General features: G+C 40.5%; 4 protein-coding genes across 5 annotated transcripts; 3 read left to right on the top strand and 1 right to left on the bottom strand.

Moving 5' to 3' along the window:
* The first annotated feature begins 11,166 nt into the window (after positions 1-11,166).
* On the top strand, positions 11,167-14,628 carry june (JunE proto-oncogene, AP-1 transcription factor subunit). The gene is made up of 2 exons (XM_036530156.1): positions 11,167-11,842; positions 12,452-14,628. Exon 2 carries the CDS (start codon positions 12,566-12,568, stop codon positions 13,610-13,612), a length of 1,047 nt encoding a protein of 348 aa, XP_036386049.1. The 5' UTR covers positions 11,167-11,842; positions 12,452-12,565; the 3' UTR covers positions 13,613-14,628.
* Positions 14,629-50,163: 35,535 nt separating this feature from the next.
* On the top strand, positions 50,164-54,444 carry thap1 (THAP domain containing, apoptosis associated protein 1). The gene is made up of 3 exons (XM_036529541.1): positions 50,164-50,325; positions 51,296-51,491; positions 52,083-54,444. The coding sequence occupies exons 1-3, from the start codon at positions 50,255-50,257 to the stop codon at positions 52,536-52,538; spliced, it is 723 nt and encodes a 240-aa protein (XP_036385434.1). The 5' UTR covers positions 50,164-50,254; the 3' UTR covers positions 52,539-54,444.
* A 4,206-nt stretch (positions 54,445-58,650) lies between these two features.
* Positions 58,651-107,943, top strand: LOC118778337 (MOB kinase activator 3B). 2 transcript variants are annotated; one of them, XM_036529837.1, is made up of 4 exons: positions 58,651-58,731; positions 76,190-76,796; positions 100,327-100,529; positions 106,437-107,943. In XM_036529837.1, exons 2-4 carry the CDS (start codon positions 76,379-76,381, stop codon positions 106,464-106,466), a joined length of 651 nt encoding a protein of 216 aa, XP_036385730.1. In that variant the 5' UTR covers positions 58,651-58,731; positions 76,190-76,378; the 3' UTR covers positions 106,467-107,943. The 2 variants fall into 2 exon arrangements, with proteins under 2 accessions (XP_036385730.1, XP_036385731.1); XM_036529838.1 differs by having other exon boundaries at positions 76,187-76,796.
* Positions 107,944-113,049: 5,106 nt separating this feature from the next.
* tek (TEK tyrosine kinase, endothelial) lies at positions 113,050-139,953 on the bottom strand. The gene is made up of 23 exons (XM_036529669.1): positions 139,692-139,953; positions 128,783-129,082; positions 127,959-128,069; positions 126,698-126,850; positions 124,517-124,648; positions 124,031-124,168; positions 123,670-123,795; positions 122,767-122,912; positions 122,430-122,574; positions 122,107-122,265; positions 121,417-121,551; positions 120,404-120,691; positions 119,150-119,458; positions 118,661-118,821; positions 118,068-118,278; positions 117,265-117,375; positions 116,398-116,588; positions 115,741-115,854; positions 115,525-115,595; positions 115,337-115,377; positions 115,111-115,207; positions 114,437-114,536; positions 113,050-113,591 (listed from the first exon to the last, which is right to left on the bottom strand). Exons 1-23 carry the CDS (start codon positions 139,738-139,740, stop codon positions 113,517-113,519), a joined length of 3,363 nt encoding a protein of 1,120 aa, XP_036385562.1. The 5' UTR covers positions 139,741-139,953; the 3' UTR covers positions 113,050-113,516.
* Positions 139,954-144,179: the final 4,226 nt, after the last annotated feature.

The raw sequence follows: 144,179 nt of genomic DNA, 5'->3' as shown, positions 1-144,179 counted from the left end.
ATCTCTGTCTGATTTAGATAGCTGATAGTACTTTACATGTCACAACAAGTCTCAAAATGAAAAAAATGCCCCTTTTCTAGAAACCATTGCATGGTTGACTGCTTTGAGCTGAGCTGATGTGAAGATAAGACAAACTCACTGATGATTATCACCGGTGGTATCCCTCTGCAACACTACCTCCCCACCTTAGTCTGGCTGTTCAGAATGTGCCTACAGTTAAGTGTGACATTATTGGATAAACCAATTATTTTAAAACTATACAGGAAACCCTCATTATTTGTGGTCCTGCATATTTGTACCTAGTAGCATTCCCTGTTCCTGGCTTGACTCTTTTTCCAGGTAGCAGAGTGCAGCAACAATACCTACACTCTTACATTGATTTTATATATCAAATGTTTATTGCATGTAAGTGGACACAGTGGTAGCCCAGATGTTCCAGACTCCCAAACTATGAAACTGAAAAGCCTGAAGGACAACAGCATTTTTAAGGGATTTTTAATACAGAAGCAGTATGTGTGGGGTTTGTGTTTGGATGCCAGAGTGTATGCTAAAATAAAAACTTAGCTGCTTTGTTGCTATTGTTTGTAGAGTATTTAAAGTTGCTTGCTTTTCTCACCTAAATATGTTTCTTGTCCGTTTTCTTTTGCAGATTTTGCTCATTGGCTCTCTTTAGCATTTTCAGACTGAACTCTAGCACAGTAGTTACACTACACTCAGGCTTTCTGGATTTCCTCAGGTTTTCTGGATTTCATATTTAAATTTTAATATAATGTAATATGCTGAAATATTATGCTGTACATATTTCTATACACACAGTCAGATGAAAACTAAATTACAGGTGAAATCTGAAAGGATTATTCTATTTCTCCTCAATGGCCCTTTGCTTCACCTTCTTCAGAATGGCAGCACCATCTAGCCATCCCCATGGCAGGTCCCTCGCAGTCTGCAATGTACCCTCTCCATAATCTACTTCCTCTTTCACCTGACAATGACGATGCCCATGCCTACCACTTTGTTTTCTCTGTGGGAATCCTTTGCCATCTCCTCTCACCAACCTGCCCGCGTGCTGCTCTCACTGATGCCCTTCCTGTTGCCTTGCAGCTAGACAGCATGTTAAACACAGGAATCCTACGTCACCAGCTATTACACATATATGCATTCTTATGGGAACCAGTGTCCTACACCACTGATTCTCAGTTCTGCTCCTGGGGGCCCACTGCTCCGCACGTTTTCCATCTTTCCCTGCTCTACCTACCTGACTGAACTCATCAGTGGCACTTTTGATTAGCTGAGCACACCTGATTTAATTAAGAGCATGTTAATCACACTAATCAGGTGTGTTTGGAGCAAGGATAGGTAGAAGATATGCAGGACAGTGGGCTTCCAGGAGCAGGATTGAGAAACACTGTCCTACACTACTCGCAAATTGCCTTGGTTATCAGTTATCCCATTAACATTCTCCTGCTTAAGCGTAATAGTGCATAACTGTATGTAAGTGATTTTGTATTTCCACTTTGTTTCTTGTATTTATATTTTTTGGTGGGGGGATTTTAATTATGCAATTATGTCTTTAATATGAACAGGTTTATTGATTCATACCAGTAATAATCATTGTTATATAATCATATTTATCAATGCCACCATACATAACAACAAACAGTAATGTGTGGAATTCATACTAAGTGTAAGAGTAGAACTAATAAAGAAAACAGAGAAAATAGGATTAATTAAAACTGCAAAACTGGGGTACTGTGATGGGAGCCTTGAAGATTATATACATTTTAAAAATTATCATTCCAGAGTTCAGCACAGCAATGCAGTTATAGATGTTACATTTAAACATTTAATCTTGCATGTGTTTGTATGAAAAAGTGCTTTTGGGGACTTGGTCAACCACATTTCTCATGTCCACTTCGTCTTCTGAAAAGTCACACGGCAGTCGTTCTGACTTCTCCAATTCAGAAGCAAACCGCATTTTGCTTCATGCTGCACAAAGGTGAAAATGCTGGATGATGTTGTTATTGTAAGTCCTGTTGTTAATAGTCTAAACATGCATTACTTTATACTACTTGATAAGATAACTTATAAACAACAAATTTATGAGGAAAAAAAACTATTTTTTGTATGCAGTCTGCCAAATTATTTCCCCTAAGCAACTTAAAGGGTTTTGGTTCTATTCATACATGGCCTGTCCCTGGGGATTACTGCTGAGATGCAAGAGCAGCAAGGACCATACACACACACATATACATATACATATGACAGGATGAATTTAGTGAACATTTTAGGGTCACCACACAAGGAAAAAAGACTGAAATACATACTGGCTCATGCTAGAACATCAAAATGCTAAAATATCCATTGTTTCATAAATTTAACCATAAATTCAAAAAACTTAAAAAATCTTTTTAAAAACTTCTGCAACAGGACAGAACCGTCACAGTAACTTCAGATTCAACCCAGAATGACTGGCATATGTATTGGTTCAAGTATGGGCAATGTACTAGACTTGTGTTAGTTGCATTTGCTCCATGTTTCATAGCAAAATGTGAATGACAATACGCAATGACATTTCCCAAAACATAATACATGCAATTGCACAAGTGAGGCATCCTTTTTTTGCTGAACTGCAAACTAATATGTTTCAGTTATCTGTTTCTATGCTTTAAGACAAACCACAGAAAATCTAGCATGTCAATGGTCAAGCTCAGACATAATGGTTTATGCAGGGTAGCAGGTTTAAGACATCATCTTTCTTCTTTTTTCAACCATTTAAGCCTTGCTGCAGCCCTAACAAGCATGTTGAGGTGAACACTACTCTATTTATTTTTAATACATTGCATGATTAAGAGGAAAGGTATGTAAGCACTTCTAGGCTGAGGAGAAATGGGGCATCAAGACACCAATTGGTATATTTCCCTCAATATAAGCAGCTACTTGCCTTTCTATCTTCAAGAAAAAAGGAACCATCACACAAGGAGTTAACAGAGACACAAGGAAATGACAGAAATTATTTTTCAACTTTCAAGCAGTAGAAGGGAAATGAACTCATATCTCCCTTTGAAATGCTAACTCTGTGCTCATTGTGCTTTACGTTTTATCATAAAGTGTGTGTTATCAAACCGCCACCCCACCCTGATACAGTAAAGCTGAATTTTCTGCTAACCTAATTTTGCTATATCCCAACATAACTCACATTCTTTATCAACCACAAACTGAATGAAAAAGATTTTCTCAGAGACACATTTTTCATTTTGCATTACTTGCACCATTGATGGTTTTGGTTATCATAATCCATACTGAATGGGTGCAGTGAATAATATTACCATTAATCAGTTGGAATTGATTTTTTTGCTCTTTTTTATCATAATTACATCTCATTTTATTGTCACGTGCATTTCATTTATTTACAATCCAATGCATATCTACATCAACATTCTGCATCGTGGAAGTTTGATAGAAGCTTCTGAAACCACAGAATGATATCTAAAGGCTTCCTATTTTCTTCGGTTGTAGGAGGAAGTAGCATGTATTATCAAGCCCCTCTAGTGAGCTCACTAAAAAATGCAAACAAATGGTAACTGACCTCCACAAACTGTGAGAGAAATTAATAAAGAATTAATAAATTTAAGGCTTGTCGAATAGTGGCTTAGTTTGGGAGACAACCATGAATGCAAAAACAACAGTTTGAGATCTCCAAAACTCCAATTGGCCTGTTTAGGATCCAAAATATTAGGAAGTACCATTCAAAGTTTGCATGAATGTGGCTTTCATGACCTGGTTGCAAAGAAGAAGCCTCTTCCAAAGGCACTCCACAAAACTAGGTACAGTATATTGAACTGGGCAATCTACATCTGAATGACAATTGGAAGTGTATCTTACTGTCAGATGAAACAAAAATCAAGCATTTTGGACCTTCACTGTCTTTTTTGTGTAAATAAAAAATGAAACGGATGCTGAGTAATAATCCATGGTGAATGTCAAATATGTTGGGGGGTCTATTATGTTTTGAGGTTAGTTTTGTCTCTTGTTAAGATAGAGGGAGTCATGAACTCTGACAAATACCAGGACACTTTGGCTCCCAGTGTGAGCCTTAGTTTAATGGGAACCAACTGCCCAGTCACCGCGCTCATTTTGACATTAGTTGGGTGCCATATCCCATCTTAGGCAACAGACCAGTCCACATAAGGCAGATAAATGAAGCTGTGTGCATTAGTGTCATACAGTCTGCATTATTAAGACTGCAGGGCACATACAAACTGTAGCCGATGTCCAGGTGGACAGCGCAGGCTGTGGTGCTGTCCAGCTCTGGCATATGGCAGCAGTTTCACCTCCCTCATCATCCACACCAAAGGCCTTTTCTGTCCACAGTGGAGACTGGTTTGGCAGAGAACCACTGTCTTTGATGATGGCCTCTATTTCTTAAACCAAGTAGAGTGCCAAGCTCAGCTATTAGTCTCACCACAATAGTCTCACCTGGTGATGAGGAGGAGGATGCAGGCCCTGCAGAAAAGACTCCATAGCTAGGCTCTCCACTGCTGAAAGAGGGAGATTCACATAGGCCCTGAGTGTGAGGAACCAACCAATCTCAGCAGCAAATGCACACTTCTCAGCCCATTGTTGGATGTGCAGCCATTTGCTGAGCACCAGGGGTGGTTTAGCCATCCCAAAGCATTGGAGGAAGGCCAGTACCAGGTTATTGAAGTCCAGAGGCTGCCTAGGTCCTAAATATAAAATACACTGCAGTTCTGGTCCTTACAACAAGTTGGCTAACTGGACAGGTTTTCTATTGTAGTCACATCCCAACACTCATATTGTATATCTCCCAGGGCCTTCTGCCATTAAACTGAGTAATTTCCATCCTTTTCACCATCTCTGTTGCTCCACAGCCTGTTTTCCCCTCCGTTGTACTATTCCTGGCAGCACTGATGTTTAGTGAGATGAGTTCCATTGATGTCGCATTCATCATTAACTCACCAATGTTGTTACAGGCTCCTAACAGTGATTCTGGGAGTAGGTGCATCTTGGCAGCACTGATGTTCTCCACCTTCTTTATAGCCCAGAAGGGATGTCACTGCTGGTCTGAACCTTCACAGGCCCCTACTTACTCCACGTCAAACTGAGCTGTACCCATTAGATCTGCTCAGGTATGCTTCCAGGCTGGCTGGCTCACTGCTCCTGATGTCCTCCCATCCTGTAGCCTCCTGCTGCAGGCAGGTCTTTGCCTTTGTGGGGGGTACTCTGATGCTTCACATATAGATCTGTGAATCCATTTTACTCTCATCCCACTCTTCACACCAATGTGATGTCGAGCCCAGTCACAAGGCAGAGTGGTGGAATGCTGCTCTTTATTGTGTACAAGGCTCAAACTGCCGAGCCAGCATCAATGCAGTAACAACCGGCATGAGTCTGTGAGTAACAACGGCTCACAGACTCATGCTCAGCTCAACAAACACAAAACAGTGGGCTGTCTCGCCTAAACTTGTTCATGTACCGATGTAAATTTGTGATAACGTCAGAGATACACATCTGAGAACAGGAAAGTTAGGGAAGTTCTGCCCAAGAGCCTTGGTAATTCCCAGGTGGGAGGAATGTTCTGTTTGAGATATCATTTCCTTCCAAAAATGGATTAACGTGGCAAGTTCTTTGCACAAAAGCTAGGCTCATAGGAAAAGCGTTTGATGGTGGATGTCTATGTTTGTGAAGGCTTCCATTGCATGAAAAGTCAATTCAGAGCATTGCACAGACACTGAAGGTGAATTTTTATTATTTTTGAAATGACAACTGATAAGTTATTTGAAATCTTTATATGACAGAAAATTAGAGTATGTAATTTATTTATTTACATAAAATAATAAAATGTACCTATTATTTACATAAAATTTTAAACAAAATTATGTAAAGTGAAAATAAGTTTTAATGCAGTTTGTGTGCAACTTTGACAGGAAATAAGCTTGACTTTCAAGAAACTGGTGTGAGGGTAAACTAGATCCATTAAAATTGAACTAGAAGAAAACAATACGTAATGCACACAGTAGATTTATGTTGATAATGTTGTTTAACATTTTCCTGAGACTACAGCCCTTAAAATAATCATAACTTTATTATTTAGCCCACTAATACATATTCCTTGGTCTTACAGTGCCAGCCAATGGCTCATTCCCACAGCTTGCAGTCAGAGGACTGGCGATGGCTGAGCACACTGGCCAGCTACGCCAGCTCCTCTGTACTCCTACTTTCAATGGCCAAAGAGAGTCAGACAAAGGGGGGGCTTTGAGATTGTTCTGTATTTCCACCATATACTCTTAAAAAATGACTCCATCTTTAAGTCTGAGCTTCAGAAGAGATTGCAGATGTCAAGAAACGTATAAGACAGATACCCTTCCTTGTGATGTTGTGCTGCAAGCTAACATTCGCTAGAAACCACCCAGTGGTGGAATAAACTTTCCACGGGGGTCAGGACCACAGAATCACTGGCCAACTTCCAATGCAGACTGAAGACCAACCTCTTCAGACTGCACCTCTGTTCCACCTACTTCTATTACTTGCTGTTTATTTTGCATGTAGTATTGCAGCGCATTGGATTCTGTGATCTAGTGACTGTGTGATGTATGAGAGTGTGTGTACTTGGCTTTCCTTAATTTCTCTGCTGTCTTGTCAGGTTAGTTAACTGGTAGGGCTTGAATTGTGCTATGTTCACACTCACTGGTCTGGGAGTGTGTTAGCCTGGTCTGACACTGCTACTCATTTAACTTGAATGGATACACTTCTGTTCTCTTGTGCTGGAAGTCGCTCTGCTGGAAGAGCATCTGCTAAATGAATGTAATGTAATGTAACATAATTAAACGCAGTGATGAATCTATGCTATGCTTTCAAACGTATACTTCAAAATTATTTCAACTAAACAGTAAAATTAATTCATTCGGATTGACAAACTGAAACACCACCTACAAGGAGCATGTTTGGCATAGGCTCTACCCTCAGGATAGCTCCTGCAAAGCATCAAGAATTGATGGAGAGTACTGCATGTTTGTTGTTTGGCAGCAGTAGTGTGGGGTGATACAATCATCCCAACAGTTGTAATGACTTCATTTACCTTTGATGAATCTTTTCCAGCATGTAAGCCAAACAGTTAATTTTCAGCCTGTTCCACTGAAGTAGGGAAATACTGGGGGAGTCTTGATTGACCTTGAAGAGAAACTTTATAACCATTCAAAATTCAGCCCAATTCTTCACAGGGGCTGAATAATAACCTGGAGCGTCTCACCTTCAGATCATCTAACTAATGCAGACTGAAAAGCAAAACAGGAGTCCTGAATGCCCCCTCGGTGGCTGGTAATCCAGGGTATTTGTGCTGTTGCTTCTGGCATTGGCACAGTCCTGAACCCTATAATAGGCCTTTCCTGCTGCAGAAAAAAATAGCCTTGCACTGACAGATCCTAAAGGGCAGAGGGGCTGGGATCAATGTACTCCACATTCAGGCATGATTCACCAAGCCTCATCTCACATAAATGTAACCTATTAAACACAAGGCCACATAAGGGGAAATTCAGCTCCAAAAATGAAAGCTCATCTAATGATAGCCAGTGGCTTTTTACTGATAGCTGTCTTATTCGTCCAGCTTTACAGATAAATTATGATGTGTTTGTGTAATACTTTTTAACGGCAGTGTTCAGTTATAAACTTTCATTAGGGTTCCATTGAGGCTCAATTATTTTTATTCCACAACAGTAAATGACTAATTTCTCTCATATTTTCTACATTTCCTGATGACTTTCAACTATGGCACCATTGAGTTTTTCAAGGTCTTGTTTTTGTTAGCAGAAAGAGTAAAAAAAGAATCAACCTTCAACTGAATTCAGTTCAGAGTTTACAATTTAAGCTGAACTTACATCCACCAAACATGCATAGCCATTGGCAATAACCTTGACCAGCCAGATGAACTCACAGAGCGTAGCATGAGTTCCCATATATGTCTATACAAATTATCAAGGTAGAACCATTTCCCACATGGTCTGTAAGAGAATCCAGCGCTGGCAAAACACCATTTTTACAGCAATGAATAGCTTAGTCAGTTTTGCAATGTTGATAAAGTTACCAAAACTGAACACTGAAGCAGGGTTGATAGATTACGAAGTTTAGGCCTGTTTAGGCCTGATTTTTTTAAATGCTTTTTTTCCCTTTAAAAAAACACTGTTTTTAGAATTACCAACTGGATGTATCTGGTCATGACAACTATTGCATTCATATATGAGTGCTGCCCTGTGGTGAATGCAATCGTCTAATGTCCTTAGACTCTCATCCCACCCCATGCCTACACTACAAATTGACCAATGCACTACAATGAGCTAAACACCTATTGGACGGGCATAGCTTCACTGACATCATATGAGCAACTCCACAGGCACCTAACCAGTCACAGGGTGCCTGAGAGCTGTGGGCTTCCGGCCATTGTCAGCTGAAGGCACGGCTGGGAGCAAAACTGCTCTGTAGAGCTTAGCTTGCATTCAAGGTGAGTGCATTAACTACTTACTGCTTAACCATTTAAACACTGACCCCAAACCCCTTTCTGAGTGCAATAATCATTCATCACAGACTGCACTTCACAGGAGTCAAATTTATTAAAAAAAAAATGCAAAGTGCATGATTCACAAAAACTTGTGTCTTCTGTGACTTTGTATTTATGTGCTGTAATCAATGCATAACCTGTCTTAGGGGCATTAGTGAATCAAAGGAAATCTCTGTTTATATCAAATTACTTGTTGGCATGGTGAATGCTAATCGAAAATTGCTCACATCCAGAAATGTCATAGCTCTAATCTGTAGTGACAGCAAAGCTAAATTGCTTCTGGACACATCACAGATCAAATCCCCAAGGACCTTGCTTCTTAATTATGCAAGTAATTCATTAATTGTATCATGAAACATATTTATTTAGATCTAAATATTCCTTTAGGGACCATCATCCCGGGATACAGGAGTTAGTACCATGAGGCAGCGGCTGTCAGGGTCATTTGAGGAGGCCATCCTGTCATTTTGTATGGGTTGTTGTACATACATTGTCAATTTCCCCACATGTGTTGCATGGTTTTGAGCATTGCTATTCTCATTATTTCACATAGCTGACTCTCCTCCACACCAGAATGTGCATTGTAAGCACAAATCCCAAACCCCAAACCATTTTGTGATTCAGTAGTTCTCTCCTGGCTTTATATTCCCATGTAATATACAGGTTTTACTACAATCAGGGTGGCTTCCATCTTACTGGTGTGATGGCCCTTAAAAATTTTGGCAGCAGATTCTCTCACTCTCAGTCTCTATGATTGCAGCCAATGTTCATTATTATCTCCTTATCTTCATTTCACTGTACTGTAATTGCTGTGCATTTACTCCTGCTGTCATGTCAAATAAGTACAAACACAGCTAGCCCTTCAATCAATGTACTGTACAGTACAGTACACTGCAGTCTGCTTAGAAGAATTACTGATATAAGAATCAACTGCATACAGTTATCAAAAACACTGGGCCAGAATAGCTCCCAACTGGCAAGTACGACACATTATACCTACTAGAAGGACTGTACCATTCCAACACAATTCCAACACATATGCTGATCCGAAGCATAATGGATCGGATTAGATGCACTGTTAAGTTATGAGATAATAGTATGGGATGTGACAGGGCCTGCCCCAGTGGCATCTCACAGTGGATTCCCATGGATATACTCTGTTTTCTTCATATGACAAGGCTGAAAGATAAGTCCTCACAGACATACCCAATAAATACTCTGCTCAGTTAACAAGCAAATGAGCAGCCAGCTAAGAGGGGGAAGCCAAAATTACTAATTATCAGTTAAAGTGACAAAAATTCTAATAAATTTCTAATGATCACTAAACTAACCAAGACAAAAAAAACAATAAATAATGATGTGAGCACCATGCAATACTATGTGAATCCTTACAGTGCTAAGCAACACACTGTGAAAACACAACACAGTCTAACACAATAACAGCAAGTTATAAAAGTGGTACTTAGCTTAGCCTTGTAGAGATGGCAGAAAGTGGATAGTGTAAAGTTCACACTATCCAAACTACACACACCCAGAACTAATTGTCTTTTTTCGCAATTTTTATACAGACAGCTAGGCACAAAAAATTCACAGATTGTGAAGTGGAGAAGTATTTCTTATGCATAACATTGGATTAACTGACATTATATTTAAAGAGCAGTTTCATTCTGAAAGGTGCTTCTTTTACACTGGTTTCTTCAGAGCATTTTGTTTTTCATTTATGGACTGCATTACTGACTTCATGCTGCCAATATTCAGCTGTTCAAATGTTAAAATATTTGAGTTTGAGTTTTTTTTTATTATTATTGTTGTCAGTTAACCATTTCTTTGTAAATGTTGATGAATGTTTTGGATGATTGTCATGCTTGAACACAGCATCCGTAAAAAAAACTCCTGAACATTAGAGACCCCCACCATATTTTACAGTGGGCAGGTTTTCTCAACATGTTTCTCAACACCCATGATCAAAATATGATCAGAATTATACTTAATTTTAGGCTACTTTATTGCCCTTGCTGTTGTACTGCGAGGATGGTGAGTGTATTTTTAGTGCGTTGTAATTAAATTGGAAATCACTGCTGTGTCATCTTAAATTGCTTAAAATATTGCCTACAGATATGTTGGTGTAGACCTGTGACATTTCCAGTTAAAAATATGACTGAAAATTCTGTTGTTGACTGGTGATATTTATGCTGAGTCTAGTTTGACTGACACTACCTACCAAATATGCTTAACACCAGGTCTGAAAGCAAAAACAATTTTTATTCAGGTTTTAGTTTCACTTATTGATACATTTACATCAATTGCTGTTTACTTTTTAATTGTGGGTATTATATTGGAAGCCATGCTTGAACTGAATACCATAGTAACGATACTTTAACTGGATTTACACGTGTATGCCACTTCGTCTCAGGAATTTGCCATGTGTCACACATTCGTCTACGCAGTGCATGTGTACAGCTGCCGCGCCTTTGATACCTGTCATGTGAGTTACCGCATTTTGCTTTCGCTTTTGCGATTCTGCGTTACTTTAGCCACGTGACCGGGAGAGAGCGACCCCCAGCATCGCGCGGAGGCACTACACGTCCACAAAAAGTTTCGCTGTGAATGACAGTCTTGTACTGTAAATACACAATTTACAATAACAGATGTCATCAGTCGACGGCATGCAAATCAACGACCGATAAGAGGGAACCTTTGAGCGGAGCGGGGGAGGCGTCAGTAAATTGTGACATCGGCGATGGGTAGTTTCAGGAACTAGAGAAAAAGGGCGTGTGTTATTAGTAATCAGACACGCAAAAAAGTCCCACAGTCGAACTGACAGCGAGGGCGCACGAAGGAGCGGACAGGAGAATACACACTTCAGCGCGACTTCTGTCACCAATATTAGCCTACGTAGCTAATTATTTTGGTCTTTTTTTAAAAAAGGAAATCAAACATCGAGAAAGAACTGGATTGTTTAAACGCCACATTGTTTTCAGCCGCAGCACTTGTGTCGGTGGTACGGATATCACATTCCTTTTAAAAGAGGACAGTGGACGCGCAGCCGGCTCTCGAGCTTTGCGTGGGTAAAATGTCTACGGTGGATTGTATTTTATCTCGCATTTTAGCTGTCTGAATAATCAAAGCCACGGAGGACCGTTGAGTCACTGGATCTTCTACGGGAAGGTTATTTCTCAAGTGCAAGAGATATAAACTGCGCTTTACGTTGTGTATTGCTCGGGATTTCCAACAGCCTCTTGGTCATAAACATACGCCGGCTCATCTTTCGCTGTAAGTACATGTACATGTAAGTCAAGTAAAATGTAAAATTATACGTTAATAATGCTGTTAGCAAAAATAATATCGACGAATATTTGTTGGAACTTATCACTGAAAAACCGATGTTACAGACATCCTTCTTCCTTTAGGTTGACGAAATAGGCTGTATATAAATTATAACGAGGGAAACCAGTGATTTATTTGCATTTGTTTGACAAATTAACATTTATGATTGCATGGCATTTAGATAATAAAGATACGGACTAATTACCAGCGATATACATCATGAGAATATTCAGTATTCCGGAGTATTCAATATTCCGTGTATATACGTAGCTGTGTATGCAAGTATGTCAAGTGGACAATTGTAAACAATTGCTATCTCAGCGTGTGACGAAAATCAGAAAGGGGTGTATGTGCTTGAGTTTTTGTGCGTCTGTAGTCGAAGGTCTCCAGGAGTCATTTGGAAGCTTGTTGCTCAGAATGTAAGTGATAATGAACTCGGACCGGCTGTGTGCCTGCTGCCTCGGGACGCTAAGTGCATCTGCTTTTTTCATTTAATGTCACTCCTGTCAATGCAACCGCAGTATTTTTAAATGTCATATTTTATTGTCTTAACAGGTGTAAAATTTGAGACACACGGGAGCTATGCTCCAGCAGATAATGCCTTTGTGGAAAATCGCATGCACCTGATCCAAGTTAATCAGATTATGAAGATACTACATCACTGTGTCAATGACGGGTAAGATGGAGACCCCTTTTTATCACGATGACACGCCGAGCCTTCCCAATTTTGGACAACTTCCAGATTATGAAAGGTACCATAACCACAAGATGATGAGTAAGAAAAACATGGCAGGCCATAATTTCCCTGGCACTATGGGAGGCAACTCGGCTCTAAAGCTCCTGCAAGAGCATTCTGGAACTAACGGCAACATCAACCCTAATAACCTGGCTATCAACAGTAACACAAACAGCTCTTTAATGCCCTCGCCGGATATGAACCTCCTCAAGCTGGCTTCTCCTGACTTGGAGCACCTCATCATTCAGTCCAACCAGGGGCTGGTGACGACCAGCCCAGCGCCAAGCTCCACGGGCAACCCCTTCATGTACAGAAACCAGGCAACTAATGAACAGGAGGGCTTTGCGGACGGCTTTGTCAAGGCCCTGGCCGACCTCCACAAACAGAACCAGCTTATTGGGGCGCCAATTTCCCCATCCTCCTCCATTCAGGGTCCTTACCAGAGGAACATCATGCCCAGTGCAGAAATGCCCATTTACACTAATCTCAGCAGCTACAATCCCAACCAGATCTCAGTGTCCGCCTCCTACCCGGGTGGCCAGCTGCCGTACGCGGCCACTGGCCACGCCTCAGGTCACAGCGGACAGGGGCAAGGGCCCCACCCCCACGGCCGGGGACTGGACGCGCCCCAGACGGTGCCCGAGGTGCCCCACCCACCGGGTGACCCCACCAGCTCCCCTCCCTCCCTCTCCCCCATCGACCTAGAGACCCAGGAGCGCATCAAAGCGGAGAGGAAGAAGCTCCGGAACCGCATTGCCGCCTCAAAGTGCCGCAAGAGGAAGCTGGAGAGGATCTCGCGCCTGGAGGAGAAGGTGAAGGTGCTGAAGACCCAGAACTCTGACCTGGCCTCCACCGCCAGCATTCTGCGAGAGCAGGTGGCGCAGCTCAAACAGAAAGTCATGAATCATGTCACCAACGGATGCCAGATAGCGGTGAGCTCAGCCACGCTGGCGAAAAGTGGGGAGAGCACCAGCTGCTGAACTTCAATGAAGAGGGTTTTTTTGCCATCACTGTTTGAGTCAGTCCTGTAGAGAAATTATTAGAAAATTAATAATAATTATGGCAGCTGAAGTATGGAAGATGAGAGGTGGGGAGAGACCCGTCTTTCCCGACTTTGACGCCTCAGACTTTTCTGAAGCGAGCTACAGTTGTACATTGGATATAAGACATTTGAGGTTTTTGTTAGTTTTTGAATTGCTCCTTAGTGCTCTCTGAATGGACAGCTGTACCATGCAGATTGTTGCGTTGATTTGTCCACAGGCTACCCGTGGAAAAAAAGGAAACCATATGTCACAGCTTAAAGAGTATGACCTTTAAAGAGTATGGCGCTTTTAGGATCATGTCAAAGTAAGGAGACGATGAACAGAGGGAAAAGGGGGAGTTCTACTGCATAGCAGCGCAGTGGAATTAATCAGAAGAAAAAAATATTGGGGTTTGACTGGGGAAAAAAGGGAGTCCCAGCATGCTGGCTATTGAAATCAGAAGAAAGTGGAGTTTCCACAGTTAAAGTTCATCTGAGACTTCATGGAGGCAAAATCAGACAAAAGGTGACTTTGCTTCCAAATTGTGATGTATTTAGAAAAACTACACCTTAGGTTAAAGGAAAGTGAGAGAGAGGGTGAAATGAAGAGGTTTTACAGGAATCATAGTCATATATTATTAACTGCAAACTTTGCATTTCGAAGAAACAAACTGACATTACATTAGGATGAGCTATATGATGTGAATTTGATTTTTAGAACAGTTCTTCACGAAAAGTGAAATTTGTCATAGGCAGACCTAATGTGGCACATAAGTGCCATGTGTGTATACCTTGTATTTACAGTCGTCTTGAGTGAAATATATTTCAAAGTCACAAATATTATTTAGTCAAAGTGTCCCCATATTACTGAAGTTGATACCCTTGGCTGTGTTGTGATGTAAGTACAAGTGTAGATTTGCTTGTCTGAGTCACACCTTGTCTTTACAGTATCATGGAGTATTGTTTGTTTTTTGCTTCTTATTGTTAGATGTATAAAAAATGAGTACAAACTGAGAAATTCTTTGAAATACTCAATTTTATTTGTGTACTATATGACTATGTTTATTTTTTCTTTAACAACATGGATAAGTGTAATCAGATCCAGCAAACAGCTATGTGGTGTACAATATTGAAATATTAAGTGGTTTATCGTACTACTTTAGGTTTTTGTATGTAGTTATTGAGCCTGAGCAGATTTGACAGAATCTTCTGCATTCCCAGACAAAGATCGTTTGCACTGTATTTTCCAGTATATGTAGGAGATGCATTTTAACAAACCGCTAATACTACATTCTGTGTCTTCACATCATGTAAAGTATTAACGATTTGTTAAGCTCTATCAAAACTGTCAGGCTGTCATTTTGAATGGCACCAGCTTTATTTAACACGCTGTGTTCAATTTGCACACTGTCTGGGTATGTAAACAATGAATAAGGCTTCATTTAAGTGTGGTTGTGAATAACCAGGGGACAAAGCTAGACTGAAGTAATGTGATAAGGGCTTTTTGATCTATAGTATTTTGTTTGTGTTGTTCTGGTTAAGATTTTTTTTGAACAATCTATTTATGCAGAATCCTCTTTAATATTTATGTTGTATGTGTAAAAAGTATAGTAACTGAATCACAAATGTCTTGCTGACATTTTATATTGGGAAATATATTGCACATAAATCAAAACATTAAAGTATGTCTCATATTTATCTTTTGTCTCAACATTGACTATGTACACAATAATAGTACAGGAAACTACAGTATCTTCAGACAGGTAACTTGTGTACCAAATATTTGGGATTCCTATGAATAAAACTGAAGATTGTCAGGATAGTGCTGTATTCAAATAAAATGAGTCCTGCCTCAATCCACATCCATTGTCAAACAAATATGGCAATGTCCTAATATGATAAAGAATTCACAAATGTTGCATTGCAGTTTGAAACACTGAAAGCATGTATTGTGTGAGGGATCTACGCATAGGTCCATACAGCCTTGTTTTCAGAAATGTTTAAGATCTGTATGTGCATTGAATTCTGTTTTTCAGTACATTGAATCCTTGTTTAATGTCTGTCCTATTTTACACCTATAGATATAGATAATACTATTTATAGATATCTATATTTATATATTCATATAAATCTTTGCAGACATAACAGGGATATTTTGAACTGGGGTTAAGTCTGTCAAAACACATCTGAGCGTTGCTTAGAAGATATTTATTTTTTGAAACTTGAATAAGGCTTTTGATGATGACAATTATATTTTTGTACAAAAAAGTGTTTTAAAATTAAAAGTTAACAACTCATTTAAGAAATGGGTGTGAGCTGAGGTACAACCTTTGGTATTCATATACCAACTTCAGAATTTATGAATTATTTATTGAGTTTGGATTAAAAGGGAAGTTTACTGTAAAAATATTTCTGGGAGAATTTCACTTCTCTTTCTCCTTTGACACTTTCAGTAGTTCCTGGGCTGAATATCTGACATGGTTTTTCAGGCAAAATACATCTGTTTTTGCATAATAATATCAAGGATAGTATGATACATATCATAGTATCTACTTGCTACTATTTGGGGGCCAATACAGAAGGTTTTAACGGTTAACTTAAGAGCAACTAAATATTGGTACAAGTGTCAAAACAAATATCTCTACTGTGTGTAGTGTTTTGTGTCAGTATCAGTACAAGATTGTTTTCTTGTGGGTGGTTTAGAATTCACCTTCTCTATCAGTGATATAACAAAAACAAATGATGTAAGTTATATGATGCAAGTGACAAATTGTTTTACAGGACCATAAAGGTGTGACTTAAGACAGTCAGCTAAGGGAATCCTGAATTCCGGAAGTGAAAAAAGTAGTTGTTTGCTTTTAAAAGACTTAAAGAATGTTTCTTAGACTGCAGTCAGATCAAAATCAAAGCCAGCTGAGGACATTCTTGCAGAGCACTGCAGTTTTTCTTTTCAGATTTGCTGGAATTCAGAGCAGTAAAATGACAAGAAATTCCTTTCCCCCTTTGCCAGTGCATTCATTTTGGAAATGCCTGTGCAAATTAGTTTGTTTACACACTGTATTAAGCTTTTGAACCATTAAATGGGATTGCAGAAAAAAAATGTATTTAGAGGATGAACAGCTTCTTATTTAGAGAACTCGTTCAGTTTTCAAGCCAAAGATGTTCCAGAGATTGAACAGATTCAGTCTGACCGCAATTCACTTGGTCCCGAATTTTGAGTGAATTTACAGAAATCCTGTTTTCTGACTCTTTTGTTTCTTACACAGTATTTGTGGTTATTCGGTGACTGCCAAACTCACGTTGCCTAAGAAACAAAAAGGAAAAGACATCATGGTTAAGTTTAATTGAAGTTTCATGTACATTTTTTGAACATGGCACAGTGGTGGGACTGTTTTACATCAGAATGTGGCTTTGATATGATCTACATATTTTTTTGTGAAATTGTAAAGGGTGCAAATAAATATCTAGTTTTTCTCAAATAAAATGAAACAATTTTGAAGATACATTTTGTATGAGGGATATAGAATGAAGTTACGCATTTGACACCAATGGTTGAAATTTTAAGGGAAAAAGAAGAGTAACGTCCTGCTGAATATCACTATCACATTATTTTAACCCATGCTCAGTTATTGTTAGTTGCTAGAGAGGACTGTTGTCTGAATGCTACCAGTACAGTGATAGACATAAATCTATGACTATGGGCGACTTGCCTTGCTTTGTTCAATTTTCTTTTTAAATTACAGATTGTTTTGTTCTTAACAACATGCCGTCTTGTAAATTGTTAATTGTTTGCTCGAATTTTCAAAATGAACAATAAAATGAATACGTTTACAAAATCAATTTTTGCTTGTGTCGTCAACCATTTTGCAACCACAGCCACAAATTACCAGATCTAAAATAGGTCCCAAAAGCCTATCACTGCATACAATAAAACATAAATCACCAGAATTAATACTGTTACCAATGGTTTATAAATTTACAGGCTTGGAGGGAAGATGATTTTCTCTGTATTTTGCCTACTCCTAAAATATTTGTTAGGTAGATTTGAAGATTCTGAGAAAAATCTGAATTATTTATGACAGAAAAACTTGAACATCCTCTAAGATTTAAAATACAGAACAATCACAGTTCACTTCAATACAAAAGGTGTAACCTACGGGACACCTGGTCATCTTTTTGGCAAGGCCTTGAATTCTACCTCGGAGGTGCTTTATCACACTATCCGGCCAGCGATTGCAAAGTATGAACAGACCTGGTGAATAAAAAACTTCACAGAGCTGAAAAAGGTTTTACTTCCTCTCCTCCCTGTAGTCCTTGTTCATTTGGTTTCATAGCACTCTTTGCCATCACAGCACAGGTATTCTGTTTAACTGCTCTTGAAAGGCCTATGACCAATGCATCAAACAGTCCCTGCTCCTCCAAAGCAAAGTATTCTCTGTCCCTTGTACTTGTAATATCAATGTTTGCTGTTGAAGTAAGCTAGTTCAATAATAACAATATTATACTGTACACAAGGCATGTCTTCAGTTACACCTTTTACACAAGCATTTCCTTAAAAATGGTATCAAACAGGAAACATCCATCTGTTGAATCTGTTGTCCTTGTGTGTCAAAATGTACCAAAGTGGAAAAATGTTTTACGTTTACAGTTGTGTTAATTCACCCCTTTTAGCTTCAATTCTAGCTAGGTATATTATTGAGAATAACTCTATAGGGCACCATATTAAAGGACTTACATTAGTATATTAAACTGTGAGGAGAGCTTATTTGAACACAATTCACCATCAACCAGAATCAAAATGTTTCACAGTCCTGACATTGACATGTTAATATTTATATAGAAATGTCCATACCATGCATGAGGAGTAAATGGCAGCTTTGCCTCATGCAGTGTGAATGGTACCACACAGGAAGTTTGCCAGAATTTTGGTAGTGTCAGTGTCTAGTGTGAAAGGTGACCAGAGGGTCAAAGCTGTATTTGTGTGCTGGAATTTTTGATGGCCTTTTTACATGAATGGGGTTAATACTGTATTGTGATTTTACGAATCTGTCCTAACTCTTTCTGTGTTGTTGCCTGCTGGCACACGCTGATGCATGTGGACAGACAGAAGCAGACTTGTGTAAGCAAATATACAAAGTCCACTGTTAACTGTGGTGAAACAGTTTTGTGAGACAGCACCGTCGTCTCACATAACACTCCAAGCACGTCTCATGAACATCCCAGTCACTCCTACGCTGATTCTGATAAGGTAAGATGAATGCAGCACGAGGTTTAAGGGAGAGGAGCAACATCTGAAACAGCTGCCACGAGCCTTTTCAGGGAAACAGACAATTTACAGTTATTTTGCTGCAAAACCCACATGATGTCCCACCAGAGAAGAAAAAAGTAGGCTGCGGTTCTCTGGGACCCACACAGGGATGTGAAACTTCCTTAAGGCCAGCTTGCGGTCTCCAGTGACTACGGATTGCAAAAGGCAGCCACCAGATGTGGAACCGGCTCCTGAAGTGTGAATTTTCCAGTAACAAGACATTAGGCGTTCACTCCACACTTATTTAATCTTTAATATTTTGTGGCTTGTGATCTGGGGGGTGTTGACTCACTCCTTCCAGCCCAGTAATTGACTGGCTTAAAACCAAAATAAAAGTCACCAGAGAGAAGCAATAAGACCTGAGTGTAATCAACAATGGCTTTACAGAGGTTTACACACATTGGATGTAACATCATTCAAATGGAAGCAGCAAGTCCTTTGACCATTTGAGTATATTATATAGCCACTTAGACATCCACAATAGCAACACCCAATCCTGCTTGCCAGCCATCTCATAGTATATAGGAACTTTGAACTTAATTGAGGATAACTTACATTTTATACATTATCTATTTATACAACTGGATATTTACTGAAGTAATTATTCAGGTTAATGCTGAAAGGTACAACAGTAGAGCCACACTGTGGTTTCAGATCTGCAGCCTTCTTAATTGGAGATCAGTTCCCATATTCGCTACCCATTTTGCTGCGCTGCTCTCTGCAGCCAAAATCACCCGGAAAAGCAGACTCTGCTCCACTTGGCGTGTTACCCTACCACGTGCCTCTACTCATTGTAGTCGAGGTGGCTGACCTTGGAACAGGAGCCTAGCCCCAGGGCACTAATCAAGCCATGAGCAAAATGAATGCAACATGGCAACTGGCACAAGACACAATATTGTAGATATGTGCAGTTACACACCAGCTTCATAATATTTAATATGGTCCCATCTCAAAGACTGTAGAGTTTTCCACAGGCAAATTTTTGCAGGTCAGAGTCACAATACCCAAGCAGTCATATCAATCCACACTGTTAACCCAGCTCAGGGGTCCATGCAGAGCAGTCAGATCAAAATGTTCATTTTGTGATTTCACAATAAAATATTGTGAAAGTCTTCACAGGCACTCAAGTCACAACAAAGGGTTTTGGTTAAGGGCAGGCCATCCATCGCTCAACACAATTACCACATGAAAGGTAAGGTGAAACTTTAAAGTTTCAAAGTTTTAAAGTTTTAAGGTGAAAGTTAAACTTTCAGGTTCTTACACCTCACATCCCAATGCATTTTTGGAATCTGCTATAATGAGAATCAAAATACACAGAGACGCATTTGTGTACTAAATACGACACGTGTTTAAATTAAAAACATCACCATAAAAATATAGTATATTGAGTATAGTATATTCATATATTGTATGAAATGAATTTTTGTGAACAATATGACTTTGCTTTGTGTTGTGCTATTACAATTAGAGTACAGTACATCAACATTCTAAGGAGAGAGATTATCCAATACAAACATATTTGTTTTTTTTAATCTGTATACACACATACACATATATATATATGGAAGTTCAGCCTTGATTTCAGTCCAAAACCAGCCAATGCCACCCACAGACAACCCTCAAGACTTTCCTGTAAAGAAGGCTAAGGCTTTCAGTAAAGCACATGGAATGGATGTGGGTAATTCTGAAAGTGAAAGTCAGACAATGCAGCCAATCCCAGCAGGGGAATCAGAGGGAATTCCACTGTGTCACGCTGGAAACCTGAAATGAGTCTGCCCCTCAAACATTCATGAATTACAAGGAAATCACTTTGAGCAGGAATTTATTTCAGGAAGTGCACGTAGATGGCAAGGTGAAAAGTAACCTTGCTGAAAGTACTATTTGGGGGCCAACAGTAACCAAAGTTAAAACCAAAAGGACATTTTCAGCGCATGACACACTGTTTGTCTAGCATCCAGACTGCCTCACATTTTGACCGCATTATATAATAACAGAACAGAATTTTTTATATTTTATAAATGACAAAATGGTTTAGAAATTCAGAAATTAGAAACTCAGAAACTGAACATAAATTATCAACAAAAAATTCTGTGTTTGATGTGCTGAAAAATGAAGAACAGAAGAATGGTTTAAAAAGGAAGTAGACAGAAAAAGAAGAACGATAACCGATGCTTTGCTTCATTTTAGCATATTAATTGACTGCATATGTGTTAAATCCATACTGCGGTGTTCTCCTCTGGCCCTTCATTTCATTCTGAATCTGACCTTTGTTCCAGGTACTGACAGGAAAGCCGGATCTCACTGAGTGAACCCAGACGCAGATGCTTTCCACAATACATCAATTGCTTCTCTTAAAGAGATTTTCCACATAATATTCCCCAACAGTTTGTCCCCTTTTTTGCTCTATTTTGTCAGCTTGTGGTGAAGCTAAACTTTCATTCAGGAATGACTAATTCCCTACTTCCGCCTACCTCTGCAGCCCACACAGGAGCGGAAAGGATTACGGGTCAGCAAGTGTTGTCCAATCTCACTAGATTCTGCTGTCAACTGATTTCGGAAGAAGCTGCTGATCGCCAAATGCTGGAAAAGGTGGAAAGACATGGAGGAGATGTCCTGTTTGAACTCGAACACTTCCGAGTACCTCAGTATCACTGAGGGACAGAGGAAAAAATAGAGGAATAAAACTGTACAATTCAACTGTTTCAAGAGGATCTCTCAAGCTCTACTTCTGCTTCCTTTGTCCTCAGACCTGGTTCATGTTGTAACACGTATTCTTTACAAGACAGACTCAGCGGCTTTACATTATTTATTTGCACTGTTTTGCAAATAAATAATGTACACAGGCTCTGAGGTGCGTTGCCAGGGGAGCATCTGAGATTTGAACAAATCATCCTTTGAGCGAGTACTGCGTTCTCACCACGATGCTGTCTTGTCTTCAGTGGAGTAAGGGGGCAGACAGCAAGTGCGGGCCTGTGAGGCCTCAGTATTTAAGTACAGATAGATTGTTATAAGCGCAGTTAGGGCTGTCATAATGTAAAGTAAAGTAAATACATATTTTCAGGCTGAACAACAGGGAAAGTTATTGATTTACAAATGATCTGTATGGGCAACCAAATATTTGGGTTTTATTTTCTCTGGAGATTTTGCATTTATTCAAGGTCTTTTCCCCCTTCCTTGGCAAGTTCCCCAACCCCCTTTCTCCTTCCCCCCCCACACCCCCTAAAAGTGATATGAGTAATATTTTTACAGTATGTTCAACATACAACCTGTCCTGCACCAAATAACTCACATCAGGAGTCGTTAACGCATGTAAACACTAGAACACCTACACTGCTGCTGAAGAGACACCATTCATGAGTAGCGCAGCAGCACTGAGTGACATCTTGTGGTCTGGTTTTGTCTCAGAGTGAAAGTCCTTGGTATTTCTCTGAAATCTTACAAACCAAGAATCCTCTGAATGATACATTCAGTAGGAATCTTGAGCAAGAGAAGCAAAACGAGAAAAGAAATCAATAAACTTGTTTGCCCAGGGAGGGTTTGGGTGTGTTTTGTTGCAACACCCAGTTAATGATTGGGAGAGTGGGGGCAGGGCACTCACACTGTGAAACTCATATGCAGGCATATTTCACGGCTCCAAACGTTCCAAAGCTAGGGACTCATGTAACTTAAAGTTTTCAGATAGGAAAGCAGAAGTCACACTTAAAAATTTACACAGTTTACACAGAGAATGGATGGAAGCCTGTGGCTGAAGTTCACCCTACTTGCTGTTGTGCACACAGCTTATGTAAATGCCATTGTTGTTCATTCACCTATTATAGTATATCTCAGCTGTATTTGAGGCCAGCTAAATACCACTGTAAGTTTACTCTAGGTCCAGATCAGTGAAGAGGAAGTAAGCTACGTAAAAATGTCATGACCAGAAATTGACATTGAAAGTGTGTACTCCAATCTGTGTAGCATGGTTATATTATTTGACAGTTCATGCTAGAAGGTTTGGCTTAGAAGGTTGCATGCTAACTAAGTGGAACAGTGCTCCGTTGGAGATGATGAAAGTCTTCTGCCATCTGAAAACTTATTAGTTATTAAAACCTGTTGTAAATAAACTTATTATATATTACTTATTGTTACCTCTTTTGGACCACCTATGGATTGTCTAAAAAAAAAAACCTTGATGGAGATCTTTGGTAAATTACTTTTTGGGGTTGCTATGAATTTCATTTTTTGAAACACGGAATGGAAAATATGTACAGTTTATAATTCTTTTATATATATGTTATTCAAAATGCTATACATACATGCATAAATAGTATAAACAGTTTATAGCACATGCAATGTATGTAATACATTGTGGAGTGTTGTAGTTTGTAAAAAAAAATCATATTTGTCAGCCTTGAGTAAATGTAAAAATAGCCTCAGTTAAAATCTCACTATCAGTATATTTTTATTAAATTACATAATTTAACAACTGCATAACATTTGGATGTGTTCTCCAAGCATTTGGTAATACAATACAGAAAACATATGTACATTTTCACTTGCTTCATAAACTTGACAGAGCTTATATGGACCACAGTCATAAACAACAGCTGTGTGAATGAACTATTACTGCTATTAATTGACTTGTAAAGGCAGTGATCACCAATGTCATAATGACTTGATAAGTTTTCCTTTCTATACACCAACAGTATTGTTTTATTCTTGCAGTGGTGACCTTGAATATTCTGGTTTAAAATTCCTTTATGCTGTCCGCTCCTACCAGAACAAGTTAAAATGATCAGCACACGTGATCATATCTTCTAATCAGAATTACAATAAAATGCTTGGTGAGCTGCCAAGTTTAAACCGTTTCTTAAAGGGTGGATGTATGTTGGTGATGTGTTTTTGGGTGTAAACTTTAATTGCTGTTGGTTTCCCACTAAAAGTGGCACAATTTCTTCAGCAATTCTGTGGAAATCATTCATGGCCACTTCTTTGAACTGAGCTTTTCACACAACAAGTTCAAGTACAGAGGCTTTTCCTGTAAAACACAGGGAAACGAAATGGTCATCACGAAAGTGAAAGTCACAAGCTCAAACTCCCTGGCCAGAGGGGGAAATTTCACAACAACCTGAGTGAAAACCATTTTCACCTCTGTCCTACTTCCTAAGTGCCACTTCACTACTTTACTGTACCGTACACCCTTTTACAGTTGTGTGGAAACAGAAAGGCCGTTCCAGAAAGGCTGGCTTGCTTTCCAGCTTGCCTTCAGACTGCAACTCAGGTTTCCTTGGTTCGGAATCTATTTCTTAAATAAGCATTACAGTAAGACATAGCATGTCATGACTGACTAAATTAGAGTCTTTCATGATTGATAAATTGTTACATTGATTCATTCACTGCGGTGGCAGGCAGTTTTTTGTGTTTATTTTTCCCAAGGAACAGGGACCATTCAGCCAATTCAGTGATTCAGCGCATTCAGCTAAGTAACTCAACAGTCTGAAAAACAGCTTGTGTGAGTTTGTGTGTGTGTGTGTGTGTGTGTGTGTGTGTGTGTGAGAGAGAGAGAGAGAGAGAGAGAGAGAGAGAGAGAGACAGAGAGAGAGAGAGTGAGTATGAGTGTTTTACCCTCTCTAAAGCAAATCATAAATCTTAGTCATCTAAGAGAAGTATAAGAGGTTTGTTTTAGCTAGCTACCTACCTAGCTTTCCAGCCAATGCCAATCTTAATAGCAGATAAGATCAGACATAGTGTAGTGCTGTTTGAACTACTACTTTTTTTCTCAGCTTCAGTGAAGATATCATTAGTACTGTTTCTGTGCCGTTTTATTATTATTTCCAGTCGGATAGTTAGGGTAGCTAAACAAGTTGTTTAATCATTCTTTCTCTATTCTATTTCTGGCTTTTCCATGCCACTCAGGTTTTAACTGTATAAGATTCAGTATGTCCTTATGGGGCAGTGTACTAAATAGTTCCTGGGAAAGTTATCAGCATAGTTTTAGAGTTGAAAATGTGGTGTGTATTGCAAAATGACTGCTGGCTCACTGTAATTTGGAAACGTTAGAGTTACAGGAATTGGTAAGCACACCTTGTAGGGAGATTGTGTACCTTACAGAGAAAGGGAAGGGAGAGTCTTCAGAGCAGCTGAGATGAGAGTTGGGGGACAGTAGGCCAGTATCATTGGAAATGGTATGCAAACTGCAAGTGTGTGGGGATCTGGATCTGGGCAGAGACGCTGAGAGCAGGAGATCTAATGCACATTGGGGCTCCCCAGAGGGCACATCCCCTAAGAAAAGGAAATTAGTGGTGGTGGGAGCTCAATCATTAGAGGTGCACGTAGCATACTGTGCACACATGAAGGAGTTCCGACTGGTGCATTGCCTGCATGGTGCAGGTTGAAGGCCTACCAGAGTGCGTGGACCAAGCTCCTGATCAGAGCAAGGCTCGGTCCAGTGGTCATGGTTCACATTGTAACTAAAGACCTGTATAAGGGTAAACTTGAGGTTCTGGAGGACAAATGTGTTGATCTAGCAACAAAGATCAAGAGCAGAACCTCTTAGCTTAACCATAGCTAATTTCTCTGGAATTCGGTTTTTACCACATGCTAGCTCAGAGAAGCAAGATTTTATATGTAGATCTATGGCATGACTACAAAAGAGGAAAGAGGGGATTTGGGGAACAGGGAGGTTAATTTAATATGTATCTTATGTAAATCTTTGCAGTCCTTCATAAAGGACAGGTTAGGTTACTGGAAAAAAAAGTTGCACAAAGGATAGTCAACGTCGTTTTTCCCAAGGAGATTATTCTTTACAATTCTCTGGGACCTCTTTTAAGACTAGTAAATGTGACCTACTAAATAACTACTAAATGTGTTGACTTAGGTTGGGCTTATTATAATATGCATGGACTTTCAGAAAGTTTGATATAATCTTATGAGTAACTCATTATCAAGATAAAGTTAGTGGGAATTAAACTGGTTTCAACACAGGATACAAAGATTAATGATTAGAGGGGTTTTGTCTGAGCAAGGAGTTTATGGAAGCTGTATCCTGTAGGGATCAGTATTTGGATCTTTGCTGTTCCGTATTTACAAAAATGGCTATGATATGGACATCAGAAGCAAAAGAGTTAAATTTGCTGGCGAAACTATGCAACAAGTGGTGATGATGCCACCAAAAAGGCAAATAGCATGCAAGGATGGCAAAAAGTATCGAAAACAAATCAAAGGAGGCTATATTAATATTACACAATGCATTTGTCAGACCGCATTTTGAGAGCTGTGTCCAGTTCTGGGAGCCAAACTGTAAGAAGCATATAGAAGTGCATATGGAAGAGACAAATACAATCAACTACAGAAATTATTTTAAGACTAGCTCTGTCAGTAGAACAAGAGGACATAGGTGGAAATCAGCTGTAAACTACTGTGAGTTATAAAAACATGGAACAGCTTGCTGGGATCCGTAGCGGAAGCAGGAAACAGTTCTCCAGCCATTTTCAATAAGTTTAGTGACCGTCTTTGTGTAGACCACTGAATTTGAAATTCTAAGAGAGAATGTTAATCATTAGACCACTTAACTAAAAGGGGTAAAAAGCTGTAAATGCAATGTTTATGCCATAATGTCATTTAAACCCTAACCCTAACCCTAATCCTATCATGCACAGATAGCAAAAGGGAATTACATAAGCCATTATTACAAAATAGGAGTATGATCGTTGTTTATTATAGGTTTCCCAATATCCTGTTAAATTAATGAAAAGCTGGCAAATATTGGTCTGCAAAGGGTCACAGTTTTATCTGAAAAATCCAAGTGCTAACTGATTACATTCAGCTAAAAACATATGTTGATGTTTAAGTCGATGTTGATGTTTAAGTTTTTGGCAGAATGTAATTGTTAATAATATAAACATATAAATATATGTAATTGTTATAATATAAACCATTACAAGCATAGTTATTCAATAAGGACATAGTTTGCTGTACTAAGCCGTTAACTGATCAAACAAAATAACAGTGTGATGATGGTGTTTTGGACTAGTTGCAAAGCGGAAAAAGATTCTTAGAAGAGCATCTTCAATTGCTTACAACATATGCATCACAAATCATATGTTTCCTTGAGAGACTACTGAGTTCTTTTTTTTTCAATCTTTATCAGTTTGGTCATCTTTGTTTTTGCTACTGTAACTTAGCCTTAATGACGAGACCCAGTGAAACACCTCTGTTGACACAAGTTGCACTCTTCAACTGCTCATTTACCGAATACCCATTCTGCAATGACTCACCCACCCACACCTTTCTGTCAAGGGCCCCACAACCAGCGGAGCAGGTGCTCTAAGACTGACTCGAATTCATACTCACAAAGCAACACCAAGAGAAGGGGACTCGCAGACTGCTGGACTGTAGGCAGACGCTTGAATACCAAAAACAGACAAGTACCACGTAGGCCCAGAATTGAATCACAGTGTGTAGCTTCGAGTAACAGATTTGGGACATCCACCTAAGCAACCTCATGTTGCATTTGGATGTGTAATAACTATGTTTATTTTGATTTTGAGGAATAAAGATATATATTCCCAACCATCCAATGCTGAAGTGTCAAACATAACTTAATGCAAGTAAAATTTCTACAACTTGTATGTTTCCTTTTCTTCATTATAAAAAATAAAAACTGATCCATTGTGCATGAAGCCCTTGTACTAGTATGATTGATTAGAGTTGCAATGTGTGATTGTGCCAGCATTAACTTCAATAACTTCTTTCCATTCCTTTTCAAACCTATATTCACCCCTTCTCCCAGAGTCCCTTCACATTCAGCCTGTAGTCTGTAGTGAGTGAAAGCAACCCATCAGGCACTTAAACATCACACTTCAGCTAGTCTGACAACAAACCAATGATCCCATGACATGGCCAAAACCCTGCATCACAACTGTAAAAAGATATTCAAATTCAACAGTGGGATTAAGTCATATTATATGAAAGATTAAATAAGAACTCTGTCACTGCAAACATTTCAAGCCAATATACAACTGTCATTTAAAGATGTGACGTGATTCTAATCAGACCATATGATTATTGTCAGATCTGTTATATTCAACAACAAGATAAAAAATAACTGTAGGTACATAATTATTTAAAGTGCATCAGCATAGAGAAGATATTTACTGCAATGAAATATTAAAAACTTTTTCTTGTCGTGTTCTAACAACAGTTTATTTTTAGTAATTATGTAGCCTACATCTCTGAAGACGCTAATGATACCAGAGAGTGTGCTACAACATGCAACATAGCAACTCAAAAGAAGTCTTTTTTAAAAAAAAATCACCCTTCACTTCCTAGGAAATCAAGTACTGCTTATCACTAATCTTTTTTTGCAATTTCTGATATCAGTGGTTCCTTTTTTTAGCTTGCTGAGGCTTTCTTTCCCTGTAACTGTTTGTTTTTCTTTCTCTTTTTTTGGTCATTGCAGTTTAAAGCTTATGAATGGCTGAGAGATTTCTCCAAACAGACGTTTTCCTCAGTATTTCACCAACTTTTCCGCCCCTGGAGCCAAAATAATTGTGATACTGCAAGACAGATGAACCAGAAAAGTCCCAGTTCATATAAACCATTTGGGTTGGAGCCATGAAAAGTAATGGTCTGATGTGATGTGTAGATAAGATGAAGTCTGTCTAAAAAGGACTACACTGAGTTTATTTACTTTGGCTAAGGTGGCACTTATTTAATGTATCAAATTGTTTACAACACTTACCATTGCCTGGGTAATTAGGGATTTATTAAACCAATAAGCTGATGCTTTTCTAAACCATATTAACAGCAACAAGATGTGCATATTTATATAGCTATGACTGATTAAGCAGTAAGATCTGAGGTGGAATATTTTCCTTCTACATTTTGATGACACTATAGCTTTGTTTCGGGTGTACCTTTAGGTAGTGTTTTTCATGCATATGTTGTTTCATTGTTTGAAGTATAAAGAGCTCAGCAAGTCAACTGCACTCAACCACGCAATCATTTCTCTAGAAACCCAGTGCTGCTTTGTTTTGAAATGTCTGAACAATCCTTTTGGGATGCTACGATAACATGTGATTTTGAAGTGGAGTGCTCTCCTGAGTGCTCGTTTCTGGTCCTTGACCTTTCTGCCGTAACTTAAATTTAAGAAATATGGTCTTAATAATCACAAGGCTTTGAAACAATGATCACATTTCATTGCTTTTTTATTTACATTCCTAATTGGTGGTAAAGTGCCATCAGATATTCTCTAATGTGATCATCCACACTCCTCTTATTTTCATTCTGGCTTGACTTCATTAATATCCCTTGTATCCCCTTTTAGGTAAGTAACTGTGTAAAGTTCCAAGAGTTCTTTAAAGGGAAGGGGGTGGCAGAGGGGACAGCATTGCTGAATACAAGCAATGAAAGAACATAACAGTATATGTCTCAGTCTCAGACTCCTTTGGTTACACCCACCTCCACAAACACGCCCCTACCACACATACACCCTCAACCCCACCCCCATCCCCACCACTACTCCACTGTCCAGGTTGCTGCTTTCAAACTCAACAACATGTCGCTGTCTTTCTGGGTAGGTTTAGGGGCTTTAAAAACATCAGCCAGGCAAATGACAGTCTACAGTGAGCAACAATGTAAAAACACACATTATACACATAGCAGGTAACTGACAAAAGCAAAGATCTTGGCACATGCTTTATTGTTGTTAACTTCTGACTAATTACCAGCCATGGAATGCCATGTTTCTTTTCTCAGACCACCTGACACTATTTCACAACATTCAACTCCACCAAGTCATGAATAAAAGGCCAATTGCATGCCTGCATAGTGCACAGCACATTGAATTTAGTCATTCAGCGTATCCTATCTTAACATTGCTCCCATTGTTTTGATTTTATTTCGTGATAATGAGCTTTCCCTACTTTCGACCTCAAGACTTTTCCTTTTGAAAGTACAAACAGGTATTGACATAATCCCTTTGTGCACTTTATGGACTTAAACTGTCAATCTGTAAATTAGTCATTAGAGACAGCTGGATGAATAAATAGCATAAATAGTTCTGAGGGCAGAAGCACTCAAAGCTTTTCATAGCACAGTGGTGTCATAGGTGACTAAATAAGCATGTTATGTATGGTGAAATCACTCCCCGGAGTGAGTGGTAATGGTTTAGCAGTCTCTTGTGCCAGCGACCTACTGTTGGTTTGCATTCCAAGAGGGCTGGATCATACCAAACTGGATGCACTGGTGACCCGACCCGGATCACTGGAGGTCTATGTCTATCAGATGCCAGTGTTATTGCAGGTGTTCAGGAGAAAGTGCACCGGGACCCTTTGGTGGAAAAAGGTGACTGCGGTCAACTGTGATGTCAGCTCCTTGTTTAAAGGCTAATAATTTCTCCTGCCAATGCATGTCTTGAGACCGTGGCTGTCTTGTATAGATTAGTGAGCCACTCTCATTGAAACAGCATGTTTTAACATGGACACTAGACCATATGGCAATGCAGCTTTGTGTGCAGTCAAGTTGCTGCTAAAGCTGTTGTGCTTTCAAAGAGTTACTATAATTTTCCTGAGTCACAAAATCTAGAAGTATCAATAAGTGGATAAGAGCTGTTACTGAAATATAACTTTGAATGAGTGCAAACAAGTAGTTTATATATAACAAGTGGTATATATAGTATATATAACTAAATCGAAAATTCCATTGCAAATACTCACAGATACTCGTACACAAAAGGCTTTAACACACGTACTGGCTCGCCCATTCTAATAAACCCAGGCAACTAACATCACATACATTTGATCTGTTTTCTATTTATAAAGCTAGACTTATTGAAGCCATTCAGCTTAAGTGCCTTGCTCGGTATTGCTCTGAATTCCCCCGACGCAGAGACAGTAATGCTGCTTATACAGCTGCTTAGACTGACCCTGAAAATTAAACCCCTCTCATTTCCCATCAAACAATGCTTTGACATAAGAGATATTATTTTACAGTAAACCGGAGAAATGTGTTCAGTTGGATGTCCAAAATGTTTTTTTTTGTTACAGTGAATTAAAGAGGGAGTGGAGAATATTTTTTCTTGGGAAAAATTAAAGTTCATGGAATGGAGGTTTTAAAACCATAATGATCTTTTACATCTGTTGATCCATCCTGTGCAAGTCAGCAGTCTCCAGCAGGTAAACCTTGTGAAGCTGACTGACTGATGCAACTGCCCACAATTTACTACATTCTTAACAATACACATAATTTTAGATGATCCACTTTTTAAAGTGAATTTACAGGGAGCAACACTTATGTCAAATCATGATTGACATCCTTCTTTTCACCTGTTTTTTACAGAGAATTCCTCATTGACAGCATCAATCTCAGATTTTGATTTTTTGTGGGTTTTTTTTTTTTTTGGTGATTTTAAATTCCAGTCTGTTATTGTCTTTTGCATGTGGTTTAATGGCAAAAATATGACATTGACAATATGACATCTTCAATATGCGGCGCACCAGGTGGATATTGTTCCACTGGCTCATTTAAAGAAATGCTTTTTGATGTTGTTTCTGTATGTCTAATTTCCTCTTCCCTTTCCAATAACTGTGTACTTTTTTGTTTGTTCTTTGATTTGCATTGATTAACCCATAATTGTTACAATTCTGCAATTTATACAATTTTTAATTGTGTAATTATTCATTTGCCTGTAGTAATTGGTCCAAAATGGCGGATCATGATTGAAATCAGGATGAAAACCCCACAAGTCATGTGACAGAGAAGAACTCCAGGCCCTAGTCATAACAATGTGCTGTGTTCTCTTTCCCCCCCCCCCCCCCCCAAAAAAATGCTCATTTTATATCTGGCTCAAAACAAAAAACTCAAGCACAGAGGGTCTGCTTCTACCATGTTAGCTGCAGTTAAATGTCTCTCCCTGGCTACATAATTCAGGCAAAGATGTTTATTAGCTAGCTAACCAGCAACTGAAATGTTTTTCTTTAAAGTCAACATTATTTAGATTGCCCAAATTGCATTAATTTAATCATCTTTATGTAAAAAACATAAATACTATATCTATGTTAAAAGAGTTAAATGTCAAATAGTAAATGTAGTCAGTAAATTGTTTTTCTTTTTCATTACACTTTCCCTGTCAAAATGTCATTAGAAAACAATAGGCACAGATAATATTACAACCCACTTTCACTGTCAAACAAGGCATCTACATCATGAAAATTAGGTCAGATGGATGTGTCAGGCAACAGACTAAGTAGCTATAATCCAGATTAATCTGATCAACCCAAGGCAACATCATACACACTGTTGAAAGAGGCTGCAAGATAAACCTTGGTCATCGACAGTGTCTTGTAGCTCTTTAATGGCTCCTTTGTTAAATTTAAATGAACCTGCAATGAACTGAACACTGCACTGCATTCAAATGACATTCTGGAGCAACTGTGAAAAACATGGTACTTTTGTGGCTGTAATATCAAAAACAGTCTCTTTCCCACTTTCTTTCAGTAAATCAGAGTTACATACAGTACATCATATATTCATATTATGTCCTCCTTGTGAAGCCTATACCCTTCCTTATATATTACCATATGTATCATGTAATGTTATACATTGACGCATGATTTATTGTCTTCTTTGCAGTCACTATTCAGCTTGCTCAGTACTATTTTCTGCCTCATCAAGTTGTAAATTTTTGTGTTCATAGGTTATATTATGCATATTTATATGGAGCAGAACATTAAAGATTGTGTACATTCAGTCCATCTTGGAATATTACAAATGTAAGCCCAGAATCAATCTGCCTGCAGTGTGTTTTTCCAAAACAATTCTTCAAAAATCAGACACCAGAAAATTCTTATGCTGTTTGTACATATCAGTGGAGGTTATTTTGTAGACTCAAAGGCATACTTTGCCTCCTTGTAATGTAAATACAAAATGTAAATCACAACAAACGTCAAATATTGTTTCTTGTTCTTCTCCATATAAATTACTTACGCCCTGGACAGTCACTGATTTGAGCCTATAACCTTTTCATTAATTAAAAGGTTAATTAAATGTCACAGTTTCCATACAGCCTGCATACTTTCTCGGAGCCTCATCAAGTTTGACTTCCCCTTTGCCCCGATTCTTAGTTGTTAAAAGGGTTTGACATAAATCCATACTTTCCTGGGATCTTTTGAAAGCATTGCCAAGTCCCTGTAAAAGACACCCTGCCATTTTATGAATTCAAGCTTTGTAGGAAAACAGAACTGTGTTGAGGTAACCTCTTTCTCTATATGAAGTTTACAAAAATATACTTCATTCAAATAAATTAGTAAAGGTAATTTTACCTTTATCCTCAACCATTTTTATTTGACCTTAAGAAAGGCTTTGGTTATTTAAGTTGTTCTTTGCTTAGTAACTGTTACATACATGTCATACTATCAGATACCAAACACTCAGATGAATAGACAGACAGATAGATAGATAGATAGATAGACAAACAGATAGATAGATAGATAGATAGATAGATAGATCAAAAAGTGTTCCAGCATTAGGGAAGAACTCAGAACTTTCAGGTTTTATGCAAACTAACTGACTGTGACTTTCAGCACACAGGATCACACAGGAAGGAACAATTTCTGAGCTGATTTAGATCAGATGGTCTAGAATCTAACTAAGCAGGAAATAATGACAGCATTACTAAAAAGTTAGTTTGTGGTCTATTTATGGCAATATGAACTTGTACATTGGCTCACACTTCATGATAGGAAGATTTTACTTATGTTACCAATGATTTATTAATAGAATATGGTCATTACTGTTTTTCCTCATTACAGTAGCAGACCAATTGTTCTTAGTTATAATATGGTGACACATTTATATATACAGGTTCTACTTCCAAACTTGTTTTTCACATGTTTTAGATGAGGTGGCACCAAAAATAAACGATTCAGAAACTGGCCAGTGATTCTGAAACAGAAAGCTGATTAATATTTTTCCACACACAAAGGGGAAATTATTCTTTCAGTAGAAATTAATAAAGGCAATCATTTAAGGCCCAAAGGGAAAAAAACAGATTCGTAATGAGGCTGCAGCTGATTTACCATACTTCTCATATGAGCTGACCAAAACAAAAGCCCCATAATTACTAGTTGCAAAATACAATTTTTATAGTGTTTTCATAATGTACTTGTTTCCATGGTGAGCACAAACAGAACAATCACATCAGTATTTTAGTGGAGTGGTTACTTTGGCTTTGAACTTGAAACTCCAAAGCGGCCCAGGTCATGAGCCATTGGCTTTTTTAATAGAACGTGTTACGGTGCCAAGCTATTTACTACAAACTGACAAAGCCATCACCCCGGACAAGCCACTTCTCTGGGCTGGCTGCTGTTGTTGCAACATGTCCCCTAAACTCAGCACATCCATTGTGACATCATTGACAGATTATTTGGCAGGCGGGTGGCTTGGTCCTCTGATGCCTCTGTTATGTGTAATGGAATAAGTCGCCCTTGTGTTGGCCGCAGTGGGCGAAAAACACATCTGAAAGCTGTTATCAGCTGCGATGACATCAGCTCCTCTGGCTGGAGGATCCTCTGAGCTCATTCCCTCAGCCCGGTCGGTGAGTGAATGAACGAGTGCAGCTCCAGGGCTGCACGTGCGCACTGCGTGGTACAAGGCTGTTGACGGGTAAGGGAAAGAGGGGCCATCTGGAAGCTTGGGAGAATCCGCCAGTGCCAAACCTCAGCTTTGCCTCTCGAACTGAAAGGTCCCTTTGTTTACAAGTCGTCGCCCATTGGGTGTTTCCCTGTCTGTGGAAATGAGTGCTTTTATTTCATTGCTAGAAACGATGGGCTTGAGGTCAGTGTAGCATTAAAAGTGTACAACATGATATCCAGAAAATGCTCAACAAGAATACAATGCATTCCAGATATTGAATATTTTCTATTACAGTTTTCAGCATGATACTGGTATTTGTAAATGATTACTGTAGTTATATAGATATTGTGTATCCTGGTACATTCATAAGGAATCTTTTGAACAGGTTTAATTTATAGATTAACCTAGGTAGATTTAACCATCATTCCTCAATCACTCTAATCACTCTATTAAAATCACTCTCCTCTGTCTAAATTAATTATTACACTTTAAACAAATAATCTTATGTTCTTTTCTTTAATGGTTCTCTTCAATGAAACTCGATGCTTGTCATTACATGCCTACAAGCCTTAACTAGAACATACATGTGCCAACCTCAGTTAAAGTATGTCTTGAGGTTGAAGTATTTCTTGCTTTGTAGAAGAGCCTTGAAAACATGCCCTTGAAATAACAATCAAGCCCGAACGAACATTCAGCAGAGTGTTCACATTCAGCCTTACCTTGAATAACCTGGTTTTTTAAACAACAGCTAAAATGGCTTACAGTGAAAAAAAATCACTACAATCACCTTAGGTAGTCCCCTCTAAAAATGCTATATTGTACATGTCTGCTTTGTAAAGTACTGATTTCTTGCAAGGTAATGATGAGGATAATGATAATGGTGATTATTAGTATTCCTCTTCATTTTATTACTCTAATGTTTTTGATAATATCCACTAAACCCAATTTCACTATGCTGCCATTCAGCAATGGACCTTACCTGACCTCAGCAATCTCCAAATGAGCTGCAGCATATTGACAGAAGAAATGACACTGCTTCATACAAGGGCTACTGAATGAAACAGTCAGAGCAGGGTGGAGAAAAGGCTTCCTAAAGCACAGAATAGGGTGCAAAACGCTATTCTCTCTCATTTTAAGTGGGGCTGCCCAGAAGCTGTGGGGGTGTTGTAGCGAATCAAATTTAAGGGATTTTTTAAAAACACTCACCAGCCCAAATGTGTGCAGCAAATTAGCCTGAAGCAACGCTACACTAACAAGCATGAAGAAGCAAGAAATGCTCATAACTGGCTTTTCAGTGTGGCCAAATTCATGACATTGAAATGTGTTTTATCACAGGTATTTCAACACAATCCTCCCAGGAAGACCTTGGAAGTGATGCTGAGTGGAAAAGCCAGTGTGAACTTTGCCCTGCCCTGTCTACATCCCAGATTTGGGGGATATATTCATGTAGCATTGCTCTCTGCATTTTTGGATATGTTTTACTTTTGTGTTTCTCACCATTATTAATTTCTTCAGTGTCATCAGGCCTTCCTTTATAAGTACAGGTTACTAACGCATGTAAACACTACCAGTCATAAAAGTGACCACAGATTGTTTCCAATAGGTCCGCTAAAGCCTAGCACAAATGTTTTGACTCTTGATATTGCAAGCAAGTATAATGTGAGTCACCCTCACACACTAAACAAGTGTGCTATAACTAAATCAGTTGGGGCTTTACAATATTTTCCAAGCCATGGTGCCACCCACTGGTCACAAAGCACTTCAAATTACTCCAGACCACACAGTTATCAACTGCGTCTATCATGTAGCTATGCTATTGTATTTATTTCTATTTATTTTGTTCTCCTTGTTTGTTGTTGGTGGTGTCTGTGGATTGAATAAATACATCCAATTGCTAATAGCAAGTTAGAGTATCTGTTTGGTTGCTTGAGAGAACACATGAATCCTCAGCGACCTGCCCACTGGTGGCTCATATAGTTTGAAGTATAGTAGACTAGAATAGATACAGAACCGAGGCAGGTATCAAAGCAATGTGCTGGAAAGCCTTTTCAGTGTACAGGTCAAGAGCTGAAGTGTTTGAGTGAATTTTCTGTCTTTGATTTCAAATAGAATACATTTATGAAGTTTTGTGGTCTCATTCTTTAAAACCTCCCTTCTAACCCTGTTTGTCCAATAGAGGGCCTGGAGTTGGTAATTTGAATGCCAGAATAAAAGTAACTCTCTCAATAAGGAGAACCATCACAATTTTAGACCCAATAATCTAATTTTTTTTGAGAATTTCATTTGAGGAGTACAGCTCCATGCTACTTGTAAGCCATAGAGAAATTACATTATATGCTGTCAAATTAAATACTGAAATTATGGGGTGTAGAGGCTTAAAATAGCCTGTCTGTTGATTTGAATTCCTTGGGCCCTTACTAGAACCAAAGAAAGTCAAAATTATAGTTTTGAAATAATTGATTTTAACTGTAAATGTCAGAAACAAAGATGCCAGACTTGGTTAAAATTAATTTAGTTTTATCTATGCAACCTTTGAACATTTTTGCACAAAAAAGTTTGGGGGACATTCTGACATGGTTGCTGTCAAAACTTCTTCTCCTTAAATCATTTCCCATGGAGTGAGTCTAGAGTAAAGATGTTTCATTTTTTAGAATCAAGTTTCTTTTCCCCTTTTCTTTCTTTATTTTTTACATGGAAAAACATTGTAAAGCTAAATGCAGAATATAAAGTGTTGCTGTATATTCGAAGTATCAAATAAACTGAAGTATTGGTCTTTGTATTGTCATGAGTAAAATTTCAGTATTAACTTCAAGTACAATAATGAATAAAAGGTTAAAGACAATATAAAAAATATAGCTGACTATAGATGACTCCTTTGCAAGTCCTTTAATGTATCCTTCATTCACACTGCATTGAGCCTAAGATCTTCATCACAGATTATGAGCGTGATTGGTACAATATAATATTTGAATGAATGTCTGTTATACCCACACATGAATAGCCTACATGTTAATTCACTTTGTCATTTTTTTATTTTCAAAAAACGTCCAACTGCCTTCCACCTTGTGCTTTGCGTGTACATTCCCACATAGAAAACTGTTTTTAGAAAACTGAAAAATTTTTTCAGATTCCTGCCCAAACTACAGATGTCAGATACAGACATCTGTTCACTGTGTTTGTGTTAAGACATGCAGGATCTGTTTGGGTGCTAACCTAAATTATTGTGTCTGAAGTCATTTTGCAATTTTTCAGACTTTAGATGCGAGTACTCTGTATCGCATCAACAGCCATGTCTGTAATGTGTAGCTATTGTTCCCTAACAGCCACCTGCTCAGAGGGTTGTCCATCTGAAGGGCTGTTGAGAAATCAGAGTTGGACAGAATGAAGTAGTCGTGGGTAGACCCTCAATAATTACATACATGTGTAACTGACCATGCACTTTGTGTCAGACAACACCTGAACATAGACAGAATGGAAAGCTCATATAAATAGCATTTTTAAGAGTGCACATGAATGCAGTCAGTTACACCCAGGACACTAGGGAATCTGTGCTTGTCCAGAATCTCCTGCTTAGCTTCAGGCCTCATAAGGTTTAGGTTCAAATAGGATGTTGGACATTTTCTGGAATATGATGGCCAGGTAATCACAATGTAGGTTAACACACTGAAGGTTAGATCCATGCAGTCTTGCATCCTCTTACAGGCATTGTTTTCTGTAACTATAAATACAAAAATAATTTAAGCAATTAATGTCAACAATGAATATTAAATGTGACCATTTTCTAAATGTCCAAATGAGTGCAAACTTTCTGTGTAGAATTTGCCTGTATTTAAATTAAACAGACACTCATAGCTAATTGAGCAACGCTAATTCACAATAAATGGAATCCACGGATTCAAAATGGCCTGCTTCTATCGCAAGTAAAAATCATTTTGGGACAGAGTCTGTTTTAAACATAAAATGGACCCCAATTTGTGCAGCATTCACCAATACAGCAATTCAGCAAAACTGCATGTGACCACTCTGTGTAGTGATTCACAGAATGAATCATGTCTAGATCCCTACAGTTAAACATCTTAAAAGATATTTTGTGTTCCACCAGTCAAGTCTATATTTACAATCAGCATGGGATTGCCTTAGATGAGAGAAGAATTGCAATTTAGCAAAAGGGAGTCTGAAAAGGTCTGACCATCCTTCTAATCATTTGTGTATTCCATTTTAATCATTCTTTTTAAATGTTCTCTGGCTTTGTATGAAATATTGAGAATATTTACATTTAGAAGGGAAAATACTTGCAATGTAACCACTACACTAAAAGGCTAAAACAAAGACCAAAATGCCTAAATAAAGCCTCACCTTGGTGTGCTGGTAAAGATAGGATGTTACATTTTAACCAATGGCTGACTGATATTTCTACCCTTGTAGTGACCAGTTGTAATCATCATAAAAAATATTCTTAGGATACATATTACCCAGAAAGCCATTTCTTAAGGGTTTCTCTATCTTCTTCTCTGCCCAATCTCCCTTCCCATAGAACAAAACTAACTGTCTAGTAATTTGCAGCCTCTAAAAAGCTGACTTCACTCCTTTCATATGAGAGATTGAGAGTGTACACCTTTCAATTTGCCAGTGTGGTACCATTCACACTGTATCATGCAAGGCTGCCTCTTGCAATACTTTCTCTCAGTTGGTGCCCATATCTGCAAGTGGATAATAAAGGCTTACTTTGAAAAAAAATAGTACATTTTGACCTTCATTTTTCCATCACAGCTCTATGTAAATTCCTATGAAAATATCTGAGGGTTAATTGTCTTTAAAGAGTCTTACAGCACTCTTCTGAGCCAGTTTTGAATGATATGGCTCATCACCAAGTTAGCACAAACTAAAAAAAAAGAAGTCCACTTTGGAACATTGTTATGACCCAAACAAGATGAAATACATGAGCCAAAAGAAATATTGATATTGAAATGCAGATATTAATTTAAGAATGGTTAAGGAGGAGCAGAATAATTGGTTAAATTAAGCTATAGTCAGATACAGCTTCATAAAGCATTTTAATGGCATCCATGCTGAGGTTGTTACAGTTGTTTTTGAGGATAAGGATCACTAGCAACGAAAGAGAGAATGAAGACATATTTGTGCTCTGAGAAAGATGTTTGTCATTTGATTCGGTTTACACATAAGTGCCCCCCAATACAAACATCGCCTTTTCCCCACCTCTATTCACACTGGCCAGCTGCAGGGTTGGCGGTGTCAACAAATCACCTCCAACGTAGTATGAAGAGTGGCTCCAAAAAGCTGGCTTCAAACAGAAGCGGGGAGCACACTCTCTCATCTCTCACACACACAGAAATAATGCACTCCTGGCCGCTGAGTGCAGAAGACTGCAATGAGGATTACAGTTGAACGTAATCCATTGAATGTGGTGGAGATAATGCCTTTTTCACAGCAAATTACACTTCCCAATTCATAAATGTACAAATAAGACAATAATAGGTTGTTTATAATCTTCATCATCTTTCAGACATGAGAGCACTGAAAGGTAAAAATGTGGTTAGGACATCTGTTTAGTGTTTGAAAAATTATTCTGTATGCCTAAAATTAAAGGAGTCTCTTTTGAAAACTGTTGTAATCTTCAGTGACGCTTCAGAGACATTGTTTTGAGCTGTTGAATGAAGTTGTTTTAAAGCATAGTTCTTCTCTGGCTCTCTTCCCTCATCCCTCTTTTTTCTGTTACTTACTTAAACTGCACAGATTTTGAGAATGATCCCCTCCTCACAACTGGATCGCAGTGGATTTTAATTCACAACTGGATCGCAGTGGATTTTAATTCATTTGAAAGGAAAGAGAACCTGCAATATTCATATTGATCAACAGCAGTTGCTCAAAACAGGAAAAACCAGAAAAGCATGCGCTCTTTACACAACTGCAATTGAGCAACATACTGTACCTCAAAGCCATCCGCATAGTCAAGCTTCACACCCAGAATATATGTTTATGAGACTGTTCCGTCACACGCCATCACCGGTAGGACCAGGTTCCACCGAAACACCCTTTCCAGAGCATCTCTCTAGCCACAGGCCATTCAAATGACTGTGGTTAACCAAATGCTTCTCACAAAGCAGCTCTCACACCCTTGGGTGTATTCAAAGCATAACACCCATATTTGCTCAAAGCACAGTAGAGTGGCAATCAAGCTGTCTTTTCCATTCTGAAATTCTGTCAAATTTCATTAGGGTTTGATGAAAAAGTCAGAAAGCCGGTAGCTAATTTCTTTGTTTGTAGCCTAATATTAATGCATTTATCAGAACAGATGAGTTAACTTTATGTTATCATGCAGACAGAGGAAGAACACATCAGTTGATTAGCTACCTAGCTATGTAGTTCATTTAGTATCTGCCTCCCATCTCTCTATAACATTTAGTTCTCCAACTTTTCATTTTTAGATTGAAGTATATTTATCTAAACACTGATAGTGTGATGTTATCATTTTAATGTTCCCCCAATGGAAACACTTGTGAAAAAAACACTGACTCTGTAAAAAAATCACTATTACCAACATTCTGCAACAGTTCCTTCTCATTACTCCCAGTCAGCCTCAGCTCCATCAAAAATAAATCCCCACATTGCTAGAGGAAGAAAATGAATGTTAAAAAGTGTTGACTATATCACATAGAGTGAAGCCAATCAGATTTTGATTTAAAATATTTTCAAAAGAACACAAATTCTGTGTGAAAGTAAAACCAAAATTCAAAATTATATTTCAAATGCTGATCCTTACTTAGCATTGGTAAATCACTTACCTTCAGCCCTCAACAGTAAGTGATTTACCCACAGAAAATCATTTACCCTCACTCAATTACCATCTCATGCACAGTTAAGTACCATGTAATGAAATAAGTGTCTAGTTTATCTGATTTTCTAAAACCATCAGTCTTTTCCCAAACCACAAATGCATTGTATGTCTCTAAAATTGAAAGCTCATGTCTATACATTGCTTCTCTTCCTTTTTGAGAAGTGTGTGGGCTGGACCTCAGTGATTTGTACTTCTTATATGTGAGACTTCTTGTTTCCATGACAATATCCCATGACATTGGGTGTAGAATACTTTTCAGTCATTGATCTCATAACTTCATAAACTGAAGAGCCCTCTGTGCAGAGGCAGGTTCTGATTTTTTTAACAGCAGTCAGACTTTTTCATCTCATTTTTGCTCTCACTTCTAATAAGAGACAGAATTTTGACTGTACAGCATGTGGTGATACACCAACACAAATAGTTATCAAAGGCTGCACACCATTTGGTTGACAGTAATGAATGTCATCTGAAGGAGTTATCTCTGGTAATTCCTAATGTAGGTGGGTATTACTGTAATTATATGTCAATAAAGACATGCAAATTAACGGGTGGAATACAAACGCTTAAGGCATTTAACCTTTTATTTACCCTTAAGATTTTTATATTCACTTTTTTGAAGATATGTTGATTTGTAGTTCTGCACAAACTTTTTAATTCAATTAATTTCTTGTGTACTGAAAGCCTAAGATCATTTAGGTGATATTTCTGATCAAGGGAAAAACTCACACCCAGCTTTTTCTTGAGTGACATAACTGTGGTTTAACTGCTGACATTTGTAAATGAACTGACCTTTTCAGTTCTTCTGTGTTCTGGCCATGTTAACATGTAAAGTGTATCTGATTAAGGCAATAATGGTGTCTACAATTTGTATCTATTTGCATGTTGAAAAAAAACGTTTGAAAAAGTCATAAGCATTAACCAGAAATCTGGCGGTCACAAAGCTCTCTGACTTTTACATTACCCAGTGTTTGTCTCTCTTCTCTTCAGGCTGATGTTCTGTGTGACAGCTTTGCAGAAAGTTAGCTTGTCACCCGTGCAATCAACCAAGAAATCTGCCAAGAAACACCTACACTAGTAGAGAGGACTACGCGTATCAAGCACTGTCGGATAAATTGACCATAATTTTGCTGCAAAGTACAACTGGGGTGAAAAATTCAGTAAACAAAAACTTTCAGCTGAACAGAATCCAAACTGAAATAATACTGACACAGATCACAATCTTTAAGGTATTTCATTTACTTTAAAACAAATTCATTTGTTTCATAGTGTAACTTCGTCAGGCTGTGCTTTTTTTATGTTGGGCTACCCCCTAGTGGACATTTAGATTAATACAGAATAAGTCACCGCAAATGCTGAATGTTTTCAGAGGAAGCCATAGGGAAATACCAAACCATAACATTCACACTTAATGGCCCACCCCCGCATACCCACTGCAGTTGTCTTCAGCTGTTTTGTATATGCAGAAAACTAATTTGATGTAATCATTTCATTCACATACCTAATAAAGCATTTCTTCTATCTAGCATGGTACATTATTAAAGATTTGCTATAATAGTAAATGTTTATCCTGAATATATCTCTAACAACTTTAAGGAATACTTCATAAAAAATGTATCTTGAAGCAAAGAAAATCAATTCCAGTAGAAGTTACAGGAGTTACAAGCATAAGGATCTTGTAAACAAGATACTCAGTAAAATAACACAAGCAAGTGTAGAGCTTTATCTAATTAAATTGCCTCTGTGGTTTCTTTTTTAGAGAGAAAGGCAAAATCCCCCCAATCAAATACACCATCTAGATGGAGAAGGTTGAAAAATGCTTATGGGTGCTAACAGTATCTTTCAGGGTTTTCTCTGTACTAGTGACAGAAACTTCAACTTGGTGGTTTCAGTGCTTGTTACACAAAAGAAAAAGGTCATTTTTTTCACCCACATCAATTATGTTCATATACATACATGTATACATGTTTTTATTTTGAGAACACACCATAAATCACTGGTAATCCCTCTGTGTGGCAGTGCCAGTCCAGGTTGCTTAATTGGTTGACATTTGAGCAATCAACCTCGTTATATAGCCTACTCTACACTACATAAATGATAATCATGACAAGCATGATTAGACCATGTATGAAAATTATCATGCTAATGTTGTCATCTTTAATCATGTAATAACATAATCATTTAAGATGTTTTTATCATGCAATAGCAGCATAATACTTTATTAGGGTCATCACAGGTATGCCATCCTCTAGGTCAGTGTTTCTCAGTCCTACTCCTGACGGCCCCCTGTCCTGCATATCTTCTGTCTATCCTTGCTCTACCTACCTGACTGAACCCATCAGTGGCACTTTTGATTAGCTGAGCACACCTGATTTAATCAAGCAGCAAGGATAGATAGAAGATACGCAGGACAGTGGGCCGCCAGGAGAGATTTGAGAAACGCTGCTCTAGGTTACAGGTTGCACCTGAATTAGGCTAGTTTTGTGGTTTCAGATAATCATGACGACCCTGAGGTCTGACCTATTACAAAGTTCTGTTCCATCCTACCACTTTTAAACAAACAGAACTGGATACAATCTCATACAGCCACATAATAATTGTCCAGATATGGACCATTTTCACTTTTGGCTTTCCTTAATTTTCCTGCCTCATCACGTTAGCATAAATGACCCTGTACCCCAATTTACACTCATCAGCATTGGTTTCTCCTCATATTCAATAGATACACTAGATACATCTGTGCACTGCAGCCAATTAGAGGTCACTTTCTGCTCTTGGCAGAAAATAGCTGACCACCATCTTGTTCATGTATTAAAGCTAGCTGACTGGCTGGGACGTTCCTGACCAAAATATTAATAATGCTAATAATATAGCAATGTAACCTCAACAGACTACAAAAAATGTTGTAAAAATACATTCCCTACCATTTCCAAATCAACAATATCACCTTGTATGACGACTTAAAACAGGTAGCAAGGTTGAAATGCGGGTCTTAATATTCTCTTCAAGATGTGTTATTCCTGGCCATCTTTATTTCTAAGAATAAAGATTCACAGAAAGCTAATTAGGTGTATAGTTACAAGCCAGCCTCCTCATGAGCCACCTAGGTCTCTAAATTCTCTAAGACTCTGAGATCTGTAGCCAACTCATTGGCTAGAAAAAAAAATCTTGCTACCTTGCTTGCTGTATCCCAAGATAATGTCATTTCCTGTTTAGTAGCTAGTATGAGTAACTTTTTTGCCTGGTCCAAATGACGAAAGCATCATCTGGACCAGGTGCTGAGCCTATGATTTGCCCCATGTCAGCACAATATGACTGATGGGTCCAGGGCATCCACGTTCTTTGGACTAAACTGCAAAATATTACTAAAGCTGGTTAGTCAAAGTTAGAGTATTAAGTTTTTTGCAGTTGACAAGAGACCCATATACCTATAATGGATAGTCTTTCTGTCTTGACAGTCATGCTGCATTCTTTTCCCATGAGTTGTGATGGAGTCTAGGTCACAGCATACTGCATACAAAAATTGCATCAAAACTCATAGTAAAACGGCCCTGATTTTAAGGTAACCCTTTTCAATCAAGAGAATTTTGCTGTTTATCAAACTGCATGCTTTTTACCAAACCAAGAAAGTGAGAAATTTTTATGCACTTACACAGGACACAGAGCCACTCCAGTACAATACTTTTCTTGCTACTCTATACTTTACAAGTCACAGTACAATATGGGAAAGTTAACATGCTAGGAGAATTTCCAAAAGAGGAGTATTGTTTTCAATATGACAATAACTTACAGTCAGCAATATTGGCCTCATTATCAATTGTAACACTAAAGTTAACGTGACCCTGTTCTCAATTAACGTTACCCAATGTTTCCTCTGTTATTTTACTTTGACCCAGCAGTTTTTCATTTCAGTATGTGAAGGCAGTATGCTTTCTCCAATTTACGTGATTAGACTGTACAAGAATCAACTTGCACTGGCACTACTTGCTTTTTTGCATTTTGTATGTAATTACTGTGTGAATATTTGACCATAAATCAGCTGAGATTTCCTACCTTGCAAATCTTTTGATGGCATGTTTTCATCAATGTCCCACCTCAGAAACCAACCCACACTCTTCTGGACATAGTTCCGCTAAATTCTAGCACAACACCCATGGGTCTAGACATTCAGGAAAGCAGCAACTCACTGTTCAATATGCAGAATATAAGGAGGGAAATTGAACAAATGTTTACTTACCTTTCAGTAAACCAAGCTGATCTTATCAGGAACATCTTGCATGTACTACAATTTTGCATGTTGCATATGTACTCTTCAAGAGTAATCTACATATCAAACATACACAAAGGAAATCAGTGTTACTGAATCTGATTATTAAAGTGTTCATTTTTCTGAGTCCAACAGTAAAATATTTAATTTGGTTAAAAAATACCTATCTTTGGGTCCACAATTTTAGCTGAGACACATTTACAGCAACAAAGGTATTGGCATATCTGTCTCATACATCACTCTTGTGCAACATATTTCCTGTTTATAGCCCATTTTGAAGTTCCTGTTTACACCACACCATAGTAGATCATCTGAAGTGGAGGTGAGATCCCCTTCACAGCATATAAACATGTTTAATTAATTTTAGCATTACTTTTTGTGTAACATGGCTCACAATAAATATTTGATTTTCAGCATTCCAAGGGGTAGTGCCTTTATCTGGTTCTAAAAGTTTACAGCATTTTTAAGGTTTTGATATCAGCTAGTCCCTTGTTTATCTGATTAAACTTGACATCATCATACCCTTATTGTCACCTCATCCACCCATGCTCATGTCTTGAAATGGGAATAAACATTTCTGGATAATCATTGTTCTCAGACTTATCAGATCTTGTTCTCAGACTTATCTCAGATTTATTAGTGCAGCAGCAAAAATTGGACAGCAAAAATGATAAATAACAGCCCATAATATATCAAGGCCCGTTTGTTTCCAAATTTTGGGGCTCAGAAGAGACTTTTACAACACAGAACCAATCCACTTAATCAAAACAGTTAATGCAAAAAAAAGAAAGTATTTGGCTTTTTATTATGCTGCTTTCTACCAGCTACACATGTGCTACAGTACATCATTGCCTCCCACACTTGCTTCCTGAAGAGAAGGGTCTTTGTTGTCAGTTTCCTGAGAGCATGGTGAATTTGACTTAGTCCCCCTCCAGTAGATCAAGAGTGTCACCAGCAGTTACACTATCCTGTTGTTTCATCCTTAAGCCATGTATGTGTCCTGCACTACTACTGTTGTTTGTTGCATCACTGCTGTTGTTTGGCATTTGTTGTTGTTACTTTGTCATTGCATGAAAGCACTATAAGAGACACTGAAACTGTCAAATACCTTATATGTGTAGAAGCATCTACCATGACTGGTAGATCTTCCCAGATCTACTGGAAAGGCTCCACCTCTGCACCCACCCCCCTCACTACAGGAGTCCCACAGGGTTCAGTACTGGGACCCCTACTCTTCTCAATTTATATAAACTCTCTTGGCTCAGTTATCAAATCGCATGGTTTCTCCTATCACTGCTATGCTGACGACATCCAACTCTTTTTCTCTTTCCCTCCCTCTACCCCCCAGGTCAACGAAAGAATCTCTGCATGCCTGGCTGACATCTCCAAATGGATGACATCCCACCACCTGAAGCTGAACCTCAGTAAAACGGACCTCCTCTTCATCCCAGCCGGCCCTTCCCCCCTGCATGACCTTTCCATCACCTTCGATGGCACCACAATACCATCCTCTCGGACAGCAAAGAGCTTGGGCATCACCCTCGACAGTAACCTGGACTTCAAGGAGTACATTGCTCGCACGTCACGGACCTGCCGATTCCTCCTCCACAACATCAGGAGGATTCGCCCGTTCCTAACCACATACGCGACGCAGCTCCTTATCCAGGCCACAGTTCTCCCTCGACTGGACTACTGCAACGCTCTCCTTGCAGGCCTCCCAGCATGCACCACCCACCCTCTCCAGCTCATCCAGAATGCAGCTGCCCGACTGATCTTCAACCTCCCCAAATTCTCCCATGTTACTCCCCTGCTGAAATCCCTCCACTGGCTTCCTGTTGCTGCCAGGATCAGATTCAAGACCCTGACCCTCGCCTTCTCTGCAGTCAACAGGACAGCCCCTGCCTACCTCCAAGAACTCATCCAGCCCTACACACCAGCCCGACCCCTACGCTCAGCAGCAACTGGACGCCTTGCTCCCTGCATGGTCAAGGCAGGAGGTGCTCGTTCTGCCAGACATCGGCGTTTCGCCTACATCGCTCCCCAGTGGTGGAACGAACTCCCGGTCTCGCTACGGACAGCTCCTTCACCCCAGTCCTTCAGACGGGGCCTGAAGACGCACCTCTTCAGACTCTACCTGGACTGACCCAGCACACAATTGCTGCCCCCCCCCCCCCCGCCCATCAGTGCTGTAAATTGCTGTGCTTTTTCAAAAATTGCTGTGCTTTTTAAATTGTGCTTTTAAATTTTGTCTCTTGTTGCCGCCTTAACCCTGACGCTCATTGTGCCGTTTTGAAGTTGTTGAAGTTTGCCGTTCGAAAGTATATCGTACTAGTTGCCCTTTAGGCTGTAATTGTAAAAATCTGATAGTACTGCGTCCTCAAACAGACCTTGCTCTCAGCTGAGAACTGTCTCATTGTGGAACTGTACACATCCTGTCCCCGTACTGTCGCTGTACCTACTGTATGCACTTTTGTAAGTCGCTTTGGATAAAAGCGTCTGCTAAATAAATAAATGTAAATGTAAATGTAAGCATGCTTGGCCAAAGAAGTCTGATTCTGATTCTGATTCTGATCCTACCAAAGCTCATGGGAAACAGCATCTGATTGCAGGAAAATGGGTGTAACTATGGATGTAACTACACAGGATTAGGGGAAAAAAACATTAGAACATTGTTGAGGCCAACACAGAGTCCCTACCTCAGCCCTACAGAACATCTGTAGGAGCACAGAGCACAGAATAAGAGGAACACAGAATAAGAGCAAGGCCAAGGAGGCCCTCTTTGGTAGTGGAGCTTACTAATGCTTTGGAGGAAGAGTGGAGCACAATACCAACAGCTTTTTACCAGACATTAGTAGACAGACTTCCACAATGCATTGAAGCAGTCATTAAGGCCAAATTTGGGGCAACACACTATTATTTGATTTAAATAAATGCATGCTCCCATGACTTTTGGTAGGACAATGTAATTTGTTCCTTCTCCTCTTTCTACTGCCTTGGCCACAGGGTCAACTTCCTTAAGCTGCCTTCTCGAGCACCTTGGACTCTGTTTGTCTTGGTCATTTTGAACATGACTTATATGTGCAGATCAGTATTCAAATAATTTCGTATTAAAGACATGAAAACTTAAACCAGCGTTTCCCGAACCTCTCCTGGAGGACCCCTTGTCCTGCATGTTTTAGATCCCTCCCTGCTCCAACACAGCTGATTTAAATGATTAGTTTGTTATTAAGCAGCATCAGGAGTTCATAACGAATTGATAATTTGAATCAGCTGTGTTAGAGCAGGGAGAGATCTAAAACATGCAAGACAAGGGGTCCTCCAGGAGAGGTTTGGGAAACGCTGACTTAAAAAATTAATGTGCCATTGATCCATTATATGCTATCAGAAGAGAAGGTAAAAGATGGGTCCCAGCTGGCTCACTTAATAAAGGAATTTGATTTGAGCGCAGCCATAAACCAAGTCAAAACAGGCCATGCTATTTGCCAAACAACCAAGATCCTAACAGCAGAAAAATTTGGCTTCATTCTGCAGGTGTGGGTAGGTTGGCTCATTTCTATATTAGCATAGCTAATGAATTGTCAGCTTCTAGTTTGTTAGCTACTGTAAGTTGCTATTAGTTAGTGTACTTCCATTTGTTAGTAACTATCTTTTATCCAAATTTATTTTAAAGGTTTCCACTTATGTTTTTTCCAGTCATGAATATTGTTTATCAACTTTTTCAAGCTGAATATTTCTTTGTTTTGTATTTTAATTTCTTTTCTTTTAATATGCAGTTCTTGGTGTGATGAAGGTCACCCTACATAAACGCCTGAAAAATGACAATAAAAATCATTACCGTCAAAATTATCATGACTACTGGTGTACAGTCAAATTCATTGGCTGAAAATGGTGTTACAGGTGAATCTATAGTATGACATTCAGAAGTTGCATTTGTATAGCATTTTAAGTAATAATGATTCCTTAGTAGCTCTGCTAATCGGTAGTTTCTTGAGTTAGCTTTGTCCTGTGTACGTGTGACCATTCCCTCTATTTCAGTGTTGATCTGGGTGGGAACTTCTGTCTTTTTGGGTGCTCACTACTGCCCTCTTTTCCAAATGAAAAGAGACAGATCCTTACTGTATAGGGGGGATCCCCCAAGTCATGATACTGTATTTTCATAGATGTTTAACGAATTTTAACAATGGCAAAGTGTCTCCAAATAACCCCTGGTGATAAGAAGGAGACATAATGGAGCATCTCTATGAGATGTCAGTGATCCAAGATCTGGTTAGGTGGTAAACAGTACTGTAACCGTTTCTTCTGCGCAACATTCATTCTGATTTTCTATGACGACGTTATTCATGTGTTCTGTACAATGCACGTCACGAGAACAGAGATTGACCGACATCGTCGACAAATCATAATCGCGACAGAGGGTCATGTGGGAAAACGCGAAGCCGTTTCGGCCATTTTGGAAGCTGGTGAGGGATTTCTGCTTCTGAAAGGGCAAAATATAACGCTACCGAGAGGTACATTAGAGTATTATTCTCGCGTTCGGCAGTGACACGCTGTGATCGCAGCAATGGTCCAGTCCTGCTCTGCATACGGATGCAAAAACAGATATCATAAAGACAAAAACATTTCTTTTCACAAGTAAGTTTAACTCAATCCGATAACCAGAGATCACAAGTGGATTACTGGGTACTTCCTCGCAGCTGGCTAGCTAGCTAGCTAACTGACACGGCTAAGCAGTTTCTATCTGGACAACTGAAACGCTTCCGCGCGTGTAGGACAGACTGTACCTTAGTTAATTCCCTAAATAAAACGAACGATCGTGGTTATCTGTCTAGCTATTCGACACTGCAAGACTTCTGCAAGTGTCTCGCCTCGTCTTATCAGCCTAGGATTGTAATGTTAGCTAACAGGATAGCTAGCTTGCTAAAAATTTGTTGGAATTGATGACATTCCACATGTTTGCTCTCGTAGCTAGCTGCTGCAGCTGTTTTGTCGAGTTGTGGAAGTAGCTGGTGATGGCGAGCCAGTCAGCCAGCTACATAATCATATCCCCCTTTGCTGAGCGTTTAAGACGCCTGCTGTGGAAATATGAGCAGGCGTGCTGGTTTTGCCTAATTATCAGTTTTTAACAGCGTCTAGCTACTGTTTGTCAGACAGGTTTAACTTTTGTAAGTAGTAACTGGGCTTAAGTGCTGGCTTCTCTGAAATGACAGTTATGTGTCAGTTGTTCAACATGTTGGTTATTTTTGGATGCTAGCCACTTCAGGTGTTTTAAAGGGGATCTGGTCACCCCTTTTTCGGCAACCTTATCTGCAAAGCCTTATCTAGACTTAGATGGATGGTTGAATGTCATCTAAGGTTCACCTGGAGGTGCTTGCGCGAATCCAGTTGCGAGTTATGCATGGAGTAGGGCATTCTAGTGCATGGTTGTATTATTCTCATTGAATTGGCTACAACATGCCATGAACCAGAGATCCGACATATTTTTTCCACACAGCATGCATGAGCATATATTTAAATGTTAAAATGCCATCGTTACATTGTTATGTATATTTTAACCATAATTAAGCAGAAAGAACTTTGTAATATTTGGTTTCTGATCCATCAGATTCCCACTCGCGCGTCCAGATGTGTGTGGAAAATGGGTTGCAGCGATGAGGCGGAACAACTTCAAACCAACAAAGTACAGCAATATCTGCTCTCAGCATTTCACAAAAGACTGCTTCAAACGAGAGTGCAACAACCGAGTACTGAAGGAAAATGCAGTACCTTCACTCTTCTGTTTCAACAGATTACATAAAAAGGTAAAAGATGTCATATACATTGATGTAATGTATACAATGTGCAAGATGGTCCTTCATTGCAATTTGAGTCAGGTGTTTTATTTGTTGAGGGTTTATGCACTTCAAATGAATGAACTAGTGAACTAGTTAGAAATATTACAAATCCTTGATGAAATATCCCTGAATGTAAGTTTGGATGTGCCATTTTCAAAATAGATTAGTTCTAGCAGGGTGCTCTAATACATTTGTTAAAGGTACTTCACATGCATTGCAAGTTTGAAATCTGTCGTAGATCCAGCGTACAGTGTGTTTCAACTCATAATTCTCAACGTTTTTATAATGAATTCCAAAAACCCAGTAGAGACAATCACTACCTCTTATTTAACAGAGATGCCTATTAAGACTACATCAAGATGTATAGATCAGAGTTGTCATATTTATTGATCATTCAGCAATATTACATTCTTAATGACACAAACATGTACAAATAAAACTCCAAATCACAGAACACTGAATAACATTGTATTTTACCTCTCAGTTCCATCTTTGCAGTTTGTTTAACTATGGCAAAGCGTGAAAAGATGACTGACATGCTGCAGTGTCGTTCCACAGGAGGAGTCCTCGGAGGACGCGGATGTGGACTTCTCGCTGGCGCTCCCCCTCCCCGACTCCGAGCAGACGCAGGCGCAGGCGCAGGCGCAGGCGCTGCAGCTGCCTAAGCCAGAGCTGTCGCATTCCCAGCCGCAGCCAGCCACCGTAGCGGCGGCGAGCTCCGACCTCCCGCCCAGCGCATCCATCTCCTGCGACCACAACTACACGGTGGAAGACACGGTGCAGCAGCGGAAGCGCGTGGAGCAGCTGGAGGAGCAGGTGGAGAAGCTGCGCAAGAAGCTGAAGACGGTGCAGCAGAAGTGCCGGCGCCAGGAGCGGCAGCTGGAGAAGCTGAGGGCCATGGGGGAGCTCCACAAGGCCGGCAAGGACCCCGCCTCCCCGGGGGAGAGCTACGTCATCCTGCCCAAAGAGCTCTACGATGTCCTCAAAGGGATCGATTCCATCGGCGGCTTGTGACAGACCTGCCGCAGCGTGGCAGGACTGTGGTTCTCAGTTAGTTTCGTTTGCTCAGATTCATCGTGGCTTTGCGTTTCCCTCCTGGGGTTCTCTAAAAGTCTGTTTTAAGTGTCTGTCCTTCCAAAGTCCCCTGCTTTAAGTTGTTAATCATGTATCAGACACTTGAGTCAGTTTTCCTTTTGTACTGATGTGAATGGGATATTTTAGTTTTGTCTCACACTTCCATGTCAGATTGTGTCGCAATGGGGGCAGGAATCCTTTGGAGATAATTGAGGCTTCGTAGAGGAAATTGTGGTAAAGATCTGTCTATTTTTTTGGCAGCAAAGGAACTACTTTCACCCAATAATGTGAATTGCAGTGAGTACAGTACAGATATTTCAAGTGCTGTATGTTAGCATATTTACAGTATTCAGGTATTCTGCAAAGATAAATTATACCTGTGTCTCTTCACAGTCCTGCAAGGCTGTACTTGAGAGTTTTACCAATTTTAATAGAAACTACAAATGGACGTATCCCGTGGTAATTTTAGCAGAGTGAATTTATAGTTTGATACAGCATTAACCATGCTAAATGACCACATATAAGGATTATTTATGTGTGTATTGATTAGCGATAAGAAACGTATCAACTTGTAGACCGTTGATGGCATTTCCCTGTAAGGCCAGAGTGGAACTGTAGTGATGAGTGCAGATGATATTTTTGTGATTACACTTCGGCGTTATCAGTCTGCAAAGCACATGTTGGAATCCTGTAACACAGACACTTCTTCAGGTGAGGTCAGTGCCTCCTAGCTTCTGAATAGGAGTAAAAGGTAACTTGTCATTCACACTATACTAGTTTTTCTGAGGTCCCTGATTTTTCCAGCACCTTGGTAAGTCGCTGTCGCTGACTTTGAGCAGAATCTTGTCGGAAAAGTGCTGAGTTACTTCAGCTTAGTGTTAGATCCATCAGAGCACTGTGAACCTCGCTTGCATTATTTAATCTCGAAACTGAATCCAGTTGGATGTCTTGCATCCCAATGGCAGGCTAGCACTTTAGTACTTGAGTGTAGTCGCTTTGCTAGCTTAACGGGAGGAAAGAAAGCTGTAAAAGAAGCGCACGCAGCACAGCAGGGTACCGCTCAGAAAGTCTCATAAGGGGTATCAGCAGTGTAGCATGAAGGTATGAAGTTAGCTGTGGAATCACAGTTGTGACACCATTGAAATTTGAAAGCAATTTAATACTAAGTGTTAGGGATTGAAAACACAAAGTACATTCCTGGGATGTTATGATGAAAGCAGTTTGTTGATACCCCTGTCCCTTCCTTAAGGAGCACCCATTTAGATACAGTGTGAACCTCAGACAACTAGCTCATTTTGAATGACTCTTAATGGTCAGATCATATTAGAACATTGAGCTGTTATTGGAAGTTACTGATTTATACAGATATTTGGCATTATATTGTTTTTGTTTACCATCAGGTCCAGATCAGATATGTCTTTAAGCTGGTGGCTCGCACTCATTTGAAGAACGCCGAAAACACAGAATAATATAAACTGAAATATTGGATATGGATTATAAGTATTAGGAATAATTAAAACTGACAAATACAGTTGACATTATGGAGGGCTGTCCAGAATATGGGATTCAGGAGCCTTGCAATTTCAGGTGGTTGAGCTGCACTTGAATTTTCCTGACCTCCTCTTTCAGTTCTGCAGGACATTAAGTTTGTACTTGTTAGTGACTGTTGCTCCCTTCAAAGTCAGACCTGTCAACGATCACCATGGTTGAACACCCCACTAACATACATGGGCACCAGCTAATGATTTTGTTTAGCTGGATAGTTGGACTCCTGAGGTATCAAAGAGGAACCAGTGATGTAGTTATTTTATATCAGAGTCTTTTCCTAATATTTACACATAAATAATTTGGAATTGTTTAATCTGCTTCAGTTCTGAGCAACACTAAAGCTTGGACAAAGGAGATTTAAGATGGACCTTGTCTTTGTATATTTGTTTGAAATATATATATGAAAAATGCTGAAGGGCTGTTGAACTATGATATCAATGTAATTTGTAGTATAAGGCATTGGCCATTTCTATGGTTCTAGATGGAAAATAACTCTAAAATGTGCTTTTGTATGCTTTATTTTTCAGTTTTCTGAGCCAGTCAAGCAAAGCCATATTAACAAAGGGATAAGTGTTGGACCTCAAGCCAGAAGTAGTTATTGCATAAATATATAGTTGCCTTAAGCCCTCAAGGTGCAATGAGTGAAGTGAATTGACTGTTTTTATATTGTACTGTTTGCCACACATATCCCCTAATTATAGATGAATGTGATTTCAAGTATTGCAATGTAATGCAAGTCATGATGTTTCTGTGATTGTCATTAATTTACTCATTTGCTTAGCAATGGCCTTTACCCGGGGCCACTTACCCATCACCCTCTATCTCCATACCCCACCCCACTTCCCTACTTCATGGATGGTGATCTATACCACCCCAGGTTACCAACAACCCTCTGGTCAAATATCCAGTCAATTAACCACTACTCTGTACTGCTGCCCTGCTCCCAAGCTCTTCGCACAACACTCATTAAATGGATGTTATCAGAAGCTGTGCTAACAGTATTTGAATGATGTCTAATTAGTGCTCAGATTCAATCACAGGTTTCTGGCCTGTAGTTGTGGACTTTGAATATTTCTCTGGGCTACTCTTGAATTATGAATGATAATCAGAAAAACAAGTAAAGCATTTAAACAAAAGATATCTTGGCATTGTTTACATAGGTTGAGTTGTTCAGTATAAATGCATTAAATTGTTCATCTGAAATTTGGTGCAGATGAACAACACTGAAAAGAAGACAAAATGAAATATTTTGCTGGATCTACCAAAATTGTTAAAATCTGCAAGGTTGGATCCATTTTCCAGGTGTGTCTTGTTACTGCCTGGGGTTCTTTTTAAGGAACTTCTTGACCTCTTCCTGACAGATGTTAAAATCATTTCTAGCTCCAATCAGAAATGCATTAAGTGGTGAATGAAAGGTGAACTACTGATTATTTTTTCAGAGAACAGCCATAGGTACCCTGTAAGGGGTGTTTATTATCCAAACAGCACTTTAATACAAAAAAGTCAAATTGATAGCTTTCATTTTATGGTCATTACTGGTTTAATATGATTGTAATTCTATAGCACATGCATTCCCATGTGGGTATTTTGTAGTTAAATTTAACTGCACAGAGGAACTGTTAAAAATACTCCTATTGCTGTATAAAAAGTATGAGTGGTGTGGGTGTTATGCTTACAATAAAGAAATGTTCATGGAAATAGCATACAGTTATTGATTAATGTCCCTAATGATTAATGTACAAGCGGTGTTGTGTTTATGATTGCTTGTTGTCCTGTTCATCACATACATACGTCTGAGAAAGGCAGAAATGCCAGGAAATTTAGTCATTGTAATTAGACCATAACTCAAAAAGGTCATCCTATCACCTGTAAGCAATATTCTCTGGCTGGGCAACTATGATATCTTATTCCAAACTGAAACAAGATGATTTAATAAGGGTCTACATGAACTATACCTACATAGACCATCCATAAAACATTCATAAGCACTACATAACCATGACACACCAGCTATACAAAGCAGCATTAATGCTTAATATATTTGACCTAGCACTTCAAATATATGCACTAAACAAACACATTAATGAATGCACCATAAAGCGTTCAATGCAGTTTGATAATACATCCATTTGCATTATGTCGTTTTTCTGGGTGTGTCTGACAACAGAGGACTGCTGTCAGCAGTCTCTTAAAACTGATGTTTAAGAGTAATTAAGTATGCATAAGAATCCACACTTAAAGTGATGACAGTTTCAGTTTCTGAGCCTTTAAAACACCCAAAGCCCCGTGTAACTGCTATGTGTATAGGCACATTTAATGAGCTGCAGAGTGCTTGCGTTTAAAGATGAACAAGTTTACCAATCTGTGTTAGGTTAGCTTGAGTTTTTGAGAGAGTGATAAAAGTAGAATTTTCAGAGTTTAACTAGTCTGAAGTAGCTTGCCAGTTCAAATAATAATACGAGTATTTATTATTATTATAGTGGTAAGGAGCAGGGCTTCTAATGAAGAGGTTGCTGGTTTGACTCCCTGCTCGGACACTGCTACTGTACCCTTGGGCAAGGTACCTAGCCCAGAAATGCCTCAATAAATACCCAGCTGTATAAATGGATAGCAAATACAGTTGTAACCAGTGTAAGTCACTCTGGATAAGAGTGTCTGCTAAATGACAATAATGTAATGTAATCTGGATACCTTGTGAATGTTATATAAAAGATACCTGATCGTCCATTTGAGAAGCAAGAAATCAGATGGAAAGTGTAATGCTAAGGCACTGTTTGCCATTAAACAGCCTTGGGTCTATAAACCCTGAAACAAAGGTATTCTACACAAGTTTGGACACTACCTAATACAGACTAAACAAAATTGTTCCAAACCAAATCAATCAATCAATTTTTATTTTCTAAATATTTTGTGTAATTTCCTAGTGCAAAATGCAAAAATGAGCCTGTGAAATGCTATCAAAAATAACTGAATAGGTACTACAATAATGTAATAAAATTGGCCAAGTAATGATAAACACAAGAGGAAGAAAAAGACAACAAGCATAAGAGGCAGTATTTGGATAACTGCTATGATTCATCAACAACTGTGGTATAGGAGAAATGGTTATGTTCACATTCTTGTGTGGGTTTTGTGGTACTTCAAACACAGGATATAGAAACATGGCTTACATACTGTATGTAGTGGTGTTGCTGTTGGTCTTTATTGTATGTGATGCTCTTATAGAGGCTGTAATATTACAGTAAGCATAAAATAATGTACAAGCAAACATAAATATGTCTGTTCTGGAGGGCATTTTTCTCAACTGTGGTATAGTACTTAAATAGAAAAGATAGTTTGACAATTTCATGTGAGAGTATTCAAATACTGAGTGAAGAGAATGGGCACTTGTTAAGGCATTGCTACAATATAATTGCAAGATTGTACTGTATATTGTGATCTAAGTGAAGACTTTAAAAGGTGGTGATGTTAAGCTACAACTTACAAGCACACATAGGCATGTCATGTCTGGAGTGTTCTTTCCATTTATAGTGATGATGTTTTGTACCCTAACCACCTATGGCATTTGAAACCCGGATATGACACCAAAAATGTCATAGGGTCGCAATTTTTTCTGTGGTTGTGGATTACATGAAAATTCTGTTTGTTTAAACGTGGTTAGATGGTACAGAAGTAAATGTTTGTAATGAGTCTGACTTCTGGGTCATCATGGTTATTTCCACAGTGAACCCCAAAAGAGCCCAACTCTCGGTATACATAGCCTAAGGGGTTAATCGGTTTACCTTTAACTGGACACACAGCATACTAGTCATCCCAGTAAAGATCCAAACTATTCTGTTCCATGCAAACCTGACACAACAGCGCTACACCGAAATTTTGCATATTATTAACAGTCATGGTGAAGTATCTGTACAGCTGTTTAGCAGAATTTGTAACGATTTTAGGATTTTCTTTTCCCCCGAGTGAGCTCAGACAAATTTAAAACGCACAGAAACTTAGCATCATCTTCTCCTTGTAATGTGAATTTAACAGCATGAAACCACAAGGTGGCATCGTGATATTAGTGTTCGTAGCTCGAGAATGTATTTTCTCTTCTTTTCGGTTTCACAGACTAATTCAGTGTGGCCACATAGACAAGTTTAGTGAGGTACATGTATGTTTTCAAAATGCTTCATGTATTTTTAGATAAATAGGGTTTGGCAGTTTGAGCTACAGTATTTCAGTACTATTACTATTACTAACAAAAACGCTAACAATTAATAATGACGTTAAACTCTGAAATGAGAACCATTGGTAGTTGTTTTGCGAAGCCCTATCATATATGGCATTGTATAATTATAAATTAAATAATTAAATATAAAATGCATGTTGATAAATTTAAGATTACGGTAACATTAACTTCTTTCTGAATGTGTCCCTAGTTTTACCATTGGGTTACGTCAGGGTCTCTGAGCGTCTCTATTGGGTGATGAAATCTGAGTTGTACTTTTCCGTGTCAGTTGAAGTGGATCGTGGAGCGGGACTGGCAACTCAGGAGGAGAAATTTACACCAAGCGGGGAAACTGCAGGATATACATTTTATCTGGTGAGTTGTCTTGGAGGATTTAAAACTACAATGCAATCTGTGATTTTAGTGTTGTCTGATTATCTTTAATTGAATGTTGAAAAGTACGTAACATGCGGTTACCCGTTTCATGCAAGCTCTGGTGTTACGACGTGCACAGCTACACTGAAAGATGCGGGTGGTAGTGAATAGCTAGACAAGCACAATAGGGCTGACTTTGATTTGACCGAAATCTATCAGTTTGTGTAGAAATAAGGTGTCGTTGGAAAAGATGCTAAATTTGTTCACGGATTACTTTTTGTGTTTCATTTTCGTAATGGAGATAAACTGGTCCATTCCCGTGATGTTTTAAATTGCAAATTGGTCAATATTATTTCGCTGCCTGAGAAAAAGAAAAAAAAAGTGCAGCTGTAATGACCTGCAAATTTCTGGTATTTTAAAAAGGTTAATCCGTAACAGCAGCCAGACGAAATGGAAGTTTAGACCGTGTAGCCCACTGTTAGTAGTTATAAGATACAGATATTCTTTAGCATTTGCGACAACATATTTAATGACTCACTGCAAAGAATCATGTTATGCAACGTGTGGTTTCTTCTTAGCTGATTTACGTGTATGTAGAAGTAACCAACGTACCTAACTACTGGCATGGACAGCTCTTTCCTTTAGCCAGTGTGTTCGGTGGTTAACCAACATAGTTGTCTGGTACAAAGTAGGACTTAGTGCGGTCTAACATAGAGAGAAACCTGAGCAGTGTGGTTGAAACAGGTTGTTTTCTCAATCAGCTGAACATTTATCGGGGGCTGTTGTACTTGATAATTACATCATGCCAACTAAATGCGCTAAAATGCGCTAAACTTTAAAATGTCCCGAAGAAAGTAGGCCGACTACCCTGCATCTAAAGCATATCTTGATTAAGACGAGTTACACCCGGCGAGTCTAGGGCTGTCGAGAAACACGGTCACGTCAGATCCCGTAAAGTCAAAATTGACGGGTCTAGATGAGACTCCCTTGTATTCATTGTCTCATCTATTCAGTCATGTAACGATAATGACTTAAAACTGGAAACAGAACATTCCATACTTAGATTTGGCGATATGAAGGTTACAAGTCACATCCGATGGTGGCTGTGACGGGTTATTTGTCATGTTTTGACTAAAGCTTAGCTGTCTACAATTAGGTGTGTGTGCTCATTAATAACTGATCAGATCAAGTGTGGTTATACATAGTGAACTCACAGCCTCACCTCGCCTGGAGGCAAACCCTGTACTGTACTGTACTATTTTGTTTTGCGAATTAAAATTTTGGTCCATTGTAGCTAGTGTTTACTGCCAGTTAAATGTCCACAGGTGTTCTGATTATTAATCATCCTTGCTGGCTCTGTAGTGTAAGTAGTTTGTCATTGGTTAAAGATTGATTGTTTTGTTGATCTCAGTGCTGAGGATTCACATTTACTATTAATCCAGATGACCAATGGGACCTTTTCCATAAATTCCTAATGTCCTCAGTGCATGCTCATCCTTGACTTTTTATTTGTGTTTTAAAAGCATCTGCTGTATGAGAAGCCAGTTTGTTATCACCCCGTGGTTGAATAACTTTATTTCATCACAGGCATAGTTTCTCAGATGTGCCACATTCACTTGTCTTATGCCAAAGAGACCTGGAGCTCTCGGTAGGGCTGTAGCTTGGCTCATGCCTCCCTCTGCATCCCAGCATCTGTGGACTCTTTCGTGCTTCCCTCTGCTCACTGCCACTCTTAATTAAATCTGAAAGCGTCACTACACAATTGCCTTGCTGTAACCACGGATGATTACTAAAGCATTGCATTGCGGCTATTATTTGTTTGTATACAAGGTCTTACCATTTTGCCTTACTTGTCATCTCCACAGTTATGCATTAACTATGTACAGTGGGTTTGTGAATTTGTGTCTTGTGAAAATGCAGCACAGAATGAATTTTTCAGCATGGTCAGATGAAATATATTTGAATAACATGTGCAGTCACACAGAGCATGCATGTGATGCTCATTTATTTTCAGGTCTGTGTTTATTTTGCTGTAGATAAATTATGCTAGATGTTGGGAAATCCTGAAAAGTGGTTGATTTGACAGTTTCTGTAAATGTGCATTTTGGCTGTAATGTGTACATTTCCTCCAAATACAGAGCACCACCAGGAGCAATGGGCAGCAAATCTCTGTTGCCTAGAAGCATAGATCCTATTGTAGAACTTCATCTTCCCCATATTTGAGTTAGTTAAAGGTTTTGGAAGCACAGTACTGAAATGTGTGGTTAAAAAAAATAAAGACAAAATAGGCATAAAACAACTTGTAGGTGTGCTTGCTGTTATATATAAACATATCTGTGTCTTACAATTATCTATGAACAATGACAACACAAGGGACAAGATTTACTGGGTGGTCGGAAGTAAAAGAAAAAAAAATCAGAGACATGGCTCACTTTTCAGTTGCTTATACTGGTGACATCAGCATAACTCATGGTGATTTGTGGTTCTCTTCTAAGTTTATACTTTAGAGGGTGTTCCCTTGCATTGCATCAGTATGTTCCACTAAGAATAACTGACCAGCAGTTTGGGCCTTGTATACAATAGGCTAATACAGCAGCAAACTGCTCATTGTTCTTCTAAATTTGTGTCCCTGGTTAGGTAATGTTTTTTTGTAACCAAACCTGACGGGAGTAAGGCTTCCATTTCTTCTGTTTTCTAACACAAAAAAGACAAATTTATAGTGTTTCAAACTATACTTTTGAATTAAAATCATGTGTATTCAGGTTTGCCATGGCAGTTTCTACTGTTCCATACTGTGTTCTGCCTCTGGGTCGTACAGCTTGTCTGACCCCATTGTCACTTGTTTCCACAGTAAGGCAGTCCATAGGAGCCCTCATGCAAAGACATGTTAGCCATGTCAGTTGTGTGTTATCATGTGAATAGCCAACAGAATAGCTAGTTAATACAGCATGTCTGCGAAGTTGTTGGCTACTAAGTTTATCACTCTTCGAGTAAAAGACCCTCAGAGAATACAGGGAGAATACAGGAATACTGGGTAATGGGGTTATCGCCATGGAAATGAGAACTAACTAATGAGGTAGTAAGGCTAACGCTATGACGCTGCTTGTCACAACACATTCCTGATGGCCTGTATAACCGGACTACATGTCATACTTCCCTTTCAACTGTAGTGCCCTGGGGTACACATCAGTGTTCCCATATTTTTTCCTCTCTGTTATTCATTTCCTACTCACTCAAAAGAACACTGCCCCTTGGATTAGTTAATGGGTCACTGATTAGCATTAATGAATATATGTCTAAATATAGGCCTGTGACAAAAACAGAAAATGACTGCATGGGGTATTCCCTTGATGGCATGTTAAGGTTCAAATATATCAGTGCATATACAGATATCTTAGATAAATGTTTTGATGTGCAGAGTGTTATGTAAAGTATAGGTGCTGTATTCTCTTCAGTGCATCTGAATTATCAGTGATACTTTCTGGCTGGCATGCAAGTTATGGAGGGGATAGATCGTGGCAGATCTAATGCTGGGCAAAAACACGTCAAAGAATCCTCCATTCATACCCTGCTGTATGTTTCCTGGAAAGCACCTGATATGCATGGGCAAGATTCTCAGAGCATCCCATTAAACACATTGAAAGTCTACAAAGGAGGTGCTGTCAGACCATAGGCTTCCCATGCTTAACGCTCCCCAGCCTTGTGCATAGGAGAGAAGAGGCTGCTCAAACGTAATTGCAGTGGCTGCTGGAAAACTCCAATGCAGTCCAGTTCTGTGCTTGGCACTCTAAACAGCAACAAAACTCTGTGCTGTCTGTATACACAGAAGCAATTTGTCCAACTCCTTGACCAGACTAAAGCCCCTTTCAGACATGCACTGAAAGCTGGAACTTATCTAGCCATTACCCGGAGGAGCTGTATGTGAGAACGCAAATGTCCGAATCAGTTGGACTGGAAGTGAGATGGACTTCACTCTGCCAGCTCCCTAGTACAAAGTCCGTCTAATGTCGGATTGAGTCCATGTGTGAATAGAGCAGATCATGTTCCGGAGAATCCACAGCGAGTGAGTGGGCGTATTGATGACGTTTCTATCTTTCAATCATGCGACTGGCGCGAAACTGGAAGAATACAAACATCTTCTTCGTACTCTTTTCTGTGTGTTTGTATATTGCTTTCCACTCTTTCGTTGACATTGCGGATATGTCCAAATGCGTGCTATTTTGAGTCCAATGATTGCTAAAGAGATGGCTATAGCTATACTGCCAAAACTTGTCTGATGATTAATAATGTTGGTTAATAGTTTATTATCTGGTTAGTAGCTAGCTAAGCTGTAGATAAGTAATAGTGATAGGTATATTGAGATACGTGAACTGGTGACCTAACATTACATAGTGGACAAAAACTTACCTTCCTGTTATAATAAATAATATAATTAATAATAAATTATGTGTACCGGTAGTACCATTTGGATGGCTATGTGTGATTTTTTTTTTTATAGGCTACCCAAAAGTACAATAGCTATGTTCGCCTTCTCCTCCTCCATGCCACATTATGTGCCCGTACCACTGAAAGGTAAGACATTGAAAAGAAAAGACCTGAAAACACAAATACTTTTCGTGAACTTGTCAATACTTTTCACTCGTGAGAAGGCAAGTGGCGTCTAACTGGAAAATACCACAAGGACGAAATCTGGACTTTTCTAAACTCGCAATGATTTCACGCAACAATGTAACATACTACAAATGTAATCATTAGTGGTCGCATACTGGGTACTACACTGAAACATAGCATGCCATATACAGTATACACTTGTGTAGTACGCAGTACACAGTATGCAGTAGGCGGTTTTGAATACAGCCACTGCGATTTCTGCAGCATACTTTTTGCATCATGTCCTGCCTCCTGCATGCTGTACCCAGGTGCCACCCCTCACCTTAACCTAACGGAGTACTTCCAGTAGGTGAGAAGCCGGCTGACATGGACGTGCTCCTGTTGTGTGCTACATGTGTGAAAGGGCAACTTCGGACAATGTGCGGACCTGACTCTCAGGACGTTGTCCGAAGTTCATATGTGAAAATGGCTTAAAAGATATCAGCTATCATTTTTAGCCAGAGCACACAGGTTATTTTTGCTCAGAGTATTTAAGACAAAATCAATGAATTGATATTAAATGTTGTTTGTTTATGTTAGTTGACATTTTGTATGAATTTGACCATTTGTATAGCTTTTTTGTTTTTTTTCTTTTGTTTTATATCCCTCATTTTACTCAGTAAAAATGATGATGATACCAATAGCTGTTATACAATGATGTTTTCTTTGTAGGGGAACTATAGGTATCCTAGCATGTGCAGGATGGTGTTGTCCAACAGCACAGGCTAATGTAGGGCATGGATATAGGCTTAAAATGTGGAATACCAGGGTGCAGAGCATGTGAACTTGCACAGGTATTGCATGACTGCTGTATGTTGGTCTGTTAAGTGGGTTAAGTCCATCTTAGCACAGAAGCTTATTACATGGGCTGCATTGTGAAATATGTGTAACATTGAGTTATCCTACGTTTTTTGAAAACCATGGCACAGTTATTATAGGGTGTGTCTATTTGATAATGGTTTAGGTGACATTTGATTGACAATACAGTTAGTACTATCAATATCATTCCATGGGTTTCTCTGCATCATGAAAAGAACCTGTTTTGATTAGAATCCCTTTGCATTTTGCAGGAAATTGTGACAATTGGGATTTTAGTTTGTTGAGTGCTTTCAGCCTATAAGAATTACATCTGTTCAGGACAATTTGACTCTTATAAGCAGTTGATTCTTAAAAGCAGAATTCAAAGTAAAATTAAATTAAAATTATAAAAAAAATCTAATTCCATAAATTCAGAACATTTTCATATATTTCTTTTTCAAGCTAAAATCCAGAGAATGGTGACCATCAACAATGATTGCATTTTAGAAAGTTAAGGTGTCACTGATTCACTCTAAAACAGTAATCAGTCAATCATATGAATCACACTGATGGGCTGTGCTTGTGCTTCACCAGTGAGGGCATGTTTCTTTTAAGACAGCTTTATTTAAGCATGACCTTGGAGCTAGCAATTTAACAGGCGTGCCTGCACCGGCTGTGACTAAACTTAGTCTGCAAGTTAACCTCTTATCCTGTGAAGAGGAGGAAACTGTGACACTGTGAATTCCAAACTGTGAAACATCTGTGCAACTTATTTTTGTTAGTACCATGTTTTAATTAGAACATTGTAACTCAAACAAGACAGTTAAAATGACTGAAACTTAAAATGTACACACAGAAAGCTGTTCATATTTGAGGGATACCAGGATTTTACAACCTCACTTCGTAACCTGCCCAACCTCAGGGGATATGACCCAAACCTAAAAACAGTACTGAAAACATCATTCATTTCCTCACAGTTCCCTCTTTCTAAATCTAGGATTGAAAAGAATCACAACAGACAGGAAACACCCAACTCTTGCCCTTTTGACACTAGCAGGGATGTCTTACAGTGACCTTTCTGAACAATCAATTCTTTCTAGTGACCCTGGGTTAGTGACTGAGTTGAATACTTAAAAGCACCAATGCCTAAATTGGTACTTCTGTTTTTTGTTACTACTCTGTCCAAAATGATTCTCTGTCATAATTACCCATTAGTTACTGATTTCAAAACTGATGGTGAAATTAATATCAGGTACTGTATCCCCAGCAACCCACTGACAGCTTGGATATTGTGTAAAACACGAAGGTGCTTGTACTGAGTACGTTGAGGCTTGGATCGTAGAATGCTCACTCTAAATCCTGTTCCTTCTGATTATACATGTACATGCACTATAGACATATAGTCCTATCTGATGACTTGTTTGTTTCTTCATAATTTTTAATGTTTGACAGGAAGTCCCATATCCAATGTGGTTGGTTTGTAAATAAATTTGTCATCTTTCCACCTGGTTAATGAATCAGTTTCTCAAGGGGGAGGAGGAGCGAAATGTCTAGGGACTCAGTGAAAAGGAATTTGTGGTTTCCTGCACTGTTTGTAAACCAAGGACACAGATCACTGAGTTAAATATTGACCAGATCAATCATTGACTCTGTACCAAAAGCAACACCTGTTACGTTAATTTCCGGGCTGTTCGCTTGCCTTTTCACAGCCACACAAATTACCTTGTACTTTCTTTTTCTTTAGTTTTATATCAGTTAATATTAGGAGACAAAACAGTCCTGATAGCACCACTCAGGGAAAGAAATTGGGAAATGCTGAGTCATGAAAGGGAGAATTCAGGCCGTGGGACTTTGTTTTCAGCTTTCAGTAACAAACTTTAGTAAGGGGCTGTTCATTATTTATTGGGGGAAATGGTGGCTCAAAATGGAGGAAGGCCCTGCAGTTTTTGTTAAGTCCTAGGAAGGATTGTATTTTTAATTTTGTCATAGTAGAGGGTCTTGTGTTTTTTGCCTGCCTTTATATTTCCCAAATATATCCACATGTGTATTAGGGATGTAAACAATCTGTTGAATAATCAAATAATAATAAATGTCAGTCACAAGCACAAATAGCACTTTTTCCCCCAAACTGTTCAAAATACAAGAGGACCCTTAAATGTTACTTGGATTATGTTGAATGATATTATGTGTGGATTTTTTTTCCCATTCCAAAGTGTTCAGTGGAAGTTATGGCTAGCTTGCGCAGGAGCACTATGTGGAACATTTTACATGCAACTGCATGCGATTACCAAAAATGGAGTGTTTGTCCAGCATCCAAACCACATTTGTGTATAAGTAGTGTACAGTTACATACTGTTGGGAGCTAGCAAACTTGACAGCTAGAAAAGCTAGAAAAAAAGCTAATGTTACTGTTAGTTAAGCATTATAAAGCTTAGCTAACATGGCAAAATACGTATGTATTTATTTATTTTATTTTTTTGACACAATACTTCACCTCTATCTTTCACCTTACAAAAGCCACACCTCTGCCATTATCAGATGGCACAGTACCTAGCTGTGAGTCTAAGTTGTCCATAAACCTAGTATAGGACCGGATTTCCTTACCACAGTTCTAACCTTAACCATCATAAGCTAAACAGCAAAACGGGACTAGTGCTCAACTATAGTCTGTGGATAACTGTCATGGAACTTTTGGGATCCAAATGGTGCCCGTTAGAGTTAGCCAAACTCTGTGTAGCTCTGGCATCTTCCGTTTGGAATTCATCACTACTTGCCTAGGCATATGTTGTTACATTGAAATTTGCTGCCAGTAATTATTGCCAAAACCCCATTGAGCAGTACTGTGTATTTTTGGAAGGGGGTTGTAATCATTGAGTATTTGTGGTCAAGTGGGGGGTTATGCAGTTTTTGTCTGACACAGGGAGGGTCTTGAGGGAGAGTCGTGAATTTTGTTTCAAACTAGGTCAGTGTTGAGCCACGCCCCTCCCCCAGATAAATAACATGGTGTACCTATGTATTAGGCTTATTTTTTAATCTTGCACAACATTGGGAGCACATCATATTAACAATAATATTTTGTAGAATCTAACCAATGCAGTATGTACTTAAATGTGTTACTTCCGGACGTAGTGAAGGCAACGCTTCCCGCACGCAACACGTGTATCTCATGTCTCATGGAAATAAAGCGATTTCGCTGCTAGGCGGTGTTTGCACAACGTCCCAATCACATAATGTCCTACTTCACAGAACGTATCGTGGACGTTAAGCGACACATCGCTGTATTATTTGTTAATAAAAAAAAAAACATTTTCTAAAAGCTTTGGTGTGTTTATACATGTTTGTTATCCTGAGGGATTTGGTTGAACGAGGTCCTATCTATGAACTTTTTGTGACATAACAGCTTGTGACAATTTTTCTTATCATGGATAAATTACAGACCTACATAAATTCTCATAATAATAGGCTCCGGAAGAGAGACAACGCCTGACAAAGCGCTGTGAAACAGAAGCGCAGAAACGCTCTTAGCTCCAACAAATTTAAGATTTGAGAGTTATATTTATAAGATTTAGGCCTATATTTATTTATAATTTCTTTGTTGTCATTTCTCAGTAGACTCGCATAACGAAATTTGTTCTCGCATTTAACCCATCCTATCCTATTTAAAAATGGTCTCACGCCCCACTGGAAGCAGAGAGAAGCTGGCATCGCTGCAGCTAGCATCCTCCCAAGGTGAAAAACTTAGCTAGGGGTCGGTCGAAACCATTACACCCTTTTCGAGTCCCAAAGTAGGAACTAGGCGATCGCCGGCTACTTTCCCATCGCCGTCTCTGCTGACGGAGCAGCGAAATTTAAAAATAGTCTCACGCTCCTCCGGAAGGAAAGAGGAGCATGGCATCGCTGAAGCTATCATGCTTCCAAGGTGACAAACTTGGCTAGGGTCGGTTGAAACAATTACACCCTCCGTTCGAGTCCCAAAGCATGAGCTCGGCGATCGCCGGCTACTTTCCCATCACCGTGACGTTCACTGCTGTGAGTGAGAGGGATGTCAGGTGCTCAAGCTGAGATGGTATATATTTACACATTTTAACAGTGCAATTAAAAAGTATAAATATAGTACAAGAATGTGCTGACAAAATGTATTTTGCAGTTTACCTTTATTGATAGCCTACATTTAGCAAAAAAAAAAAAAACGAATATCCAAGTCGCAAAATTGAAAACCAAATACCTACCCAACGAACAAATATTCGACTAGTCGAATATTTAGGTCCAGTCCTAAACTGAACTAAACACTTTAAGTTAGAAGTATCTTTGTTTTCAGATATAAGACTTGTTTATCAGATTGATGTCAAATCATGCTCCAAGTTGCAGACTTGCTCATACAACTTCATATTTCCATTAAAGCAACAACACAAAAGTCAATCCACCAGAATGGATTATGGCTTATGCGCTCCAATTTGCTCTGTGACAATGATTGTTCACTTCACATTCAGCCTAGTGCCCATTACACACATCATCATTTTAGTCCCCTGATTCATCTCTTTCAGTTTCCCTTACAAGTTTGCCATATGTTTTCCATGATGAATCTTTGAGATTCTGTTTTTATGCTGAAATCTTACTTCAGTTTAAAACCTTACTGTGGTGTGTCATGTCCTATGAGTCGATAATTCCCCAATTTATAGACTTGTGTGGTCTGTCAGATTCTACAGTAACCTTCCTGTAAAATGTGTCATGTTCATTTAGTCAGTCAGATTCTACAGTAATCTTACTGTAATATGTGTCATGTTCATTTAGAGTACAATTATTTACTGTTTTCAAGAATCATAACACGTAAGCTTAAGAGATGATATATGTAGCAAAGCAGGTTTAACGCATTAAACTCTGAAGCCTTTCATAACCAAATCCTGCCACCAGCCACTGAGGCCAGCTGTTGGCCTGATAAAGACGTAGCGTAATATGCTGCAGCTAGGCCCCAATGTGGCCTGTTTCACAGAGAGTCCGTGGGTCCACTGTTCAGAGAGAGTAAATCATCATTTCAGCCATTTCCAGGCCAGACCTTCAACATGGCATCAGGAAGGTTTGAGGCCCAGGTCATGCTATACCTCTGTACTGAGGTAAAACCTCTGTTGTTACTGTACAAACCATCTAGAGCCTTTGTTCTCATATTCAACACCTTGAGAGAGAGACAGAACATTTTTGATTGTGAGCCTAGAGACAAGTTCTCCTACTAGATTGGGTAGTTAGCTAAAACGGTGTGGCTTTAAGATGGTGTGTTAAGTTGTGTTGATGGTGTGTTAACACTGGGAACTGTAACAGTAATTTTGACGTTTGTGTCTTTAAAACAAATACTTTTTTCACATTTAGAATATGAAGCTGAGGTCTGCCTTTGCTGGGTCTGATTTGTATTTTGGATTCAGACTTGGACTTTACTCAGGTTATGCCAGTTACACCAAATGATATAACATTAATGTTAATGTTGCTGTCATTTAGCAGATGCTCTTATCTAGACTACCACGAGTTACAATTTTGTTCATTTATATGCGTTCTGTATGGTTTCCAGCCAGCAGAGTGGTATAGCATTTGTACCAGGATGGGTTTTTTATTATTTTGACCTCTGCAGCAGCAAAACATAATGAGAATATAATAAATGAAAAGAAGAACAATGGTTGCACATGTGTGTAACATTAAGCACAAAATTGAGTATCAGATAGTCTTGCTAGCTAACTAAAAACAGAGGATGGTTTTGTCACCAAAGTAACTCACAGATGCCTCTGTGTGGGACACTACAGTGGTCTCTTCTGAAACCAGCTAAAGTGAACATGTTGTTTCTTTCTAGGAACATCAAGTAGCCCAAGCAAAGCAACCTTAGTTGTTTTTTCCTTTCTGTCTTGTATTTTTCTGGCTGCAAGTTTATCTGCCTGTTCAGTTAATTTTATCATTATGTTTATTAGCTGTAGCAATTAGCCAAGCACAGCTTAATGTGCTTCTGTTAAGGCAATATTCAGAAATGTTCAAAACATTATTTTTAATTATTGCCCCACTCCAAAACATTATTGCTCCACTCAGTTCCACTTTACTCCTTGGAAATATCAGTTAGTTCATTTTACACCATTTGAAAAGCCTTGTAGAATGCATTTTATAACCATCTAAATGATGCCATGGTTGTATGGTGTACATGAAGTCTGAAACTTGATAATGGATGTTATAACCATATTATTCATGAAATGACATATACAGTATGAAAGTGGAATTATTGATACATTGTTGTATGAAACTTCACACCCATATTATTAAAATATCATAAATGTACTACTTCCACTTTAGATTTTAATAGGTTTAAGAAAGGTACGTCTTTTCATAATGTAAGACTTGTGCCTGATGTTGTAGGTGAAAGGTGTGTTGGGCTGAAAGCCAGCAGTAGTGTGTTTCAGAGCACATTCCTTAGTAGGATGTCATTGCACTTTGTCACAGCTTTGGCCCTGTGTGTCTCCTGAGACTGGTGTTACAGAGCTGTGGACAAATGCGTTTTCTCAACCCCTCAGGCTGTGTTTCTGGAATTTTTATTACCTTTCCTTAAAGCCGTAAAAATCCCAGCAATTGGTGGCCCAGTTCAGACTCTTTGTGAAAGACAAAGGGGGAGAGGTTAGATCTACCTACAATCAAGCAGCACAGCCCTAAAATGCCAGGCATGGATACATTCAGTTTGATCTTTATCTGTTGCATATTGTAACACGTAACACATACAGCACTGCATACTCTAACAAAAAGTGCAGTGTGATAAGGTTTACACCGTCTGGTGTTTTAGCGCAACAAATAACCTTAGTGTGGCACTTTGTCAGGACTGTTGAAGTGAGGGTCTTAAAGAGTACCCCAGCAGTGGTCATGCTGATCAGGATTTTACACTGATTAATTGTTAACCTTCACCAGAAACAGGAGAGCACTCAAATAGTTTACATTCCTAAATTCCCCTGTGTTCGCAGTACACTCAGAAAGCCTGAAAATCAAGTCCTACCAAAGTCTGAGATAGAATTCTTCACCCCCTGCTCCGGCCTGACTCCTTTTTTCCCTGCACCAGAAAATCAAAGCTTTCACCTAACTTTTTTTTTGCCAAAGAGCTTGATCTGCAAGGCTTGATGAACTGTAATGCTCTGTGCAATGAAAGGACTTGTGTTAACCAAATCAAAATTCTGCATCCCATAGTGAATAACACAAGCCAGTCTAAGTACTAGCCACAGCTTTCCATTGGGCTGAATGCAGAAATGCAAATCCTTATTGGTATTATTTCAATAATTAGCTTCCCAGGCACTACAAGACTCATCAGTGTGTTGTTTGCCCATGCAGATGTCTTCATGCTTTAGAAACTGAGTGAAAAACTGGAGAAGAGAATGAAAATGAAAGTGGGATAAAGATAATGACATTCCACTCTGTGGACTACAGCTGCATATCTACTTGGTCCTGTCCAGAATGTATCAGTTGGTATCAAAGTACCAAGAATATTGTGAGTCTCCAAGGAGTTTCTAGAATTTATACAGGTGGGCAATTATCAGTGGAAGGCTTTTTAAAGGATGAGACCAAGTTTTGTTTTTCTAGTTTTATAAGGCATTGGATATTGCTATTTGAAGCAGCCTTGTCTTGTATTTATTGGAAAGTCACAAATGCGACTTGCCACCTATTGTGAGTGTGGAACACTGTGTTCCAGCCCAGAATGCATGTTGTACAGAATTAGTGTGCAAGTACACCTCTCCCATAGAGAACTAGCAATTAAATGCCACAGATTCGCTCAAGTTTCTCATTATGCCTTGTGTCCACATTCGCATACAAACGGACCACACAAATGCAACCACACAAACAGTCATTTGATAACTGTTGATTTATATGAGAAGCGTTTACGGAACTTCAGTCATCCACACAGCTGATTCAGTGAAACTGCTGAGAGAAAAATAGATATCTGTATCAATATGTATCAGCATTGCACTTTTGCAGCAAAGACACTGTGTATGTGTTTGATGAATCGTGTTTGCATGAAAAATTGTTTGTAAAATTAGAGGTAGTGAGTGGCAAGCAAATAACAAATGAAGACATTACATTTCACATGATCTTTTTAATGCTGTGGCCATATGCAGTTTAGAAAGAAAAGGTATATAACTCTACAAAATTATTCTGTACGCTATGAAAGAAGCCTGAGCTGAAATGCGAGCTCTTCCTCCTGAAAGAATGCCTGCATTAGTTCTTTGAGCAGTGTGATCTTATGTGGTGGTAAACTGCCCTGTCCACCTTTGGTTTCATTACGTCTCAAGCATAAACGCCAAGATGTCTGTGATCAGATAACATTCATGGAAATGAGTCTAACTCCTGCCTCTGTCCTCTGAATGAGAGTCGGAATGAGGAAAGTACTCAGATTTTTTACTTGATGACTGAAGGAAAATTGGTTGTAAAAACTAGGACGTCATTCAGGTTATTGTAAGTTGCATGCTATGAAGTACATGTTGTAAGTCAGGATAGTTGCTTAGTATACGTGTGAGAAATGCACACACAAGATATGTATCTTAAGAGCTTTGATCATTTGGCCTGAGCAGAAGTGAACAAACAGCTTTGTAATGGCACAGGCATATCATGAATTTAGGTATCAGCTGCCCAACCAGCCAAACAGACATTAACAAAAGAGTAACATTTGTTCCTTTAATTCAGAGTGACAGACTTTCTTTTAGCCTCTTTTTGGTCATCTTAAAATGACAATTAAATATGATTTGTTTATTCTGAGTTCTCCTAGGTGTTTATTCTACATGCAAGATTATTACAATTTGATTTGTCATAAATGACAAAAAAGGCAAACTACAAGAGACCATTCAAGAAATACCCCCAAGTGTTGTTTTAATAAACAAGAAATTTGAACTGGTTTGCTCATTCTCAAAAGTAAGTGCAGCATTGGTCTATTTTCTTTTGGAACTTCAGCCCACCCCCAGTGGAATGGACCCAACTGTGTCTGACAGTCATGGACTCCCTAAACACAAGCTAGTGTTCAGCCTGCTCTTGCTCTTGTCTGCTTGTCAGCATTCTAGTTATGGGTTCGTGAACTGTGTAGTGAGTCAGGCTTGGACAACATGATTTATCAAATTAAAAACAGTATTTCTTGCATGTTTTACATGGTTACATGTCTTCTGTTGTATCTTTTGAAATTAATGAATTTAACTGGCGCAAGAAATAAGCCTCTCAGTAGAAAAGCTCTAGTAAAGTAATGATACAAAGTCTGTGTAATGATAACGAAGTAGCTACATTGATGGATATTGTAATTGTAGTAGAATACATCAAGCTAGCTAGGTAAGTACAGTACCTACATTGAACACCTATGTAGTTAATTTGTTAGCTAGGTAGCTAGCTAGCTCACCGTAGTCAATATATACATGCTACATAATGTAGAATGAGTTTTTCTGACAGACTTAAAAATAAACTGTTATTCAAGGGCAGTGTTCATTGATAAGGACATGACCTGCAGCATCTATTAAAGGGCGTGGTTTTTCAAGTCATACAGTTTAAGATGACTTTAATCAGGTGGGATGGGTTGGGGTCAAATTGCAATATGCAAGTTGCCTCACGTGAGTTTCACTGATCCACTGAAATGGTACCCAGGCTGCTGTGCTTGGAACTTTTAGCATTTTATGATACTTTATGAAACATGGTAAAGAATACTACTGTGGAAGAATAGAGAGAACCACTGTGAGGTACACTGTTGTACACAGAATCACTATTACTACCATTTATGCAGGAGATGGCTACTGTTTGTATTTCACATTTTCAAACAGTCTTTTCTCACTGTCTGATTAAAACAAAGCCAAGAGGAGAAAATGTAAATCTCTGTCTCCTCAGTTGTAAAAATGTCACCATTACAAGGAGACTTGGAGTTATTGTCAGTTTAGTGCCTTCCTGTCATTTGTCTTCTGCTCAAACACCACTCCAATGAACACACTCTGAGCAAATATCACCCTGGGATCTCTGAAGAGATGCACTTGAACTACAAGTGTGTTCCAAACTTAGACACAGAGGATTTGCTGATGAGTTCATGTGAACACAGAATGGAACAAAGCTATTCAAAGGAAACTAGAGGTACCTCACCAGCAAGAATTTGGATCAGGTTTGGTGACATTTCTTGAGAAATTACCCTCAGGGAGTAGTCTGCCATCCAGTTCAGATATCAGATGAAAACATGGGTACTTTCCTGTTGCCCATGGTGAAAGCAGTCAGACTGAAGTGACAAGGATCTGGATAGGGATTTCGCACTACACAAGAATATGTAAATGATGGAAGTGGCCCCACTCTAGAAACACAGGCTTACTGTCCTGTATTTAACGGGATTTCTCAAAAGCTTTTCGCTCTCGGCCACTCTCCTTTGCTGCTCTCTCTTTACTGTGGCTAGCCTTTTTTGAATATTGGAAGGTAGCCATAAAATGCCCAGTGGCTATAGCGTGATTGTCCTCAAAAACGATGCTTTAGAAAAATCTGCTCTTTAGGGAGGTAGGAGCTGTGCTAATGAGTTTGTGTGCGCATGGAAATCCACTAAAATCCAGCTCGACAAAGCAAACACATCTTGTGAGTGGAAAATTTCCCACAAACTCTCCTGCATTCAGAACTGTGCCAAAACTTGTTTTATTTTCTGAACCCTCAGCAATTTTGCTCTTCATCCAAGAGTAGCAGCCAGATTTTGCTGCTGCAGTCCGTGTCTCCAACTAAGTTGATTAGCTTGCTTATCACTACGTGGAAAAGGTGATTACTTTTTTACGTGGCAATTAAAGGTACTTCAAACATAGCCCATACTGTACAGTGTATTGGATATTTCATCCCTATCAAATAACTTATTCATTCTGCCTGGATTGCTTTTAAGCCACAGATGTCTGCTTAGAGATCTCTACATACTGAGTCCTTGTACTCCATAGGTAAGTATTCAGAGAGATATGAAGCTAATGAAACATAAAACCCTTTAAATGACAGCTGAAAGGTAATTACCTGATTCACCAGTAAAACATCAGCTCCTGTTGTTTTGTGTAGCAATGACCCGAATGCTCAAAACGCCAATTAATCTACCCAAATGAGCATTTTCTGCTTGTGAAATGTTCCTGAAACATACCTTAATACAAGATTATTTATTTAAAATGTGTAATGTAAAGAGGAGTAAGGGTTTCAAAATTACTGATGGATTACTGTTGTTTTTTTTTTGTTGTTGTGCTCATGAAATTTCATAATATAGCACATATGGAAAAAATGAACAGTTCTGAGCTCACTATCTACTCTGGGTCTTGAAAACTAAGTAGATTCAGATTCAGTACAGAATAGTTTTTACTTGAAAGTGGTTGGATACAATTGGACATTTGTAATAGATACCCCATTTCTTATCTCTGTTCTTTAACAACCTTCAAACTGTAGACAACACTTAGAATGTTGAATTTTACCCGTCCACTGACAAAGCAGTAATTCACGAGCAGAAACGGGCTGCCCTGCCTCTGATTCACACAGCTTCTCTCTGCACTGACATCATCACACAGCCATCCATTGTGCTGAGGTAGTGCAAGTGGCAACAAGATCTACACACAGATATCAATCAGCGGAAAGCCCACAGTCGCGCATGCTGCAGCTCAGTGGCATGTTTGTAATCGGCAACAGAGGCAACTGAAGACTTGACTGCTTTTCACACTGTATAAAGCAAGGCGACAATAGGAAAATTGAAGTTAAACGCCTTTACGGTACTTGAAATTATTCTTTCATATATCGATGTGGATGTTCTTTGTTAAACCAGTTAAAAGAAAGTTGTCTCATAGCTTGCCTGCCTGAACATGACTTACAGATCCAGTCAGGCATTTGTTTCAGTTTCCAAGGGGGATACCCATGTTACTTGTTTATGCCAGTCATCAACTTGCAGATTCAGTTCAAAATCCCTGTGCTTTGGAAGATTAGGGATGAAATCGGTTTGATTCATGCAAGGGCCTGCGTTTTTTAGTAATTTCTTGCCTTGTTGCCTCAGCAGGAAAGGATGTCTGGATGACGCTCTCTCAACTCTGAAGAGACCGTGACCCTTAGCCCAGCCGTTGCCGAAGGAGCCACTATTGGTGCCACCGTGTCTTCGACAGGGGTGCCTCTCAGGCCACCAGAAAAGCCCCGGCTGTTCCCCCGTCCTCCCTCCCCCCTGATCCCCCTGTCCCCGATTCCCAGCAACATGTCCATCGCCCTGAAGCAGGTGTTCAACAAGGACAAGACGTTCCGGCCCAAGCGCAAGTTCGAGCCAGGGACGCAACGCTTCGAGCTTCACAAGAAGGCACAGGCCTCGCTCAACTCGGGCGTGGACCTGCGGGCGGCCGTGCAACTGCCCCACGGTGAGGACCTCAACGACTGGGTGGCCGTGCACGTGGTGGACTTCTTCAACCGCATCAACCTCATCTACGGGACGGTCTGCGAGTTCTGCACCGAGAAGAGCTGCCCGGTCATGTCGGGTGGCCCACGCTACGAGTACCGCTGGCAGGACGACAACAAGTACAAGAAGCCCACCGCCCTGCCTGCACCCCAGTACATGAACCTGCTGATGGACTGGATCGAGGTCCAGATCAACAACGAGGACATTTTCCCCACCAGCATCGGTGAGTGTAAGGACAAGAGAAGAACAAGGATGGCATTAAGAACTTGTTCTCTCTACTATAACACGCTAATCAAAGATCTGGATAGCGTGGTTGTTCTCTTAACTTACTTCAGTTTAATTCTTGCAGCAGAAAAATAAACAGATAGCCAAAGGCCCTTGACTAGACCAGGGTCCTGACCTTTGAGGTACCAAATTTTGCTCAGCTCATTAGACCTTTTCTACTGACAGAGGCTTATTTCTAACACCACTTAAAGTGTTCTGGGCTGGGTTGCATAGGGTGTCATTCCTACACAGTTCGTGCTAGCTATGTAGCTGACAATCCAGCCATCCGGTGACAGTAAATAAAGTTGGCTAACATGGTAGCCAATGTGCTAATTAGCCAGCTGGATGGATACTACATGTATTACCCCAGAATGCAGAATACTGCTATGGATGGTGTGATCGTTGGATCCTGTTGGACAAAACTCAAACATTTTGGCCACATAAGGTTGCAGCATGTAGGTACTACTGCCAACTGTTAGCTGTGCTTACTTTGTCGTTGGTGTAACTTTTTAGTAGTTCTGACAGATATGGTAATTATCTTGCATGATGCAACTCATTTGAAATCGTGAATTCATAAATATGCAGTAAGTAGGCTAAGGATCAGCTCAGGCATAGCTGGTGTAACTGGCCCCTGGAATGTAGTCTCCTGGCCTTTTGCACGGGGGTCCTTGTGCAAATATAATCTCGCCCCTTTGACACCCAGCATTCCCCAGCATAGTTTTTAAAGCCCACAGAGAGGGCACTTTGAAAAAGACAGCTGTCATCATGGTGTTAAAGAATGCTTTATAACCTGACATGAAAAAGGCAGGTGCAGGCAGAGCAATTAATAATCTGGAATGGGGGGACATTACCACCTCAAGCAATGCAGACTAGAGTCCCATCTCTGCTGATCTCTGACCCGGCTTTAGCTTCTCAGGAGGTGTGTTGCGGTCTCAGGTAGCCATTACACCTGGACGCAGAGGGGGGCCGGTGGGGAGGGGGGTTGTATATGCAGAAGAGGGGCTCAGGAGCCCTCAATTTGCACTTAATGGGCCGTTATAGAACCTCATGGACAAATGTGGCCGAGGTCAGGGTAGTTTGTAATAAATCCTTTCTGTTAAGTAGACGCTATTGCCCTCTGCAGAGCAACAGATCACACATTCCAGTCCGCATGCCCATTCCCAGGGCCTGCATGAGATCCTGCGCTCGATGTCTAGGCCTCGCTCTGTATCTGCTCTTGTGTGCATTGTTTACATTCAAAGGTTCCCGCTCCAGGGAACCTTTGAATGTAAACATCTAATCCAAAGAAAAGTGAATTGGCTGCCTCTCAGGAGTATAAAATGCTGGCCCAGATAAAGAGAGAGAGAAAACCAAAACTGTAATAAAAAAAAGGTCTGTGCCTGGGGCCTACCCCTCTCCCAGCCCTCTTTGAGTAAACGTGTGGTCTAGGACTGGTCGCGGCTGCCTCCAGCGGGTATCACTGGCAGGTAACACTATCACCTCCAGCCCTGAATTATTCAATGATATCTGATCCCCCCGGGGCCCTGCCAGCTCCCACCACCATGCTGAGGTGAAACGGTATCCAGCCGGCCTTTGTTGCCTTCAGCCTGTAACAACACCTGAGTCACTGTCTACCCACAGCGAGTTCTTTTCCCTCCCTTTTTTTTCCTTTGTAGGTTCCTCAGTGCTCTTAGCTACTCATAAATTATTCATCAGCGAGCGTGCACAGCCCTCAGAACTAAGGTTTTATTTGTTTATAGCATCCTATGTTTTATTTAAAGTGAAGGAAGGGAAAAAAGTGGGATGCTCTATGTAACTCTTTTAGCGAGTGTGTGAACATAATGAAAACAGAGCTTAGGTGGAAAAACAAATTCACCACGCATGAATGTAGGGGACCGTTGATGTCATTAATTTGGAGGGGTGAGAACATGTGATAAGAAATTTGAAGCTGTTTGTGTTTATTTTGTGATGCCGGGTCCAAATCTCCAGGCGCTAGAGCGAGGAACACGGCAGGAAGCCCGGGCATTAAAGCCCCTTAGCAGAGTCAGCAGAAAGGGATTAACGGGGACCAGGAATGTTCCGGAATGCCCACTCCCTTTACGTGTCCTGCACTGGGACTCTATGCAGAGAACACAGGTTTGTTTTTGTGCGCGCTCAGAGCGGAATGAGCTGACAGCATTATATACCTGTCCCTGTGGGCTTTCTTGGAGCATAGAACATCATTGCCAGCTTGAGGTTAGACATGGTTCATGGCACTGTACTTGCAGAACCTGAATGTTTTGGTTGGTAAAAAAGTGTCCTCTGTGATGTAGTGTTCCCTGAAACTGAAAGTACATTATTCTAAATAGGCAAGGCTATCTAGACTTATCACATAATGTACAATGTGTTTGCTTAGGACTTTTACAGTATTCAGTGTGACTTTGAATGTAGGTGTCCAGCTTGCCAGTAGGCCTATATTTTGTTTTTCTTTGCTTCCGTTTATTTAAAAAGTTATTTCTGACAAACATCACGTGCAAAGTTGTTTCAGTGAAGACTACTGCTTAAAGCAGGACTTCCAATAGCATGTGACATTACCCAGGTGGCTCAAATGGCAAGGTGTTCGCTTTGAGCTCAGGCCTAGCCCGACAGCTTGACTAAGAACCTGACCGTGTTGTTTGCCGACAGTGCCTGGCATCCCATCAGATACATTCTGCCAGAGATAGGGGTGGGTAGAGCAGCCAGGGCCTCCTCGTCTCACTGTTCTCAGGCACCTTGCTGTTCATCAGGTGCCTGTGAATTACTGTGATGACGTAAGTGGGGTGGTGGCCGCTCCACTGTAGTGCACTGTGTGAGTTCTACTGTGAAAGACGGCCATTAGCCACGTGTCACTGTGCCAAAGGATTGCATTTTGATGCCTAACGTGATAAAAAGAAGAAAAAACATGTTAACATGTGGCTAATTAGAAAATATGTACAGTTTTTTTTAGAGTAGTGAATCAGTTTTCTGCTTTTGCCCTCCTAAAGGTATGTTTTAACTGAATGCAACGCGAAATTTACGAGCAACGCGAATGCATGAAAAGTCAATGGCAGAAGGTGAAGGGGCAGAGTTAGTCACGGCGAAACTGTGAGAGATGCGAAATGAGCCATCGCTTGAGTTAAAAAATGTTCAACTGGAGCGAAAATTTCACCTGGAGAAAGCCAATCGCCTTCACCTTAGAAGCCATACCCCCTTTCCAGAAATCTCTTCAGTCATTTGCTAGCAGGGTTGGTGTAATCAAAAATGCTTGCCGTGACGTAGCGCAAAATTCGCTTGTTCATTTTTCAGGCAAGCGATCAAACTCGCGTGAGGAAAGCGAAGTGAAATTTCACTGTGTTTGGTTAAAACGAGGCATAATAGTTTGATATTGTTAGGTATGTGAGAGTTTGTTGAGCTTCTTCTATAAAGTGGAACATCTGTTCCTTGGTAACTGACTCTTTACAGCACGCTGCCAGAGTCTTACAGGGCTGCAAGTTGTGAGTGAAAATGAGAAGATGCCGGAAGAACTACCCACCGACCTTTTAGCTGTCCAAAGCCATTTTCGCATATGAACTCTGGACAATGTCCGGAGAATCAGGTCTGGACATTGTCCCGAGTTGCCCTTTCACAGATGTAGCACACAGTAGGAGATTGTCCGTGTCAGGCGCTTTCTCACCTACTGGAAATACTCCGTTTGGTTTAGGTGAGGGGTGGCGCCTGGGTACAGCATGCAGGAGGCAGGACATGATGCAAAAAGTACACTGCAGAAATCACAGTGGCTGTATTCGAAACTGCCTACTGCATACTGTGTACTGTGTACTACACAAGTATATGCTGTATACTGCATGCTATTTTTCAGTGTTGTACCCAGTATGCGACCATTAATCATTACATTTGTTGTATGTTACATTGTTGCGTGAAATCATTGCAAGTTTAGAATAGTCCAGATTTCCTCGTGGTATTTTCCAGTTAGACTCCACTTGAATTCTCACGAGTGAAAAGTATTGACGAGTTCACGAAAAGTATTTGCGAGTTGAAGTATTTTCAGGTTTTTTCTTTTCAATGTCTTACCTTTCGGTGGTACGGGCACATAATGTGGCACGGAGGAGGAGAAGGCGAACATAGCTATTGTACTTTTGGGTAGCCTATAAAAAAATATCACACATAGCCATCCAAATGGTGCTACCGGTACACATAATTTATTATTAATTATACATTTATCATAACAGGAAGGTAAGTTTTTGTCCACTATGTAATGTTAGGTCACCAGTTCACCTATCTCACTATACCTATCACTATTACTTAGCTACAGCTTAGCTAGCTACTCACCAGATTATAAACTATTAACCAACATTATTAATCATCATAAGAGACAAGTTTTGGCAGTATAGCTATAGCTAACTATCTCTTTAATGATCATTGGACTGAAAATAGCATGTATTTGAACGCATCCGCAGTGTCAACTAAAGAGTGGAAAACAATATACAGGCACACAGAAAAGAGTACGAAGCAGATGTTTGTATTCTTCCAGTTTCGCGCCAGTCACATGATAGAAAGATAGAAACGTCATCAACAGGCCCACTCGCTCGCCGTGCATTCTCCGGAACATGACTTGCTCTATTCACACATGGACTCAATCTGACATTAGACGGACTTTGTACTAGGGAGCTGGCAGAGTGAAGTCCATCTCATTTCCAGTCCAACTGATTCAGACATTTGCGTTCTCACATACAGCTCCTCCGCGTAATGTCTAGATAAGTTCTGTCTTTCAGTGCATGTCTGAAAGGGACTCAATAATACACAACAAGCTGTCTGAGAGAAATCAAAAAAGTTTGATTGTTTTTATAAAGTCCACTTACATTTGATGGTCCTTTATCGTCTTCAGTGCATCTTTACAGAAGTTTTGCTTGTACTGTAAAGATTGTATTGAATTAAATTAACTGAAGGTAATATGAAGGTAATGAAAACTGAGAACCTTATCTTTGTATCCTGTTTCTAAACAGACACGTTACAAGGTAGAAAAGGTATGTTAGGAGAGTGACAACACAGGTTAGGGACACCAAACAAGCAGATATGGTAATGTATGGAGATAATCATCAGGTAATGTATGGAGATAAGCAGCAAAGCTTAAAATTTATGGCACATGAATACCTCAAGATATTGTAATGCAATTTTTTATAATGCTTTTTTTATAATAGCATTTTATAATGCTATTTTTTTATAATGCTTTTTTTGCCATGCTGGGAAAAGTGTACAGGCCTCTGTTGTACTCTGAAGTGTCATCACTTTCCTTCAGGATTTCTTTCGTCCCTTAAGGCTGATCATCCAGAAATTAATGTGATGTAATAAAATGCCTGAAGTAATATTATTGAGAGCTATGATATTAGTGAGGGCTTGAGATGGGAAATATTGACTCCCGTAAAAGGTCACTCACACTACATTAATTTTAAGAGCAATACAAAGGCTCGACCTCATTACTCTCTTTGAAACATCAAAGCAGTTGCGAAAATTGAAATACATTGAAAACCTTTTGTTGGACGCATAAGCACATACAAAGCAGATGGCCCTAATAATGCTGATCAGCAAACACTTGGCACAGTATGTGCAAGCAGATTTGGCCCAGTGTTTATTTTTTTTGGGAAACAACGCTAAATCTTTTTAAGGTCTGTCATGCTATACCAAAAACAGTGCACCACACTGTGCTGTAGTGGTAAGGAGGAGGGCTCAGAACCCCAGTGGTTGCTGGGTCATTTCCCCACTAGGGCACTGCTGTGGTGCCCTTGGGCACTTAACCTAGAATTGCAAATATCCAGCCGTATAAATGTATGTCATGTAAGAAACTGCAAGAATTATAATGTATGTGTGTTGCTCTAGATAAGAGCATCTGCTAAGTAACTAAATGTACATATCCATAAGGCACAGCAGTGCAGCACAGAAAGGTTTATTTCAATACACTTCAGAGTGTGGTGTGGAGAGGAATTCATGACCTTTCAGCGAGAGGATGTCCCCAAAGATGAGGTCTACACCTGTTTGGGTTGAGATGATGCCAGTATCACCAGGCCTGAAGGCCTCTTTTTACTTAAAACGTAGCACTGAGGAGGCCCTTTCTGGAGCCACAGTCCTGATAGCTAGAAAGCCTGAGGCCAGAAAGAAGATTGACTTGATTTTCTTCAGATGTACACGTTGTTGTCGCTCTCTCTCGAAAACAATGGGGTCCAGCCTTTCGAGGATCCTGAGATTACAGAGGGCAGTCCCGTGTGAAGAGCGGATTACCGGGCCCTGAAACAGACCGCGGCACATGCACAGAGCCTAGCCCAAGCGCCCTCATCCCCCATGTCCCGTGAGTGAGCCTCTTAACAAGCCGTGAGGGGGGAAAGGGGGCGGGGGCTGCTTATGTAACGTCCCATCCAGTCAACAACAAGCAGAAACAGCATAGTAACAGCTAAGTGTCGGGAGATCGGAAAGACACAATTCATACGTCCCCCTGGTTAAGGTTTGGCAGGGTTTGTCAATAAACAATTCAGTATCTACTGACCAGGCTGTTTGAGAATGGACAGAGGCTGGATGTGTCTGTGTTTGTTTTCAGCAGTGAAGATTTTCTGAGGGCTTACCGAAACACACACGTGCGTTCACAGTGCGATCCCTTAATCATTGCCCTCTGTACACACCGAAGGATCCGTCTCGCGTCTTAACTGCGGCTGAGTCTTTCTCAGCTCCCGGTAAAGCCAGGTGAACCCCGTCACCTCGCAGAAGCGACACTAAGGGAAGTTTATCCTAGAACGCTCTTTGAGACACGTTAGCCTTCCCAACCCTGTTTATAACGTAATTACTGGCTAGTAGTGCCCCTTGTGAATGAAGCTTTAACTATCCAATTCTCTTCCTTTCCAGACCAAAGTTGTCAGAATTACAAGTAGAAAGCATAAACAAATATACCTTTGCCCTCAGTGGGAGGGTATGTAAATAAATTATGAGTAATGCTCAATATATCAGTTTTCTAAGAGCGGTAGTTCCATCCAAAACAATACACAGACGCCAACAACAGTCCATTACTCTTTGTAATATCAGATATGCTAAAGAAGATATTTCACACTGAAATTTGATGGGTTGAATATTTGCACTTGAATCTTTCAATGTCTGATTTATTCCAAATATGTATCCCTATTTTGACAGAGGTTCCTATGAACATTTTTTTGAAGTGATAATTTTTTAAGTGCCCCTCAGGGCAAAGCCACGTAGTTCAGGTTTTGCAGGTAATTTAGTTACAGATGGTGGTATCAACATAAAGTTGTTTTCCTGCAGGTGCTGCAAACTTTCACTGACATTACTGACTTCTTGCATGTGGTGCACACAGAGAACAGTACAGTAGCCATCCAGACTTTAGCTGTTAATTGCAGCTTAGTGATTTATATGAATTATTAATAGCCTGTAACATGCAGAATTAGAGTTTGAAATTTAAATATGCCTTTAAAATGAATGAGCATTTCTAATTTTGTCCCTTAGAGCAGTTACTTCCTTGCAGAATATATGTGGCCTACTCAGCAGATTCCATGAATAATTCCCATGCCCCACAGATGAAGTCAGTCAAACAGGTATTGTGTTTCAGATTGTCTTACTGTCTACCTTCTGTTATGTAAGTGACAAACGGTCTCTGCCTTTGCCAGTTAGTGCAAAACATTTTGATGCCATTTTACATAAATTCTGTCTCCACAGTTGCCTCAAACCCCTCTGTTTTTACAAGCTCTCAGAGAGCTTCTTAACATTTAAGTGGAATTAACTGGATATTTAAGCAATCTTTTCAAAATTTCACAGTCTTCAATCCTACCTCTATATTTGATGAAATAGTTTTTGACTGGCAGTAAACTGTTTCAGCTGATTTTGGATGGGATAAAATGATAGTTTTTGTTTGAAGTAGGCAGAAAGCTCATGTTAATCCTTGGAAATGCCTCAGAGAAGCGGCAGATTGTAGTTCATGCCACAGGAAGGGCTATCTGTTGCAGCTTTGTCAGTTTTGGATGCCCCATTGAGGAGGAACTTCCTGTTGCCAGACTGTGCCTTCCTGCTTCATAACAACTGGAAGACCCTCTGACCTCTCTTGACCTCTGTTACTCCCTGGGGTTTATTTTGTAGTGTCACATGAGTTTTCAAAAAAGGAAGTGTCTCACCTGCTGATGTTTTGATTTTTGAAATTATTTTTAACTGTTGCTTGTTTGATGAAGATGACGATGAGATATTAGCGTCAGTTGTTTCATTACTTATAGAAATAGCTTGTCTGACTTTGTTCTTTTGTGTAATTACATTAACTTACATTACATTATTGTCATTTTGCAGATGCTCCTATCCTGAACAACCTACATATGTCAGTTTTTACATTATCCATTTATATAGCTGGATAAATACTGAGACAATTATGGGTTAAGTACCTTTCCCAAGGGTACAGCAGCAGTTTCCCAGAGAGGAATCGAACCGGCAACCTTTTGGTTACAAGCACTGCACCTTACCACTATGCTACGCTGCGAGTGAAATATGACCTTCTGACTCAACACGTCATTAACATCACATGGAGAGGAACATACATTAAAAATTGTATTTAAAACTACTGTGTTGAATATTATAGTTTTGTTCGGTAATGCAGGCAACAGTAAAAGGATAATGATGGTAAAAAGTTAAAAAAGTATACTGTAAAACAGCGAGACACCAATAAACAGCGAGGCATTTATTTGCTTTAATTACTTTAATCGGTATTTATTGGAGACTCGGCGATAATAAGAGACCTGCGTTTATTTCACCTAAAGTCCTCAGGTTTCTGCAAGTTATTGGTAGCTGAACTGACCAGGAAAATTCACCAAGGTTTTTTCCCCAAGTAGCCTACTTAACAAACATTATACAGCGCTCTTTGGTAGCAACTCAAAAAGGAATCACTAAAGTTAAACATTGTCATTGCAGCCTATGATGGGAGAGCACAGTCTGTAAGAATAGCAGTATCACTGTGAATTTAGGCTATGATCCAAAAGACAGCTTGTTCTGTTTGTTTATGTTTAATCTAATTCATGAAGAGATGAACACACATAAGGCAAACTGAATTCCCTAAAACAACCTAATTTAGCCTAATGTAAAAAATGTAAACTAATGTGCTGCTCATTAAGAAATAGGCCTAAAGCATCCTCAACAAAAGACATAGGAAACACACTGGCTAAAATTATGCTTGCAAAACGATTTAATTTACAAAAACCAAATTCCATTTAACATTTCAGCTGTCAATGCTATGCAGTAATGTTAAAATTAGCCTATTTTATTTTCTGCTGTGATGAAACTTCAATAGACAGAACAGGCTACAGTAAAGCATCTTCAACATATTTAAACAGTGGACAGTGAATAGACTAAACATGTTTTTTTTTTTTTTAACCCATGTGTGTTCCTTTTCATAGCCTGGAGAAACAATAGGGCTACCTTTTCAAAACCAGTGTTATTTCGTTATTCGTTATTTCGCCACAAAAAAAGCATTTTAACCCACTGCTCTTTCGTTTCATAGTCACGAAAAATAAATTTAATTTTCCCCGGCGTTCATTTGAGGCAGGCATTTATTTCACTGAAAGGGTCACGCATACCGGCGATTATAAGAGGCCTGCATTTATTGGAGACTCAGCTATTATTGGAAGTCTTACGGCCTGTATTACGTACCATATATGTTGTTTCATAGAAATCCGAACAAAGCATTTTCCTAATACCTACCATGCTCAGTCATGTAACATATGTTTAAAACACGTGGGCACATGGAGACAGACTCTTATGTTTCAGGTCAGTTCTATACTGCCTTCCACAAAACCAGACTGCCATGAGATCACGTGAGGCTGAAATGTTGTTTACTGTACATTTCATTAAAAAGCAGCTCTTTCTGTTCATAGCAATTGTTGCTTTTTTTGTTTTTCATGCTTTCTGTAGGATTCCTTGAGTTTTTAAACTTGAATCTTCATGGTTGTGACAGTAGTAGTCAATTATAGTCGGTTTTGGCTATATAAAGGCAAAGTACTCAGCTCCGATCTAATGTTAGTCTGTATGTTTTTCCCCTTCAGAGCCGTGTTCTTCCGTAATTACACCAAGAGTGAAGATAATCAATCTAGTTTGTCAGGAACTCTGTGTCTTCTTGAAGAGAAACGGGAGGAATTTAATGAGAGGACACAGTGAACTGTATTGTCCACATGACTAAGCATGTATGTTATTCTCATTTTTAGGTCTCCTCTGTCTCCTGCTGTTTTGTTGTATTTGAGAATGCATTTTGTTTGTTATACACAGAAGATATACTAAGTTTTTTTTTGTCTTCCTGATTCCCTCCAGGACTAATGAGAAGGGAAATTCAGAGGTGAAACACGCTTCTTCATTGGGCAGCGAGAAGGGCCACTGACAGTCAGCTTGGGCTCCAGAGCAGAGTATCTGATCAGGCCCCCTACATGGCTTTGTAGTCAATAGTGTCTTCCACACCACTGTCCCCATGCAACTATTTCCATTCTATGAGTGGCTCTGCTCGGTGTGTTGTCTTGGCAGCATGCCAGGGTAGGAATCTGTCAGTTCTAGGGATTTAACGATACCAAAAACTCACTGTACGATAATACCACGATAAAAAGTCCACAATACGATTTATCACAATATTTAAAAACGAAGAAAAATGATGACTTGAAGAAATGTCCTTTATTAAATAATAAATCAACATTTTTTATTTGTATAAAATTAGTTTTTCCTTTTAACTTAAAGTGCTTCTGCTTTCCTTCTTTAACAAAATAAAATAAAAGTAGCCAGCCATGACCTAAGCATGTGCAAAAAATTGACATGAATTGTCTTTGGCAATGAATGATTGAACTATGTATGTACGATTGCGAAACAAAAACAATACAATTTTTGACAAGGAGAGATAGTAGAACGCAGCTATACTACCGAAATAACCATGTAATATCCTGGTAGATTTTGTCACAGTCCCACGACGGCATCGAGACATATTTTTATCGCGATATTGTGAAATTAGATATATCATTACATCCCTAGTTAGTACCCTCACAGATTACCCCAAGGACCTACCCAGAATAGTGTGCACTATGTAGTTCTGGTATAGAGGCACAATGAGACAGTTGCAGTTTTCATGAATGAATTGTTGAATGAAAAATTTTAGGATTCTAAAGATGGCAGACAATTGTACTGAGAGTGAACCTGACACACATTGTGAGAGGGCTGCTGTGCTTTTTTCAGTGACCCTACTGCATTGATCTGGCAAGTGTTGATGACCCTAACACTGTGTCACCGTGTCTGTTTATGTAGCAGACAAGAAAGAGAGGAGAATACAAGGGACTGGTAGGTTTCAGAGGAGGTTGGGGATCAGTTGTGGAATAAAATGCTGAATGGGTCACCCGAGGCTGCAGTGTAGCTAGCTACAGTAGCTGTGTAGGCCAGACAGGTGTTTCGCTCCTTCAGTTACTGGTTAGCATGGGCAGTACTAGGACCTTAGATAAATTAGACTCTAATGTACGCTCTTGCTTATCCAAATGATGGATGGCTTTTATTTTTCCAACCAAGCTTCTGAAAAGATGGACATTTGCCAGTAAACAGAATCTCTATAGCAAGGTATTGTTCAGGTCTTTCATTAAAAACACTTCCTGTAAACACTATATTAGGGAAACACATATTGTATATTTAATTAAATTCAGTCCAATTCAATTTTATTTGTATAGCGCTTTTTACAGTTGTCACAAGGCCTGAGACCCCCTGAGAGCAAGCCTAAGGTAACAGTGGCAAGGAAAAACTCCCTAATTTACAGGAAGAAACCTTGAGCAGAACCCGGCTCAGAGGGGGAGCCCATCTGCTTCTGGCCGGCACTGGGCAGATAGAATTACATAGAATACTTGAAATTGTACAATGTACTTTAAGACATTTGAGTTTTGATAGACAGCAGTAAATAACAGTAATTATAAAATGTATCCTAGAGAATGTCCGGTTCTTGGCACGCAGTTGGCTTGATAGGCAGGGCAGCGAAGTAGCAGGACTGGAGATCGGGGTGTGATGCTTGGACTACAGCTCCAGGCAGGAGCCCGAAGCAGGGACAGGAAACAAATAGAGAACAATGATTAGTGGATGGTAAGAATGGCATGAATGTACAGCAGAGAGCCAGGAGAGGAGGGACAGGGAAAAAAGGTGCCAGTGGGCAACAAGGAAAAAAACCCTGGCAGACTAACATTATGGCAGCATAACTAGGGGACAGGAGGCAAGGAACTGGCATAGTCATGAGGGCGGCCCTAAGGCAGTCAACACCAGTTCACAGCACAGAGTCCATGCCATGACAGCAATGACCACTTAGTCCACCAGAGACTCTATGATCCACACCAGCACCAGGCTATGTCCCTCAGCTAAAGGATTTACTGTATAGATATGCTTTTAGCCTCGACGTAAAGGTGGAGAGAGAGTCTGTTCCCCGAACCATGGTAGGTAAGCTGTTCCACAGGAGAGGGGCTCGATAGGAAAAGGCTCTACCGCCTATAGTAGTTTTGCCCACTCTTGGGATGATGAGAAGCCCAGCATTTTGGGAATGAAGGGCTCTTTGTGGAAGGTATGGATGAAGAAGGTCCTTAAGATAGGGAGGGGCAAGCCCATTTAAAGCCTTAAATGTGAGTAAGAGTATTTTAAAATCAATCCAGTATTTAATGGGTAACCAATGGAGAGAAGCTAGAATTGGGGTAATGTGCTCAAAACGTTTAGTTCTAGTTAAGATTCGAGCAGCTGCATTTTGTACCAGCTGAAGGGGTTTTAGTGAGACATTTTCACATCCTGACAAGAGGGCATTACAGTAGTCTGATCTGGATGTTACAAAGGCATGGATTAATTTTTCAGCATCATTAATTGATACAATTTTCCTGATTTTAGCTATATTTCTCAAATGGAAGAAGGCTGTCCTAGAGGTGTTAGTTATGTGAGTTTCAAAAGAGAGCTCAGGATCAATAACGACACCAAGGTCTTTGATAGCTGCGCTCGAGGAGAGGGAGACACCATCAAGGTCCAGTGTAAAGTGAGTGAATTTGCTCCTGATTGAATTTTGGCCAATGACCAATATTTTGGTTTTGTCTGAGTTAAGGATGAGAAAATTTTGCGCCATCCATTAATTTACATCTGTTAGGCAGGCCTACATGTTTGAGATATTCAGAGGGACATCAGGTTTGAGTGATGTGCATAACTGAGTGTCATCCGCATAACAGTGGAAGCTACTATCATATTTACAGATGATATCGCCGAGAAGGAATATGTATAACGAGAAGAGCAGAGGCCCAAGCACAGATTCTTGTGGTATACTATATCTTACTCTGGAACAGGCAGAAGATTCATTGTTAATGGAGACAAACTGATATTGTTCTGATAGATATGACCTAAACCATGATAGAGCCTGTCTACTTATGCCAACCAGGTTTTCGAGGCGGTCGAGGAGGTTACGATGATCGATGGTATCAAAGGCAGCACTCAGATCAATTAGCACAAGAAGAGAGATACAGCCATTGTCGCAAGAGTGTAGAAGATCATTGAGCACTTTCAGGAGAGTGGTTTCAGGAGAGTTGCTTTGAAACTGCTTTTTCCAGGATTTTTGAGAGGAATGGAAGATTCGAGATGGGCCTATAGTTTGACAGGTCATTGGGATCTAGACTGGGCTTCTTCCGAATAGGCTTGATAACTGCTACTTTGAAAGACTGAGGTACGTGTCCAGATGTAAGGGAGGCATTGATAATTGCAGGTAGTAGCTGTTTTAGGAAGCTGGTTGGTATGGGGTCTAGTTGGCTGGTACAGTTATTAGATGAATTGATAAAAGAAAGAAAGTTGCTAAGTTCAATGGGTGTAAAAGAGTCAAAGCATGAGGCAGGCCTAATAGACGCACATATGTTGTCTGGGACGGGACTGGCCAGACAGGAGGCAGAAGTCGATGGAAATTTTTGTATCTTGTCTCTTATCGTTATGATTTTACTATCGAAGAAGTTCATGAAGTCATTGCTACTATGAATAGCTGGCACTTTTGGGTTAACTGATGCAGGACTTTTAGTTAATCTGGTGATAGTGCTAAACAGATACCTAGGATTGTCCTTATTTTTCTCAATAAGGGTAGAGAAATATTTGGATCTGGCAGCTATGAGGGCATGCTTATAGGTTAGTAGACCTTCCATGCCAGGAAAAAAACTTGTAATTTGGTGGAGCGCCATTTTCTTTCGAGTTTACGCGTGGCTTTTTTGAGAGTACGCGTATGGTCATTGTACCAAGGTGCTAGCTTTTTGTCTCCTTCCTTTTGAGAGGAGCAACAGCGTCGAGAGTTTTACACAAAGTAGAGTCAATACTGTCTGCAAGTAGATTTATTTCAGTTAAGATAGGGTTTGAACATAGACTAGAGGAGATTTCATTGTACAGGTTGTATGATCTAGGGAGCTCATCGATAAAGGCATTAGCTGTAAAAGAAGAAAACATGCGCCTAGAAGAAGATTTGGGCTCCGAGTATGTGAAGCACATTAGCAGTAAATTGAAAGAGATGAGATAGTGGTCTGACAACACGGGATTGTGTGGCATAATTTCTACCTGGTTAATATCAGCTCCATATGTGAGGACCAGATCTAGAGTATGGTTACAGTAATGTGTGGGTTTATCCACAGCTTGATAGAGTCCAATAGGTTCAATGATAGACAAAAATGCTGTTCTGAACGGGTCATGTTCATTATCCATATGCACATTAAAGTCGCCTACTATCACAGCCTTTTCTGTATTGACAACCAGGTCAGATAAAAAGTTGGCAAATTCCGATAAGAAGACACTATAAGGGCTGGGTGGCCTGTAGACTATTACAAGGGTAAATAGCTGGAATGCAGTCTTGTCAGGATGTGCAAAGCTAAGTACTAACAGTTCAAACGAATGAAAGTTATAGCCAGGTTTAGTGGCACGGAGTTTGGAGCTGTGTACAGCAGCAACACCGCCACCTCTGCCAGTAGGTCGAGGGGCCTGGTGATTACTGTATTTGGGAGGAGTTGATTCATTAAGAGCGATAAAGTTATCAGGTTTAAGCCATGTTTCGGTCAGGCATAACATATCAAATTGGTGATCAGTAATCAATTCGTTTATTAACATAGCTTTAGGTTGTAATGATCTAATATTTATTAACCCAATCTTAAGGACCGTTTGTCTACAAGTACTACTTTCAGGTTTGTCAAGTTTAATTTTTATCAAATTATCAGCACAAATGCGCTTACTGGATGTTTTTAAGAAGTTTGGGACCGCGAATCGAGGAGCAGACACTGTCTCTATGGGATTGAGTTTGAGTGGTGGTTCAAGGGAAAATGCAGACATCTGTGTAGGACAGAAAGTCTGCTGCCTGGCCTTGGCCCTGATCAGTCAAGGTTTAGAGGAGTTCAGACTATGATCCAGGTTTCTAGAGAAGATTGTTGCACCCTCCCTCGAGGGGTGGATGCCATCTCGTTTTAAAAGACCAGGCCTCCCCCAAAACTTGTGCCAATTACCTATAAAACCCACGTTGTTAGAGGGGCACCACTCAGACAACCAACGATTAAGTGACGTTAATCTGCTATAGATTTCGTCACCGCGCCGCATGGGGATGGGGCCAGAGAAAATATATCATTTTGACTATTAAATATAGTTACATGTTGAATGTAAATATTTGATGCATGAGCAACACTAGTGTATATCATATTGAACATTCAATGTACAGCTGCTGGTTGAGCTAAAATAAATGAAGGTTTGCAATGGTCAGCTCAGGACACGCTTGACAAAGACACACGTGTCACCGCTCACTAACGCCCCATGTGTGCGTGAAGCCAAAACCTTATTGGCCGCCTGCCATGATGTCACGTGATGTCAACGGAAAAGAGAAAGAGCACATGTTTCTGAGAAGCCGGGCAGTGGGGGGGAGGGGTGTGTAACTGAAGCGGTGGTTCCAGTTACATTCGCTCAGAGTGTGTTTTGGGTGCTTGTTGAGAGCAACCACAAAGATGCAGTCATAGCTTTCAGAACACACATATTACTAGAATTGTACCTTCACTTTCCCTGGGATGCCTCCCTACTCTGGCCTCTTACTGACCCCCCAGCCCCAGCCCCAGGTCAGGGTACCTCCCCTGTGCCCCCTTCCTGTCTTCTCTGTCCTGGCAGTCTCTGTAATCTCTTGATAATGAATACCTTGAAGGACTCTTGTCCTATTATCCGCTGCTTGAGATACTCATTACCATCTCTTCCAATTACCTCACAGGGCTCAGCTGGACCAAGCCTGTTCTGTTCAGAGTGCACACAGTGGCCCTCAGAATGACTTAAGTGCAATCACAAAGAGGAAAACAATAACAGAATTTATTCTCTGGGTAATTGTTTAGATTATGCCTTTTAGTCTGGCGGTGTAATTTGTCCTTTTATTGGTTTAAGTGCACTTCTTTTACTTTAGTTGAAAAGGCTGACAAAAGAAAATATGTCAAAGGGAAAAATGTGATTTTCATTTTAATGACACATCCTAATTCTGAATGCTGTTCTAACTCAAGTCCTTCTGCACCAGGTGGTGCTTGAGGTGATGTCAAGGGCACACCGCTGCTCATGTGTCTGCCAGCCCTCAGTTTAAGTGCTCTAAGCAGTTCCTCCCCATGGGTAGCCGGGATGTCGGCTGCTTTCCCTTTGTCTTGGGGGTTTATTTTAAGAATGTTCCGGAGAGAACGGAGGGTGGCATTCTGCAGATGTGACTTAGGTGCTCGCAGCATTTCACATTATTTCGGGAGGAGGCTACCTCAGCCTGTTGTTGTTGTGGGTTGCTGGGTTTGAAGGTGATGTTAGGCCAGATACTCATTTCACTCCTTGGTGCAATCACACGTTGCTTTCCTTCCTTCTGAACCATACGGGTGGAGACCGAAGATGCTCCCGCATAATTAGATTTTTGCCGTTCGGCTCACTTCCAAGGCCTGCAATACCCATCACAGCATGGAGAGAGCTAGGTTTGCTTTGCCGATTCCAGCACTGATCCCCCTCACATAGTTACCATCTGTTGACATATTGTTGCCAAGGTAAGTCATTTTTTTCCTATTTCCTCCAGTGGTTGGCTATTCGTAGCAAAATTTAAGATCAATTGTGACATTCCATTGCATAACCATATCCCCTCTACGTTGAAGTCAAATGGATCAAGCTGTGTTAATTAGATGCAGATTATTTTTATTTTTTTTTTTGGTCTTTCTATACCAATAGCAATGTCCAATCCATGCTCCATCCTCTGCTGTATATTTTTCATTATCAAATCCACAGCTCAGATGAAAAGAAATGGTGAGAGGATACATAGTTGACTTTACGCCCACTTGTTATGGTTTACCAGGTACTGACGTACTGTTCAGAACCTGCAACAGTGTCAAGCTGTGATGACAGCAAGTGATGACTGTCTGGAAGGGCTTTGATATGTGTCTTCCTGAGGGAAGTCATTGTTGCCATTCTTTTGGAAGTCCACAAGCACCATGTGGTGAAAATTGTCCCACGTGTGGCTCTGTTCCAAGATTGGCCAATGCCCAGACTGTGGCCTGTGCTGGATTTTTCCGGAAACCTCCATGTTGCCTGCATTACCTAAACTGCAGCTGTAATTCTGCTCAGTATTATATAATAGAAGCTGTTCCTGGTTACAGCCAGCGTTGGGATCCCTCTCCAGAGGCTGTGGTCGAAGTTCTATCTTTGGGATCCTGACACATTCGCTCGCTGCTTACCCTGCAGATGTTTATTTTCTTCTTCTGAGCGGTCTGACGCAGTCTCTGTAGGGTTTTTTGTTTGACCTGGCGCAGTGTCCGTGCTTTGGGTGATATCTGGGTGATTTTGTGGATGTGTTTGTGTGTGTGTTCACTGTGTGTGGTTACGGACAGCAGCGCTTGAATCGGGGCCAGTAGCGTCTTAACTCCCACGGCCTGGAGCAGTATGTCACTGCTCATTAGATGATGGCATTTATTGCCTCATGTCTGTCATGTAAACGGGACACGTTTCAAATGTTTGAATGTCCTTGCAGAGGGGCCATTGTAATAGCTTAGTTTTTCAAGACCGTATAAAATGGTCTGGTCCCACTCAGCAAGTCCTTTCATAGAAGGATCGCAGCTGAAACACAACAGTGCACTCAATGAAGTTCCAATGGTCACACAGTACCGACTGTATAAAAACAGTTGAGCTAAGGCCTGTTACTGAATGCTGAATGCAGTAAGAATATGCTGTGTGTCATCACTGCAATCTGACTATGGGAGGGGCTGTTTTGTCCACCCCAGTTTCCTGTGTCTGAAAATGTACCTCTTCAAATTTGTAACTTTATGCAGTCAACACATTAGATCTCTAGAAGTGGCAATAACCAATTGGCAAGGCAAGTTTTCTGCATTAAAAGGTGTCTATAGAGCTGACTAGTTGCTAGTAAAGCATTAATCAGTGCTAAATTAAATGACCATAAAGTTGTCAAGATGGCTAGTTATCTAAGTAGCTGTCCAGCATGCTAAGGTCACAAGTATCTAGCAAGCAAGCCAAGTAGACAGCGTTTTTTCCAGGAGGTCCACTGTTCTTTTCACACCATCTGATTGATCCAGAGGTGGAGTGGAGAGCAGAGAGACATCCGATCTTGCAGAGAGCACAGCTCTGGAGCCGCGCTAAGCGCTGCATGGTGTTACAGTTCCCCAAACAGAGCGTGCGCAAGTGTGCAGTCTCGCGCAGCAAACGACGAAAACATCTGGGGCGTGGATCACGAGAGCCAGAGGAGCCTGCGACGGGGGTGGGAGGGGGTGCGGGGCGGGGGACCACAGCTGGAGGGCCGAGCCGTTTGATTCGCCCGGCCCTTTGATCCCGTCTTCCCCCCTTGTTTCCTGGTAGGAAGAAAGTTCCAGGCACAGCCTCCTGCAATAAACTCCCCTCCCTCCCCCACCCTCCCATCTGCGTTCCTGCCCCCCCCCCCCGCCACACGGATTTAAAGGCGGGGGGGGGGCACGTGGAGTCAGGCGTGAGGCGGGCTGGGATAAACAATCGGCAAGCCGTGTCCTGAAATAGTTGTAGTGGCGGCGGGGGGGAGTAGGAGTCTGTTGTGGCGTTCAGCATTACAGACCATGTTAAATAAATGGAGACCACAGCACAGCAGTCTCAGTGAACATGGCCTGCTTTTTTTTGTTTTGTTTTTTTTTTTGGGTTTTGCTTTCTATGAAAACAGCACACATGAATCCCATTCTTCATACCATACATTTATGTAGAGGTCCACGCCCTCCATCAGATAGAGTTGCAGTAATATTCCTAGCTTTTCTTCCCAGTGGGAAATACCAGCAGAAGTTTGTATGGAAATCTGAATGTTGGTTATTATTATGATCATAAATTATTTGCTTTGCGGATGTCTGTGTCACATCTGTGTACTACAGGGCTGCGCTGAGGAGTAAGTGTTTTTACGGCGGTAGTTTAGTGAGTAGAGCGGACTCTTTAGTGAAATAGAAAGTTAATTGATTCGAATTTGAAGGTTCATTTACCTTTGCTTCCTCTGCTAACCCATGCAGTAAAACGTAACACAGGTCCAGGTCCTTTCATCTTGAGCACAAAACGTTTTACTGCCCTGAAAAGTGAAGAGTGAGAGAACTATTATTCACTCAACTTTCCATTAGTGCAGGGCTATTTTGAGTGTAAGTGGTTCCGCTGGTAAGTGTCCAGAAGGATAACATACTCTTAGAGGAACACCATTGTGAAGCACCTGGTGAGAAAAACAATCACACATGGTACCTTCCGAACGTTTCGCCTTAGTTCTGTTGAAGTAAGAATTGTGCTTCCTCTTATGTCATTCCAAATACAAATGCATTCTGATGTACATGCCTGCATTCAATTTGACAATCCATGCAGCTGGTGTAATTTCTGGATGAATTCAGACAAGCTATTTTGCATAGGGTCGCAGTAACATTTTGTGGGTTTTAAACTACATTTGCTAGATTTGGTCCCACAATTCTTTTCTCTGGTTAATCAGTTTAGCCAGCAGAATACCTTGTCTTTCTGCACCCGATGTAGAATTGAATGTTTCAGAATGAAACTATCATTATTCGGTGCCTTTATGTGGATTCAATGAAGCATAAATGCAGTTTGGTAGTAGAAACACTGAGGATCATTTTTGTCTTTTTCGCCAAACTCAAACAGGTACCTCCCTTAAAAGAACAGGCATCATGTTGACGTGCCTGTTTGGAATGAATCACGGCCTGGCTTTTGAAGAGAGCCTAACCAAAGGGTTAAAGGCTGACACCCCTGAATCAGTGCCTAGCTAACTACAGGCTCCTGTAAATATCAGTTTAGTGTACCTACCCTCCCATTAGATGTCAAAACAGTGCAGCTGTGCATGGGAAGATGACCTTGGCACGAGAGCTTCATCAACAAATATTTGTTCTGTCTGTACCTTTTCATCCAGAGTCTTGTTTTCCTCTTGTTAGGTTTCTCCAGCATGTTGTTATAAATGACACATTCACTCTGAATTTGTTATGGAGCACATATAGCAATCTAATGTCTGGTAGATATTTCATGGCTCTCCTGTGTTTGTGATATCGTACTACACACCCTGTTTATTGTTTGTCTGGTGAACCTTTGCAGGTTTTAAGCCATTCATATACCAGCTGAATTGTGCTTTTGGAGATATTTCAAATGCTGACTCAAGTTTTATATCCAGAATGTTATTGCAGCAATTCCTCCAAGGGATGTTACTTGCATCTCAGTTGTCATGTGTTGAATGAGCATTTTAACCTTCACTGTGGCAAACAGTGTATTGGTTGTCCAGTCAGTATTGTTAAAGCAAAACTGAACAGAACTGGTGCCTGCCCTCCCCGCAGTCTGTATTTTAGTGTGAATGAAGGGAGTGATTCATGGATTTGGCCATCCCGAAATCCCGAAATCCACTACAATCATGCTGTGTTTTTTCCGAATTATCTTTGCAGCTTCAGGGAGTGATTGTGAGTTTTGTTGACTCACAGTCAGAATCCTGGCGATCAGAGACACGTGTTAGGGCACTCTGAAATGGCGTGGCGTGGTGTTTGATACACACAGCTACTGTTTGTCCAGCTCAGTTTCAAATCGCATGATTTCATAACAGCTTGATAATTAATGAGGAGACTGAACTTTTTCAGCTTCTGCGTACTTGCTGTGCATTTATGCCCCCCTCAGTAATGGCTACGCTGTGCGAAAGATCTACAGCTCACAGAGATTCATTGCAAAACAGCCATACTGAGGGACTTATTACAAACCTGACATTTTAAGGATTGCAAGTTGCATGCCGTGCAGAAGGTTATGCAATAGCGGGGATTAGGGAGGTGTCAGCGGCCATTTCCTTTGTATTGGCTAAGTGGGCCTGGCAGAGGGGGGAGCAGCACCTCAGGGGGTACGGGAACTGGTCTTGGGGTGACTGTCAGACTACAGTCAGCAGCCCACTGCTGCCCCCTGGCTGTCCACAGTATTACTGAAGAAAGGTCAGCTAAGAGAGGTGCATTACAGGCTTCCCAAGGCATGGAAGACCAGAGAAGGAATGGCACACATTTACCAAACATTTAAACTACAGTGGTGCATTTGTTTGGAAGTTTTTTTTTTTTCTAAAATAACTCAATACGTCTGTGTTGTCAGGAGGAGAACATAAGCACCCCTCTGAAAGTGGGATCTGAATTGCCAAGCAAAAAATAACAAATCAAGTCAAATTTATGTAGTTTTATTTAAACAATGCCACCCTATGTTACCAAAGAGAAGACACACCTGCAGGTTATTAAGACATGTTGTCAACATAGACTGCTTCAGTTTGTAAATTGATAGGCATATTGTATATTGGATATTTCGGTATATGTGATTGTTTCATGGAGATATGTTTTGTGGTCCTCTTATATGAAATATATTTGTATGCATGGCACTTGATACTTCTATTGCAAAATAAATAGTGGAAGCACACCAGTAACGCAGTGAAAAAAAAACTGTTCAAAAGAAAACTGAAATGCAGTCACAGTAACACTCCTTGTTTGCTGCTATGTACAGTATTGCTGTAAGAGCACAAAGGGCACTTCACATAGCAGCACAGTTTATAGTAAGCTTTTGTTGTGAAACAATGGCCTTTAATTCAACACCATCCCACTCATACCACATGCGCACAGAACACAAATGCACACATACAGTCAGCTGCACACACACACACAGTTATGTTTTATCCAGTATATGATCTATGGCTTCCTTTTGCCATTGAGACCTGTTCACAGAGCAACTTGCAATACCATAGATACACAGGCTTTATTCCTAGGAGTCTGAGGACAGATGTCGGTGTGGAAAGGATTAAGCTTCCGAAGTTTAAGCTTCCAAAAGCATCAGTATCAGCGTCCTGCTATGCGGCGCCAAACCTCTAGGAATGGTTTTGTGGTCCTATTAAGTTATATCCTGAGACATTACCTAAAAGTCCCTGAATAGCTTCCAAACAACTGACCATACAGTAGCTCCTCTTACAGTCTAAATAAGCAAAGGTGAGAGCTGAAACAGTAGTTTTATGGCCTGTTTTTTAAATGGCTGTAATGGGAAAAACATTTCCTTTTCTGTGGGACAGCCGTGAGGCTAGCTATGCCAGGACCATCCTGTTTTTGTCGGAAAAGGTGCAGAGAGGGCTTCAGGAGCTGTAACGGAAAGCATGCATATGCTGGCGTTTAGTGCATCTGATGGGTGAACTATAAGGTGCCACCATTTGTAATGCATCATTCATCGGTAAGAACACATGGTCCCGGTCAGACGAGTTGGAAGACCGGATATGGACCAAAATTATTCACAGGCATTTAAAGCAACATTCTTTCATCACAGTCCCTCGGATGACGTGTGCTTCACTTTGGGGACTGTTTCACCCATTTTCATCACCGCTTGAAATCGGCTTACAGGACTTTCACGCTACTGATATAACACATAGAAAAATGTTTAGGGAATAGGTAAATAGTGTCGTTTTTCATGTATGTGTTTTTATTTAAACCAGCATGCAGATGCCACAGCCACTGTACCTTTCTGCCTGTCTCTCTCAACACGTTGCTTAAAAGCCCATTTGTCATTTGAAATATGTAAGAATGCTTTTGTCTGTGGGAAGTGTTATGGGAGTGTCCAGTTTATACTCGTTTAAACCACAGCACTGCCTACAGGCTAAAGGGGTCTCATATGTTTAGTCATCCGTTGTTTCTGTTAATGTAATAGAACATTTCCAGAGAATTCAAACAGGCCCTCAGGGTGCCCTGACCTCTCCCCTTGTCTTCTCCTTAATCAGGGGGAGGGAATCTGGAGTTTCTAATCTGGACAACATTGACCCAAGCCTATCTGGGATTAAGTTATTATCCAGATCAACACTCAAGCAATCTGAGAAAGGGGAGACCAGATAAGATAAAAGAGATGAAGAATGAGATGAGATGGGCTCTGGTGATCACATTTGCTCTCTCTCTTTCTCTTTCTCTTTCTCTCTCTCTCTCTCTCTCTCTCTCTCCCTCTCTCTCTCTCTCTCTCTCTCTCTACCCCAGGGATCCCTTTCCCCAAGAACTTCATCCAGATCTGCAAGAAGATCCTGTGCCGCCTCTTCCGGGTCTTTGTGCATGTCTACATCCACCACTTCGACCGCATCATCCTCATGGGGGCCGAGGCGCACGTCAACACCTGCTACAAGCACTTTTACTACTTCGGCACCGAGCTCAACCTCATAGACCGCAAGGAGCTGGAGCCGCTGGTGAGTGCGAGGGCCAGCGTGTGACCGTAAACCAGAATTACATTATTTATCTGTTTATGAAGCCTCCTATCTTCAGTTCTGACACAGTGACTGTTTCTACGGCTGTGTTATGTGCTGCAGTAATTTCAGCTAAGCTCCATTAAAAAGGGGTGACGCAATAGTGTCCCACAGGACCACTCCATACTGCTGAAAGAATACACGTAAGTCTGAACACAGCGGCAGTGTGTGTTATCTTGTAGGTCACTTTCACAAGTCTCTACCCTGTGTGTTTTTGTCTTTACGGTGTAATGCACTCACACTGGGAAAAAAGGAAAAAGATACTGTGTTCTTAGCAAGCTCACCAGAGTCAAGGCATGCAGACATTGCATCGCCTGTATGTGTGACGCCCACTCGGTTTGAGAAGAATTGTCATTACGATTCCCTACAAAGTGTCCTGCTCACATAAAGAACAGGGCGAAAAGTCCCTCCATCATGACGAGAGGGTCAGACCAAGGTGTTACCAGGCTGTGAGAGGGAGAAAAGTTTAGCCAAAAATAGGATTAACAGATCAGGGACTATGTTCTCTCCTTTTTTGGTGGGACACATATGCCCTGCAGCTTAACTCAGATCTGCCATCCACAGGCAGCTGTCGTGACTTGATGGAACTCCGTTTCTGAAATCCAGGTGTGAACAGTGGGCACAGACTGCAGCACAATGCTGTGTCAGATGGAATGGATTCTTGAGTTCACTCTCTTGGGCTTACCTGATCAGCTGGACACTAGTGAACATGGGCTCCACTTGTGGTCATTCAAAAATCTGACTTCCCTCAGATTTCAGTTTTCCCAATGTTTAGTATAATTTACATTACATTGCATTATTGTCATTTAGCAGACACTCTTATTCAGAGAGACGTGCATAGGTTACAGCTCTATCTGTGAAGGAGAGCCTTCATCTTTCCCCCAAAACTGTTTAATTGTTTAAGTAACGTTAAATGTCTAAGGATTTTGTCTTAACAGTTAACAAGCCTCACCTGCTGAATCAGGCTTGTTAGTTAACAAGCCTCACCTGCTGAATCAGGCCTGTTGGTTAACAAGCCTCACCTGCTGAATCAGGCTTGTTAAATACAAGTGTGAGCCTGCAATGCTTGGAGAGTGAGTTTGACTGTGTGCTCCGGCTGGTTCTTTCATTTGGTGTTTTTTTTTTTTTTTTTTTTTTGTGTAAATAAATTTTTGGTTTTAGAATGTATTACAATATTACTGAGGCAATTGTAGATTAAGTACCTTGCTCAAGAGTAAAACAGCAGTGACTCAGGGAGGAACTGAACCAGCAACCTTTCATTTACAAGCCCTGCTCCTTTCCACTACACCGCACTTCTGCCTACACTTCCACGACTACTTATGCCTCTCATTGCAGTGTTATTCTTACATATTGTGAAAAGCTGAGTAGGCATTACAGTCATTATCGTGTGTGATTAAACATCAAAAAGGAGTTCAGAATTAGACTGTCGTTAGTGACGACATAAAGAACCACAGCTGCCTCCGTCCCCCGTCCCGCAGCCAACACGCAGATCCCCCAGACCGGAGACACAAATGAGCACTGTAAACAGAAAAGCGGCAGACAATCAACAGTGACTAACGCAGGCCCGGGGAAACAATCGCCGCTTTCTCCGCATTATCATAAGAAATTCCCATGATCGGGCTCGGAAAATGCCAACACCCACGCGAGTGGGAGCGGACCAAGAAAAGCAGCCCACTGTGAAATTGTGGACGCATAACTGGCTGCGTCAATGGATCAGCAACACTAAATCTTGCATGCGGAGAACCTTAAGCAGCACCAGGAATAGCGCTGGAGTCAGTTAATATCGCAGGCCTGTGTGAGGCTTTGTGCATGAGCTGCCCCTGTACTATTGACAGCATGCACGACTCAGGCCAAGTGTGTGAAATGTGAAGTGTAGTGATAAGTGAATAGACTTTATTTCTTCATAACTAGGCAGCAGTAGTTTGTAAGTCATTCATGACAGGGTTAAAATGTTCATCGTAATGAAAGCCAAAATGTAAATATGGTAGGGAAAAGCTCCATTTTGTGTTTTGTTTTTTTTACTATTATCACTAAGACCATATACCAGCTGACCCTGATAAATGTCCGCTGATTGAACCTGGTTTTATTAACTACACTGTCTGCGTTTAGCCCACGCTCATTTTCTACATACCTTGTCCAGAGCTGGTTCAAATATCCATGTGATTATATAATACATCATATCTGTTATTCTTTTGAATTCTCATAAAAACACCAATTCAGAAGTGTACATCCTGAGAACGAGACTGATTCCCAGATGCTTCTGTTGAACGGCTGTTTTGCAGCAATGATTTCCGTAAAGCAACAGAATTGTGATTATGATGTTTGAAAATGCATGCTCAGTGTCCCAGCTGATGAGTGGCCATGAGATAGAAGCATAACCCTAATCCAATAAGAGAAGAGAAGAGATGCCTCAGACGGGAGCATATGGCGAGTCTCAATGCTCAGTGGTACTGCAAGTCAGGTGATACTGTATGCAGTGGTCTGGTTGTAACCATGTAGATGTTAGGAGAATATGCTGGCATCTCTTCTCTTTGTTCTGTTTCAGCTCTGTTGTAGAGGTTTATTTCCCTGTTTACTTTTGAAAATGGTCCGAATGTGTGGTGAGAGAGCAGATGATATCCCACAATGCAGCCACAGTGATCATATTACTATGGGAGAAGAGAAGAATTGTTAGTCATGAGCCAACAGAGGACAGTGGAAATGACTCAAGCATCCATACTAATTATAGCTCTTGCTAATTGATTCAGTTCAGCATAGTCAGAAATATTAGATGCGGGTGGTTCTCATGAGGATATGCATGTCAGCAGCATACGCAGATCAGAGATGACTATCAGCACTAAATTTAACAAACAAGCAAGCAAAAAAACAATTTCCAGCTTGACCAAGCCGTTACGCTTCAGGGAGGACCTTCTCCTGTGGTCCTTTTCGGAGAGGTAAATTATTTTCCTTGTGGAAAAGTTTTAAGTTTGGCTATATCTTGGACATAAAGGAATACTCAGAAATTCATAAAAAGCAATAATGCAGAAATACTTTTTCCTCCTGCTGCTTCGCTTCTGTGTGTGTGCTTTGAAATGGAAATATGAGGAGGTTTTGCCTGAGGGTCAATTCCTACCATTTCTAATAAGACCGATAAGATTTTTTTTGGTTTGTTGTTATGTATATGATGAAATGAATTTACACTTTAAGGGGGCAGAGCTAGGGATCTGAAATCGTTATCATGAACATGAGGTTTCAAACCCAACTAGGATTCTGTCCCCTTTATTAGTGAATTACTTTAAAAGCAGCTGTTCTGCCAAAATTTGCCCAAAAATCCAAAAAGTAATGTAAAATAATAGGATTTCATAAGCTGATGAGTGGTAAAGTACAGTACCTCAGACTAACAGGATTTTTGCGGATGAGCCAAGGATGCTGGGAAGGGGCTGAGCGTGACCGCTCTCGCTCTGGAGCTGCAGCAGCTCTCGCCCCTCCCATCTGTCCACAGCATCCAGATGGGGGGGGGGGGCCAGGGATTTAGTCAGTCTGACCGCGGTCAACAATGCATAGCAGCGACAGACGGCCACCTCACGCTGGCACAGATGGCTTTGGCCGTCTCCGGCTCCTCTGAGCAGTTTGGCCGGGCGGCGTTTCATTGTTCAAAAAAAAAAAAGATCCAGCTCACTGTTGTTTGTTGGGCCCAGCTGCCCAACAAACAACTTTTGATGACAGAACCCATTTTGGTTCTGGTGCTTCTCTGTGAGGTAACTGGCTTCCTCACAGTCGCCAAGGAAAGAAGTACAGGCACGAATCATGGCTGACCCAAGAGCAGCGGTGCATCTCACCGATGTGCAGCTCACAGCACGCCCTCGATGTGCAAACATCTGCTCCCTTGTAAAGTGCATCTCCTCAAGGAATCCCAGGTCACATTGCTGTGTACTACATTCAGCACACAGCTGCTTTTGTCAGGAGGGGCATGCAGCATTTGAGCTTTACTTTTGGAAACAGAAAAATAGACTTTTTTAGGAATGAGAAGCTGGGAATTGTAGGAGAGGCACAGCACCTGTATTCCCTTAAAATGTCACTTAAACATCATATTTTTTTGTTATATTCTTACATGATGCATAATGTAGAGCGTGACTCAAACAGATATCTCAACACTCAAAAGTGTCATGAAGAAAAGATATATGGTGATGTTTTAGATCTGAAGATAGCACAGAATACCAGGGATAGCCAGAACAAAGTAAGCGATGAATACTAACCAAAAGATTGACATCTGTAAAAGAGCTGGGTGACTAAAGCACACACACACACGAGTAAAGACACAGACGTTTTTATTGGAAGAGCGAGTCTGCTCACTAACCACATCTCACCTGTGGTGGAAATTGTTCACAGATTTTAGCAGAATGCAGAGCTGTGGTGTTTTTTTTTAATGTTTGTTTCATGTAGTGCTGGTCTTTGCTGTAAGTCAGTGCACGATTACGGAAGTGTCAGATCTGGAGAAGAGAGCAGAGGAGGGAGACGTGCACAGAATGGCTTACAGAGCACACGTGACACTGACAAGCGCTCTGCTCACCTGCTGCCACTTAAGGCAGGATCAGGAGGCCTGAGACAAGTCAGCAGGTCCAATAGCAAGCAGCACAGAGGCCTGCAATACTGGGAGTGCAGCCATGCCGATATGAGCAGACTGTTGTGCTGCCCTAAATGTCTACAAGGCCTTCGAACACTCCAGGCACAAGGCATGCTTCCTCAGTAGACAAACAAGTTCTGCTCAAGATTGTCTCCTATATGGACTGATTGCGTTTGGTTGGGTAACAATACATTTAGTCATTCACCATCACCCAGTAAAACTTAATCAGTCCATCCAGATATGCAGTATAAAACCTTGAGAAAATGTAATTTTTAAATGAGGAGACATTTTTTACTGAAGATATGAGACATGAGAGGGCAGCTGTAGTCTTGTTGTGAGATTGAAGTCACCTTCTTCTAGTCAGGCAGTAACTGTAAAAAGAGGAGACTTCTACTGTTGGGGACAGACCTTGTGAGGGACATATCTTTTTGGTAAATACCCTAAATTCAGTCTTGGTGAGCAAAAATCTGCTCTCACTCTCAAATGCTTTGTCGTAAATGTACATGCAGCTCTGTCAGATCACATCTTTCAGCTTGCACCTTACATACAAACCTTGAAATGACATCTGCACAAACCCACTTTTTTCTCACACTGCGTTCATCTCCGCAATCTTCGGATGACCCAGATGCAAGGGGCGCATGGCGTGCACTGCGCCCCCATTACTGTCGCATCTGCTGCATCTGAACGCCCCCCAGAGGGTCCCGGGACAGCTGTGAACCTGCGATTGCGCAAGCCCCCGGAACGGAATGGGCATGTGAACACTTACCCGGCCCGCCGAATCGCGTGAAAGCGTGAGATAAGGCAGGGAGAAGCACACAGATGTAGCAGGAGATCCGCATTGCTCTGTCGCGCAGGGCTTTGCCCGCTGCCCTGCTGTTTTCCATCTCCCAACAAATGAGTTTGAGTGTGGAGCATTGTGATAGACGAGGGGCCCCACTGTAAGCATCTACTGACCCCCTTAATTAGGCTGACACCTGCCCTCACAGGTGTAAAATTTAAAGTTTAGTGCATCCCTTCTTCATTTTATTGTAATTTTTTTCCAGGCATTCTAATTTAGTTGTATAATGGATGAAACAGCCTTGTAAATATGAATGGTGGACTTTTAACTGTTACGTTTAACTGAACTGTTTACCTGTCACTTTTAAGCAATGAGAGATGTTTTGCTTCATATGGAAGTTCTGTATGCATAGTCTTGTCATGGGTTGCTTATCTTTGGAAGCCTGAGTTTTATTCTCTTTGATTCGCAGAAAGAGATGACATCACGAATGTGTCACTGAGCTGCAGCGATTCCAGCCCTGGGACTAAAAGACTGCAATGAGGCGAAGGAGAAGTTTTAAAAGCAGAGAAGAACCTTGCAATCCCCCCGCCCTGCTCTTTACGCAGTGAAGACAGGGGGAAAAACGCACCAGCAGCGGCAGGAGTGACCGCAGCGCACGATGACATCACCCCACGACTCCCAACAGCCGGAAGGAAACCTGCTGCAACATCTGGACGCATGACAAAGAGCATGCTCCGGCGGTCATGCTCCTCATGTTTAAGGGTCCCTCTCCAACAGATGGCACCGACAGGGAGGGCGAACGTTTACACAAATTAGCGAAACAGCACCACCTGCTGTTGAAACAAAATCACATGTTATTACCATGGTAGACCCTGGCAGAAGAAGTGGCTCCAAACCAAAAGCAAAGTGGGCATATTCATCACTTTACAATTTAAATATTCATCTGTTGATGATACAACAGCTATAAACCTTTAGCTTATATTGGTCATGCTTTTTGATAATTCATTAACACTACAAAATAGGCCGTTGTGGGTTTTTTGGGGGGTTTCTTTGTTGTCATTATTGCTGGTTTTCCAAAAGGACAACATGAAATGGCAAGCCTGCTGTAAAGTGTATCCTCTATGCATTATACTGTATTTCAAGTATCCCAAACCAAATTTGTGGTGAGAATTGCTAAATTGTCCTATTGATTTGATGAAATAAAGCAGACCTTCATAGATAGCTTAACAACACACTGTTTATATTATATAGGAGGTAGTATTGAAAGATATCGGACTTATACCAAAAGTGTGGTTGTGTCTGCCATTATAGTTTACATACAGGCTAACTGTAGTGTTTCTTTAATCATTTTTGGATCAGCAGATTCCAGATTTGTGGGACTTAGTAAACCAGAAGGAGTGTGTGATGCAATTAATCCTGTATACTGTCTATGGAACAAACTGAAAGATATTACTGTAATGTGGTTCTGACTTCCTGCTTCATACCACAGGTACTCCACATTACTTTGTGGGAACTCAACAGGAAGCAAAGATGGGGATCAAGACATTCAGCATTAAAAGTCTGAGTCTCTCGTTTTCCCAAGCTCTTCGGGTTGTGGTTTCTATGAAATTCAGCATACAGGGACATTCGACAGTTAAGTTCATTTTGAACAATCAGGGGAGAGGCGAGTCTCTTTTGCAGTTTATAGCATGATAATGCGTTTTGACTGTGCTTTAGTTCCTCCGCCCCCTGGCCTACTTCGTACCACTGACGGGTTTGGCTCAGTGATACATGCCTATGTCCTGGTGATGAATTCAGGGGCACGGTCACACGCTCTCCCAAACTTCAGAGACCTGTAGTTTGCAGGAAGACTGCAAGAAACAGGCAGCACTTTCTAAGCGAACCACTTGCTTCAATCCTCCAAGGTAACAAAAGAGGTGTGTTGATCTTTCGAATGGAATATAGTTAACTTATCATTAACTCTTATTTGTCTTTGCTCTGACCTTTTCAAAGAAATTATCTTTGTTTTTTTGTTTCATTCATTGTTGCTGATCTCATACAACAAATAAACTTGTTCATGATCCCATGTAAACGCAATAAGCAATAAAACGTAGCTTGATTTGTTTAAATTGAAGTTTTTGTCTTTTATGGGGGAGTGTTTTGTGTTCTTTTTTTGAAAGCATTAGAAGAGGAAGGCTCATAGATTAGCCTTATGACTGTAAAGCTGTCGATGGGAGGCACATTGTTATTGCAGACGCTCTGCTCGGATTTGTGGCCACATCGAAGACATCTGTGAAATCCCATTGGCACAATAAGATTACGTTAGATGCAACAGCTTTGTGCCCGTTTGTGTAATCCTCTTTTTTATTATCTCCAGGCTAAACCTAATTATGCTCTCTTGCCTCGACAGCCACTTGTGACGTTGCAGGTTTGCTTATTAGGCCTGGGTTACACCACTGATGTAATGGTATCTGAAACAAGTTTGACCGGTTTCAGTGCAGCGCGTTCAGTGTCCGCGTTGATCCCAGAACATGGGTTAGTTGAAATTTGCTGCACGTCATGCTCTGGTGGAAAGTCAACAGTAGAAAATGCATTGTGGGTAATGTGCTTTTGTTGGGAATGGTGATCATACCCTAACGATGCCTCCTGCCACAAACACTGAGACCCTGGCTGACTCCCTGTCCAGTCCCTTCACCCATCCCCTAGACACTGCTCCTCAGTTATGTGCTACCACATGCTAATTTGTCATATTCTATGAGGCACCTGAGCTTATTAGTATAAATATCCACACGTATGGGTCCAGACATTACGGGAACGACAGTGATAACTCCTCATGACTGATGTTGCCTGTTGTCTATGTTTACTGACCAGAGACTGGGAGGGGGCTGTACTTGTCTGACTTTACTCTGTGTGTGCAAGACACAGAGTGATGGAGCTGGTAGTTTTGAGTGTTTTAGGGCCTCAGGGGAATTACGTCCATATAATGTCAGAAAGTGGACTTCTGACTACTACTATTGACTGATGACATTCTAATGGACATTCATACAAGTAGCAAGATATAAAATCATAATAATGGAAATATTTTTAAAATGAGAAAGTACAGGTGGCCATTATTATTGAGGCTACTAAGGGGTGGGTTATCAGTGCAGGGGCTTTGGTCTCGGGTATTGAAAACAGTGTTGCCATTCTCTCCTATAGCTGACCATCAAATGCATTCACAGTAGTTACTGAGTACAAGGATGCTTTAGAGAGAGCTCTAACACTCAGTGTGTATTTTACTCAAGAGAGAGCAGCCCGCTTTTAATCTATCCAGGCTTTCATTTACTCAAGGCTCCACTCACACAGATTAAGCATAAGATTTATTCTCTAGGTGGGTTAATAAATTGGAGTGAGGTGTTTCTTTATCCTTAAGAATCCCTCCTTAATGGCCAACAGCATATAAAGCACAGCCCAGGACACTCCTCAAGAAACTGGTCCCCTTCCTTCTGCTCTGAGAGACTCAGTCCTGACGCTGTCCATTGCTAAGAGGAATGATGTGGATCGGGGACTGAAAGGTGAACAGCTACAGAAGTCATCTGTGGAGCCAGTGAGGCCGTCAGGACCCTCCGCTCGGCACCATGGGAGAAAAGCCGTCCGGGCCGCCCCTGTGCCTGCAGATCCTATCGCTGGTCGCCATGGTGTGCTTCGGGCTCTACTCCATAGCCAAAGGCATCTCCTTCGGCTTCTTCAACTGGTGGTACATCCTGGGTGGGTCCTGCCTCGTGGCAGCCGCCTTCGCTGCCTTCCGTGTCTACGAGGTGTGCATCGTCATGGCCCAGAGCGAGATCTCCACGGGCCTGACCCCCAGGCAGCCTTAGGAAGCCACACTGACCGGGGTTTTCAAGACACTGCAGACCTCTACTGCAACTTATTGCGCATTTAACCTTTGAACCAAAATCCTTCTGAAGTCTTGAAGTTGTATCTCTGAAGGTTGTTTGAATGGAGTGCTTGAATATTAATGGTAAATGATGAATTTAATTTATAATTCAGTTTAAACTATAAAAAGTCAGGATGCATAAAAATAAGTATCTTTTTTTAATATACATGCAGACAGACGTTACAGTAGTTATGGCTATAGTATAAACAATTACTGCAATCATGTTTTTAACAATGAAAGCATATGAAATGTATGTTATTCAGATGTGATTTTATGATGTAATGTGCATTTTCTCCAAGACGCAATGAAAGATAATTGTGATATTACTATTATTAATCATCAGGAGAAATATGTTTTGTGTGTTGGTTTAATTTGGTGGGTGGTATAACATCTTTTTTGTATGCTGTTGTCCGTGTAGTGTTGTCAATAGTTGAATAGCTTAATGATTTTGTTTAGGTCTCCGGACGTTCTGTTGTTACTTGCACTATAATGAATGAGATGTTTTGACCAATAGATTTGATGTATAGGTCTAAAGTAAGGGTCCTAAACTGATTCTAAGCTGCACCCATTGCCCTGATGTTGGAGTATGGTGTTTGTACATTTTTCACCACAAGGTGGCAGACGTTAAATTGAATTGTGGACAGTACTTCTGCAAAAGTAGTCAGAAATACACACAATGTAATATGTAATATCAAATCCAAGCTCAGCCACTGACCAGCCTAAAAAAATAAATTGCGTAGGTAAGTAGGTGAAAAGTGCAATGCCCATCTATATATCTGATACCTGTTTTTACCTCACCACACTCTTTTTGCATGGTCAAAACTTGAGTGTAATTCCATTGCACAAGACAGTTGACAGTTAACAGCTGAAAGAAAAAGACTAGCTGGGTAACTGACAACATTACAAGCAAGCTGTGAGCCTTTAGTGCGAGCCGGATTGACTCTCTAAAATGTACAATTAAGCAGAGCTACTTGTGTGGCACAAAATATGCTCCACTGTAATATTATTATTTATTAGTTGTCTGAATAACAGAAAAGAAGGTAGATGTAAGGGTGAGGAAGTCTGAGCATATGGTGCATTGGGAGAGGAAGAGTGGGTAGTGATGAAGTTCAAAGAATCCAAACATCACAAAGCAATCTGGTTGGGAGATTGTAAACAACCTAAATATCATCGTGTCAGATGCTTGCTAGGACATGTTTGAGTTGGTTGCAGTTTCCCCTTCTCATAATTGTTCAGAAAAAGTACAGGAAAGTACAGAAGCAAAGACATAATCTATCAATTATTCATATGGGTCTTACGTGATTGCACAGAGCTATAAGCATGCCTTAAATTAATTAGTACTGCTCACATCTGTTATATGCACTATGTATTCTCTCACAGATTTGGTCAGTCTGTTGGTGATTAGTTTTGTGAAATAAATCTGGTATTCATAAAATTCCCCACATATCTTGAGTAAATTAGTTTATGAAAGCAGTTTCGGGGAACAGTTTTACATGTATGTTCATACACTAGAAATGTCCCATGTGCATGCTTTGTCTTCTTCTGCCTGCAAACAGTCATCCATCACATCTGTGCTGAAATCCCTCACTGGGACTTTCTCTGTCTTGTGTGTGCCATGAGAATCCAATCTATAGTGGGTTTATTTGAGACTTTGAAGGCATAGTGATATATCTGATTAATGCTGTTCTAAATTATACCATATAACCCTCTTATAAAACCCTCTCTAGAGGTACTGGTGCTGACATGTAGACAAATGGCTCCAGAGTTTTGTGCTGAAGACATAAAAATTGTGCTGGTGATTTGGGGTCTAGGGCATTAGTGAATATATTGAAATGAAGTGAGGAGGAGAAGGGGAACGTCCGTGTGAACACAATGGAAGCTGGGGGGAATGGGTTAAATTAATCTTCTGTGGATGGAGCAGAGGTGTTTGCTGGTCTGGTCTGTTATAGCAATAGTACTATGAAATGTAAAGCTGTGGGGTCCCGAGCAGTTCGGTCAACTTGGCGTTCGCTTTGAGCGCAGGTTGAGTCCTATGGCCTTAGCTTGAAACGGCCTTTGTCATTTGCTGACAGTGACCAGCGGTGAAACAAATTAGCTCCGTTCCGCAGAGGATAGCTTAGGGCTTCCTTGCCTCATTGCTTTCAGGCACCCCGCAAGTTGATCAGATCGTCAGCAGAGTAGCATCTATCGTTCAATAAGTAACCACTCCCCTGCACAAGCTTGCTGTGGCATTTGTAGTGTGAAAAACTGCTGTTGGCTGAGTGTGAGTGTGCTGGAGGTTTGCACTCGCCTCACTTCAGCACCCCAGCACAAGTACAGAGGCTGTTGTGGAGAGTAGAGCCTAATATATCTTAGTCATTGCAAAAACAGGGTTTCACAGAGGGGAAAAATCAAAAACATGTAACAGTGCATGTACAAGTACAGTAAATATAATGTAAATTACAAATGAAGCTTTGCTTCAGCTGACATTATACTGTATAGAAGCCAGTTTCTAAAAGAATAGGGTAATAGCTAAATCTGTACAATGGAGTACTCTGTAATCTGTCAGGTATTTAGCATTAAGAATATAACAGCACACACAAAAAGTGATGTATGTTAAATTACTGTGTCAGTATGATTTACAATACCCAACTGGTGTGTAACTTCTCAGCTTCTGCTCTTTCCCTTTCTCATTTTTCTCTCCCTTTCCTGTAGTCCAGGGCCATAACTAAGTGGAGTGTGTCAGTTGTTGAAAGCCAAGGGGGAAGACAAAATGAACATATTTATCACACATGAAATATCCGTCTTTTGTAACGCAATATAACATTACGTAATGTGTGAAGCCATCAATGCTGCTTCTAAGTTTCAATGAATTATACCCCCCTTATTTTTTCTTTTCTTAAAGAGTTTTCTTGTATGTTTGTAGTTTGCTCTGTCCAAAAAACCAGGAGCAAAGGCACCCAGCAATGCTGGGGACACATTTGTGCCCTGTTCTGTTTTGAGCACATATTTGCCTAGATGAATGTGATCAAACTGCTCCTTAGTTGTACAGTAAGGCCTCATTTGTACAGTACATATTGTAAGAACACACAGTAAAAAAATGCTGCCAGTTTTTGAATCTTATCATAGTTTTAATAAGCATATCACTCTGAATGCATACTGTAACAATGTTAATTTTACAATATTTATCCAGGTGGTTCAGCTGTAATTGACCAGAACAACAAACTTCTCATTTGTAATGACAAATCTGAAATCTGTATACATACATTGATTCCATGCATAGACTATGGTATACTCGGAAGCTACATTCACTCGGCTTTTTAAAAATGAACATTTTTATCAACACTTTCAGTGCTTAATAGGTCATAGTTAAATGTTACCTTAGAAATGCTTTTCAGATCTTACTATTTACAGGTGATCTACAGAACACGGCATCCCACATCAATAACACACTTGTACAATAAACTCACTCAACAATGTACAATGAAAGAAAACAAAAAAGAACTTAAGTTTGATTAATTCCAGCCCACCAGTTAGTATATATAATGGAATACACAATGTGTGCAAAATACTAGTCCATGAATCCCTGGTAAAGGATTGCTTAAACCTTGATCCAATATGGTACATGCATGATACAAAAGAGGAGAAAAGCTATTTCTGAAGAGTATTAACGGATCATCCAGCTTCTTCTGCAGAGCAGTCGATTCCCGCATAGGTGAACTTCTCATACAGGGTGGTGTTCACGTATGTCTGAAAACAACAAGCAGGACAGTCATTTAACAGACAGGCACATTATCCGATGAACAGAGATTTTTAAAAGGTGAGAAACAAATTGAAGGCATTCCCATGTTAGTTATTTAATGTAAAACATCAAACTGTGAAAGCATTCGTTTGAGGGTTTTTTACCCTCCCCACAACATGTTATGTTAACGTTATCTAGGGGTGCCCATATAACGTCAAGTCATCCTGGAATCACCCCCTTCATATAGCAATGCAGGATGATGTAGCAGTCGTAACAGTCAATTATTTCAGATGCTATTCCTTTGAGGAATTCTGTGTATGTTACCCATCATTCCCTCTCTGTGCAGATTACATATATTCCTTTGGTGAGCTGAGCTCACGCTGTGAAAGTTTGTTTGTGGTAACTACAGGATATATATTTTTTACACTTGTATTATTTACTCTGACAACCAATCCCAATGCCAGGTAACTAACTACCTAACTACCTATTCACCTATGTTATAGAACAGCAAATTCACTTCCTATTCAGTAAGGCCTGGGCCCCGTAATGCAGGCTCCAATAAAAGCCACATTACTGCTCAAAATACACTACTACAAGAATAATTGCTGTGAAAGTTTGACTCGTTCTTTTTTGATTAGTTCCCGCTTATCAACTCTCAGCGATGCAAGGTAGGTGTTTTATGAGCTAATGCTAATGAGTTTTATGCGGTCAGCACATTAAATAAGTTGGGAGTACCACCAACGTTGTGGACCCAGTTTTGTACCTGTATCCTACAATAGCAGTGAATACACCAGCCCAAGATACCCTTCTTATTAGTTACCTTCTCCAGCAGGGATGGATTTGCTGGCCTTACCTTTCTCTCCTCCAGCATCCTGTTAAGGGACATCAGGATCTGGGCAAACGAGGGCCTCTCATAGGGCCTCTCTCTCCAGCATTGTCGCATCAGGTCGTACCTGCACCCAAGGGGGAGGAGCTTATTAGACAGTCATGTCATCTCTATGACATCCGTATTTGTGACATATTTCAGTTCCAGTGCTGATATGCTGTAGTAACCAGCTCTAATCATATAAATCATAAATTTAGTCAAGCCACAGCATTATTTGATATATTATACAACAAGAAACATACGTTTTTCTTTCAATGAAATTTATTCAGCAGCTACCGACTGCTCTGGGTAATACTAGCTGCAGCTGCTGAAGAAGTACATTCATTACTGAAATTCATTTGGCAATTTTTTTGTCAGCTTTGATTAATTTTTATCAAAAAGAAGAAAGGCTGTGGTCTTCCAGGAATGATGTTGTCTATCCTCCTGTATCACTTATTGGAACTGTTGTACCAATACTGCCCCCAAAACCAAACCAAATCAAAGTTTCGATTTGGTCTAGTCTAGTTTAGTCGCTATCACCATACAAAACCTGAACTCCAGACATCTGTTTTCCAGCTTACAGCGGTTTCCTGCATTACTGCAAACATGTATAGGGTTTGTGTTTCTGCCCTCATCGCAGTGGGGTTTCCTGTTGGACTTACACCTCATCATCGCAGTTGAGGGGTTTCTCCAGCCTGTAGCCCTGGGGAAGCTTCTCATACAGCTCGGCGCAGGTCATCCCACAGTACGGCGTACCACCTGCAGTCAGACGCACAGGGACATGGCAGCAACACGCTCTCATTCTCATTCAGACACCGCGCCCATCGGGTTCAATTTCACTTCAGGAACTGGGTCAAGTCCAGCAATGAACCATAACCAAACACTGACCTAGGCTGACGACCTCCCAGAGAAGCACTCCATAGGACCATCTACAGATGAAATGAAAGAAAAAGCTCATGTCAGTTCACATTATCTGGGAATTTACCGACACGTTCTCATCTATGGAAGTCGGCCCAGTCTCCACTGATGCTCTGCAGCTGTAACTGCACTGATTTAGCAGAGGCACGGATCCTTACACATCGCTGTTTGTAGTGTAAACGCTGTAATTCAGCGACTCAATCGCCATCCATCGCACCGGCAGCCTTCCCTGTGGGACACATTCAATCAAAGAAAAAGTCAGTTTTCATGCATGCAAGTGAAGAGGCTGCTTAAATCATGGCTGACACAGACACCCTGCGTTGTACAGCCACTCTTTGATCAAAACAGTTCTATTGAACTTCAGCATGCTGTACCATTGTCTTCTTCACGTAAACCTCCTGCCCTCGAGACAGTCCGAAGTCTGCTATCTTTGCCACATAATTCTCCCCCACCAGGATGTTTCTGGCAGCCAGGTCCCTGTGAATAAACTGAAGATGGCTCCAAATTACTGCAAAAGTCAAAAGTTTCACTTTCCTGCACAAATTTAGGTCCTCAATTGGCACATACACCTAAGGATGAGATACAAAGCAGCACATTTCATCGCACATAAAAATTTGGTAATGAATTTGAACAAAAAATATTATTCAATCCTATGTGCTATGGCTGAGTGGTTCTTGCGTACATGCAACTGTTACTTGTCAAGAATAGGGCCATTTTAGACACATTGATTCTAGCCTTAATGTGACAGTGTACAAATAAACACCTAAGGTATTTAAAATGGGAAAGTGGCTCCTCTTTTTTGAGGTTTTAGAATCTTTGTACATCTCACATGTGCAAGTGATTTGCAGTACTGCTTGACTCAAGTGGCCTGGAGTGTGCTGTTTTTCTCTCACATCACTGGCTGTCAGAGTCCTTCTTTTGAGTAGGAAGAGATAAGGGTCGGTGTCATTGGGCATACTTGGCTCCTAGTGCCTGCTGGACTCTGGCCCTCAGCACCAGATGGTGGCCGCCCCTTCCACACGGTCACCTACCTGCTTCTGGCTCAGGTAATCCATGCCCCGCGCCACGTCGGCGGCGAAGTGCAGGAGCTGCTGGGAGGAGAGGGTGGAGGCAGTGCTGTTGGCGATGGCGAAAGCTGGGTCCGTCTCCAGGACCCTGCTCTTCCGCAGGAAGTCCAGCAGGTTTCCGTGGGGGGCGTACTCAATGGCCAGGTACAAATATCCTGCAGGCAGGAGCACAGCGCAGAAGGCTTAGAAGCAGCAGCTCTAACTCTCAATGCACAAATTCAGTCAGAGCTGCTGATGTTACACTCTATCAACCAGATACGTCTTGTACAGCCAGTACAGCAATGCACACACAAACATAATACCCATTTAATACCATCATGTCAATGTTCTAGAGTCACATGTTTGCAATATTGCAGATGAGATTGTAAAGTAAAATAAAGTGATTGTTTGTGGTAACTACAGGATATATATTTTTTACACTTGTATTATTTACTCTGACAACCAATCCCAATGCCAGGTATTTAACTACCTAACTACCTATTCACCTATGTTATAGAACAGCAAATTCACTTCCTATTCAGTAAGGCCTGGGCCCCGTAATGCAGACTCCAAGAAAAGCCACATTACTGCTCAAAATACACTACTACAAGAATAATGTTAAAAAATTATAGTGGCATGCTGTTATACAATATCTACTGTAAATGTCGACTTATTCTACAATTGTTTTTTTTTCCATTTGCATGAACTGTAGTTCCTATTTTGCAATAAGCATACTTCTGCATCAACAGCACCACAGTATTTTCACAGTTCCCACCAAGTGTGGAAAAGCATCAGAACAAAGCTGATTTCACGAAGCATTCGGTATCTATAGGGAAAAAGGCTCTGCTTTACCTCTGTGCTCACAGGCACCCAGCAGATTGATGATGTTGGGGTGGTGGCCAAGTTTGCAGAGCACCTCAAGTTCCCCGGCAAAGTCCCTGTGGTCATCCTTAGAGGCATACTCTGGGTCGAGATACATTTCAAAAGAGCCGTGACAAACTCTGTGTTGTCCTGTCCAAACATTACAATATACTGGATGCAAGAGGAAAATAATACCATTGCACTTATGAAGTAAAAAAAGCTTTTCAGATCTTCCAGAATTCCTTCCCAGTTGGAATTTAACCATGTTGGGGACTATAAATTCCTCCCCTACTCTGACAACTTCGTGCCTATTATGCATTGGTCTCGCTTTGCAGTGAGTCTCACATTATATATATACCATTTCATAGCTCAAACACATTGCCTTCATGAGTATGACATTACTTCTTCACAAAGTACAGTCATCAGAAATCCCTTTTACACATAAATAAGATGCTTTTAAACCAACTTCTCCCCACCTTTCAAGCCATATTCACTTCAGTGAAAAGGGGCACCACAAAAAACAGCCCTCTCCACACAAAAACTGAAGATCTTTTGAAATACATAAGTAAGTTGGAAAATCTAGTCACTATATCAATATACAATGTCACTATATCAATGTACAAATGTTGTACTGGCCTTACTCGTGGAGGCATTCTACATGCTTTATGAAAGCTTATTCAGAATAACATAAAGTGGAGAGCGATTCTCACACACATTTATTAATATTTCAGTATAAACTAGTGAGGCTAACGAGCATATTGAAATGGAACTGTGAGAGCAGGCTTGCTCCACACCTTTCATCCGCTTGATGGCAGCGTCCATCCTCAGACCATCCTTCTTGATCCGCGCCTTCAGCACCTGGCCGAAGTTGCCCTCGCCGATGACGTCCTGGAACTTGATGTCATTCCACTCTAGGGCCGGGTAGGCCACCGGCTGGGCAGAGTTTTTGGACTTCTTGGTCATGTTGAGGGAGCCCGAGTTAAACTGGACCACAGGCTCCTCCCTCTGCATTGAGCAAGAAAGGAAAAGCAACCAAAAGGAACTGCAGTCGGTGATGATGAATACAAAGCAAGGTATGTTTCTGCTCTCATCCTGTGTAAGCATTTTAGCAGCTGATGTCCCTCAAAACAGCACCATATTCTTCTGTATATGGCACATAATACCATGCTCTTCATTTGCCTATCAGATGCTCTTACCCAGGGTGATTAACATAACTAACTTTTTACACATGATGGATTTATACAATCTCTGCACCCAGATGTTTGACTGAACCAAAATAGGTTAAGTTTCTTCTTGAAGGGTAAAACACCCATGTTCCAACTGGTATAACAACTTGTTACGCCTCCACTGCCCTATGCTGCCTGCCCAGGCAAGTCCTCTGGCTCACCACAATGTTTTGGAAGGCCTGGACCATCCTGCGCTGAAAGGTGGCCCTCTTCAGCTGCAGCACTATGCAGAAGGCCAGCAGGATGGTGACGCACGTCATCCCAGCAGAGCCCAGGATAGCAAAGAACAGCATGTTCCCCTCGCTGCCAAACCCATACAGACCTTGGGAAAGAAACCCAGTTACTCAGTAACTATTACATCTTCAGTGATTATATAAGCACCTTCCAATATATACTCTACCACCATGCACTCTGACCAAACATTCAAAGAAATGAGGGTAAGCTGTTTTATGTGTTTGGCTAAAAAACACACATCCATGGACACCATGATTTGGAATAAAAACACATTCAGGACCTGCCCGTAGTTACAAAACCTTTCAGACCAACGTTTCATTTAATCCTGAAGGCTCCTGAAATCACAGCTACACAGTGACCATGTAGTTAACACTGAGTCTGGACTAGCAATACTACAGTAGTTGACCCTGACTCACGAGAGCTTTCTTGAGGTGGCATGGTCTTGATCTGTATCTGCGGGTTGTTGAGGCTCTTCCCAATGTTGTTGGTGGCCCACATCTCCACCAGGTAGGACGTGTTGGCTCGGAGCCCCCGGAGCTGGAACTGCATGGCCTGGTGCTCCTGCACATTGATCTCCGCTTGCTGGCTGTAGTCGGCCAGGTCGGTGTCCTGGAAGCGGATGTTGACCTTGGAGATGGAGTTGCCCTCCTCCAGGGACCAGATGAGGACGGCAGAGGAGTCGGTGATGTTGCAGTGCATGATGTTGAAGGGTGGTGGTGGCAGCTCTGGCAAAAGAGAGAAATGTGTAATTGTTACAGCTAATTCTGTGCCAAACATGAAACAAACATGTTTGCACTTGTGTCTCTACTAGCTAGCTTGTTCCTTGCCTGGCAAACTATTGAAACTTGGTCATGCAGCACTTCTAATATTGTTGACTCCTTATATGGCTATTTGCTTGTGTTGTAACTTGCCTCACTTGTAAGTCACTTTGTATAAAAGCATCTGTCAAATGAATAAATGTAAATGTAAACCCGAAAGTTCCCTGCAGATAGTTTTTGGTTTCCTGAAATTTAGTATGAAATTAGTCACAGGTCCTCTTGGACATCACATAGTTTTGATCTTAAAACTGTAACTTGAAAGGATATGAACAGAACAGGTTCCAAGAAGACATAACCCAATCAAATATGGAATCCAGAAGAGGGGCATTTCTGTATTGGCATAAGTAAATAACTAATAAGTAACTTCCTCATGGTTACTGGCATTAAATTTTCAGAAACTCAGCAGATGTGTTGTCCCAGTCCCATCATGGGGCTATTTCCATTGTTAGCATGTTCTGCCTCTGACAGGTTGTAGGCTACATATTAACAGTAGCAGACTGTCAGCTTACTATACTGTAGTTGAAGAATAATATAATGCACTGAATTGTGAGTGCCCCTCACACACAGAGAGAAAACAGTGAGCATGTAGATTATGTACATGGTTGCCTAAATCTTGAAAAGCAAGAGGATTACAGTTTCCCAAATTGAAAGTGTTTCTACCTTTCATTCATTGACAGTACAACTGCCAAACTGATAATGTTGTTGGTAACTAAAGACACAATGGTTTGAAATGAATTGAATAGCCCTTTGAGGTTTAGGCACTGTCAGTGATAATGTGATAAAGTGGACATCACAGTTATGCAGTATTTCTCAGCTCACATTCAAAAACCCACCATTCTTTACAGCCCTTACCATTGCTGAGGGTCCATGCAGACACTGGCCTGCAGTACTGACCCACAGAACTCGTCATTATACGAACTTTGCACTCATACTTCTGTTTGGGCTTCAGGCTTGTGAGCTTGAGGCCAGTGGAATTCCTTGGCAGGTGGTGGGTCTGAATATTTTCCGGCTCGTATGACTGCAGGCACTCCACCTGGTAGGACCAGTGCTCATTCACATGCCCCTTCACCAAGTCCCAGGTGAGGCTTAGAGAGGTTTGGCTCAGTGGAATCAATGTGATCCCTGTGGGGAGAGGCAGGTCTGACCAGGAAAAAACAGTGATGAGAACTTGGGAAGACTAGGACAAAGACTCCACAACATGTACAGTACCAGTCAAAAGTTTAGACACACTTGATTAAGGGGAAACATGCATTTAAGGACATTCTGCTCTAAAGATTCATGCAAAAATGCTTGAAATTTGTTTCTTAGATAAATATATTGTTGAAAAAATTGATGCCTCTGAATGAATTTCTTTCCTAAAAAGTTTAATTAAAAAATATATTTTTTTGCTACTTTGAAGAATCTAGAATATATGATCGTTTCAATTTCTTTAACACTTTTTGGTCACAATTGGTGGTCATAATTCCATTTGTGGTATTTCACTGCTTTGATGTCTTTACTAAAATGTGGAAAATAGGAAAAATAAAGAAAAACCCTCCTACGAATAGTTGTGTCCAAATTTTTTGACTGGTACTGTACATCACTTTATACAGACTTAAACTGGTGCATCTGTATTCACATTTAGGGTGAAGAGAACTGCTTTCCTATGAATGTAATTCTAGAGCACTGGAAATCATTTTCTGTGCTTTTACACATGACTGCCCTGTCCTAAGCTCAGGAGATGTGCCGCTCTGAATCATTCAATGGAATCCTTGGCTCGGATCAACAAAAGCTCCCAAATTCCAGTTCGAAAATCACCTGGCAAGGATTGCCTTCTCCCCCTCCCTTCCTCTTATATTAAAAGAGCAGCTTTGGCCAGCTCTTACCCAGCACCAGGGTGGAGAAGCTGGCCTCCGGCCCAGGGAACCCAACCCCTCCGGCTCCATGGCGACTCAACTGAACAAACATGGTGTATTGAGTACACGGGGTCAGGTTTTCCAGCTTCACCAGCGGCCCGGTCACTGCCAGAATTGAGCACAAAAGGTTAGAAGCACAATGCTGTCACTTCAAAAGCTCTCGCACGCATTTTCACCTTTTGGACAAAAAACACTTCAATATCCTGAATCCTACTTCTTGAAACACTTCAAGGTTGCAGGATTAGGGTTAGGGTTAGGGTTAGGGTTTGCACAACAGTTGGTATTTAGAAAATTATTTAGGCATCCAATTAAGTCCAAATTAAATCACAATCTGCAATCAAAATTCACTTTGTCCTAAACCCTTCAAACATAATAAAGCATGACAATTTAGGTTTCTTTAATGTTCGATAAATTTCATTAATTTCACTGACTGGACAAATCACTATAAATGAGTCTAGTCAACCAATTAACTGGCGATTCACAGCTGAAGACTGAACTCATTGCAATTAGATTGAATCTGGACCTTCATCCTGGATAAGTTAACTCAAATTATCATTGAACCACAAAGACTTGCAACAACCTGGGTGTGTAAAACCGCTATAGTAGACAGCTGAGAAACAAAGGCTAAAGGTGAGAAAGCTGGTCTCATCTTTAGCATACCTTCAATGGTCTCCCAAGAGGTGGTGTTGACTCTTTTGTAAAAGATCTTTACTGAGGTCTCTGGTCCATCCCCAGTGTATGGGTCCTTGTTGACCCACACCGTCAGGTGATACGGCCCACTGCTGTTCAGTGTGGGAGGGTACTGTGGTTTTGGAGGCACTGGAGAAAAAAGGAACATCATGACTGACAAGAACATCTCCTTTAGGACTGAAGCGCAAAATGCATATTGAACTCCTTGTGCAAAGAAGGCGTCTATGTTACTAGGAAAGGCAAGCAGCTTGGAGCCTAACCAAAAGCAGGTTTTGCTGCTTGTATTCTCTCACCTTTGACATGGACAATGAAGTCTTTCTCCGCCTGCCCAGCTGATGTTTTCACCTGACACAGCCAGCGGCCAGTTTCATGCAACGTGATCTTGTCCACCTTGAACTGGGAGGTGGATCCGTTTTCCACCGTCTCAGTGTCCATTGCCTAAAAAACAGAAACATCAAAATACAACATTAAATACTGGCACAACAGGAATATCAATAACTGATTTAAGATTTATTGCAATGACTTACACATACCCTTCTGGATCCTTAAGGGTTATGTTGGCTTCTGAGTTCTTTAATAAATAAGACATATTACTTTCATGACTGTGACTGGCCATTCTTTGGTACTCACGTATACTTCAGTTTTGCCAGGTGTGATTAGTACAATCTGTCCGTGCATCGGTGGTGGATATCCCTGTGCTGTGCAGTTGACCGTGTAGTTGACTCCAGAGTTGAGCTCTGTATCTCTGAGGTCGCTGATCACAACAGGGGCCTGTTCTAAAGATGGACACAAAAAACATTATCTTGACGCTGGCAAAAATCAGAATTTCCATTTGTTTCTAGTGAGAGAATTGTGTGGATTATGGGTGCATTTACATTTTTCGCAGAAGGCCAAATGCGAGCTTTAAGCTTTAACATCTGAACTTTGAAATATTCTACTCTGCCTTATTTATAAACAACATGCAATTGTGGAAGCTGGCATGTTTTTCATAGTTTTGCACCAATTTTCATGGCTTATTTATCTGACCAAGGTTCGTTTTCCGACAAAGATGTAGTTTCCTCACTGAGGCTACATCTCCATGGAAAATAACTGGATACTACCAATAGTTACACAACAGCAAGGTCAAGATCATGCAAAGGTTTTCAGTTTTCTTCTTTATTATGATAAAATAACAATGCATGTGTAACCATTCAACGGCCATGCTGAATATCCCTGATATGTGATGCAGTTATGTTGCTGTACAGTACACTGTGATCCACTTCATCACGCCTGACCATATTTTTCAAAAATGTTCAATCACAAGGCTAATGTTCTATCAGCAAAGTGACTGACTCCATTCTGCTACAATGAATCAGATTGTTTTGCCCCTGCAATCGTTTTCAGATAATCAATTTAATAATAATTAGTTAACATTTATTAACCATTCATTAGTATTAATGCTAAACTATTAATATTAATTAACTCACGTTAATTACCTAGTAATTACTGTCAGCAGTGCGGTGCAGGGAGGCACATGTCTCTGTTCTGCTTTACCTGCTCTCTCACAGCGAGATCCATGTCTCCCTGGGCACACGCAGCCACGGAAGCGGTCACACTTCCCTCGGCCCCCGCACTCACACCTCAGCTTACAGCCTGCCCCGTAGAAACCCTGGGGACAGGCTAAAATTACAGGGAAAATGCATCATGGGAAAATATCTCACACACTTCAGTATTCCATTCCATAATTCAACACTCCCAATTCATGTTTTCAAAATAGGTAGTAAACATTTTACAGTCGACCAGATGATGATCTGTTATATGACATAAAGAAATGATTACAATGGGTCATTAAGCTGGAGCTCAGCTCCATAAAATGACACATCAGCAATCCACACATTTCCACAGCAGTGCTCACCCTCACTGCAGTTTAAACCCCACCACCCAGAGGCACACGAGCAGCCATAAGGATCCCGAAGGCAGAAAACCATGGACCGGCAGGAGCCAAATCTACACCTGTTTTTACACGTTCTTCCAAATCTTCCCTCCCCGCACACTGTAAGAGATTAATGTTTTGTGACATGTCATTACAGCACAATAACAGTTAACCTGGACAGTCTGGAAATGATCCATGAAGGGGATTATATCACATTACATTATGGTCATTTAGCAGACACTCTTACCCAGATATATTATAGTTTTACCCATTTATACAGCCAGATTAAGGACACAGTTAAGGTCTAGCATACTAATTTCTTGCTGCAACTGGCACAACAACATTAACAACTATGAAGATAGCATGCCCCCGCCACACTGCAAACAGGCACAGATACACATTAGAGCACACACATGTGCTTTTCCATACACGGGAGGTGAGCTACATCTGTCACAGAACACTTTTTACCGATTTCACAGGTCTGGCCCTTGAAGCCGGGGGGACAGATGCACTCTCCAGTTTCATCATGGCACACTCCTCCATTGGAACATGGTGGGCAGGTCTGAGAACAGTCTTTACCCCAAAAGCCAGCTGAGCAGTCTTGAGTTGAAGAAAAAAAAAAAAAGCATTCAAGACTCTAAGGCAGTGGTTCTCAACCGGTGTGCCGTGGAGGCAAAGTGAAGTGTGCCGTGGAGTTTTGAGGAGCCCAATGTGTTATGTGTGCGACATTCTTCATAATTGATAACTAATTTTAAGTTGGTGTGCCTTGCCTTTCTGGTTTGACCTTTGATGTGCCTTAGCCCCAAAAAGGTTGAAAAGCTCTGCTCTAAGGAACTAAGCTGTCTGTGGAGGATGACTTAAAAATTAGCATAATAATTTGGTTTAACAGGCGATCAATAATGTAGACAACAAATGTAATTAGATAATAATAACAATAACAATAACAATAATAATAATAATAATAATCATCATCATCATCATATACTTTATTAATCCCCCATGGGCAAGTTTGTCCTCTGCATTTGACCCATCCTACACACACAGTGAGCAGTGAGCACACACACACCAGGAGCCCACCAGGGGCACACACACACCAGGAGCTAGGAGCAGTGGGCAGCCGCAGTGCAGCGCCAGGGGACCAACTCCTGTTCTTTTGTTAGTGCCTTGGTCAAGGGCACTGACAGGAGTTTTAACCCTAAACATGCATGTCTTATGATGGTGGGAGGAAACCGGAGCCCCCGGTGGAAACCCACGCAAACATGGGGAGAACATGCAAACTCCACACAGAAAGGACCTGGGACATCCGGGATTCGAGGGAGTGCTAACCACTGAGCCACCGTGCTGCCCAGATACTGTGTTCCAGAAAATTATCTTTAACAAAGATAAAACATAAAACATTTCAAAAATATATAGCAAAAACTTTGCATTTGTATTCACAAATGATGTACTTTATCACATGTGCACTGTGAACTAAAACCCTTAAATCATCATTTTAAAAACAGTGAATATTGTCATATACTGGAGTGCAGAAAAGTAAAGGACTTTTTGGGCTCCTGACTGGCTTAGTCAGTATAGTTACTCATTCTGTGCAAAAGATTCAATTCAATTTTATTTGTATAGCGCTTTCTACAACACAAGTTGTCACAAAGCAGCTTTACATTGATCCCAGGCCTGAGACCCCCTGAGAGCAAGCCGGGAGGAAAAACTCCCCAATTAACAGGAAGAAACCTTGAGCAGAACCCAGCTCAGAGGGGGTAAGATAAGTCCTACAGTCCAAGGCACTGCAAGTTTGAGCTTGGACTGGGCCATTCGCTGACAATGACTACGAGCCTGCAGCAGCGGAAAGTAACTGTCCCGGTTCCAAATAAGTAGGGGAGGGAAATGGTGGTCAGGGTCCACTCATCTGAGCTGCTCATATGATGTCAGTGAAAGATGCCCCCATCCTCCAACTGCCATTTGCTTTCCTGTAGGGCACTGTGGAACTTGCAGTATGAAAAATAGCTGTTGGTTTTTTAATGATCAGATGCATTCAGTTTATTTAAATGATTTACTGAACAATTCTTGCAATTACAGGTAGGTGCATATGTAGCAGAGCTGAAGTGATTAGCTCGTGTGAGTCCTGCGTAAAGCCTTAGGTAGCGGGTAGCAGGTAGCCGAGTGGTTGCAGCGGCTACGTCACTCCCCCTGAGACCTGGTTAAGTAGCGCTGTCGCCGACAGGCTAACGGCAATTTGCCTTTAGCTCAACTGGCAACGACGCTGGCTTTAAGGGGTTGGCAGCGAGCAGTAAGAACCTCAGTTCGAAACTCGCTCGCTCGCCGACCCACGTAACATCATATTAAAACACAACGCAAGATACCACCCGCTACACATAACTTGTTGCATAGTTGATGCTAACTATTCCAGCTCACTTCAGGACCGCCGGAAGTGATGTTATACATCAATGCTTAATTCTTATTCCACTATACTACAGGTTTCATGCCAGTGTATCAAAGGATTGCAATCATCATTCTTCACTGCAAGTGTAGAGGATGTTGCAGTGAGCTCAGCTTAATGCACAACTGGTCATTTAAAAGTCAGGGTTAAAAGGGGCAGGGGAAAACTAATATAAATAAGTAAAAATAAAAATGAAAGATCACAGTAGCACTAACTTCTTACTATCAGCCTGGTGATAGCGGAGGAATTTGGGGTCCCAGCAATGTATCTGACTGTGTAGAGGCCAGAGTCCTGCATCTTCACCTCTTTAATAACGTACTGCAGTGTGTCTTGGATCTCATAACTGGGTATAGAGTGAATAAAATCACCTGAAAGACAAGAAAACAAACACAAAAACCCTGACTGTACTTTAAATGAACATACCTCTGAGGCCACCAAGGCCCAAGAACAGAATCTCACAAAGTTTCTGCAACACATACGCAGGAAAAATGAACCCCTCCTGGTTTCCCATTTTAGTCTTAATAAGCAGCATGCAAAGAAAACCTATGACAAACAATGGTTAAATTTAGCCTCTTTCACATCAAAGAGCATAAAACAAGCTGTTGATGTCCTGGCAGTGAAAGCTGACTTCACCCACTCACCATTTACGCTAGAGACTGACACTCCCAAAATGCTGGCAAATTACTGGTGAGGTGTCATTCATACTGCCCTAGACACAACAACCTTCATCTACTTAAAGGTTACGAAATTAAATCCTGTATTATTGTATATTAAAATGGAGAAAGTGACAGACCATGTCTCTTTGTATTGATGCAAGTGTAATTTGCATTTACGGTGCTACAACAGCTGATACTGCAAGTGTACAAAATGCAGAGATGCTTCGTAGTGTGTTACTGAGCAGCGCGAAGCTGTACAAAGCTGTGAGGAAGTAAAAATAGCTGCAGTGTCTATTTTTTAACATAAAAAAGGAGTTATTGGTGACAGGGAAATGGCAAAGAAAAGTGCACTGTTTTGAGCTCTGTGAATAGTTAAACTGACTTAAGTTTGTGACACATCATATTCCATGCACATCATGAGAAGTCTGGCTAAACGATGAAAGCCAAAATGAAAATTTGCCTTGGTGGTATAGTGGCATGGATGGAAGTTACTAAAAACTGACTAGTTGCCAGCTGAGCTGTGAGTGGACATATTTCACATGGAAGTGAAAACAACTGTGACAATACAGTAGAGCAGGCAATACAATGACTTCTACTGCGTGAAAGAGGTTAATAAAATGAAACAAACTGTGTACTGAACTGAAACATCTCTCAGCAAAATAAATATTGGCATAGATGTCAATTATTTGCAGCTTGTGCCACAAGCCTGGTAATTTACAAATCTTACAAATTAGCTAAGTATGAATAATTATCTAAATATGTTACATTTAAACATGAAAAGGAATATTTTAAAGACCTCCTCTGATGAAAGGTCTCTTACCATTTTTATAGATGACCGCATCCTCTGCAACAATCTTCCTCCGGTTGAAAGTAATATTAATGACGTCCCCTATGCTCGCCATGACTGTTAAGGACTCTGGATGGAACACAGCTGTAGGACAAGCAAAACACGTTTCAGTCATGAACTGTGAAAGACAAAGGGAATCATGCAGGATCATTTACAGGAAACGAGGGAATACCCATGCTGCCGTTTGCCTCCAGACAGAGGCATACAGTAAATACTTGTAAATTGTACTCAGAAAGTCAGAAAGAATGTGATACCCCCAACTGCAAAAGTAAATAGAAGCAATTGCTAATTAAGAACAGTTACAATCCCGGGGCATGGATTCATAGCAATCAAAGTGGTATACAGTTTTTATCCTGAGTGTGCAACTTGAGCTAGTGGGAGTAGAATCTTTTGTTTACCAAGTGCTGAACTGTAAGTCAAGAAACCTGCATTGTATGTCAAGCAGCCTGTTTTAAATGGATTATTGTTACCTGTCACAGAAGGCCAGTTTTATGAATACCGGTATTTGTATAGTCTTAGTGCCTAGCATTTGGATTCTAACACACGTTTCTTCGAAACAATGCATCTCAGTACCTGCCTTTTAATAACACTGAAATTGGCATTATCAAACCCATAGTGCCTGAAAACTCAGTTCAACTATATTACTTTGTTTCGCCAGTCTCGTCTTGTACTGAATGAAACTTGTCAACACGTTCTCTCACTGCCTCTCTCTTGCAACCTCAAAAGTAGATGCAGTGAATAACTTCATATACTAGGCACATTGCAAACAGACAGGGCCCCAGAGCATGATTTCCTACCTTCATTTAGCATCCTGACCGTGTACAGTTTACCCGCTGAATCAGCGTTTTGGATTTTACAATAGAAGGCTCCGAAAATATCGACATTCCGCGTTTTCCAGGTAATCTTTGAAGTGGCTCGGTAGTTTTTGTCAGCAGTGACCGGCGGGCTCTGCAGATGGAGAAGGGGGTACTCTCGCCCCATGGAGATCGCGTCCGAAGCGCTCCAGTCGCCGCTGACGCAGAGCAGCGAGGACTCGGCGGACACCGACACCGGCTCCGTGTTCACCAGCGTCAGGTCCGCGATGTCCAGGGAGCGCGCTGTTAGGGCAGAAATCGGTAGCATTTTCACCATCATTGCTCACTGAAAGAGTTTCTGCTTTAAACAGAGACTTTTCTTCGTTCTTTAAATTTTTTTCTTTCTTCATGTAAATGTGTTTGGAATAGGATAAAACACCTTGAGATGACACCTCATGAATGAGAAATCTAATTTCCTGGGGAAGTGAAAAAACTATATATATATATATATATATATTTATATATAAAACACGTCACTCTTCTGTTCATGTGTAGGTTTTCAGGTCAAGAACCATATGCCTACTTAGAGTGTATGTTTTTCTTCTCTTCACCAAAAAAAATCATAGATCATGTTTTAAAAACCTGTACAACTCTTCCTTGAGGAGCAGCTGCAACAAACGTGAGAAAAGTACTGTATCTGGAATGAGTAACATGTAAACATGCCAGCTTCATTTTTCTGTCCAGAGAATAAATGTAGGGTTGTTCTCCTTGCTGAATGTGCAGAATTATGTGGCACCTGTGTAGTTTGTTTTTTCAGCCTGATCTCATCAGTCAAACTTGATTTGGATACATTTGCGCAGGCTTCATGAGACCTACTCAAGTGCGGAGTTTCCAAAAGGTCTACAGGCAGTGCTAAAAGGCAATACTGTTGAAATCTGTGGTATTGCCTGTGTAAGACTGAATTCATCACAATGCTCGTGTTATATTGACAAAATATATCCAGAAATCCAGGTAATCTTCCAGAGTAATGATACACAGTCTATAGGTAAAATTGTTATGCTTTGCAGGTACAGTTTATGAGGTATGAATGTGGGTGTTGTTGAAACACTGAATTCTACAACTAGTGCTAGTCAAAACTGAACTTTAATCTTCAGTTGAACACTCTCAGATTCTGCACAAATTATTTGACGAGTTGAACACGTCACTTCAATCATATGGGAAGAGTCACCTTTTTGTAATAATCATGGAAATGTCTCAAAAAGTTTTTAACACACATGCCCTGTCAGAGAGTACCCCCCAAAACTCTTGATGATGTACAGGTATGCAGTATGCCCTACCAAATCATAATTTTATGGAGGGCATACCTATTACTCACCTTAAAAAACACAGAATCCTAAACTTGAGCTACTACATTGACTTTTTATTAGACACGTTGTAGAACACACTAAGAAACCAGTTTTATGGATATTCTGAATCACACTGTGCTTGTGTGATGTGAAGATCAAGAATAGGTTACTTTAGCAGTTTTAAATATAGCAAGCAGTAAGATTCATTCAGTAATGGTCATCCTGTTTCAATCATAAAGCTTTAATTCAGCACAGCCCTAAGATATGGCTGAAACACTTTAAATGTATGCAAGAAAACAGGCATTGCTTGCTTATCATCATATCTGCAGGGATGCACAAGACTTCAGAGAAACAAAAAAGTGGCTGTGATTTGCTTCAGATGCATGATACGAAAATAGAGAGAGAAATAATACAATGCAGGTGTTTGGTTTTTCGCCCCATGATTGATGTGTGTCCTGCTGTGAGTTTGATAGGTATGATGCTTGGTGTGTGAGAGACTTCCCATGTCTACCTGGGTGGGGCTTTCTCTGTGGGGGTCAGCACTCTGCGTAGCACAGCAGTGACCTCAACATACAGACCCTGCACAATGTGTTCCATATGTCTCCAGCTCTGCCAAAGCTCCAACTCATCTATAACTAACTTAAATACTGTTTAAGGGCTACGCAGCCTCCAGAAATTGCCTCTGCTACATAAGACACCAATTCTGATTTATATGGATCCAAGTGTCATTTTGAAAGAGGGGCAAAGCTGAGACATTTGAAATATAGCACATAATTAAAATTGTACATAATTAATGTTTTACTCAAACAATGCTTTCAGATGAGAGCTTGCAGCCATTTTGCCTCCCATAAGAAACATGTGCTGTAAGTGTGCCTGTTAAATTTAGCCTGACACAGCTCACACACTACTAATTGAAAGGAACTACACTCTCTTTGGTTATGTCTATGTCATTAATTAAGATATTAGTACCACCATGGGGGCAACACTTATGGGATATGTATTATAGTAACATGATACCTGAGAGTGATAAATGTGGACAGAATACTGTCCAATTTTAAGAACTCAGCATACCCTGAGATTTCTACCATAAGGGAAAGCAAAACATCTGACTTTACCCCTGCCAGAAACAAATGTTGACTACATCACATCCCTTTTTCACTGTCTGCAAAACAACAAAATGATGGCAAAAATTCAGTCAGACTGCCTCATGCCACAAAACCTAGGTTAAGCTCTAACTACAGCTGTTAAGGCTCCTTAGCTGTTAATGATAACCCTAATACTTTGAAGGTTATTCAGCAAGGTGTTAAGGCTCAGTTACAAACATAACACTTTGATGGCTACTGAGGGAAAACAGCAAATAAGGAAAAAACTTGACAAGAAAAGAAACAAAGATAAAACATGCTAATGTATAACACATAATATAGCCATGCCCCCTATATGGTACAGTATTACAGTTGGGATACTGCAGTTTTCACCACTTCGGGGTATTTGGTAAGAATAAAGTATTGCAGCCTAGCACCCTGAAAAGTTTAAGAACAGTTTAAGTCTTCATCTATGAAAATACTATGAACAATAATGACTCCATAAAACAACTCCTACAACTGCATTGTCATAAATCTATTCCATTGTATAAAAAAGCATAGTTTCTTTAAAATAATTTCAGTATATAAATGTTAACATCAGATGTTTCCAGAAAAAAAAAGCAATTTCAACTCAACCGACCACACCTAGTTTCTTCCTGAAGAAGTGGGATTTTCATCAGAAAGTCTGTTCTTCCTTTTTCACTGATGGTAACTATGGCTTCAGTTATGAGGACTCACCCTAGCACTTAACTACTGTATCTCACCCACATCCATTCAGTCATTAACAGTTTTAAATGACATCACCAAATATTAGTTTTAGGGTGTCAGAAGAAAATCACACTCCAGAGTTGTCGTAGTATGAACAGTCCTGCTGGCAGGAGGGTGCAGAGTTTGGGGGAAAACCAAAAGGTGACACAAAATGCAACATACATTTGAAGCACAACCTCATCAGCTCTGGAGAGCAGGTTGTGTAGAAAACTTTGGTTCTCCAGCAGTATTATGGCCATGGCTTCTAGTCAAAACATTCAAGCGGCATATCACAGAATTCCAAGTGGACGTTAAAATATGTGAAACAACAAACCCAGGGAAAAGTCAACATTTTTTTCCCCTTCATCTTACATTAAAGCTGCCTTGCTCTTCCAGGAGCAATCTTTCAGTTTTATATTTAGTTCATATACATCAATTGTGCATTGCTGCTATTTAACTGTATTTTTGTCCAACCAGTCATTCCAAGCAAAGCATAAAAAGCACATAGAACCAACATTCCAACAGGGGTCAAAGAGTAAAACAAATTATTTTGGCTACTTGCCTGGATGCAGTCTTATCTCATTGTGTGTTTTATAGCAACAATATAAAAGGCACACGTGGACAAACTCACCAAGGAGATAAGAGGGAAGAATGGTATTTCAATTTTACAATCATAAATCACACATTTTTCCATTTAATAGGGTTTTTCCCAAATCCAAGATATACTAGGGCCATAAACTTAGCTAAAAACAGATTAATAACCTGATATTTTAAATCAAATCAAAACTATGGTTGTGAAGTCTAAAGGCCATGTAAATTAGGCTAACAAAATATGATAAATTGTTTCCTTTTTATATGGAGTAAATGATAAAAAGCTTTCAATGAACAAAAATGCCACGTTACTCACACATATGCAGTACACAATCTCCTGTAAATCAGTCAAAACACTGACAAAATATAAAATATATTAAAATTACTCAAAATGGAGCCAAGTTACATCCAGCAATTTATGCTACATAAACTACACAAACTCACACAAACTGGACAAGCATTATTCCAAAGCAAACCTACTCAGTGTAGGTTTCTTTTGTGTGACTTGGCCTTGTGTTTTCTCATCTTATCATCTGAAAAGAATGCACTCTTTATGTGTCACATTCAATTTTTAAATGCTGAAAAGCATCACGGTGCAAGATATCATCTCTGTTGATGTACTGTTCTGCTGAGTACTCTCCAGATGTGATATTTCAATGCTTTCTTGTAAGCTGCTAGTAGCTTCACATTTTTGTAACCACCTTTTAAAGTTACAACTTGGACCATAGCATATCATGTGACCTGCGCTTACATTTTATCCATACATCTACACGTGCCTGTCCCTTTCTGCACTTTGTATTTAAAACTCTAAATTTGAAAATTCTCAGAAACTCCACAAGAAAACTCTTGACAATGCATTACAGGTCACAAGCTAATATCTTAAAGAGATTGAGAACATTGCTAATATAGCAATGAAACCACAACAGGCCGCAGAAACATTTCTTAAATACTGCTACTCTGCTGCTAGGTGTTAGTGCAGCTGTATTAAAGGAACCTGATTGGGAGGGCTAAACTGCGTGGGAGCTACTGTTTTTTGTCTTCTTGTTGACCAAGAGTGCTGGTCTATGACCACTTTCCCCAACCACAATTCTAAGCTCAACCACTAAATAAATAGCAAAACTGGTCCGAGACCAGCACTTTTTACAGCTTCTGCCTGGATCTATACTTTCTGGTAAGGGCGGAAAATGACTTGCCATTGGCTGCAGTGAGCAGATGTGGCAATAAGCTAAATATGGGAGGATACCAATGACGATATTGGTGATGTAATGTTGCAGTCAAATTAATAAGGCAGTCAAATTAAGAAGAGCAAGAAGACTGTGACACTTCTTCAGGTTCGGGCATCTATTACTATTACATCTATTCTGTATGTTTATTTGAGGTTAGCTGGCACAAAATGTAATGTTTGTTATGATTCAGACCTCAGGGTCATCGTGGGTATTTCTGTAGTATACCCCAAAAAGGTGCTTGGTATGAGATATGCACTGCCAAACTGTAACTTGGTGAATGACATTCCTGCTATCCCAACACGCAACTTGAATGTTTTATTCAAATATAGCCTGTTGTTTTCAAGCTACATTAATGTGGTTCTACCTCTGCTCTTTCTGTTTGACCTACTCTCAGCTTGTACTACCCTCTGTCTGAGGGACTATTCAAATATTTGCTAGCAGTAGGTATCAGTATTCAATATATTGCAGGGGCTGAGACGCACTGCCTGAGACATGTTAGCCCATTTTACAATATTGAAATTGGAATTTGCCTCGCATGAACTAAGGCTTACATCCAAGAGGTGACAGTGTGGCTTGGGATATCCACTACGGAACACCACGATGTTCATGTTGTCGAACAAAATCTAGAAGTACACTTGGCAGTACATCAGGCAATAGCCAAGCTAGCTGGCTAGAAGAGCTATGAGAAGTTCTGCATACTACCTCATGTTACAACAATGAAAGAAAAATTTAATTAAAACGAATGAACAGCTACTAGCTACAATTAATTCACAATAAAGGCAAAGTTATTTACACTACAGTGTTTCTGTTCACTGATTAAACATGTACACATACACACATGACAGTTCAAAAACTTGGTTAGGAAAATGTTCTGCTGTAATGGTTCTTTTCCATTTATACACTTGGTTTTATGAGGGAGGGGTAGTAGGAGATGGAGAGGCCTGCTAACACTATCAGTCATCACAGGCATTTTTCTTTGATATCTTGTTGGTAAGCAAGCAAGCTAACTATACAGTCTACCCCTTGCTTCTCTAGCCAGCTAACAAGCTAGCAACAGTACTTGATGCACCATCACCAGCAACATTACCCATTTTTGGAAATTAGATCCACACATTTCATTTTTTCAGTTGTTGTTTGTAATTTACCCATTCCAGGTCATATTGCTAACCATATGGATGGGCTCGATTAGCTAGCTAGCTGTTTGTCATTCGTTTTACAATTTAGGGGACTACATAACTTGAAATTTCCTGTCTGCCATAAAAAATGTTATTCATAAGCTGGCTTCAAGTGAAGTCATAACCATTCCGATGGGCCATATATCAACCTCTGTACTGACGGTATAATGTGTTGGTTGTAGTCATGTTGTCATTATACAAAGCTTCCATATTCTGCATAATCTTGTCAGAAAGATAATGAGGATGTACACTGGGCTGGCAGATTTAATGATTATGTTCCTGACAGGCTGTTAATTCCTAGTTCCTATGAGTTCCAGATTCCATGATGAAAAATGGATTATTTTACTTAAAGGCAGCACATCCGTAAAATGACAGAACGTAAGCTCATTTTGATATATAAGCTAATTAAGATAAATTAAGTCATTTCCTATTGTTTAGATACTCTATGACTTGTGCTGTTCAAGATCAAATAGGTGTCATCATAAACTTTTGGGCTCAGAAAATATATAATATAATATTGGGGCTAAATGGTGCAGTGAGTAGGAAACTTGTTACAGTCCAGCCCACTCCTACGGAACACTAACAAAGCTGTCAGGTTAGGATGACTGATGCTAGTTTCTCTTATCTGAGGGAGTAAGTGTTAAAATGCTAAATGGTTCATTCCATTGTGTTCACTACGGAGAAAGCGATCAGACATTCTTACTTGTTTTCCGAAGTATAGGAGAGGCGCCACAAAGGATGCATCTTTAAGTTTCAAAAACAAGATCTCTGGTTGTGACTAGCACACATTAGTGCGACATTGTGCAACGTGTATTTGTGCTCCCTCATTGTTCCTTAGGGCCATTTAAACTGCATGGGAACTTGGGTGCAAGATAACCTAGGGGAGGAAGAGTTTAACTCGGTGATTACTGTCAAATAGCAGCAATGAAGACTTCCAAGAGGCTTTCAGCCATCCAAAACTGATTCATAACATCTGTTGTGTTTTATACGCTTAAAGTACTTAAACTCTCCTCAAAGGCCTGCCAACAAAATAAAATAACATTGATACAATATATTCCACCTGTGTCAGTGAGGCAAACAGCAATTGCACATGCAGAGTTAACAGAAAGGCATAGGTCATGTGTTATCAAGATGTGCCAAAAAGAAGGGCATATAAAAACAATAGGCAGCACAAAAGGAATTTGCCACAGATATGCTGACATTACCCTTTTTAACAAATTCTTTCAACAGGGGGGTAATGTGTGTGTGAAGTAGAGTTGTTCAGTAAGTAAGCACATGTGTTACTCTGTCTAAGCCTGGCTGCTTAGCCATGGTCCCAGTGGGCCGCAGTGTTTGCAGGCTTGTGTTCCAGCCAGCCGCTTAACCTCCAAATTTAATTGATCATTGTCTTTAGGATAGGTTTCTGTGGGCTGGCCATGATCACTGCTGTTCAAGGAGAGGTGATATGACCACGTATGATATGTGATATGACCACAAATGGTTTTTGTTGTTGCTCATTGTTTTATTTTCCATTTCATGCTGTTAAGGCTATTCAACAGGTATCTGCATAGTTATATGAAAACAACAGTGTAATCTGTTTTTGTATTAAGTTGATGTTAAAAAGGTACTTCTCCTTAAGAGCGCCTTTGAACTTCATTTATATGGCAGACATTGATCAGGACAATAGACAGACAACCTACATTTTTACTCAGTAAAAATGCTTCAGAGATCATTTTTTGTCAGACAATGGACACATGATCTGTTTTGAATTTAGCATTTCTCTTCAGTTTTGAGACTGTTAAAGAAGATCAGCAATCTTGCTGGATTGCAGCCCAGCAGTACCACATAAGTAGTTCTAAAGTACTTGCAAATGTCTGAGATGGACCGACTGTGGCAGAGATCAGATTACTGTACTTCTTCAGTTTGCAGAACTGAATTGCTGGATGAATGTTTTACATTACAATCATTTAGCAGACACTCCTACCCAGAGCAACTTCCAGCACAAGAGAACACAAGTGTATCCATTCAAGTTGAATGAGCAGCAGTGTCAGACCAGGCTAACAACACACCCAGACAAGTGTGAGCATAACACTATTCAAGCCCAACCACAAGTTAACTTGTACTAACTTTACTAAACAGCCTAGAAACTAAGGGAATCCAAGTACTCATACTACCATACATCACAGTCACCTGATCATAGTCTCCATAGCACATCGCAATACTACACGTAAAATAAACGCTAATGTTAAGTAATGTTATATACAGTGCTATCCACATGTAAAATATGTTCATAAACACAACTGATAAATTTGCAAAGGGCATTTTATTACCATTCACTTCACTGTATAAACATGTTTTGTTTTGTCATTTTAAGTTCATTTAGTCTCTCAGTGGACTCTTGTATTGTTTTGAGTAAGTTGATTAAAGCTGCTTAGCTAACTTATTTTTTTGCCATTGAGGGAGTGATATACTGGCAACATAAAAGAAGGGTGTGGGGGGTCATGAGCTAATTTGTTCAGAGAGAAACTGGGTGGGGAGAGGAAGAAAGGAAATGGGTTGCTGTTTCAGCTCGTGTTTGAAAAAAGTTTTAATTTACCATCTTAGTGTTCTGTATCTTGAAGGACATAGTTTCGTTCATGGAAAATTATATAACACGTTGTCCTATTTGAACACTGATTTTCCATTATTGATATAACATCTTTTTCCTCATTACAAGGTACTTTCATCAGATTCCTCTGGGCTTTACTTTTTCATTATAACTACAATAACAGTTTGTATCATGATTGGGCAGGTTTCTGTACTCTTCCACACTATGCTGTTATGTACTAAATATTCTTTTACAGGCTTTATGAATGCACTGCTCTGTAGTGTATTACTATGAAACTTAAAATGAGCAAACATAGATTATGTTTAGTACATTTATAAAGAATTTAACATATCATTCAAATGAGTGCCACAGGGATACAATATGTCTGCCTATTTTCATGCCTGACATCTTGATTTGAAACACTGGATGTGTTCCAGATGAATATTACTCTTCTATTAATAAAATAATAAAAACCTAATGTTGCAACTCAGTCCAGTTATTTAAAATCACAGTGGACTACATTGTCCAGATCATATGGTCATTCCACTGTCTCACAGGTAGCTGACAGTGCTCCCTAAAATTAGGCTATAGCATCTAAATCCTGCACCTATGCTTTCTCACATTTCACTTGATTGCCTAGTTCAGCCGTGCCTCTTGTAACCTTCTACTTATGACATCCAAATCAGAAGGGGGATAATCAAAATGCCAGTGCACGGCAGCTTCAAGACATATATCACATACGTATAGTGGCTGCTATCTGTTTGGGATATATTGTTGATATTTCACAATTCTAGAGCCATTTGAGATCAGATGTACTTGCACTTGACAACAAGAAGCACCTATTTGCTACTTATTCATGACTCCAGACTCAGTTTGTGCAGACAGAGAGAATGAGCTGTTATAAACAATGCACAATCCAGGCACTGTAAGTCAGACTCTGCCTCTTTATAGGTTGAGATATTCATAACCAAATCCATTACAGATCTTGAATTGAATAGTAACCAGGGTTTTTGAATATAAAACTGCCTATCACTCAGATTGCAGCATTCGTGAGGATCTCCACAGTGAATCCTGAACAGCACATATTCAAGAGTATGGCTGATCCCAGTGGTAGACGGATGGGCACTTGATTAAAATATTTTCTAACAGGAGACGAGATGCAAAACCAGGGGCTTCTGATGCTTTCAGGTGCTTGAGGAGAAGCCCTGACCCAGACAACAGACTTGTCAGCGACAGAAGTGTCTTGCTCAGTAAGTGCTTCATGAATCCAGTTAGAACCAAGCACACCCACAAGCATACCCTAGGTCACACTTTTGGAGCAAGTAATATCTTCAGCTGCTTGTTCTTCCCACTGACCTGTGTAACCCCATGAAAGCCGATGATATGGAATTGTATGATGTAATGCAGTTATAATTTAGTATATATATACTATTTCTGACACTTAAATAGAACCTACTATATAGCTATTAGCCACAGCAAAACAAAAAATGAGGTACTGCAGTCAATGAAATGAACTACCTTGTGATGCTAAGTTCATTAAATTCAAAACTCAAATTCAAAGTTCAAAACTCAACTTTGAAACCAAAGTATAAAAGAACAAAGTAACTGTGGTATATAGTAACTAAATTGTTTTTTTAACAAGATAAGGGTAACCTACAACATGTAGTGCAATCTAACAGCCTTATTTGACACATAGAAGGGGCAGTAACATGATGTGATTGGTAGGTATTAAAAACAGTTGATAAAATGACATTCCCCCAAATCATTCCAAAAGAAAAGCCTCACTAAATACAGTACACTTCTTATCCAACTGACACTTCTCATCCAATCTTTCCTATATAAAGAATTCAGATGAAACACTATTAAAGTGTACACTAAATACAGCATAGCCCTGTTTACCACTATGTTTTTGATTTTTGAATAAATCTCTTTCAAATGTTCAAAAAATAAGTACATTGCACTTAATAGCATCACGAGCACGTGCTAATTTGCTAACTGATTGAATGTGATGTCAACAGAAAATCAACAAATTCAGTACTTGCCCAAATGTATTGTAAAAATCAAAGCTTCTAGAAAGTTCTCCAGTATGGTCTAGTATATGCTAAAATTTTGAGGCACATCCCAAGTGGTAATGCTAAGCCAAGGTGAGACCTCTGTGAGACCAAGGAAAGGGACTTACCTGAAACCAACCAGCAGACAAAGTGCAGGATGAGAGAGAAGTAACCCATGCTCTTCCACCTGAGGAGCGGTGTTGGTGTAGTATCCGTGTGTCAGCCGCGTGGAGCTGGGGGGGTGTGCTGGTAATGAGGAATGCTCCGAACCCCAAAGGGTGTCAGAGAAGCCCGTCTGCACACATCTCTACACTGTCTGAAGTGGCGGCGTTCTCTCCCTCTCTCCCCTAGCTTTCCCTAACCTCCAACCTCCCCCCACCCACCTCTCGGCTGTCCAGGCACTGGGAGTTTGAGTTCCTTTTTCCTGTTTCCTTTCATTTGAGGATGGGAAAGGCACCATCTGAACAATTGCCTGACATTAATTACACCCTCGCAGTCCTCTGGGGTGGATCCTCGGCAGAACCCTAAAGAATGCCCCTCAGGAAGGCAGGCTGTGTGGGGCCAGAAGCCTACCTGTGATGTCGTGGTCTGTACACTTCAAACTACAAAATTGTACAAACCATTTAGTTCTATCGCTAATGGGAAACTGGCAATACTGGCAAAATTGAAAATAGGAGTTTATGTTGCATATCAGCATTTTTCTCCTTAAAATTAAAATTAATGTCACATTTGCAATTAGTGGTTTATGTTGAAGTTTAGATTTTTATTTATAGTTTGAATTTCCTTCCCATCATTGTTTTTATTCATACATTTATGCCAAAGTTTTTCATCTCTGAAATGCAGCATTTCTCATTACATACTATGAAATTTTATGGAACATAAAAACATGTTTACGCTGAGCTTCTTTCGGAAATGTTTTGGGCTCTGTACTGGTTCAGATAACCGCAAACTTCAGAAAATCCTTGAAATAATCCGCCTCCTGGTCTCAACAATTTACATTTTTTTGGTATTTTCTAGTAATTTTTTTTTTCTAATTTTGTTGTCACTTCACATTCACATCTCTGAAAACTGTGTCCACATCTGCACATATGGTAGTAGAGCTATGCCCAATTACATTAAATTTAATTTACTATTACGCTTCCCAACGGACAATAGTTTTCCCCTAACGTCCCTCTGACTCTGTTTGTGAAAACATACGTATATCATTTACTATTTTGCCAGGGGCAAGGGTATTGTCCTGACATTTTGATTTGTAACCCAAGTTACCATTTGTTTTACTAAGATTAGCGTTTTATTTTTCTTGCACAAACTGCCAATCTCAAGTTGTTTTACCTTTTGGATCGCCTTCCGTTTGTGTGCATGTATGCGCACATGGGCTTTACAAAGCATTTTGAGGTTTGATTCCAGTGCATCTCTCCCTCATGCAGAAGCTACTGCACCTCAAGGACAGCAATAAACTGAACAATTCTTAATTGAAAGCCAATTAAAGCATATTTAACAGTGTACACCCACAGAGAAAGTGAAGGACATCTAGTTCAGATCCAGGTTCTGCTCTTCTGGGAATATCTCGTGCTTGATTGAGTGTAATGGACCTATAAGGACACGCAAGTTCTGAACTCCCCAGCAAGTTAACCACTCATCCCTCCTCTGCCTGAGTACAGGTGGATCTACTGTATGTGGGTGTTACTTTAAAGATTCCTCCAGGCCATGAGTTGCTCTGAGTGGCGCTCATCTTTCAAGACTACATTCCCTCCAAGAGTGAAAATGACAGAGGCAGGGAGGGAACTGCCCTATGATGTAATGGGCTTGATGGAAGGAAACGGAGACAGGAAACGTCAGCACCGTGATCCAGGGGTAGAGGGGGAATTTTGGACTCTGCTGGGGACTCGGGGGTTGGACCTCCAGGACCACTGCAACAGCCCATAGGCGTTTTCAACCCTGAGCTGGTCTAGACAAAATACTGTAGAACAAACTCTGTAAATGCCAACTTTGGAAGTTTGAGAGGGGACTTACTTCCTGTGATAAGGTTCTCCTCTGTCAGTGTATACCTGCTTCTGCACAGCTATTGGTTGGACAGAATACGCGTTTTCGATTAACCTCGCATTTTAATCCCCTGCAATATCAACAACCGCCATAAACACATTTTCTAAACTGTATTTGCTGGGAAAAAATAATTCCCAGAGACCTTTGGCTTGAGAAAGGAACAGGTCTAAGATCTTTTGTTTAGACAGAAGTCTGCCTTTCTTCCTCTGCCCGAGAGCTGTGAACACAACAGTTGTGGAAACACTGAGACACCGCTACATCTGAGCCACCGGGCAGCAGCCCCCCGCAGCTCCACGAGCTGAAAGGATGCCTTTTTTCCTTGCTCTTGATGAAAAGGAATGGGTTAAATGCCAGCCCGCGACTCCGGGGTACCTGGGGGAGACATGGGTTTCGGAACATCACACGCTCGGGGTGCTGCGTCTTGCTGACTGGGCAGGGTGAGGCGGACAGGAGCACAGAGAGATGGGGTGGGGAGGGATAAAAAGGAAAGACGGGTTCAAGAGGGGTATGCGGAAGGTGGACAGGAGGGGGCAGGACAGAGCCAAGCCTACCAACTGTGACCCGAGTAATGCAGGCCCTCTGGCTGGGCTGTCCTTAGCAGGGAACAGCCTGAACTCTCTGCAGGAGCTGTGCAGCAACCCAGCTTTCCTCCACCAGGGGTCCAGCCCCGCAGCGGTTCACAGCCCCGAGCAGCACTCAGAAGGTTTACTGCCAATTTGTGTGGCTGCTCACAGGCCACTCCACGCCTCATCTCTCACCCCCTGAGCTCAGGCTCAAACCCACCTGCTGTGGAGTCAGAGCTGCTTGGAGGTCTGGGTCACTAAACATGTTGATCATCACAATAATAAGGACAAGAAGAACAATAACACCAATACAATAAAAATACATTGGTTTTATGTAGTGTTTTTGTAAAAACATTACATTCAATCATGTTTGGAAAAAAATGAAAGTTAGGACAAGTGAACAAAAAGTTGAAATAACAGTTGCCAAAGGTAACACACAATGCGCAGTAATGAATAACAACAGGAGTGATAACAGGAGGCAAGCAAACACAAGGGAATGTCAAGGATGGAATATTGAGGGCAGACGGAGGGGCCCTGGGACATTGGGGGGGGGGGGCAGAGTTATGGGCAGGGAAGGGGGTTAGGGGAGGCATAACAGAGATTGCCTTAGTTTAACTGTGAAAACCATCTATCCCTGTCACTATTACCTGAGCAAGCTTCATTTCAGCACTAGTTTATGTCCCACGTTAGACGGCACTTTTCAGAACATGACTGTTTTCAGTGAATTGAAGGACAGAGGGTCCAATTACTGTTACTCCAATTACTCCAAATGTTAAGGAGACTTACAATGTGAATGGTAGTCAAGTAAGTAACCTGCAAACACTACGGAATTTTCAGCAACTTTCAGTCACTTTCTATTATAGTCATATTCTTCAACAACATCTTTGCTTTGGCAATTAAAGTGTTAATTTATATTTCTTGCCATGTTTTAAAGAAAGACACAATAAAGTTAACTTAAGAAGGTGGTTTCCACCTGATAGAAAAAGGACTTTCCCCACAGTCTTGTTCGCCATATTTTGAAGTCTGAGGACAATGCCTGACGCTGTCCTTATCTCTACCTTTGGAGAGACTTTGTTGAAATTCTCCTGACACGGTACACAGAGTATTGAATAACAGCCTGGTTTAAATGGCTCTTTCTGGGTTTTTTTTTTTTTTGCATTGGCCAGAGGCCCAGCTCACTTGTAGCGAAAAATCCCCTAGGGTAGCATTTGGACACAAACATGAACCCCGGGCTGAGCTGAGATCCTGGGGCTCTCTCCAGCGCTGACCTGGCGCTTATCCTGCTCCGGGGAGGTGCTCTTCCCCTCTGTCTGACGGGGGCGGAGGGGGCTGAGAAACGCCAGGCAGCCCGCTGCCCTGATAGCGCTCGGCGGAAACCAATAGCATTAAAACAATAGTGTTATCAGGCGACAAGGTTCCTGTCTCCACTTAACCCCTGACGCTCCCGATCCACACCGCTGATCAGCGGCAAAGTGATACTCCAGCGTGATGTCTCAGATCTGCAATACTACATTTAATGTGCGTTTCAAATCAAGCGGAAGCTACAGTTGCTTTGAGAGAAATGATCACAGTGAGCAGTCAAGATGATTTAACTACTTGCTAATAAACAATACAATGACAAACACCTTATGAAGGAGCAGGCTGTCTGGATCAAAATTACCTGCCTTTGTCAGGCATGGCAGTTTCCTGCCAAAACATTAGGCTCATATTCATGAAAGTATCTAAGAGTATGAAGCTAGGAATGTATGACTATTAAATCAAAACAGTTGTTTAGACTGTGAGGGATACTCCTAGAAAAAGAAAGGAATCAAGGAGCCTACTCACTTTCTTTAGCGACTAGTCATTTCCGGGATTGAAGAGAGAGGCCATGTAAGCCTCTATAAGAGCAGGCTTAGGGCTGAGCCAGGGCCCAGGGTCAAGAGTGCATATACCCTCACTAAGAGCAGGCCTACGGTTCAGCCAGGGCCTGGGGTTGCCATTTAACCAAATGTGAGCAGGACCCTGCCTGTC

This window comes from Megalops cyprinoides, chromosome 5 (genome assembly GCF_013368585.1).
Source record: "Megalops cyprinoides isolate fMegCyp1 chromosome 5, fMegCyp1.pri, whole genome shotgun sequence".
Taxonomy (NCBI): Eukaryota; Metazoa; Chordata; class Actinopteri; order Elopiformes; family Megalopidae; genus Megalops; species Megalops cyprinoides.
The sequence above is the reverse complement of the archived record's forward strand: the minus strand, read 5'-3'. Positions and strand labels throughout refer to the sequence as shown.

Coding starts and splice junctions, on each gene's coding strand:
- tek (XM_036529669.1), bottom strand. CDS start 139,740: ATGGGTTACTTCTCTCTCATCCTGCACTTTGTCTGCTGGTTGGTTTCA. Junction 122,266..122,429: donor CTTCATTGTCCATGTCAAAG/GTGAGAGAATAC, acceptor TTTTTTCTCCAG/TGCCTCCAAAACCACAGTAC. Junction 115,208..115,336: donor CTGGGAGGTCGTCAGCCTAG/GTCAGTGTTTGG, acceptor GTCTGACTGCAG/GTGGTACGCCGTACTGTGGG.
- thap1 (XM_036529541.1), top strand. CDS start 50,255: ATGGTCCAGTCCTGCTCTGCATACGGATGCAAAAACAGATATCATAAA. Junction 50,326..51,295: donor AAAAACATTTCTTTTCACAA/GTAAGTTTAACT, acceptor CTGATCCATCAG/ATTCCCACTCGCGCGTCCAG. Junction 51,492..52,082: donor TCAACAGATTACATAAAAAG/GTAAAAGATGTC, acceptor GTCGTTCCACAG/GAGGAGTCCTCGGAGGACGC.
- LOC118778337 (XM_036529837.1), top strand. CDS start 76,379: ATGTCCATCGCCCTGAAGCAGGTGTTCAACAAGGACAAGACGTTCCGG. Junction 76,797..100,326: donor CATTTTCCCCACCAGCATCG/GTGAGTGTAAGG, acceptor TCTCTACCCCAG/GGATCCCTTTCCCCAAGAAC. Junction 100,530..106,436: donor GCAAGGAGCTGGAGCCGCTG/GTGAGTGCGAGG, acceptor TTTGATTCGCAG/AAAGAGATGACATCACGAAT.
- june (XM_036530156.1), top strand. CDS start 12,566: ATGACGGGTAAGATGGAGACCCCTTTTTATCACGATGACACGCCGAGC.